Raw genomic sequence first — 120,763 nt, forward strand, 5'->3', positions numbered from 1 at the left:
GCCAAATTCATATGCAGGTCGAGGTTTCGCTTATGAATTTTAAATAGTTTTAAACCCACCATTACATTTTGGTTCCCTGGTGCCAAAGGTGTAGGTTTGGGTTTAAACACTGGTAGAGAACAAGCCCCCGCCCGAATAAACACACAGTACTCCCTTAATATTGGCAGGGAGATGCCCCAAACCAACACCCCCACCTGGTGTAAGCTCTGTTAGAGCTGCTTACACAAGAGAGGACCATTAGCGTACCCAGTTTTACGGTGATTAAAAAATTTCTATCGCTGCAAACGTAATTCAAATATTTAGCTACATACGTGTACCGTAATTAAGTCGTTTTTTTATCTAAATGTGACGTTGATTTAGAAAGTTCTTAGGGGCTCTAACAACACTTCTTTCATATATTCCGGATTTATCTGAGGTCAGATGCTTCACCAAATGCGGTTTTTGTTATTTTAAGAAGCTTCAGCAGGGAATCTGACGTATATATTCTGCAGTGAGCAACATTTTCAATGTTCTAGTCCAGCAGTCCCACATTTGGCCAAAACTGCAATATTTTACAGTTTCACTCATAAGCGTGCCCATTTGGTCAGAACTAATTCCTGCCTTGGGCTCGCTGAAGTCTTTGAGAAACTAATTCCTTTCTCAGACATTGTCATGCATAAGCGGTGGCGAGTGGACTTTTAACATGGGGGTTTTTAGCAAAATGTCATCCCAATTGGTTTCTGACCTCTTCCCCTGTTGAATTCCAAGCAGCCTCTTCCCTGGGCTGTGTCACTGGAGGAGTGTTCGGGGAGGTTGGGGCGGTTTGGGACCCATAAATGATTTCTGTGAGAACTGTGGCATGAAGCTCATAACACAACAATAGCATCTAAGTCATTGAGTCGGGGTTAGTGCTTGTGGTTGTCTGCTGCTAGACTTGCTATTTTAAAACATTATAATTTATGTATGAATTTGAAATCTTTCAGTAACATTTTATGTCACTGTCTTCAGAACTTCTACCCAAAAGGGAATATACGCTGGGATTTTATTTTATTTTTAGGTTTTGGGATTTTTCATTGACTTTAAGGTAACTTAATTAATAAGCTCGACATATCTACAGTGGGCTGACTCTAAGGGAACATTTGGGCATCTTCTGAACACTGACTCTCTTACCCATGAGTGTGGACTTTCCTCATACAATCTCCAGAAAATAATTTCTCGCAAATTGAGCGAATCCTGTCTTGGAATTATTGTCTTCAGGACGTAAGGTAATATCCCTTTCGCAAAGGGACAGGGGGACAGACGATGTAGGACTGCCTCGTGGTAGCTTTCAAAGGCCTACGTGGACAAGTCCGCTAACCTGCGGTGCTTTACTTCCCCCTACTGGTCGGCACCGGATTTCGCTTTCCGACTGAGGCGCTTCTCTGCAGGTTTGTTCCAGCCGGTTTCTCTGTCATACAGGCGTCGTTAGGTCCGATCGCTCGGAGCCCGATCTTCTGTACAGAAAAAGTCAAGCCCCTGATCTTTTCGATGGCTAGAAACGCCCCTGATCTCTGTTCTCGCTTATTACAAATAATTTTAGCTGGTAAACTTCAAATATCAAATTTGTGCTTTTATTTTTCTTCATTTGATGCTTGCATAAACTGGAAAAAAGGAACTTACTAATGACCTACCGTCGATTAACTTTAATTAATGTTCAGCTATGGCATATAAAAAAATTGCATCGTCACATTAAACGAAGCTTCATTTCTAACGAGCGGTGTTATTATGAAAACAACAGAACAATATATATCTAGGTAACAGCTTAATGTACGGTTAGTTTGGGGTATGGAAGCGGCTCAGTGACTCCCCCATTCGGCAAACGCGGCGTACTGTCTCTTCTCCTCGTTTCACTCTCCATTTGGCAGCTGGTAAGATTCAGATGCAGGCATTTGTGGTGGAAATGACCTGAAACGTGCTACTTGGATGATGACGTTTATACAATGTTCTTCTGCAATATCTGACATGGGCCAGCAGTGGTATATCAGTCCAACAGAATGATGCAAGTGACAATTTTAGGAATATAACGAAATTTAAGTGACAATACATCACAGGATAATAGTATGGTTAGGCAATAATGGCTATTAATTTTTAAACTTATTACTAAAACTGGGACAGACTGTCATAACATCAAGTTCCGGAGTTCAGTCGGCAGATTCAATACAACCATGATTTTCACTTGTAACAGCTCTGTAGACAACGGGATTTTTTTGTGCTTAAAAAAAAAATTATTTTCCCATAGTCTCAGAAAATAGATTATGTAGAAATTGTAATTTGAAGGTGTCTGTATATTCATTTAGATAAAGGAAAAAAAAAATCACACAAGCTCATCGGTGTCTTTTGGCTGGTAGGTCTGAGACTCCAAATATTTATTCATACAAACAATATTTTCTGTAACACAGCAATATTCGCCATCAAGTAACATACAATCTCAGGCTTCCACAACTATGGGTGCTTCGATATTTAAGACAAGTTTATTATTACAAAGCGTGTTAAATCACACGACTTCAGTGCTTTTCCCGGATATCATCCTCCTGAGATGTTCCATGGAGCGGTAAAGGCCAGCGTATTCCAGCAGAGGGCGCAAATGCAGAACTGGGAAAAAGACCGTCTGACCGTTTTCAAGTTATCAAGGTCATTGTGTTTCCGGCTCTAGTGTATCGCGTCCAGTTTTAAGCAGTTCAGATAAATCAGTATTTTATTTCTGCCAAAAGGACATTTGCAATGCATAGTAAAAAAAAAAATGTGTTCACATCTGGCCTTTCAGAATCAATAGTCGATTCAGTACTAGTCAGTAAAATCATTTCCAGCTATTGTTGAAGGTCCCACATGTTGGGATAAAAAGTCACAGTGCTTCAACTGGGGTGTGACGCACTGCATCCGAACTGCACAGCTAACACTCAGACAGGTCGATGCATCTTAATCCTGGCGAGTGGAGCTATCCATCTGTGAGCTCATCCCTGCCTGGGCTCTTTGGCCAATCCTAGGGCTGAACCTCGCAGCCACGGTAACGGGTGGCGGCCCCCGCCCTCTCACGTGTATAATCCCCACAAGCTGGTACAGTGCGTTTTCCTTGTTGTGTTCCCTGCCTCAGAGTAGGTCTGCTGGTAGCGACTACTTTATATGACAGGTCTGTACCATTCTTCCAAGCTCCAGGGGGTCGATTCCTTTTCCATCTCTTGAGACAGAACCATCTGGAACCATGTGACATCTGCTTGGGACCTTTGGCCCCTCCCATTGACTAATCTACAGTGTTACATAAAAGGAGAAACCTCCGCAATCCGTGCATGTTCTATTTTCATGAATCATTCAACTCTTGTATCAGTATATTGTTTTACTGTACTTTGCATTTTTCTTGAACCAGGAACACATGTTATAAAGGCACTACCCATATGGAATTATTGCTATTTATTGTGTCGATTCATCCAGACACTCCGGTTTCCCCCCACAGTCCAAAAACATGCTGAGGCTAATTGGAGTTGCTAAATTGCCCGTAGGTGTGCATGTGTGAGTGAATGGTGTGTGAGTGTGCCCTGCGATGGGCTGGCCCCCCATCCTGGGTTGTTCCCTGCCTCGTGCCCATTGATTCCGGGATAGGCTCCGGACCCCCCGCGACCCAATAGGATAAGCGGTTTGGAAAATGGATGGATGGATGGATTCATCCAGACACTCAAGCTTACTGGTCCAATCAAACCAAGTTTTATTAAACCTACAATGCATCTTCCCCCCGACATGACAGCCATATGGGACAAGACATTTTTCATGCATTTGGAACAAGAAGGCAAATGAGGAAGCGGAGAGAGATGGGAAAAGGGGAAGCGAAGGGCTGACAATGCGCAGCAGTGCGGACCGACGCAGGACTGGGACCCATCAGAAAACGGGCCCTTTGAAATCGCACGTCCATAGCTGCCATTCCTTCCTGAAAGTGCACTGATTTTGATAGCCTTTAAAGTCTGAAGGCTTTTTATCGTGTTTGTTTTTCATCCTGGACGTTCCTGTAATCCAATCCCGTCCTGCAAACGCGTTATTACTGTCGGGAGACACTTCCAACTGACCCACTGCTGTCAGGCTGTCGGGTTTGCAGACTGGGAATTTCAGCCCAGGTTAGAAATATATGCTCACGGTCCATTTGGACACCAGGCCCACGACCAAAAAGCCACGTTCGGGGGGTGGGGGGGGGGGGGGGGGGCTCACAGCACCTCGGGTCTCAGGCGCAGTTGGAGCTACAGCGCAGAGGGACAGAATGTCCAAGGAGGCCAAGAATGTCTGCGGGAAGAAATAAAAGAAGGGGAGGCATTCGAGAGCAGTTCGTTTTGGGGGGGGTGGGGGGCGGGTTCTCATGAAACAAGCACTAAGTGTTCTTCAGAGTTTCTCAACCTAGTCCTTGGGGACTTGTCTTTGCCCCCACCCAGCTCCCAGCCAATCAAGAACACCAAATACCCGGTAGAAGGTGCTGGGAGGAAGCAAAAATGTGGACCGTCTGGGGGTCTTCGGGAACTGGGTTATGAAACGCTGGTGTTACTGGGGCACCTTGAACCAGTGCCAGGCAACACATGGCCCAGAGGGTACACCTGGATGATGCCAACATGGTCCTGGATGATGCCAACATGGTCCTGGATGATGCCACCCTCAATTCAAATTATGTATTAGAAAACACTGGTCCCAATATTTGAAAATTCCCTGTTTTCCTTAAAGCTTAATCATCAGGTAAAACCTGAATATCATTTTGCCGCAGTCTAGCAGGTACGATGTCTGTCCTGTGGCGTTTACAGGATCCATTTAAGCTGGTCATATAAATGTTAGCAGAAAGAGATCTTTCTGAGCCAATGGGGCACAAGGAATTTCCCCCTAGGGATACCGGATTTCCCCCCCCCCAAACCAGATAGACTGAAATTACGCTCAACAGTCCTAAAATGAGTAAGCTCTGAGGCTGAGATTGCAACTATGACAGAACACAATACACTTACCTTCTGCTTGTATGGGAGAAGGTGAGAAGGGAGCACTAATTACAGCCCATTGAACACAGTGCCGCTTAAAGACGGCAAGCACTGTAAAAGTTAAACGCGATACCATGAAAAAAAATAACCAGGTTCCAGGATTACGCCGGAGAAACGCCTCTGGCAGTGCATAAACAAACTAGGGTAACTAACAGACGTAAACATTGCTCAAGGTCCGGTACGAAACGAAAGCTACCTCTGACCTACTGCTGATAACAATAAGCGGCTCAAGGAGGCAGCTCTGCGACCAAATCCAGAAACCGGTCCGTCACATGACCGCGCATATCGGACTTTATTTCCGCGTTCACCGGGACCGGCCAGCGCTGCGAGACACTCTAACCCACATACTTGTGCTCCGCTCCGCCGCCGTAACGTCGCCGCACTGGGGGGAAATCTGGGGAAGGGGAGCCGGGCAGTCCGTCGCTCAGATCCACGCTGCAGCAGTAATATGATCACACGGGTGAAATCTGCGGTTGCCAATTTCATGGGAGGCATCATGGCTGGTAGCTCTAATGGTGATCACCTCGGTGGCTCCGACTTACCGTTGAGATTCCCGTACATGAGACCGGAGTTTCTCGGACTGTCGCCGGACGAGATAGAGTGCTCCGCGGATCACATAGCACGGCCCATCCTCATCCTGAAGGAGACGAAGAGCCTGCCATGGTCCACGGGCTACGCCGAGTAAGTGCCGCACTGATCGCCACACGGACCGGCGCGCATGCAGCGGACGCCGAAGCGTCGGGCGGTGCAGCGCCTTCCGTGCAAACGGCGCTGTCGGTTCTGATTCAGTGGGTCACAGGTGGAAATGTGCGAAATTAGCCCCTGGTGTGAGGCGTAAAATGCAATTAACATCGGAAGGAGTAACAGAATAAATAAATGAAAAAATCGGCATTTGCTGGAGACAGCGAATTATGCATTTCTCGTTTCGTTTAACGGAATATCTGCGTATTAGTAATGCCTTTCATCGACACATAGTATTTATATTTTTAATTTCACGAAATGTAATTCTGTGTGTACGCTCATGAAAATGACAGATGCGCCATATGCATTACGTATTCCAGTTGCTAGGGGGGAGTGCAAGCTGTAAAAAGAGCAAATATTAAAATGTCGATCTAAAAATATAAACGCATTCACTGCCAGGATAAACAAATGGGGATTACTTTGTCTTTATTATCTTGCATTTATATTAATAGTGAAATTCGTTGTTTGATGCTGCACAAATCAACACTGCAATGACCCGACGTAATAATATGAATATATTTTAATTTCTTAACAACCTTTGACTTGACAGAAAGTGTTATAACCTCAGTTCGGCTTGAGCCTGAAAAGTGCGTGAAATCCGTGGTTCGTGACGTCATCCATCTCTAATTCACGGAGGGGGGAATCAGGGCCATGACGTCAGTGTGTGTAGCGTATTGCAAGTAGAAATATGTAAGATGTCCATTCACCGCTGCTGGTCTTACGTACATTATGCGGGAAAAGAATTGTCGGGGGCTGGCTTCATCCTTTTAAATTAACGCAATTGATTCCTGTTTTAATTATCAACAAGCCTACATTTCCTCATATTCAGTTATTCTACTGATGTAATTTTTCCGCAAGTCTGCAAGTTTACGCCTGTTGTGCGCAGATGCACAAACGTGAATATTTTCACTGCTGTATATTCTTACTGTCGTTAAATTTAATGTTGCCTCGAGCAAGAGAGGGAGAAACGAATTGCGTTGCAAGTCAATTTAGTTCTGGCGAAAAGCAGTTGTGAATAGTGAGCTAATCCCGGTTTACAGAAAAGGGATTCAGCTGTGGACTGGAATCCGTAGTGTAAAACGGGAAACAGAATTGAAACCTCAACAGATAATGTCATTAATACAGGAGAAAATGTAGTTTTCTTCAGCTGAATGTGGAATCCGGACCAGATTTTTGGAAAGGGGAACTTCTGAGTGTCATGTGCCTACCTCTGCTGCTCCAGTTTCACACCAAAATCTCACTGTGGTTAGAAGAAGAAAAAATAGAGGCATTTTTCACAGAGAAATTCCTCTCGTAGCTTCCAGGACAGAAATGGGAACTGAGAGTTTCAGTGCATCTAGAATAGAGAAGAGCAGATGGGGTGAGGCTGGAGGTGTCTAAGGATGCACTCATAAGGCCGCACGGCTCCAGGCTGGGCACTCTTATAATAACAAGAGCAATCATGTGTCTGTGTTCCCCCCCACCCCCCCATAGCAGGGCTCTGGAAGACTGGTGCCAGCTAGCTGCTCCAGCCGCTCCATGGTGTCCTCTGCCAGCTCGCTGGCCCTGTCCCCGTTCGGCGTGAGAAGTGTCTCTGTCCCACAGGTCGCAGGACATTGTGACAGACCCTGACAGCTACATCCTTCAGCGTCTGCTGTGCTGAAATGCTTATGTAATGTTCACAGGCCTCGTGGGGGCAAAGCAGGTGCTGTGGCCCCATCTTAACCATAAGGGGCTTCAGAAATCCTGACCTGTCCCCCTCCAACAGTCTGTTTAACTTGCTCAATAAAATGCAATTGAACCAGAAGCCTTCCAGCCCCTCCTCTGCACCTTGTCTTCCTCTTCAGTTCCGGTTCCTGGGAGTCTCTTCCTGGAAACATCCCTTCACCCATAACCATTTCCAGTTGGCCACAGATTCAGCTCCGTGTCAGTTGCTGGGCCTGCTAACGCGGAAAAGTCTGTGACAGTCAGTAACACCCTCCTGTTTGTAACGTGCAAGGATGTTATCCTGACAGGAACATTTAGGAACATGTTCCTTTTTAAAAGTGAATATTCGTACTCGTCTGGAAGATTTTTGCAGATGCGCAGCTGTGGCAGACAGGGATTTACAGCCAGCCTCTCAAATGCAGCGGCAGTTTGAGTCACTGTCAGTCATCAGGAAGCCTAAAATCACCAATATCTGAAGAGCAAATTTACAAAACTCAGTCCATGTTTTCGATTGTGTTTGAGATGAGCTCACCGATGACCTCATCTTACAGCTGTAGGGAAAAAATAACAGACCACAGTACAGTTTTTCATTTCACTAATTTCTCAATTTATAGGTGCATTTGTCTTAGAAACCTTTAACCTGGAAGCAGCCTGCTGCTCCGTGTAGCCGGCAGAACCAGGATTAAACCAGGATTTAAAAATGCAGATTTGTTAAATACAGAGTGGTCTGTTAATTTTTCCAGAGCTGTATGTTATTGCATCAGGAGCCAAAACTCACTTAGTCCTCATCTGATTAAGAAATGTTCTCAAACATATTCCGTGGACTGAGTGAATTTTGGAAATTTGCTCTTCATATAACCGTTGCGATGGGCTGGCCCCCCATCCTGGGTTGTTCCCTGCCTCGTGCCCATTGCTTCCGGGATAGGCTCCGGACCCCCCGCGACCCAGTAGGATAAGCTGTTTGGAAAATGGATGGATGGATGGATAACCGTTGGCTGTTTCAGAAATCGTCAGACATGTGCCATGGAACATGCGCCATGCGTGGTTGGCAGGGCGAGTTTGCTTCTGCTGCACCACGTTTCGCTAGCTCACGCGTTGGCATCTCCCGCCACGATGGGCTGGGTTCCTCTGGGCCGAGTGCCCTGCCCAGCAGATGCCCTCTCCACACGCGGTGCATTTCCACGGGCCACATAGCACTTCCCTACTGCAGCAGCGGCCAAACTGCCTTCTCTGTGATTCCGAAAGTAATTTAAGCTTTAATTCTGTTAATTTCTGCAAATGTTCCTCAGTCACAGGTGAATTCATTTCATACCTGCAAATAGAAAACCCTTCTGACGGGGAATATAAGGCGGTACTTTTATCTTTAAAGGGGACAGTTAATGCGTAGGTTTGTATCTAAGTGACAGTCAAATTCATGTGTTTTTTTGTTTTGCATAAAGCCAGGCTCTCCGATTTGAGTGAGATTTTAAGTAACTGCCGATCTTCTCCCTTTTTTAAAAAATAATCAGCATATCTTTCATTTCCCCCTTACCTTCTGACACCCTGTCCCATCCCTGGTGTGTTAAACAGTACCAGATGGCTACAGACACCCACGTACCTGTACCTCTGCATTCAGAAAAGTAATGTCACCTCATACACCGGATTGTGGACAAACATTTAAAGCCAGATGAGGGTCATGAATGCTCTGTTTGTGTGCAGATTGGGCGGAAAACCCAGTGGTACATCCTGACGTTTGTTGGGCTGACATTTTGCCCAGTAATCCCATTTCCCATGAATGATTCATCAATAAACAGTCATCGCGCGCAGTACCTATACGGCACAGGTAGCTCTCGCTTTCTGAGCTCCCAGTTTGCAAGTTTATATATTTTTGTGAGAATTTCCTGTGGCAAAAATATAAAAAGTTTTATTATTCATAATTCAACCCACGCAGCCCAAAAACACCGTTCGTGGCCTGGCAAAGCCAGATAACTTTGCTTTGTGAAATATCGGACTGCATGCCTGATTTGTACCCTGCATATCTGCACCTACACGGAATTACACTTTACGGCGTATTTAATGATGGTGCCTGATTTGCACCACTTCGTCTCACGACCCAACCTGATACCGTTAATACACCAGGTTCGTTTTGCCACACTACCAGCTCAGAATGGGACACAGGGAGGGAGAAACACCCCATTGTGAATGTTACAATGTTAGCAAAGAATTGTTTGTTTTTTCTTTAAATGTGTGTTTATGTTTGATTAATTGTTAATTCTAATTATATGTTTCTGTTTCCTTTGTTTATTTGGCAAACATTTATGAAAAATTATTTTGTCTGGAACCAAAGTAATCATTTTTATATCATTTCTGTGGGATAATCAGAATCAAAATACCTCCCGTCCTGTGAGCTCTCGATTAACGAGCAGTAATTTAGCTGGTAAAGTGGAGAATTACCTGTAGTTAAGAAATGTGGGAGCACAACACGTAATGACTTGTAGGAGTAGGACTGTAGCTAATACACACAGGGGCTACAAAAATACTCCTAAATACACTGGAACCAAGCTGTATCCATGCAGAATGAGCTGAGAAACTGCACCAGTGCTGTTCATAATGTATTACTGCGTTACAGGATTGCTTTACTATCTGTTCTTACAGGAAACTCAAGCCGGTGAGCATAATGTATCAACCACTGCCTATCTAGTCTTACTGCTGGTCTTGTGATCATGTACCACTGCGCAGTTAAATGTTGATACACTTCAGAATGGAGAAGGCTTCGCCGGATAGCAGAGTGAGGGTCCAGTGTGGTCACATGTTGACCTAGATGGTCGTGTGGTCAAGATGACCAACCATTCATAGAGGTAACCAGATAGGGGTGTAGGAACCAAGGAGGATAGGGGTGGCAGGTTCTGGGTTGTGTTTGTGTCGTGTGAATTGTGCATGGCCATCGCAGCACAGAATCGTACCTGGGACAGCCTGTGACCACTAATTAGTGTTGGTGTTAGACTGCAGTGTTGGTGTTAGACTGCAGTGTTGGTGTTAGATTGCAGTGTTGGTGTTTAGCTGCGCGTGTGCGCTGATGCGGTGGGAAGGAGGGGGGTGACACTCATGCCATACTCCTTTGTCTCCCAGGGAACCTGTAGCAGTGGTCAGTAAAGTTATATAAAAAGCATTTTTGGATTACCATAACTAAATACCTTTCTAATACAGTAGACAAATGTGTAACATTAAATTGAAGTTGGAATTGCTAAGCAAGATTAGTCTTATAGCCCTATAAAAGTGAAATTCTGAGTTCTTTTGTTCCACTATGCAATGGGCTGTTTGTACCAGACACTACTCTTTAAATGAAACAAGACTCCATTTGCTTATTCATTATCGAATGTAAGTCCCAAGTTGCCATTGGCTGGGATCCACGCTTCCCTGGAGAGGATTGTTGCATTTGGCTCTGGCTTGGTCTTGATGTTTCATGTGCAAACCCCTTGAGGTCCAGGTCTGCTGGGTGTCTGGTTGGCAGCCGAGCTGATTGGACGCTCTGCGGCTTAAGGGAGCTGGAAGATCTCTCCTCGTTTCATGAGCTGGCCAAAATCTTGCGGCGAATTCCACACAGAAGGTCTGCAAGGACATGGCTGCACTGTCGGTCGCAGCTCTCAGTTTCGTTTAATTTCATCGACGATTGTGGCAGGCAGAAGCCAGTTGGCACCGAGGACCATAAAAGTTGAGTCTGTCTAGTTCGTTTTAGCAGGCGGCTTCAGCATTAACGTCAAACAGCGGGCACATAAGTAGAGGGTTTTTGTTTTTTTTAAAAAACCTTTTAACTCTGAAATGTAAACAAGATCAGACGGTTCTGACTGCATGACTGTGACCTAGGATAGTCTGGGAGAGCAGAAGTGAAAAATCTCATTCAGGGAAATTCTCATGACAGATGGAGCTTATCTGAAGGTGTTTGCGTTACATTTTTTAATTTCAGAATTGTAACTTACTTGAATGATGTTTGTGGGAAACCTGTGTAGTAACAGAATTCAAACGCAGTGGCAGGAGAAGATTTCTGATACAGCTGATGAATATTTGATGGTTGAGGAAGGGAAACTCAGCCAATGTTCAACCCCAGCGTTCCTTCCCCAAGCTTCTGCCCAAGTCTTTTCTCAGGCCTCTTTTATACCCGAGTTGTTTTCCTGAAAGTGGCTCAAGGTGAGGTTCCTCCTTGCTTTGTAACTTCTCTGAAATTATTCAAGTTGCTAGGATACGATTGGCGGGAGAGCAGCCATTCCAGGTGGCCTTTATCAGTCTGAGACTTGACCTGTTGCTAGTGGTTGCTAGGAAAAGAGGCCTCATATCCTCGGGCTTTCTTCTCTCTCAAAGGGCATGATGGGATATGCGAAAAGCAGCACTCCAGTGTAACTTTACTTGTGCAAATGGTAACGGGTTTTATACATGTTGATTGAGTATTAATCAGTCATTAATCAGTCATTAACAGTGTTTATCAGTGATGATAATATTTATTATATTCTTAATTTGTCCTGATCAGCTGTAAAGTCACTTCCACATCTGAGCCAAGCTTGGTTGACTATTTTTACTGTTTGATTTGTACAGTGGGGCACAGGTGCAGTTAATGTTTATCAGGGACTGAAATTATGTGCAAACTGAAGAGCAGTTTTTCAGAACTCAGTCATTGTGGGTCTTAAGTACCATTTCTGTGGATTTAGGGAGTTTTGGTAAATTTAATGAAAGGACTTTGTTGGATTACCAAATCCCAGAGCTGTAACATATTATCAGGAACATTTACTTTAGGTTATCGGTGGTTTTATCTCAAAAACAGCAGAAGATGTACTCAGTGAGTTTGGAAAATTTGCCCTTCAATTAACACTAATTGAAAATATCCAAAAAATATTAATTTCTTTACATGGCCTGACGCACGAGTGTCATTACAGTAGGTCATATACATTAATTTCATTAATTTGTTCCCAAAAAATATACAAAAAATGTGGGCCCGTTTAAAACATAGCCTGCCTACGAGTGTGAGGATGGTACCCCCCCCCCCTTACAAATACATTAGGTCAAGGGTGTCAAACTGCTGTCCTGGGGGGCCGGAGCCCAGCACATTTTTGAGTTTCCCCTCGTTTGACACACCTGATTCACCTCCTTGTGCTAATTACCACACAGTTCCTGAGCTGAACTGGGTGGAACAGGGAAAAGAACCAAGCTACACAGGGCTCCGACCCCCCAGGACTGCAGTTTGACACCCCCGACCTAAGGTATTTTTTACCTTCATAAACCATTTGCTGTATTCTTTGATCCCATTAGATGGTAATGGGATCCCTTGGTTTACTTTGGGACGTGCTTTGTGCCTTTTTTTCAAACATAGAGCACCATCTAGTGGGCTCAAAAAATACAGCAAATGGTTCATAAAGCATCATTTTGTCCGTAACTACAGCACAGACTGCATTAGTGCCACTGTGAGTATCCATGGTGTATGCGATTGTCCCCAATAGGGTCATCAATGCAGGGAAGAGCACCCTGAATGAGGACCAGGCCTGTTGCGAGGTGGTGGTGGTCAAGAGAAAGCCAGGCGTGTCCAACACTCCCAGCAAGACGCCCACTTCTAAAAGGAGGTCCTCACTGCCTAACGGAGAGGGTTTAGGGCTGAAGGAGAACTCTGTAAGTAGCTCACATTTATTTTTCCGTACCTTATCTCAACATCCCATAGCCCTCACATCTGTCAATCCACGGTCTCCTGCTCTGGAAGTCTCACCCACATTTCCTACAGCACGCCTATCATTCCTGCCTTCTCCAATTTCCACACACTCCTGTTGTCACATTCTCTGGATCTTCCCCTGACCTGCAATTCACCCCACATTGACGTATTCCAGACCAGCAGTCATGTCAGACGGATCGCTTTGCGATTGGTTTTGGCCTTCCTGAGGCCCACGCATCCTGAGGTCAGATCTCCTGAGTCATCTGCTGTGCATTAGCTGCTTCGTTCAGCCTGCATCCACTGCGACAGGGAAGTGGTAATGCTTTTCATCAGGAATAGCATTTAAAGGGCACACAGTCTTGCATCATTTCATCCTAGTCAGACTCCGTGACCTGGGTGTGGATGTTTGTGTTGTGCCAGACGGAGAGTAAAATCTAACGTTGCTCAGGTTATTGGTAGAAAAAGAGATGATGGGTCCATCGGTCACTGAATTCGAGCCGTCTGAAGCTTCTCCTGGTTCTGTGGGTATTTCTCTTTATGCGATAACTGTTCAACTGTTGTTGCTGCTGTTCCTGCCGTTTGGCACGGATTAGGTGACTTACTTTTGGAATGATGCTTAGCTGAGTAAAATCGCCAGGCATAAGCTTCACGGGAGATCAGCATGAAGGGTAATCAACCTAACATTTGGTCCATGTAGCTAATTGGCGGTGGTGAATTTGTTCTTGCACCATACAAAACAAAGGGACATGCAGCCCAGCTCGTGTGTTCCGGCTTCTTACAAGCAAATGTGCCGCTTTGAATACTGAGAAAACTGCAGGCCAGTTTGTTTTGTGGATATGATGGGTCTTGTTTGGAGGGAGTGTGAGGATGGTTCCCACTCCCTCCCTTACAAGAGACACACACATGAGTGGATGACTAAATTGATTGGGATGCAGTGCCTGGGCTGGCAGAGTGCTTTCGCTGTTGGGCCCCTGAGGGAGGCCCTTAACTCCAGGGACTGTCTGCCGCTCCGGGGTCCTGCTCATGATACAATGATAAGACTTATATATACTGTGGCCTTTTTAATATACCATGGGAATGAATTAATAAAATATCAGCACGATTTAACGAAAAATGAGGGTAAGAATTAGTAAAACGTACCAACCAATTAACAAGATATGGCCACAATATGTATAATTTATTTATTTATTCTTTATTTTACCAGGCTATGTTTTAAACGGGCCCACGTTCTTAATATTTTGTGGGAACGAATTGATGAAATTAATAAAAACATGGCCATGATTTAACTAAAATGAAGGAACGATTTAGTCAAACGTGGCCACGATGTATATAATTTTCATCGTTATTTATCATGAGGTGCGCTCTGCATGACCCTGCTTTCTCAACAAAAAAAATGCACGTCGCTTTTGATAAATGTGTCTGCTAAAGAAATAAAATGTAAATGAGGCCAAAGCATGTATGGAGATGGTGAGAGTGACCGATATAATTTAAACATGAATATCCGCGGAGAGAGATTTCCTCATTCAGCGTGTTGATTTCAGTAATTGAAGCGCTTTTAATCTAATCGCGAGAGGCTGCCTTTTGTTTGCTCATCTCATGCTGGGTGAAGATCGGTAACAGAAGAGCCTGTTGTTCCTCCCTGCTGTGCTGCTTCGCTGTGCAAACACTCATTTATCTTGTTTACCGTTTCGCTTATCCCCAAGGTCGTGGGTTTTGGTCGGGACTGCGTGGGCTGCAGGGTGCCGTATTATGGCGGCTAGGCTAAGCTAGGTTCTGCGGTCCTACTATTTGAAGCCTTATGCCAAATTTTAGCCACATTTCTATGACTCCGATTGCCGCTGTTGATGTCAGCTTCCTGTTTCCTTGAATCCGAGAGCAGTATTGACGGTTTGACTGGGCCGACGCTGGAAACTGCATGTTGGGTTTCCTGGTTTCCCTGTCTGGTACTGGGTGATTCATCCGCAGCCACAGTGCGACATAATGACGGCTAAGCTAACTGTCACTGCGGTGAGGATACATTTAGGGCTTTGAGGAGATTTGTGAGGAGGTCTCTGTCCAACTACTGTCCAGATATCATTTACGTCACATTTAATTTATTCCAGCAGATGCTTTTCGCCGAAAGCAACGTGCAGTTGAAAATGCAGAGTCAGTCAGCCCCTGGAGTAATTGGAGGTTAAGGATCTTGCTCAAAGGACCAACAGTGACATCACTTTGCCATTGATAGGATTTGAACCAACAACCTTCCAGTCACAGGCACGACATTCTAACGTGCTGAGCCACAGTCCACTCCATGTGTCCAGTAGGTCTGATTTTGATTTGTTTGTGTGTGCGTTCACACAGGAGTCCGAAGGACTGGTTTTCCACTACTGGGCACTGTTCGATGGGCACGCCGGGTCGGGCGCGGCTGTGGTGGCAGCCCGGCTGCTTCAGAACCACATCACCGAGCAACTGCGGGACGTGCTGGACATCCTACGGAATTCGGCCCAGCCCCCACCCACCTGCCTGGGTGAGGAACCCCCCAATTGCACGGCGAGCTCCCACCGCACCCTCACCCGCGCGGCCTCGCTCCGGGGGGCCGCTGGGGCCCCTGGCTCGCCCAACACCCCGCCCACTCGCTTCTTCACCGAGAAGAAAGTCCAGCACGAGAGCCTGGTCATCGGAGCCATTGAAAACGCCTTCAGGGAGATGGTGAGTCCGTCCTCCAACAGCCTGCTAAGGGCGCTGGTTCTACTAAGTCTTGCCTAGAACCCGTCTGCAATACCAGGACCAGAACTATGGACCCAGTGACTCTAGAGAACTTGTGGCTCAGCCATCAAAGGCTTACTGACCCTTGCGTTTTAAGTACTAACCCGCTGCCATAATTCACTCATCTAGAGTTTATACCCACCTTATTTAAAATAAATGAATGCAGGATCTGGTGTGGGGTTAACGACCCCCCCATCTGGACTGGATGCCCGAGGCACACTGGAGTGTGGAGGTGACCACTGTAGGGAAATCACAGTCTAAAGACCCATAAATCACATGTTTGAAAGTGCCGTCTCTCGCCAGTCAAGCCGGTGTCTGTCCACATCCATAGTGCGCCATAATGATGTCATAATCCTGCTGGGTACATCCCATTTACCCATAAAGTCACTATAGCTATTATGATTTTGGTGACATCTACGCACAAGAATTTTCATTTTCTTCTGCACAACTTGGAAACGTCTGTCCCGAAACTTGTATCAGTCTATGTTATTTGGATAAGCATTCAACGTTTTCGATTAGGGATATAGAAATAAAATGTAGTAATAATAATAAACCGCAATGACCACTAGATGGCAGTGTGACTCAACATAAAACGTTAGTATCAGGTTGCAAAATGTTATCCCCCGAAATACTGTACAAACATGTTGGAAATCGGTTACCCTGGCTGGGGATATTTATAAACAGCGGCATATGTTCTTATTCTCGTTTGCCTCATGCTGGTTTTTAATGATTCATGAACCATGCAGTCGTGACAAACGGAATTCACGGAGGATCCTGCGCCCAGGCGCAGACTCTCGGCGTTCACTCCGAACAGCAATCATCCATCTTCCCTCCTTTTGTCACCTGTACCGCTCGTCTGTAAATTTTTCAAAATGTAGTTTATGCAGGACAATGGCAGCTGCAATAATTGAGTTGGCCAGATGCCAAAGCCAATGACTAATGATTCACTGGCCAGTTTTGATTTGCTATGAGTGCAGTAAAGATTTTAAAGACATATTGGTGGTTTGGGTCCGTATCTGAAAAATACTGTTGTGTGCCCCCTCGTCCCGGAACTGTTGCATGCCGCATTCGGTTCCGACAACCGCTTGACTGAGACACAACTGATTTTTTTTTTAAATATATATACAGACAATGATTTAAGCGCACTGACCCTCAGAGTGTTTTTTCGAGCACACGGATCCGGCAAACACAGTGAAAAGCGGCAGATTTGAGACGGAGGGTGAAACGCAGGGAGCGGAACGCAGATGTTTCTCCAGCTGCAGCTCCCCCATAGTGACACCCACAGCACGATATTACATCAAAGCAAAAAAAAAAAAATCTAAATCAAAATTTGTTTTTCTCTCCAAAAATTTAACAGGATGCTTTTCCTCGGAATTGGAACTCCCAGCACCTTCATTTTAGATTTTGGACAGTGGATGCTAACGGTGTGATATTTGAGGCATTTGTCACACGGCCGGCTTTATAGCGGGGACACTTTTTACGGCGATGGAAATAAGCGACGCGTCTCTGTAGCATAACCTATGAGGTGCTGTCAGATCCCTCCCCTCCGAGACGCGTCTCCCCTCCGGGGCCACAGATCCGTTCTCTCATGCCTGGTCTTGCACATCTATCGCGGTGGGAGGTTACAGGGACCTGCGGGGGGATGCGGCAGTCTAGTCTCCCCCCCCCCTAATCAGTCAGTCGATTCAGTCACCGAGCGGCAGAAGCTCCACCCAACCGTTGCTCACAAATTGCCGCCACCCCCCAGCCTCCCGGGGATGGGGCTTCTCTGGAGAAAAGGGGCGGCACCCTTAGCTCGGCTTTGCGGGCAGCCCGACTCTGCATCTCGGTGCCAATTCCATTACAAACGGGATCCATTAATCCTCGCCCCCCCCCCTCCCGGCTCGGTCCAGGGTTTGCGTCCAAACTCCAGTTTAAATGCATTCAGTATGATTCCCTGAGGTGACGTTAAATGAGCCCCGTGACGTGCGTGCTAATTACATACCACTGAAACTGGACCGCATGTCAGATCATATCATGATTGGTCTTATGGAGTATATTCAGGTTACCAACAAAAAGTAAATTTGAATTGTATTTTTTCTGAATAATTAATTCAGAGATTCATTAAAAATGCATACCGTTAATTAATGTAATGGATTTTTCATCTTTTCTTGCTTTAATTAGCATAATTAATCTATTTAATTAAAACAGAGAACGTGATATTGGTTACCACACTTCTTAGCACAGTTTGTCTGGCTCCTTGTGTTTCTGTTTGCCTACTGATAACAGTTTGTCTTTGTGTGTGTTTTTTTTTTTTTAAATATCATTTCTTCCTCTTCCTTTTTAATTTATTTTAGACTTTAGTATGATGAAAGATTATAACCAGGACCATTAAAAGTGCAGTGAATTTATAACAGAAATCCACATGCATTGTGCTCTTGTTTGCGTGTTTGTTCGTGGACGCTTGTGTACGTGACCACAGGACACGCAGATCGAGAGGGAGAAGGCCATCTACAACATCTCTGGTGGCTGCACGGCGCTGGCCGTGATCTTTCTGCTGGGCAAACTCTACGTGGGCAATGCTGGAGACAGCAGGTACCAGACATGTTACCCATAATCCTCCCTTGTCATTCACAGGCAAATCAGTTTAGAGCTACATTGACTGATGGGTGCAGTACTTCAAGGCGCCAGACCAGACTGTCTTCTTCCTTTTGATTACCGAATAATATAATGATTATGTTTAAATCGGTGTTTCTCAGCCCAGGCCTCAGGAAACCCCCAGACAGTCCACAGTTTTGCTCTCGGCCCACCAGGACCAAAATCGATAGCATCGAATGTCTGGTACCGGCGCATTACAACTGGGAGGGAGCAAAAACGTGGACCGTCTTGAGAGTCGCCACGGACTGAGCTAAGAAACTCTGGATGAGAGGGAGAGTAGGAAGAGTTACATAGTTTAATAAAAACTTTTTGTTGGTTTTATTTGGTTTAAAAGAAAGGGTCCTGTGTCCTACCTGAAGTTGAGGTTTACTGCAAATGATGGATAGTGAGGAAGGCTGTCATATGTGGACAGACTGCGTCATCGGCGAGGCCGTGTGGTCACAGGAGTGCCCCCCCCACCCCCCTGTGCTTGGTTTGGTTAAACGCTCCTATAATCAGAGTTGCCCTGACCAGTGGTTGCTGCTGTCACCCACAATCCAGCAGCGTCGAGACCCTGGATCCGCACAGATATATGATCCAGAGACGAAACCATCTCAACCATGTTCAGTAACCCAAACCAGAGCCCCCAGTCTGTGGGTGACCCGTAGACTAGACCTGTTCTTTATGCAACCTGGCCAATTTAACCAATCAGCACACGGCCTGCAGTGGTCTCTGAGCTGAACCCCAGTGTTGTCACACAGAAGGTGTGACTCGTTCCCGGTCGTTCTTTTGTAAATAAAACCGTTCACCTTGACTTTAAATGCCCCCTCCACCCTGGAAGTGGCTGGCATTTCAGAGCTGCCTGCAATTAGCAGGTCGGTAGGTATTCAGCTCTGTCAGCCTCGCAGGATCACACATGCTGAATGGGCAGAGGCTCGTATCTGCAAGCGCAGACTTAAATGCTTTCTGTCGCGTTCCAGGGCCATCATCATCCGTGGCGGAGAGATAATCCTGATGTCCACAGAGTTCACGCCCGAATCGGAGAGACAGAGGCTGCAGTTTCTGGTGAGACTGCCGGCAGTGCGGGGGCGGGACGATGGTGTCCCTTTTGCGGTCTAGCCGGGGGGAGTGACACGCTCCCTGCCTTGCATGGTCACAGTGACCTCAGCATGTTAGCACATGTAAGTGTCAGGCTCAACAGCATAACAACCTGCCAGAGAAAATGCAGAAAAAACACAATAGAATAGTGATACTTTATTAATCCCTGTGGCGAAAGTCTCCCTTTGCCAACTCCATCTTACTCTCCATGGTAAACACAGCATGAGGAGCACAAACCCTAACCCCCATCCGATGGCATACAAGGCCTCCGTCACGTCACATGGCAGTGAGAGGAGGCGTGTCTGAGAAGAATCTCACATGGCGCAACCTTGTCTCCCCCCCCCCCCAAAAAAAAAAGGCCTACATGCAGCCCCACTTGCTTGGCAACGAGTTCACACACCTGGAGTTTCCCCGACGGGTGCAGAGGAAGGAGATTGGCAAGAGGATGTTGTACCGGGACTTCACCATGAACGGGTGGTAAGGAGCCTGAAGCCTGTCTCCCATCCGAAATCACCGCCATACTCAAGCATTATGAATAAATCAGGGCGGTTCGTTATGAACAATGTAGCACAATAGGCCCTTCCCACTCGTGACTCCGCCCCCGTGGTTCCGCCGCGTTAGCGCAGTGCGTTGGGCTTTCCCTTAACCCCTACGCATCACGTCTGCTCAAATGGCTGTGAAAGATCGGCTCTCCTTAAGCCATCAGACACTGTGATGTATATTTGAGCAAATCCAGCTTTAGGGATGTGACATTTGCACTCATATTGGCAACAAAATGCCTCAGAGCACGGCCAGGCTTAGAATCAGTGAGTCGGTTTGCATATCTTTTCATGTTTAACGTCTTGGGTCGAATATGAACGGATCTTAAGAATTTATATATTGATTCACATGTCAGAAATACGTAGCATGTTATCAGCGTCGTGGATGTGACATCGAATGGACCTTTTCACAGAATCACACGTATGTTGCTTCTTGTTCATGGTACCAGCGTCATGCCCAAAGCAGCAGCGGTATTGCAGCGTGACGTCTGGGTGTACCTGATGTTCGGACCCCAGGAGCTCCCGGTGCGGCTGTGAATGGGCCTCTGTCTGGACCGTCCTCTGTGTGAAAGCCGTGTGAGCTGTGCTCTGATGAATAAGCAGTTTCCAGTGCGAGACCTGAGTCTCACCCCGCACTCTGCAAACACAGAGGGATACACGAGTAATTCCGCGTCTCTCAGCCCCTTTTCCATGTTCCATTGCCGTGGAATACGGCCGTGCAGCAGTGCCTCATCAGAGATCCTTCTCTTGATAAACATTTACATTGTAATAACGATCGACCATTTAAATATCGTGTTTAAATCAGTGTGACTGACTGGGGGCGAAATGCCCTTAATACGGATTCTCTTATTGGATAGCTTTTATTTTTCAGATTAAACAGAAAAATCATGCATTAGATAAAATAGGCTTGGGAGTGATGGGGGTGTGTTACCGTCAAGACTCCTTCATGTGTTTTAGCCCTTATGATCACACGTCTTATTCAGACCCCGCCCCCATCGTCTGATTGAACGGTGTATTCCATACATCACGCGCACTGACAGCTGCTTCTGATGACAGTACGCTGTGGACGAGTGGGAAATTAACTAGTCTAGCATGTTGGCGGGTGGGGGATAGCCCTGTGCTGGGAGGGTGTGTCAGTGAAACCCCTCCTACTCATCCCCCATCTGCAGTCCGTCGCACGTCACACCTGAAAGCCATGAGGAGGACACCGTCAAGGATAACATTTCCTATTTCAGCACTGACAGGGTCTGGCTGGGGTTCGCATCAACCAGACATGAATATCGAACATGGATCAGGGAAGGGACAGAAAACCCTGTGAGCAGAAATACGTGTGCATCACGACACGAGAACAGGAGAGCGATGCGTTTCGGGATGGACACGAGAGCAGGAGAGCGATGCGTTTCGGGATGGACACTAGAGCAGGAGAGCGATGCGTTTCGGGACGCACACGAGAGCAGGAGAGCGATGCGTTTCGGGATGGACACGAGAGCAGGAGAGCGATGCGTTTCGGGACGCACACGAGAGCAGGAGAGCGATGCGTTTCGGGACGCACACGAGAGCAGGAGAGCGACGCGTTTCGGGACGCACACGAGAGCAGGAGAGCGACGCGTTTCGGGACGCACACGAGAGCAGGAGAGCGACGCGTTTCGGGACGCACACGAGAGCAGGAGAGCGACGCGTTTCGGGACGCACACGAGAGCAGGAGAGCGACGCGTTTCGGGACGCACACGAGAGCAGGAGAGCGACGCGTTTCGGGACGCACACGAGAGCAGGAGAGCGACGCGTTTCGGGACGCACACGAGAGCAGGAGAGCGACGCGTTTCGGGACGCACACGAGAGCAGGAAAGCGACGCGTTTCGGGACGCACACGAGAGCAGGAGAGCGACGCGTTTCGGGACGCACACGAGAGCAGGACAGCGACGCGTTTCGGGACGCACACGAGAGCAGGACAGCGATGCGTTTCGGGATGGACACGAGAGCAGGAGAGCGATGCGCTTCGGGATGCACACGAGAGCAGGAGAGCGATGCGCTTCGGGATGCACACGAGAACAGGAGAGCGACGCGTTTCGGGATGCACACGAGAGCAGGAGAGCGACGCGTTTCGGGATGCACACGAGAGCAGGAGAGCGACGCGTTTCGGGATGCACACGAGAGCAGGAGAGCGACGCGTTTCGGGATGCACACGAGAGCAGGAGAACTATGCGTTTCGGGATGCACACGAGAGCAGGAGAGCGATGCGTTTCGGGATGGACACGAGAGCAGGAGAGCGATGCGTTTCGGGATGCACACGAGAGCAGGAGAGCGATGCGTTTCGGGATGGACACGAGAGCAGGAGAGCGATGCGTTTCGGGATGCACACGAGAGCAGGAGAACGATGCGTTTCGGGGATGCACACGAGAGCAGGAGAGCGACGCGTTTCGGGGATGCACACGAGAGCAGGAGAGCGACGCGTTTCGGGATGCACACGAGAGCAGGAGAGCGACGCGTTTCGGGATGCACACGAGAGCAGGAGAGCGACGCGTTTTTGGACAGGCAGCCAGTCAAGGGCCTGTGTATTGACGAGACACGGAGGCTGCTTACTTTTATACATAATGCAGGGACAGGGCGGGGCTCAACAGTCACCCGGCACTCCTTCCATCTGGCATTCCCCAAACGGCTATTTTATATCATGCATCTCTAGCTTCCTGCAAACCTCTTTTTTCTTTTTGTAAACAACTCTTTAGTTCAGTTCATTGCCAAATGTGTTTAAGCTTTCCTGTTCCTAGTTCATGTCTTTCCCGATGAAGTGGGCTGCTCAGTCAGTAATTTAAGCTACGATTTGTCTGGAACAACCAGGAAGGTGCTGACGGCCTTGACATGGTGCAGACCGCAACGCGAGCTGGAAATCACGGCGGCTTATGAATTTTCATTGAGTGGTACGGCAGCGACTGGAGCCGCGCAGAACACCGGGGTGTCGCGGGGGATCGCGCTGCCTCCGGAACAGACGGCGGGTGTGGGCAGACGGCGGGGTGCGCGGGAGCGTGCCGCCGAGATGTGAGGATGTAGGTCGGAGCGGCTCGTTAGTGAGGCTTGCAATACCGAGGAGACGGGTCCTCACGGTTCATTAGTGGGGGGGGGGGGGGGGGGATGTATAATTAAACATGCTGCTCAACTGGTCACCCTTAAGAGAAGAGCAGCAGAGATCCATGTAAAACATATAAAAAAGAACAGCATATACAAGTGGGAAGGAGCAGAAATAACCAAAAAACAAAATAGATAGTATACTGTGTGTGTGTATGTATGTGTGTGTATAAAAAATACACTGTGTGCGTATATATTATATACGGTGTATGTTTATATATGTATAATATACCATGCACATATATATATATGTGTGTGTGTATGTATATATGTATATGAATATATATGTATATAAAATTCTTTTTTTTGCTACCTGCATTTTTTGACTAGTATTCTGGTGCTGAGATCTTTTGTTCTTAGAATGGCAGGGACACTTGAATGTCATTCCATTTCGTGGACTCAGGAAACACTGAGGATGTGTGTGTGTGTGTGTGTGTGTGTGTGTGCGTGTGTGTGCGTGTGTGTGCGTGTGTGTGTGTGCGTGTGTGTGTGCGTGTGTGTGTGTGTGTGTGTGTGTGTGTATGTGTGTGTGTGTGTGTGTGTGTGTGTGTGCGGGTGTGTGTGTGTGTGTGTGTGTGTGTGTGTGTGTGTGTGTGCGGGTGTGTGTGTGTGTGTGTGCGGGTGTGTGTGTGTGTGTGTGTGTGTGCGTGCGTGTGTGTGTGTGTGTGTGTGTGTGTGTGTGTGTGCGGGTGTGTGTGTGTGTGTGTGTGTGTGTGTGTGTGTGTGTGTGTGTGTGTGTGTGTGTGCGGGTGTCCCAGTTATGCTGCCTGGCTCAGGATGGAATTTGCCACGGCTCTTCGGGGGGGGGGGGGGGGCACCACAATGATGGATGTGCCGCAGTGTGTGTATTCTGCATGCACAAGTGCTCCTGGGGCGAGCAGCGAGGACAGGCCATGCGTCGCCGTGACAGTGATCAACGGTTCCTTGTCTGGTATTTCTGAAGGCAGCTCTCACTCTGTCAGGGGCCCCCGCCAGCTTCGTGGAACAAAGGAGCAGAGAATAAACAGCATGGCAGCATTAGCGCTGTGCAGATTAACAGCCCCCTTTACACACCCTTGAAATAGCCACGCCCCCCAAGTTTGGCCACCCCCATTTGGCCACACCCACTCATGCGTCAAGACTGCAAAGGGGTGACAGTTCTCTGCAGTTGTCTTCATAATGTCAAATAAACTGGGGGGGGGGCAGTTTGTACAGCAGAAATGTATATATTTCAGCACGTAACAAAAACAAAAACCCTGGCAGTTCTTCACTTGAAGCAGCTGACAGTGCGTGCAGTGACACACCAACCTTCCGTCAGTGCAGGCATCCCCCACGACGGAGATGCAGGAAAGTCACGCAAGGTCGCCACACCTCAAGAAGGTCTCTGAGTGCGGAAGGAAAGGCCAGCAAGAAGCGTTCAGCTGTACCTCAGCCTGAGCACATGAGAAAATCACTGTGGAATGACATGATTTATATTGATTATTAACCAAAGAAATTTATAAAATACAGTAGAAGTAGGTTCATCTACTCATGTAGAGCTAAGGGTGAAACCCAGCAGGCTAAGAAGTTACGCATCATTAAATCAATAATAAAATGCTGTTACTGTCGTTCTGCCCCTTGTTTTTTACATACGAATTACCTCCAGCTTCTCACATCTGTCTTTTTTCTGCTAAAATACAGGAATGAACATATTTCTTTGTCGCTTATGCTAAGCCCTGAAGCTCATCGTACGCAGAGAGGCGACGACTCCCATCCTCTTAGCTAACAACCGGCACGCTGCTTCCTGGCGCTTTTCAAATGGATGGCTTCTTAACGTGATTCCATTTAAAAATAAATAAAAAAAAAAACCCTAATTATTCTCGAAGCCTCTAAGTATAGCGTTGTAATCCGTTTAGGCATGATATGGGGTTAGTCACTCTTGCCTGGATTGAAGCTTCGGTTGCGGGTCTTGATGTCGCTTGCAGTCGCTGAGGTGACTCACACGTGTGTAGGAGGGACTGACTTGAAGATGTTGTCTGTCACAGTTTTCTTTTGAACAGCCCCCCCACCCCCCCCCCCACCCACCCCTAGTAGTTGCTCTCAGCGGTGAAAGATCTCCTGATTTCCACCAAACCAAACATCTGACCCTGCTTGAGGTTTTGATGCCTGTCAGGTCTCTGATGGATCCATCCAGGATCAGTTATGGAATGCGAGGTCCTGGCGAACCTGTGATATATACATTTTATTTATATAGCAGCTGTTTTTATCCGGATGTACATCTTTGAGGAAGCATGGTCATCCGGTTCCTGGGCCTGTTGGGGGTTAAGAGTCTTGCTCAAAGGGACAACAGTGACATTGCACAGCTGACTTGGGGATTTGAACCAGTGACCTTTCGGTTAAAGGCACGACATCCCCTAAGCCACATATGGCCTCTATAAGTTTGACTGCGTTGGCTGGGAATCGACCTCATGTGACCTGCTTGCACGGCAGTTGTGCTAGATACTGTATCACCAAGGCACTGGGCCAACATAGAGATGCTGTTTCATCGCATGCCACACACGATCAGAAAAAAAATGTTTACAGCGTCGCATTTGCTGTCATGCGAACAGCTTCGGCCTGTGAGCTTAACCGAGAGAAACCCTCGTGAAGACAGAGGAATGTGCTAACTGCACATCCGCAGAGCTGTGTGCGGCTGAGAAGCGGCAGTTCACATAAAGCCTGGTGTATATCGGTGGTGAAATGGAAAGGTGCTGGTTTTACCTGAAGTGAAAGTAATGTGGAATCATATCACCGCTCCTGCTTCACATTCATGTTGCGCAAGCCACAAATAGCCCTCAGAGCGTTGTACGTTTGGGAAATTAGGACTATTAGACGTGATATAAGGCCGACACACTTCCAAGACTGCCTGCCTGCGTGCGTGCTGGTGGGATGGCATCCTGGAGGTGATTGCTGGATCAGGTATTAAAGCGAGATTAATTTCCTTCAGTCATGCTGTCAAAGCAAGTTAATTTCAGGCTCTGCAGATGAGGAGCTATCGCAAGTGCGTCTGCGTTCTTAGCACTGTCGCGGTCCCTCTGGGGAGCCACGAGGAAGCCCTTTGATATCGTACCACGGGAGTCTCCGGCTTCAGGGCGCCTTCCATTAAAGGAGGAAGGATGAAAAGAGAGGGACCCTAGACCTGTGGGTGTTTCTGTGGAGAGCCGCGAAGGAGAGCCAACAGCTCCTGACCCGCCGGAGTAGAACTGCTGACTGTGGAAATGCGCGCAGCGTGAAAGCATATGTTCCCCTCGGCTTCCTCCAGTAGCCATGTGCTCAGTGGTCCTCTCTGTGTGGCCTGATCAGTACAGCAAGGATAAAGATCGCATTGTTATTTTTTTTTCCCCCTTTCTCGTTTTCATTCCGAAAGCTTGTGAAAAACGACGGCGAAGACTGATGAAGTAATGAGTCACATTTTTAACACGGCGCCGATGCCTTGTGAGAAAGTCCGGCAAAGAACGGGGACCTTTGGATCACCAGCCTGACTGCACCAGCGCATTGCAAAATCAGTCAAGAATTTATAGAAGGCAACGCAGGATGTTGAGAAAACAGGAGTCAGCCAAGGGTCTATAGACTGAAAGGCTGAGCTGAATATCCTGTGACAACGCACAATGGCTGCTCTGATAAGCACTGGGAAGGTGGCGTAATGTCAAACGACTGTGAACATTCCTGGACCTCGCGGCACAGAGAGAATCGTGCGACACCAGTGATCCCAAGATGGTTCACACGCGGGCGGCACCGCCCACCTGCCCACCTCTGGGACAGCCGGGGGCGGGCAGATGGATGCTCAATGACTGTCAGACTCTCATGCAGGAAGCCTTCATCGCCAGGTCTAATCCTTAATCAGGAGCGATCAGGAAGGCTGATCGCTTCATTAATCACCCATGTGAGCAAGAGCAGCTCTGTAGGCAGCCCTTCATGGCTGACATTGTTTAAAATCTTCACGCAAAGCAAAACAAAGTAATGAAATGGGATCAAACATGAACATCTGGGCGCGCACATTAGCGATGCCGTTTAATCTGTAAATTCTCCATGTTGCTGCTCCTTGATGAATTCATTATTGGCATGACGATTACAGGCTTTTGACTGGTCATTACCGAAAACCACGTCAGGAAGCCATGCCTTAGTACCCTGACATCTCCATCAGCACGCGGAGGTCAGGTAGCTTCAGTCAGGACCGCGACGCCATTTTTTAGTAGCTAAGCGGAATCGGCAATGCGGTTCCCACGGCGACGTCTCCTCGCAGGAGCCGCCTGTGCTACCCGATCTCAAATTCTTCACCCTGTTAGCTGCCATGAATTATTCACGCTTATCTGTGCTCTGGCATTGATCTCTCGGGAAAGCTGTTTCGGAAGAGTCCTGATGCACATATAGGCACACGGCACATTATTAGTACGATAAAATTAGTACGATGCTGCGAGCAGCGTGACGGGAAGCCCTGGATCTCAGTTTCAAATCCGTAGTGAGGAGAAGTGCGGCGGACGTCCCACGCCCCCCCCCCTCCATCTCGCCTGTAGGAGATACTCAACTGCAAGTCTTAGGGGAGGGGGGAGCAAAATGGCATTTTGCTGGTGGGGTCATAAAACAAAAATCCATTTGTGTCTCCTCCTTTCTCCACACAGGGCGTACAAAACCATCGATGACGATGACCTGAAGTTCCCCTTAATATATGGAGAAGGCAAGAAGGTAAGGGCACGAGCTGGATGGCAGAATTACTCTCTTGGCCTTGTGCGCCTGGTGGAGATCGACGTGCCTGTGGATGCCAGTCTATCAGCCGCTGCCGCTGTCACTTATCTGAGCCCCAAGGAGACCTGTGGGCGGGGCCACATTTACCCCTGCAGTCAGTAGCTCAGCATCCTGGGAGCAAGCTTGTGGTGTGTGTGTGTGTGTGTGTGTGTGTGTGTGTGTGGTGACCAGGGATAATCAGCCCCACGCCACGTACAGGCGCAGGTAAAAACCCACATTATGCTAAGTTCATTCACGCCAGACAGCAGTTTTTAGGGAAGTCTTGGAATACTATAACAGTAAAACTGACAAGAAGAATATCATTAGGCAGACTGTGTTTATGTTTGCATTTATTTCAGTCATTTCATTTAGTAGATGCTTTTCTCCAAAGTGCCGCACAAGTGAGGCAAACGACACAGTACGAGCTTACGAGCGTGCACGGGTGTTACTGCTACGGGAGCAGGAGCTGCAAATCTGCCAAACTAAGCAAGCGTAATAAGACGGATATTCAGTCAGAATCATCAGAAGGAGTCGGGAAGCAGGGAGGAGTCAGTTCCATGCATCCACAGCGATGTTTTGACCACAGGGTTTCCAAAGTGCTGTACAAAGATTGAAAAGAAAGGAATTAAAATAGAATCAGTTTAAAATAAATGAATGAGACAGATAGATAGATAGATAGATAGATAGATAGATAGATAGATAGATAGATAGATAGATATGATATAATAATAATAATATAATATAATATAATTAAATGCCACCAAAAACACAGGACTTGGACCCCCCCTTCTTGGTAGGGGACTTTAGACCTGGTCTCACTGGTCTCTAGGGGACCCAAACCCGGTCTCCTCTGAGGCTTCAGAGCACAGCGGGTTCCTTGACAGCTGTGTGGTTATAATGTACTATTTTGGAGAGGAGCGTTTACTAAATTCATCAGTGTAACGTTGGTTCATGATCTTGGCTGCTATAGGAGCATCGCAGTGGAAAGGGCTGCCCTTGGGTTCTGGTCTTATGGATTTATAGAAAAACATGCTGAAATTCTGCAGTGCGGTAGTTTGGTAAAGGGTACAAACTGCGAAGTTATTAATCAACCTGGGTAAAAGTGGCAGCTGACTAATTCTGTAATATGTCCTTATTGAGGTGAGGAGGAGAGCCTGGGTGTGGGTTTGGGCTTGTACTGCTGGGACCTGTTGTGTAGCGAGGGGGAGACAGACAGGAGGGGGGGTGATGGCGCGATGAAGTTGGGGCACTTCAAAGCCCAGCGATGAGGCTGCCGGGCCTACGAGTGAACAATTACTCCCAGGATGCTCCCCCCCCATTTTCACCGCAGGAACTCCTGCTCTTTGAATGCACCTCCCCTGTCCAGATACATACATGTGATGCTCAAACTTAGCACGGCTCCCAAACCTCATTTGTTTCTTATTTGATATACCTCGTATTTTCAATTAACCTCATTCCTAGGGGTGAATGGCATCACGCGCTTTGGTTGCTGTCTGGTTTGCCTAACGAATCTAAACAATTTTTACAGAGTATATAAATGGGGGAATGTTGCTTAGGAGATGGAAAGTCGGGGGGGGATGTGGAGTGAGTGTAACCAGAAATCAGAGTATTAGAGTAGAAAATTAGAGTTGAGCATCAACAGCTCTGTTCTACTGTATATGTTGCCATTATTTAGTGTTGCATTGCCTTCATGTGTCTTCATGCTTTTTTGGAACATATTCCACTTCGGCTGTGTGGTCAGCCATGTACACATCAAATTATTAAAAAAACCGCCGAGTGGTAATGCGATGGTTCAGACAGGACATAATGAATGTATTTTGAGATGTTCCCATTGTCTTTAGATGTTTCTTTGTTGGCGGTTTTCTCCGTAGGCCCGTGTGATGGCCACCATCGGTGTCACCAGAGGCCTTGGAGACCATGAGCTCAAGGTTCACGATTCTAACATCTACATCAAGCCCTTCCTCTCCTGCTGCCCAGAGGTATAACCTTTCCTAGCAGACCCCTAACAGCAACTTATAAAACAGAACGTCACAGTGGATCGAAGGTGTTACGTTAATTCTTCAAATGTTTTTGTGGTGTATTTAAGTTTCTTCTGGAAACAGTTTGATAGATCTTCAAGGCCTCATCAAGGTTAATGCTAGAAAATGGTTCTAACCAATTACAAGTTAAAATTTGAATTTCCTTGACACTTTTTTATGGTCCACCCCACTGGCGTGCAGACACTCACAGTACAGGGGGAAAAACTCTTCTTCATTCTGGTCAAGTTTTTTTAACTGAATATTTAAATAATGAGCTAATGCAAAAGTCTTTATATTAAACTTCATTCTTTATTCACTTTTAGGTTATACTTTTTGGAAAACATAAAAGCATAATTCCAAATGACCCTTTATCTCACACTTGATGCAGACTTTTTAAACTTATTTTACATGGGGGGTATCATCAATGTTGAAAGTGCATTTGTTCTATAAACATATGGTATTCTAATCCTTGTTTGCCACAATTAATGAAATCTATTATCAACCTAGAAAACAGTAGCTGCTTTAGGTTCGTAAACTTATGCAAATTTAATATGCCAACTTGGTGCTTATTCTACTTCTAGCATTTTTCACGATGAGATTTTTTGCTTGTTTGAGACCTTCATAAACATCATTTATCTTATGTTGCTCCGAAAACAAGTCGGAAAATAATTGATAATAGTATGGAGTGTATTTGCTGAAAATAAGATTTAATGTAAAATGTTAACTTTTGAACTAGAATCACTTGTGTAATTCACAAAACTATGCGTCTTACTCGTCTGTTTATTGAGAATCGATTTCTGTTTATTTTTCAATGAATACCATTTATCCAACTGGTTGAATTCAGTGTTGTTAAATTGAGTTGCACATATTATCTGTACAATCCAATCAAATTCAGTCTAATTGGTCGAAGACCCTCCCAGTCTATCAACATGGGGCCCATTGAATGTATTTTTGGCTAAGCTCTGTCTATTGCCCAATCCTTTCTTTTACGGAGATTACAGAAGGCGCGAAGTTGCGACACAAATTTAAAAAAATAAAAGCAACACAGTTCAGCCTTAAAATAATCATTTACAAAATATATTCACATATTTTCTGTTTTCATTCAACAGAAAGGGCAGGAGCAATTACCCCCCTTGCCCCTGTGCATAATAATCTAATCTCATGACCCTGATCCATTTTTATGCAGAATAACAGATTGGTGACTCATCTACGACTTAAATTTAGATTTACGACACGCAAATAATATATTGTCGAGCTTATGAACTGACTTCTACATTTCAGTCCAATAGGCAGATAAGGATGGAGCACCGCCGAATTGCTGTATTGGGCCCTTAGAAATATCCAGCAGCTACTGTTTACAGCTAGATTCCATAAGAACACAATTCACCGATGCCTCAGAATCCCCTCTGAAGCCACTGCGATGCCAGAGTCTGGCAGAACCTCTACAATTCGAGGAAATATACACAGCATGCAGGTTTTGTAGCCTTTCTACCCTTGGGGAAATCAGACCTGTTAGAGACCAGAACCGAGAACTGTAATCACTGACTACAGTGTGAAACAGGAACTCTGCCTCTGCATCAAACCTATTTCCGAGTCCATATGCCTGAATAATGGGTAAACTTTGCAGTCTGGGCACATGACTTGGCAGTAATATTGTGTTACATGACTGAGTTGACTTCCACCAATGTTTATGGAATGTTTGGAGTTGCTTGCTACCTGTTTACACTTTACACACAATGTAACCTCAACTTTGTCCTGCAATACCCCAGACAGATTATGCATGTAGTGACTGTAAAAGCTTCACACAATCTCCTGTGGGGGGGGGGGGGGGGGGGGAATTAATATTAAATGTATAGGAATCACAGAAGAAACACTGCAGGAATTGGGACAGGATGGAGGCAAGGAATGACCTTTCTTCACGATACACAAGAGAACCAGCTGCATCGCCTGTGCTTTGGATGCTGAGCTCACTATGATATTATAGCTTCTCACACCAGAGAATCGAAAAAATGTAGGGTTGCACTGATCTCCTTCTGCGAGTGGGTCCTGCCTACTGAAGATCATCCTTGATGTTTAATTCATCGCACTTTTAGTTCAGTCACGGCCGAGCACCGGCTTTTCTTCTCCCTTTCGAATACTTTTCTGCCTCTTACAAGGCCGTCTGGCCTCGAGAGATTATGTAAGTAGCTGTGTGTGTGTGTGTGTGAAGCACGTATAAGGCGACAGTGATCCAAAGTGAATAGATCTGTGTCAAGAGGAACCAGGGAGAGTCCTCTTTTTTTGACGTTCACCCTGTGCGCAGACTACGGTTAGGGTTGACGAAAGGGCCAGCTGGGTTTGGGAAATACTTTTCTACGTGATTTTTCAGCACAGGTGTTTTTGTTAGCATTCCTAGCCTATTCCTATATATATATATATATATATATATGGGTCCCCCACTCAATAAGCTTACGGAGATTTGGGTCATTTTCACGGCCTTTGAGCTCCACTATGCTCTAGCTATCGCCGTTAAATGATGCCGTTATTTGTGGGAAGGCGAAGCGCATAAAATGTTGGCTTCCAGAAGAGAAACTAGAGAGCACTGTGGCGCTAGCCAGAGTCATTACTCACACGCAAACTAGCGTCGCCAGCATAGCAGAAAGGAGGTCAGCAAGAGGGTGTAATCTCCAATTTCTCTGAAGCCGTGCATCAAGCCCAGGCAGTACTGGCAGCAAGGGGGTCTGGGGAAATTTGTATTTGGGCTGCATAACGCAGAGGGTGGGAGGAAGAAGACGGACCTCCTACTGGTCTTATAAGAAACGTGAACAAAAGTCATATCGCAGACTCCCTCATGGCAAGGAACCCATCGCGTATAGTGGTTCACCAGCGTAGCTGCTGATTGAGTGGAAATCCAGGGCAGTCAGCAGTTTGAAAGAGGATACCATTCATTTCACAGATGGCTGTATAAATTGAAGTTTCCATTTGCCACAACTATTCATGGAACCAGTGCCACTGGCCAACCCAGAGCACTTAAGACCCACGCAGCAGAACCACAGATTGGATGTGAGGCCCGGCTATAATGCTGACTGCTTCCCCCACACTGTGAATGAGCAGGACTGCTAGCCTAAGGGGTCACCCTCTCCATCCCTCCATCCGTTTGTCCAGAGGATAAAGAGCTGAAACCGATGAAAACTTTACAAGCGTCCACCATCGTCTTCAGCTGGTTATAAACTTTGCTAAACATAGAGCAGTATAAGCGATAACACTTAAATTATGAAACGCAAAAGTTTTAGCAAAGAAAAAAGTGAGCAAAGAAGTTAAGTGTCTATCCCATCTCCCCCAGGTGAAAGTGTATCCATTGACACAATATGAGCATGGAGCTGACGATGTCCTGGTATTGGGCACAGATGGCCTGTGGGATGTGCTCTCCAATGAGGAAGTAGCAGAAGCAGTCACCAGCTTCCTGGCCAACTGCGACCCGGATGACCAACACAGGCACGTATTCTGCTCGAAGCCCGTGTGTCCTACAGCTGCCAGGAGCGGCCTGGCACAGTGCTGAACCAGCATTCACTTCTCAGTAACTTGAGAGCTGGGTTTTATTTTATCTGCTGAAGCTCTGTGATGGATTTCACCAGCAGTGTTTTCCAACTATATGTCATATCCAGTCATTTTATGAGCCTAAACCACAGGTTTTACCGCAGCTCAGCAAAAGGATCATTTAAAGCTTCGGAAGCCCAAAGCTGGGGTTGAAATTCAGTGCTCACCAGTTTCGGCAGCATTCTTCACAAGGCACTCCACCACCTAGTCCAAGGTTGTCTGTAGCTTCAGGCTTTTGAGACTTGTGCCCTGCGATGGAGTGGCAACCCATCCATAGTTTACTCCAACCCCATACTCTGTAGGGGGTTTCAAGACCCTGGCCAGGATCAGTCATTAGAAGACGGATGTTCCGTGTGCATTTCTTGTTGTCTTCAGATAACTTAGGACTAGTCTGGTTTTCTCTATCAAATGTTAATCTCTCGACATACATTTGCACCCTTCTCCCAGGTACACAATGGCTGCCCAGGACCTAGTCATGAGGGCCCGAGGAGTGCTAAAGGACAGGGGCTGGAGAATCTCAAATGACAGACTTGGGTCTGGAGACGACATCTCAGTATACATTATCCCCCTCTCTTATGGGAACCAGAATCAGTAGATGTGGATAAGGAATCCCACGCCACCCCTTCCCTGAACCTGAAACTCCCCTTGCACACCTCTCAGTGCTCTACTGTAAGTGATAATCATGTTGACTCTGAAAACCCAAACCTTCCACCGTCATCCATAAGGTCACGTGCTTGAAGACTCATCCAGGTTGTCAGAATGTGTGTATCAATGTACTTCATTTGCAAATGGAAGATCTCAGGATTTCCAGATGTCTTCATTGTGTGACCATCGTACGCACAAGTAGACCAGCAGTGGCCAATGCTGTGGGATTTCCAATCCCCAATACTACAAAGAAACCATGGATGAGTTCTAGAGGTACTGCTAATCAAATCTAATTTTAATCGTTAGCTCGCTTCAGAGCCAGTTAAGAATTCTTGCAGCTGTTCTCATGTTGAAAGGGGGGTTCCTCTTAAGGTTAGTAACGTTATGATGCACTAAGACAATGATGAAGGGGACGAGATGGGGTTTGGGAATCCTAGAAAGCTGAACAAGTTGAAATGGCATGTAGTTCAGTTTTTATATTTTGATACTCACCAGTTTATTGCTTATTTTGTAAAACAAACGTGTTGATATGTCACTTTGGAAACGCTTGGCACGAAGCTTTACCTCGTCTGGCTCGGTGAACGAAGGCGTCTGACATACAGTATAAATGATGCATGAAATGATCCCGGATAGGAAGAGCCGACTCCTTGTGCATCGTTTCTGACAACAGTCAAGTGTAAACGTCTCTATGACTCCAGTTGTCCACACGCAGAATTTAGCTTTGTTAATCCAGGGCTTTTCTGAAGGTGAAGAACCCTGCCCACTTTGCTCTTCAGTCCTGAAAGGTCAGCTCTGTCGAGTTTCATCCAATGCTGGGGAGTCACAGGTCCACATAACGTGAGAGGACACATTAAGAAAGGGAATGGGCATGGCCACCACCTGCTTCTTCTTTGTGCGTCATTTTATTTTTTAATGGTTTTCCCACAATGGTATGCAACACATGTTGGACTGGAAATGACCAGTCTGGCCATTTTCTTGATACAACATTCAGAAAACATAAGGTTTTCTCTAACACAATCTTGTTATTGTATTGTCAAAATACAGTACCAGTCAAAAGTTTGGACACGGTAATCCGCCTACAAAGGAGCGTGATACGGTTTTGCATCACGTGATCTGGCCACCTGACATAAAGACAGTAGAAATGGTTTTGGAGGAGTTTGACCTGAGAATGAAGGAAAAGCTGCCAATCAGTGTTTATATGGGGGAACTCCTTCAAGGGAGTAGGAAAAGCATCCCAGAAGGCCACTTCATGGAAGTGGAGGAGAAAAATAGGACCAGCCAGTCCCTGGAGCAGTTGGGGTTAAGGGTCTTGCTCAAGGGCTAAATGGTGGGATCAGACTGCTGACCTAGAGATTGGAACTGGCAACCTTCTGAGTGCCAACCCACAGGACTGTCCCCCTCCCATTTTTTTTTTGTTTAATACTTTGTCAGTAAATAGTTCCATATACAGTCAGTGCTGCTGCAACGCGTGATGTCATATCACAAATCTATTCTAACGCCACTGATATATTAGAACACAAGTCCAATGAAATGGCATTTGCGTGTTTTTCCGTTGGAGAGAAAAGCACTACACAAACTACAATTTGATATGGTCTTAGCAAGAAACACTAATTACATGCAAAAATGGCTTAAATGATATTAAATGATAGTAATGTCCAATTCACGAACAGATCATTCTTGTGGTTCTTCTCAGTGAATCTGTCGAACCGGTTTTCAAATTTAAAATAATCTGTTTGTACGTCCATGCATTGCACAAGTATTAGTTGCATTTGTCGTATTGTAGCAGGACTGACTAAGGTTATTTTGTAGTTCTGATGCCTTTATTCTAAAATGTAGAGAATAATACAAATAAATCTATGGATAGGTGTGTCCAAACTTTTGACTGGTCCTTTATGTCTTAAATGGTTGTTTTGGAGTCAAACATACAGTAGTTGATACATTCAAGCTGAGAGTTCACAGTTGGATATGCATTTGATATTAGCTATCAAAAAAAAAAAAAACTCCAGTCTGTTCTGATGTGGTTTTTCCACAAGTATCGTCTTCCGGTTTCCCGTCGGAGGTTCTTCGGAGTTACAGAAGTTAGGGAAATAAAGTGGCATGTTTTAGAGGTAATGGTGGAAAAATGGCTGGTCCCTAGAAGAGTTCTGGGCAGATGATCAAATAATTTAATCAGAATCCTCTTCCAATATTTGTGAACAGAGTTTTGTTCATTATTTAAATCACAAGAGGCGCCGAAGATAAATCCTGAATTATTGAATTCTCTGAACTCCCTTGCATCTACCTCACATCTTTTATTCATTCTTTTTTCCCCCTCAGCCCAAAAAATGAAATTATAGGTTGTTAGGCCAAAGCCTACAATCGAAACTTTATCAATCTAGCTGTAAAAATTGGTTATAGGTGCAAGTCGCCTTGAAGTGAGCCTGCAGGCACTTCAGACACATGGAATTTTTTATATCTTCTGGAATGTTCATAGATCAATACTGAAAATGGAACACATCAAGGCACGTTGCCTATCCCGCTTATGTAGCTAGAACCTACGGACCACTAAATTTCCTTGTTTAATAGGTTTTAAGAAATATGTGCTAACTTTGTTGCATGGTCGTTCCCCTCACTAAGGGAGGTGGTAGAGCTGAGGCAAAATCCGTCCTGTTTGGTAAATTTTGGGACATTTCCTACAGCCGTTAACTCCACAGTACGGTTCTCCACGCTAAGCTGGTGACTGAGCCAAATGAATAAATTGTACTAGTGGCCCTACTGCTGTTTGCTTCTAGTCAGACTGAAAAGCTCAGCCTGTATCCTACGCACACCACCATTTTCATTAGCCTACAGCCAGCTGAACGCGTACTGCAAGTCAGACCTGAAAAAACCCAAAGTATTAAATCAAGGTTGAACGTGTTTTGAATTGTACCTCATCTTTAAAAAAAAGTTTAAGAAGTTGACAGTTAAGTTATGAAAGAAAAAAAAAACTCAGGATTGTATGGAAATAGTTTTAAAATAGAGATTTTATATTAACAAAAAAAAAACTCTTCAAGCCATGAGCAAAACATGTGAGATTTGGTCACTACCGTTAAGCAAAAAATTATTTTAAGCAATGGGGGGGGGGGGGGGGGGGTACTATTTAAAGTTCTTGGGGCTTGTAAGCTGGAGATAGGAATCATTAAACTGTATTGGTAGGTCAGGACCTTACAGAAGGGGTCTTCTGTAACTTACAGCGTGCCAACAAGGCCATGAAAACTCCTGTATTGCAATGCACTGACATTTTAGGACAAACCTATAGTTCAGTCTGAAAATCAGATGTTTTCACTTATTTGCAGATAGTTAAATCCAGAAACACAATTAATGCATGAGCATTTCAATAATACTGTATTGTTTTAATGTTGGTTTTGTGTTTAGTATGTATTATACGTCTTCAACTGCTGAAAGTAAATCCGTCCACGATACTATAATTCTCTGATTGCAAAAGCCCAGCAGAAACTTCTCCAAGAAGTTCTCTAAGGCTGGGGACCGCAAGCCGTTTGGACCGTGTTTTGATGCCTACATTCCCCTCCCACTGTTCTCCACATTCAGCTGAAAAGATCCTTTGAAATATGCCCTTTTCTTGATACACACAACTCAAATGTCTTCGGCTTTCTTTCAGAACCTCTGAGCATCATTTTTTGCCATTTTTTTTGTGCAGCCGGTGTGTATGGGTCTGCTCCGAATAGCCCCATCAAGATTGCTGCGCTATGAATAATCGCTGTAATGTTTAAGGTGCAGTATCCTTACACTGTGATAATAGTTAGGGCCACTGCTTTAAGGAAGCTCCCAGTTAGTGATGGAAGTGAGGCTTTGAGTGCCAGGGTGCCCGGGGATTACCATGCGTCACCCATCAATACAACACCACCCACCCCTCCCCACCCCACCCCACCCAAAGTCTTAGCTCCACCCGGCAACATGAGAGTGCTTTTACATTCCAGATGAGTTCTTATGACTGTCATGCCTCTGCCAGTTCGACTGCGGATTTGTAAAGCTCATTTTCCACTCTGATGGGGGTGATCGTCATGCTCTGTGAGTGATTTAGTACGCTGTACGAGGGCATTAATCAAGAAAATAGCAGCATCTCCACAATCTCCTACAGCACAAACTCATCCTAACTTTCCTTTTTGCCATTTTTACCTTCAAAATTGTTCTTACTCTACCTTTCAAAGCTGACTTTTTTTTGTCTTTAAGTGTACTATATGTATTGATTAAAGATCTGTAAAGATGTTTGAATACCGAAAATTAATTTTTTGACTGGCATCAAAGTCAAGTTCTCCCGTGTTAATGTGTAATGTAAATTTTGTAACCAAAAGGAAGCGTATGAAGTCAGAGTATTTTTAGTGTTTTCGAAAAAAAGATCTAAGTGCAATGAAAAAAGAATCCAGCATTTTCAGTGTCATCTATTTTCCTTTTAAAAAATATAAATGCATTTCATTGAAAATCTGTCATTGTGAGTTTGATAGGTGACATGCTTCATATGTGTTGTTAAAGTCATGACTTGAGAGTACAGTTTCCTGGGAAAAAACCTGAAGAACTGAAACTGGATCATCATTGACCAGTGAAAGGGAAACCAGATTGAAATTATAATGACTCATTTCTTGAAAAGACAACGGTTAAGGTCCTGGAAGGTTAACCAGTGTGGCTGATGAGTGATGTCAGTTTTACTCTCTCTTGTCACACCTGGTTCCCGTGATGGGTGTCGTTTCTGCCACCGAGCAGGCGACACCTCTGCACAGACAGTAGACAAATATTTGTGTTCAAAGTTGACAGCGAGTAAGACACTGAAAAAAATGGCAACGCTTAACACCATCTCCCTAAATGTCACAGCAAAAGACCAAAATATATGAAGCTACTATGTTTCATATAAATATATATCCAGTGGACAGTTCATGCTCACATAACACAGGTCATCCAGTTCCATGTATCTATTTAATGTACATTTGAATTAAGAGCTATCATCAGTTGGAACTATCATCAGTTGGAACTAGATGTGCTATTTTTCAGCTGGCAATTGCAAAAAAAAAGCTAGCCAACTTATGAAAGTTAAATTGTTTTAAAGTCTCGTTAGAGCACGCAGACCATGTCTGCAGTGCACCAAACACTTAAGGATGACATTTATGGTGGAGAACAAACATGAATAAACGTCCTGTTTGCTAATTAGATTAATACTGTGTGAACTGTAGTACATTTTTCCTTCGTCTTGCATATGAACAGAACTCACCAAAGCATCCAGAAGCTGCACCTTCAGTTACTGGAAAATGTCTTTGCTGAAGATGGGCAGCTTTAAGCTGATTTGTACAGCAGACTTTTCCAGCAGTGATCCATCTCATTTGCCTTCCAGAAGAGAGACCTTACAAAGTCAAGGTGACCTTTGGATCATATTTAATCTTCCATTCTAAGACGGTTTGCCCCTACACTCACCATAGTGCTTTTTTTTCTTTATGGATGGAAGAGTGTTTGACTTTGACACCTCGGGGACTGCAAGGTCACAAGGCTCAAGGGGGGGGGTGGCAGTTACCGCAGCTTTCTTCCTGTAGCTCTGTGAGCGTAAACGCCCCAAATAGCTCTCTTGGCTCTAATCTTCGTGAGATCCATTGTAAAAAAACGACAGTGGTACCTTGGAACACCAACTTAATTCCTTCCAGAAGGCTGGTCGAGTTGAGATTTGGTCGAATTTCCTCGTAAGAAATGATGTAAATGAATTTAATTCATTCCAGACCTCCAAATGATTGCCAATTTAAACTTATCTACCTAGCTAATGATAAAAAGCATTAACAAGCAATATAAAACTAACACACGGATGATAAAGCACACATAGCAAAGCAATAATTAAATAGATGACAATCCCACACTCCGAAGCGAGAGAAAACACACATGCACCACCTTTAAGTTCCATATAATTCCCTTTTCTGCAGTTCTACAGTTACTCTTTGGTTACTCACTGCTTTCCTTTTCGGTTTGCTGCAATCACTGCAAACATTCTTAGGGACCATGATTACTGTATCACTAGATTCACTGTAGATAAAGCACAAAAAAATTCAGATCTATACAAATTTTAGCAGGCTTGGTTTGTTTTGTCGTGTTCTATGTTTTAGGTCGAGTTGCAACCAGATTTTTCTCGACCAAACTGTTCAAAATCTAAACTGTTAAAATTGAACCTATCTCGACCCATATAAGTTTTTGTAGGAATGGTCTTGGTTGAAAAAAATTTGGTAGATCTGTTTGAGGTCGAGTTGAGGCATTTGAGTTTTTTCTTATAAATGTTACTCTTATGACTGAATTCTATCAATATCCGCTAGTATCACTGCATAAACTTAAACACGCATCGACTACCTGATCGCCAATACTGGCAGCCTGTATTTGAAGGCATAGATGCAGGAATTCTCAACATACTTGAAAAAAGACAAGGAGTGGAAGGAAGACAAGACCGGTCTTCCAAGACCACAAGTACGATCTTTGCATTCTTGGTATTGAGAAACACTTGGTCCTTCTGTAAACATTAGAAGGGAACCTGGGTTCGTTTGGGCTCGGTGGCGAAGGGCAGAGTGTGTATCACTCACACTTGCAGGACATGAGAGGGAACTTCAGAATGCAGCACCGCAGCCCGACTGGGGGGGCCATCTGGTCAGGAACCCAACGCCAGGCAGGTCTGGCCAAGCTCTGCGCTGTTCACGCCTGTGGTCCAGATCACATGGAGCTGGCACACGCACTGCACCCACACCAAGAGAGTGTGTGTGTCTGAGTGTCAGTGTGTGGGGGCGGAAGGCTCATCAAGGTCGCCAAGTACTTGCTGGAGGAGTGATCAAAGAGAGAGACCTGGAAGGGACAACTGCTGTACAAAATGTCACTTCCATTTTCATGGAATACTACTGAAAGGCTCATCGCAGCATAGTAAGGAAGCAGATTGGTTTTGTGTAAAAAGCTCCCTGCTCATTTATACCTCTTCAGCTGCTTTTTCAAACTACACAAAATTATAATAATGCACTCAAAGAACACATGGCTTCTAAAGCATTAATATTAAAGCTGGAGTTTCACTGACTTCAGGAACTCCCACGAGATGTTAATGTAGGAACAAAGGAAAATTATTAAATAATAATTGTAATAATAATAATACTAATAATGATAAACAGGAACTGTCGCATTAGCACACTCATAAAATTTAAAGCTAAAAATCGAAGGAATAGTTTTCGTGACCCATTGTCACAATGTGGAACATCACTCCCACCAAATGGTTTACTTTAGCTGCAAAGCTCATTGCCGAATTATAGCATCATCAAGTATAAGCCAAGCAAACCCTTTCAGCCCTTTCTCGCTTCAAATGGGCTGTTCTTCTCTATGCTAATGGAGGCAAAAAGGACTGTATAGTTAAAGGTTAAAACAGATGCAGACAATCATCTACGTGGCAATTTCAGAGTCTGACACGTGACCAGTCACATCATAATCGTCACTCATTTGACCTGAGTGAGACGATGCTTTGGTGTGTCACAATAAAAATGAGTTTTCCACTCTAGCAGCCAGTGGAACGATCCATCTCCCAGCTCTCATGCTGTCTCCTGGATCAGCATGATGTGGGCTACCTGGCGTGCCAGAATCAGGCAGCCTCCATCCTCATAGCACATTGCACAGCTGGGGGAAATCAAAACTAATTAGCTGGAATCAATGCCCTTCCCCCAAACCCTCGATACCGCTTTTTGTGTATGGTATGCAAATCACTGGAATCGTGCAAGTTAGACAATCTTAATTATTTTTTAAAAATAAAATAAAACAAAGTAAGCTACATTCATGGTCAAATCAGACGTGTGCAAGTTCGACTTACAGCTAAAATAAAAATCTGGGCCAGTACAATTTATCCAAACTGGGCGCTAAGCAGTCTCTCCATGGGTCAATCTGTTATGGTTGGGATGTTCAGTGTTGACCTTTTAGTAGCCCCCCCCACTCTGCCACTAGAATTCAGTGGAATAATATAATCAGACCAGTTTGGCAGTATTAATTCCGGGAAATTCAGCTTTATGCTCCCAGCCCCACTAGTTATTACACATCAGACTCACATACTACATAAAGGCATTTTCTCTTCACCTTATGCAAACTGGATGGGATAATCTGTCCTCCTCTTAGGAAAGACTGAATACCGTCAATTTCAACACACAAATAAGAAAAGCCTACTTCTGCTATATGTATAAGTGTGTTTGTCTGTTTCCCTTGTTACTGGAGATTTTTGTCCTTACTAAGCTCATTTCCACAGAAACTTCCTTCCAGAATTTCTTAAAGTCACAACACAAAAAGCCCTAGATGAGTATCCTACGGTAAATGAATCCGATCATCGCATCAACACCAGCTGTGCAAACAAATGACAAAATAGCAAGTCATCTCCTTCATGATGCATTGCTTGTCTCCGGAAAGCCCAAGCCTTCCTCCAGCAGAAGCGACACCACACACCCAAAAGCACTGTCCCGCTTTCATACTTGATCCAAGACAGCTGTCCCTTCCATGAACTACTCTGTCACACTATTTTTCTTGTCACAGTTGTTACATACTGGCCTGTCACTAGCAAATAAAAAAAAAAGCAACTAAACAGAATGTGAATCATTCACACTCATTTTCGCTTGGGGAGATACAGCAAAATAAATTTCTTTCAGAGCCATTTTGGGAAATTTACAAGCTTGTAAAGCCCTTCTATCATTACATGTAACATAAAACCAAGTGATCTCCACCCAAACACTCATCTCCGACAGCACACACTGATCCCATAGTTTGTTTACCACTTTGATAGCTGTTCATCCTAAATTATAATTCACTATTTATCCAGACATAAAACCTGCTCTGCCATCCAAAACTCGCCTCCAGAAGTACACAGCGACCATCTTAAGTGTCGCCAAGATAGCCTTGCGGGTCTCTGTGGGCCACGCTGAAAGCAGAGCGCATTAATAATCTGACCTGTGTTAACACAGCCCCCAAACACTCTTTTCCCTTACGCTTTCCCCATTTCAAAATCACTGCGCACATTTCACATGATCTGCGATTACCATTTTCTAAGACTGCCAACTTGAGTGATTTGGAAAGCTTTAATGTGACAACACACTCTGTGTATGTGTCTGGTCCTTAATTACTTATGGGAATATGGGCAACATTCATACATATCAGAAAATTTTGCAATTTCCAGGCAAACTCTCAGGGCCATTAAAAAAAAAATATATATATATATATATATATATATACTGTGGGGTGTGGGGGGAAACTACTTCGCATCTCTCTTAATAGCAACAGCCCCATGACCTACATGTTTGTCATATTGAAGGCACCACTACATTGCCCAGGGGCGAAATCAAATATCTGCAAAATTAATGACTTTCCTCACATTTCTCCTCCCTTGTGTGAAGGAACCTTATTAAGCCAAATACCTTCTGAGAGAATAAGTACCGAACTTATGGACAACAACCCAAACCAAGGTATACAAGCACGAGGGGAAGAATAATCTATAACAGTTTGCACTTTATTTCAGGGGTTAAGACATGAAGTTTATGTACATTTGTGGTAACAAAGACTTGCGTACACAATAACCGTGACAACACTCTGACCTTATATTACTTATATACGTGTATATATATTTATTACATATTTATATATACACATATATATGTAGTTGATCAAATGTTTGAATGCATTACAAATTTTGCTACAATGCAGGCCAATTCATAAGTGTAAAGAAAGGCATCATTAAGTAGACCGCAAAATGTAATCCAGGAAAAACTCCCCTTGCAGAGAGAACAAAAGGCAGCTTGGTCAGGGTCCACCCGTCCGCAGCAGTTCACCAGCCCTAGCAAGGCAGTAGCTTGCGCAGTCATCTCCGTAGCGGGCAATGTCACAACCCAACCAACAGCACAAACTACTACCTCAGCCAGGACGTGGTGCAATTCGCGGGTCCGGCGCCGCAGTCCTCCTCCGTCCTCCCGCAGCCGCGGCGTCCCTGAGAGCTCCGCGAAATCGGACTCAACTTCCCGCTCCTCCAGACTCCATCTTTAAATTCCATTCCACATCAAGCAGACCCGCTCCTCTTAATTGCCACAAACCCACCAGATCCTCTAATCTGACCCCACAAACCCCAATATTCCCCCATTCATCTATCAGGACACCCCATGTGCAATACAATGCAATCAGACAAAAACATTCAAAAAGCCCATACAAACCCATGCCTTTCACACACATACAGACCGAATACTGAAAACACCCGATGGCACAACCATCTTTACACATGGAATACTAGAATCGATTAATTAGCTGGTTAAATATCGATGCTATGACTAATGCCATGGCTCAGACAATTCAACCTTTCCAGTAATCGCGGGCCAGTGATGCAGTGGACAAAGAAAATATCCGCACAGATTTTTAAAAAATATATATGTACTGTTTAGCGGTTTATAATAGAAAACGTTACATTTGTGGGAGATCGTCGGTGGTCCGTCTACCTGTGCAGCGGACACGTGTGTCAGCCCGGCTGGAATAAAGCCGGCGAGGGTCCGTACGTGAGAGCCCCCCAAGCACAAAGCCCCCTCAGAAAAAAAACCATTCCACATATTTAAAACAAATCTGCCTTTGACGATGAATTCCCGTTCAATTATTTCCATGTGAAACGCATATTAGAAGCACAATAAAGAGCAATTAGTTGGACAGACACGCAGCTAGCATTTAGCCTATAAAAATACAATAAACGTAACATTAAATCATGAGAGCGAAATCCTTTTAGACTTTCAATGAGTCTGGATATCTACCATTCCTAAACGAAAAGGGTAACCATTACGAAAATCCGCGATTTTAATACAGCACGGCGGCGTTTTAAGTATTTCTGAGCCGCCGATTTAACGTAATGAGCACGAGACCAACAGCATGATTCCTGCCCATGAAGGCGCCACAGCCTAACCATCCTCCATCCTTATTCCGCTACCCGCCTCGCAGTACTGCAGACCGAGCACTACATCTCGTCGGTAGGCACACACGCCGATCACCCACGCCCTTTGGGATGTCTTTTTCAGTCGGCACCCAGCCGCCAAGAGCGTCCCCCTCCCCCCAGTGGCCCCGACAAACACCGCCTCCTCTTTCCCAGCGCGTCCTCTCCGCCCCGCATCCCGGCTCTTCTGACAGCGCTTCAGGGTCCAGCCTGAATAAAATTCGCGGGAAACGTCAGACTAGGCGTGCAAGATCACGTGGTACACAACATCCGGAGAGGACTGTGGGAAATGTAGTTTTATGCACGTACCGGGCTGACACGAGCTCCATCCAAAACATACATTCAAGCACATTGCGCACAACCCAGTCAAGAAAATTGCGTGCATCTGATGTCTCTAGACATTCGTATACCATTTCTGCACAAAATACGTAAAATTCTTATTTTACTATATCAAATGTGGCTAAAAATCAACTCACTTCACTAGAACACAACTTCATATAAAGTGGCCAGCAGTATTGTTTTGCAAAACTGGTTAAGAAGCAATACTGAGGCAAATTTAGGAAATAACTACAATTATAATGTATAATGTTGCGTTTCTCATATTTTGTACATATACGACAAAGACATACCATGAACACAGAAAAGATTTATACAGCTTTTAATTTATTTTACACACAAGTACATCCCAACTTGGGTTAGATGAAAATGAAACGGAATGTTCCGGCTCGCACTTGCGTAAAACCCTTGCTTCTGAAAAAAGTGCACAAAGGACTTTATTGATTTTTGCTTATATGTAAAAAAAAAAGAAGTAATACCTCATTCTTAATTACATAATCGACACTGTCACCACACACTGTACACGTCCAAAAACACTCGAGCTATACTGTAGCAGGTAATGCAGAGGTGACACTCAGCTGACTTGTAGAAGAATAGTCACTGATGTTGGTCAGTTTCACGGTCAAACGGGGCCCCTCTCGTGCACAGTGACGATGTATGGGCCGGACTCACGTGAAACACGTCCACATGCGCGATAAGTGCTAAGACGGTCACAGCCCCACTTGCCCTCCCTTGCTGCACCTACTGCAAATGACACAGATTGTCATGACTCTCCGTTTTGCACTTTCGTCACTGGAGGCTGCATGAAGTCTTGGAAAGGTCCCAGCGCCTCCTTCAAGGCCGAGCAGACCTCGGACGAAGAGCACGTAATGCACTCCACCAGGGTGGGGTAGAGGGCAATCACCTGAGCCCATGTGTTCTCATCAACTGGAGGGATAACCGGGGGGGGGGGCGCAAACAAAGAACTTCTGAGTTACGAGATCTGACAAATCTAATTTAACATCAAAACATTCTGGGTTTCTCTCCCTATAAATTACAAGATGCACTGCAGCATTAAAACTACAGTACAATACTGCACACAAGCTACCATGGACCAAACTCCTCTGCATTACAGGAGTCGCTACTTTTCATGTGACTCGACTCACTGTTTTCTGGCTGGGTCTTCCTGAGTGAGTCCATTAGGGTGCTAATGGCCTTTAGGACGAAGATGATTTCAGTCACTTGCTGCCTGGAGGTGAAATAAACCCACATTTGGCTGTTGAGTATACGGTGCTCACAGAAAGTCTTAGGATATTTGCTTAATTCTGTAAAAATGTTGCAAATTTATTGGTTTCATAACAAAAGTCCATCGACAAGCAATGTTTAACATGACTGCACATATCTTCCACAAAGACATTTTCTTTTACTGACTCCTTCAGTTCTGTTCCGGGTATTTTGCTATTAATTGCAATTGTATTCAATGGCTCCCAAAGAGATAATAAACAAAACTTTTGGTGTTTTGCGTTACTGCAAAAGGTGGTACTAATTAAAAAGTACCCAATAAGACTGCCTATCAAAAAAAAATTCACTGTTTGTAATGTGAAATATATATTTGTAAACAAAAAAAAAAACAGTAGATTTTTATTACACAACCAATAAATTAGCTATATTTTTATTGAATTAAGCAAGCATCCCAACACTTTCTCTAAGCGCTGTACATGTAGATTAAGGTGCACATCATTTTTATTATTCTCAGAGGAAAACAAAGTGTTAACTTCCAGTGCAAAACCCTCATGCACACCACACCCCCAACTTCGGCATGGGCTGCGACAGACTCGCCTGGGCAGTGGACAATGGCCGCTCAGACGCTCATTCTCCACATAGCGCCGCAATACATCCTGCGACCTTTTGAGGAGGACGGAGAGGGCCACGCGAGAGATGTAGCCCTCCTGGGGCGTGGCTACCTTGCCGCTGAAGGAGAAGTGCAGCAGGGTCTCGAAACACACCTTGGAGAAGTCTTCCCGCAAGCGGATGTCAATCTCCGCCTCTGTGAGGGATTCAGTCATGGGATTGGTTCAGAGGAATGCTGGCTATGTTCAGCTGAGCAGGGTGTTAAGCAGGACAGACCGACCAACCAATGTGTTGCACCGCACAGTCTTGCAGGTATGGGCAATGATATTCGAGAACTAGGTGTATGATGGCTTTCAGTCAACTTTAACTTCTAATATGTTAATTGAAAGTATTAACTGGATAGCATGTGACCTCATGTGACATGTTGGGTGCTAATTAAAATGCATCCTCCCGCCTCTCCTTACCTGTAAACGAGGAAGACTGTGAATGAATGGATCCTTTATTGAGCATCGCCATGATTTGTCCAACAAAATCTTTAGGGATGAAACTTGCGAAAGGCAAGATCTCCGTGCTGATCAACTGGACCACCTGAAATATTTGTTGCACAATTGTAAAAGACCTTGACTGAACATACTTAATGCGCAAGAATCGAAATGTTCAGATGGGTAAAAGAAAGAGAAAACCTGTACCTCAACATCTATCATTTCATTCTTCCGGAATTCCTGACTTGATAAATTATCAGGCGGAGAGCTGTGAAATGGAAAGAATAAGGGTGCATCTGTGACGACATGTATTCTATAACCCAGGTACGCGGGGTCGGTGGGCTTCCCCTCGCGAGGGTCGGTGGGCTTCCCCTCGCGGGGGTCGGTGGGCTTCCCCTCAGAGCAAACACATGACACTGATTTATGCATCTCAACTCGTACTGCCAAATGTTCGAGGTCCACAGGCTGCCGTTCGAAAAATAATAACCAACTCATCAGCTCAAATCAATGACAATGTTGGCTTTGGGAAGATACCTTAAGATATGCGCAAGCAAACATGTGGTCACAATTTCACAATTTGACCTTGAGGCATGAAGGATGATACACAGGGGTTGCATACCCTATTGTTTCATGAAAATACACAAGCTTCAATTCACCTCCCAAGACACATCCTGCATGGCCTGCCTTCACAGCATCATCGGAGGGAACACTTTGATCTTAGGCAGGTTACTGAAGCCTGAAGTGGTGAGGTAGACCCAGTACCTTTTTGTGAACAGGAAGTCCTCGAAGGCGGCGGCCAGTTCGGGCCACATGGTGTCAAACTTGCTGGAAGAGGCGTGCTGGCGTGCCACAGGAAGGCCCACAGACAGCACCTTCAACAAGGAGGACACCGCCAGCTTCCAGGTGCTCTCAGAGGGGCACGCGTACTTCAGGCCTAAGGGGATCCTCAGCGTCTGCAGGAAGAGAGAGTCGCCAAGATTAACAAGCACAAGAGACAGAGAGGGAGAGAGTGCATGAGAGAAAAAAGAATGAATGTCCAGAAGTTGAAGAAAACTTTTTTCAGCAAACGCAGCAGAAGTCAAAGTTGCAAAGAAAAAACTCTCCAGCGTGAGATTTTAATGACTTGCTAAGAGATTACAGAGTGGCACGATCAATGGCAGAGGTAGGACATGAGATTTTCTAACCCTGGAAAGAACTTGTACTCAAACCCTTATTAGTCCAAACCCTTATGGCCCTCATATTGACTTTACCTTTGAAACTCGTACTTCTCACCACTTTTGAAATGTGCCCATTTAATCCTATTTGAAGCTGTATGGTTTTTCAGAGAGACACTGGATTCACAGGAATTGTCCTTTCTATCCACAGTATCGGAACCCGAAAACGGAGCGCCGATTCAGTGATTCCGACCGGACATCACAGCCAAATTAGCAGTAGCTATAACCATCTTTACCGAGGAGCTTTGACTGAACTTCGTTGAAATGTGGACTTCAAAGAATATAGAGACCATATTCATAGTACAGAGTACCGTGTACTTCAGAATCACACCACACTATCCCTACTACCTGCTAATGTTTCCAACATTAACATTCAACATTTCTCACACTGATGCTGGAGCACTTGCCTTCAGTGCCCAGTACTTCTGCATTCCTTTATTCAAGTCCCAGATCTATTCATTCAACCACAGATCACTGATTTGAATCCTTCTAATTTTGTGGTCCTACTGAAGCAGAACCTAACATAGACAATGATCAAAAAGAGCCCCATGAGTTTCACGGACACCAACCACAGCAACTGAAGCGCTCATGATGTTTACAAAGGCAATCATGTGGAAATTCTGGTTGGAACACTGATAAACAGGCTAGAACAACACCAATACATACAAACCCAGACCTGCACTGTCATCTCAATTTTATAGTCCACAGACATAAAATGCAGACCCACTCTTCCCTAAACATTGTCCCAGCAACCATCTCAGAAGACATGATTTTGACTGTTGTGGCTAACCGTTGCTAGATCCTGTCACGCATTGTCTTAAACATTATAGTCTCTGAGGATACACGCCTCAATGCATCCAGAAAGTTCCTTCCGAAGAGTGTTAGGACTGGCCTGTCAAAGCTTCAAGCCCTTACCTTGATGATGTTCTGCAGAACCTTCTCACTCACAACAGCCTTGTGGCAAGCTGTCTTCTGGTACAGTTCCACTACGATCTCTAGGGACCTCTCAGCGAAGGGGACGTAGTTTAAGGCCACCCACTCAGCCTACAGATCAATCACAGAGAGGTAGAGAGAGAGAGCACACTTCAAAACAGCAGCCAACTATGCTCTCCCTTCCCCTGGAGACAGCCTGGAGGATCAACATGACCAACATTTCCACAAAGACCCCACCATGCAGGGACAGCCCATAATAAGACTCAGATCACTGGATGGAAAAATAATCAATCACAGACAGGAAACACTACAGCCATGACAGGAAGTGCCAGTTACAAGACACGATGTGTAAACTGTGAGAAAGCCCCATCCATGCAGTTAACTCCACCCCCATCCATCCATCCATCCATCCATCCATCCATCATTATTCAAGTTCGGAGGCTATTAAACTGAACTGTCCAGAGGAAGTGGAACTCACCGGTGCAAACAGTTGGATCTAAAAAGTCGATCCGTTGTGTTGTCAGAAAACAGAACGAGAGAGAATTATACATCTGTTAGCTAACTTGCCTGGCAACACGTGTCGTGTGTCTGTTATGGAAACAGCCACAACACTATGAGAAGACAGCCCAGTACTGAGGCATTAAGATTTAAGAGCAAAATCACCCGTTTAGGTAAACCAGTTTATGCCCACACACCAAACTGATTTGAGTACTGAGTGCTGAGTACTTTACCAGTACTCCAGCATGTCTCAGCCCCCAGTACAGTCCGGCTAATTTTCTACTCTACTGAAAATTCAATAGAGTCTGGACGTCAGCTTTAAGGTACTATACGAATGTTTATGTACACCCGCACTTAGGCAAGCAGATTAGCAGTGTGCCTAAAATATTAATGAGATGTGTACTGTGACGCCCAAGAGTTAGTGATCGGTATAAATTCAGTGTATCCTTATGTGTATTAAATACAGTTAGCGGACCACCCCACACGTGAGTGATTTGGTACGTCGTGGAAGTGATAAGCGCTGAAGTGGCGGTGAAGTAAGGGACTGATCAGCAGCCAAAACATCATTTGAAAGAGGAGAGACTGTGGATAAACAAGGCAAAAAGACGTCGGTGGTGTGGCGCTACTTTTTGCTGTTTTAGTCCGAAACATAAGGACAAGGATTCACTGAATTTATATAGATTACTAACTTTTGGGTGTCACAATATGCCTCTCATTCATATTTTAAATGAACTAATAATTTGCTTGTCAAATTGTGGGTGTTAGGAAACATCCCTAATAAGTACCGAAAAGCTGGCGTCCAGACACATTGGTACATCGCTTATGTAAAACCCTGAAATTCAAAACTACAGCAAAATTTATAAAAATGTGTTATTCGTAAACTTTGCCGCCGGACTCAATTGCCCACCCAAGACCCAAAAGATGTTAGGAGATACCTGTTTTTGTACTGACAGTACCAAGGAAGCTAAAGCACACATTTAAGTAAATCTACAATTTAGTTCTGGACAGATGGAGAGACAGGAAAACCAAATAAGACTAGTGGTGGAAGAACTATACTAGGAGAACCTAGTGCTCGTAAAGGATGATTCCACGTCTTCCTGTCACCCGCAGTGCACCAGGTCCTGGCACCAACGAGGACAGCTCACCTGGTTGTACTTGGCGTTGGCTACATGCTTGGTCTCCAGCTTGCCGTACTGGGGTGGCTTGCAGGAGAACTCAACGAAGCGCAGCAGCTGCTCGAAGACGGCAGGGTACATGGCCTGCATGTTCTCCGGGCCCACGCAAATGGCCTACAGGGGGCGCAAGATGCACAAGGTCACCCTTAAAGCTGACTTACACTTGTGTCAGGCCATGGTGTAGGATACACGGTTACTGACGGCGTAGATTCTACACAGAACTAAAATCAGAAGAACAACATCACCAGCTTAACACAGGATTAGTTTATTTTTAAAATATAATGAGCATTAAGTAAATTTTTTGACAAATGGGAAATGTACCGGGCAAAAACAACCCAAACCATCTAAAAAAAAAAAAAAAAGATGGATAAAGACCTTAACTGTAACTCTTATGAAAGCTGTCACAATAAAAGCTCACAGATTAATCAATAGATACCAGATTACATTCAGCAACTGTCCCCGGTCTCTCCTAAACCATTAGCACTGTATAGTGGGAATATTTTTATATGTATTACTGTAGGGAGTTCTCACGGAAACTCATTTCATTGGCTACATCTACCGCTGTTTGCTGTACTGCCGTGCATCTGACGAGCAGATAATGAGCTTTGGTCCCTTTGATTTAGCAACAAAAAGTAGAGAGGAGGGGCCGAGCCCACACACGCTGTGGGTAAGACTGCAACCCTCGCCAGTGTTTGACAGTTTAAAGGAGCGAATATAAACACTTAGAGCGTGCTGTGTAAATACATCCTGGCGTAAACAGACGCCGGATGGCCAGTGTCTGGCCTTGGACTTGCCCCCACCTTCTGCAGCACGTCCAGCGCAGCCAGAACCACGTCCTGCAGGCTGGTGAGCACGGCCTCTGTGTACGAAGGCAGGATGAAGGGCGAGGCGTCCGAGCTGATGGGTACCGACACGGCCCCGTGCAGGATCATGCCCAGCTTCTGCAAGTCCTCCATGCTGAAGCTGGCCTTGATATGCTGGTAGAGGGTGGGAAAGATCTGCACCAGGGCGGTGAGGAAGGGCTGGCTGGGGATGAAGGTCAGCTTGTGGCCAGGGCCCGGTGGCCGCGTGCTCTCCATGCCCGTGCGGTACCACGTGTTCCAGGCCGCCCACCACAGGGCCGAGTCCTCCAGCTCGTCGGCAGGGGGTGGGGCATAAAGCTGTGGCTCCGCCCCCTCACGGTGGGCCGGCCTCTCGGCCGCTGGGTCGGCTTGTGCCAGTGGCCGGCCGGGTATGGGGGTCGGCATGGTTTCCGCGAGGACGGGTACGCCCATGATGACTAGGGAGTCAGGTCTCTCTGGGTCCTTGGCAGGCGTGACGATTTGCAGGATCTCCTGGAAGCTCTTGAGTGCGGCCAGCGAGACCTCGTTGTTCTTGCTGAGGGCAGCTGACTGGATGTGGTCCAGCAAGACCTCCCAGGCTTTGCAGAAGTCTCCTGTGAGGCACATTTACATAACTAGAACACGAGCTGGAAATCTTCACGTTTCAGTGAGTTACCCTTACTGCCAAGCCACCTGCTGCTGATCTAGTCCTCGCCTTTATCAGGATAAAATCCGGAGCGGGGCGATAGGGGCACTGGCCGCAGCTGAAAGCTGATTGGCACGTGAGTGCCTGCTCCCCTGTCACTCATCGATTCAAAACATATCATTGGCTAATCAGAAGGTTGGACCCTGTCCATTAAACGGAATTAATGGACTAAAACATAATGCATTTGAATGGTGCTAAATACTTAATACATAAATCCAGGCTGGTAGATTTCTTTTTTGTTGTACAAAGGATCGAAAACATGGACAGTCTTTCTCAGCACACAAGCATATCACTATTTAATCTGGTTATGTGTGATTCTGATCGTCTCTTTAGGTTTATGCGGTAGTGGTGGACTAGTGGTTAGGGATGCACACTTGTAATGGGAAGATTGCAGGTTCTAATCCCCGCCCAGCAAAATACCACTGAGGTACCCTGAGCAAGGTCCCCCCCCACGCACTGCTCCCTGGGTGCTGAATGGGCTGCCCCCAGCTAGTCACATATGGGTTAAAAGCAGACGACACGCTTCATTGCTGTGTGATGTGGTTTGTCAACTAATCACTCCTCCTTCCTTCCCTTATGTTCAGTATTCATGCTGTCATCCGACTCATACTACATTTCATTAGGCCAGTCATGGCACCTTAATGAATAACTTAACTAATCCTGTACTGGGGAACAGCTGACAGCAGTATGACAGTCAGCAGCGTCTGGCCCCCCGTCCCCAAACCCACCCAGCGACTGCAGCAGGTATCTCCTGGTGTTGAAGATGCGAGCCACTCCAGCCAGCGTCATCACCCAGGTCTCGGCCCACTGCTTCTCCGCTGTGTCCCGCGAGTGGTGGATCAGGATGTTCCCGCCTCCAGACTCGATCTTCTCCTTGTCCGCAGTGGTGGAGGAGTTCCTCACACAGTCGAGCAGATGGAAGAGCACCTGTGGTGCGTGTGCGTATGCACACGCGTGCACAGAAAGGAAACATTAAGTCACACGCCTGACACCTGAGCTCTACGCACAGCCCACGCACAAAATCCCACGATTTTGTACACTTTTGTACATATATGTTGTATTGTATTGTTGATGTTACACAATTATTTATTCTTTAAGATTTCATTTCTTTTATTTATTGTACTGTCACCCATTCACATTCACGAAGGTTAGGGTGGAAGATTCCGGTCAATGTGAAAATTCAGCCATTAATAAAAATACTGAAGAGTTTAAACGTTAGTGAGAAGAATTCCACAGTTAAAAAAACCTAGTTAATATTAAAAGACACAGCATGCAATCTATGAAATACCATGGAACACTAATATGTATATTGCATAAATATTGTATTGTTCATGTTTTTGGCTTACCCTTCATGCTAAAATATTGCCATTTAATTGTCCACGGGCAACTCATTAAAAACTGTAAACGGCCAATGTCAAATCCGTGAATATGGAGGGATCACTGTGTACCACGGCGGACTCAGGAAAAGCAGTATTTCAGTGCACTGCGTACTTGCATATGTTTGACAGTAAAGAGTCTTGAGCACGCTCTGAGCCAATCACAGTCATTTTCATCTACGCTATCAGACCCAATCAGATTGCGTGGCGCATTTGTGAGAAATTAAACGAAAATGAGTGAGGATCTGGCCAGAAAAAGATATCTTTAGCTGTATGGAAACATTTCGGATTCCACAGAGACAATATTCAGCAGAAGCCAGTGATTTGTGGGCACAACTCTTGGCAACACCATTAGCTTATCTGACAGACTATTGTTTTATGAATATCGCAATACATATAGAAAAAAAAAATCAAACATCACAATATCTTGCACCCCTAGTTTGGATGAATGCATTTGTTAAGTAAATACACTATATGGACAAAAGTATTGGGACACTTGGCCATTACACCTACAGGAACTTTTATGATTTCCCATTCTAAACCCATAGACATCAGTATGGAGTTGGCCCCCCCTCTGCAGCTATAATAGCTGCCACTCTTCTGGGGGGGGGGCTTTCCACAAGATTTTGGGGAGTGTCTGTGGGGATTTTTGCTCATTCATCCAGAAGAGCATTTGTGAGGTCAGGCACTGATGTTGGACTTGAACCCCTGGCTCGCAATGTCCGCAATGTCTAGTTTATCCCAAAAGTGTTTGATGGGGTTGAGGTCAGGGTTCTGTGTGGGCCAGTCAAGTTCTTCCACACCAAACTCATCCAACCAGGACTTTATGGACCTTGCTTTGTACACTGGGGCACAGTCATTCTGGAACAGAAAAGGGTCTTCCCAAAATTGTTCTCACAAAGTTGGAAGCATAGAATTGTCCAAAATGTCTTTGCATGCATATCTTTCCTGTGGGTACAATGGCCAAGTGTCCCAGTACTTTTGTCCATATACTGTAAGTGGATGAGATGGGTAAACACGTTACACAAGGTTCGGACCCAGTGGGCCAGGCAGCTACCTTCCAGACCACGGTGTGCCAGGTGAACGTCTGCAGCAGGGTCCCGTGGGCCGTGATGGTGGAGAAGAGCGTTTGGCCGGCACTCTTGCGGACGGCCGGCCGCGGGTCCACGCACAGCTCGCCCAGCTTGGAGTACAGGCAGAGCCAGAGGCAGTCGAAGGGCGGGGCTGGGTGGAAGGGCCGGTGCAAGGACACGCCCCTTTCCTGTGCCTGCTTCTCAAGCAGCACCTCCTCCCTATCCAGCTCCTGCTCAATGGCTTCCGCCCTTTGGAAGAAGTAGTCCGAGATGTTCCACTGCGGACATCGGAGAAACGAACCACCCCGTCAGCAAATAAACCATGTGGGAACAACCTTAGCCTAACAGGAGCACTAGCGAATAAATACTGCAGTATACCTAAGAGTAAACATATGCTTTTACGGCAAGAAATGGGCAGCCTGTCTCTCCTGTTATTACGCTCTGCACAGGCCGAACACAGTAACTGCACCGACACAAACTGAGAAACTAGGTTTCACAGTTTTTTTGACTGTCCAGCCTTATGCGTAGTACATGGGTAAATGACAGTGTACTTTCCAAAATGTATTATCCAAAACCAAGTATAGGTGAACCAAGATATTTTGCCACAAGATAAATCAGAGCCTAAAAAAGAGACCCATGTTGGTCACAACTCAACACACAATCTTGATAAAAGATGTAATGACTGTGTTCCGCCTTTGTGGGGCAGTATTGTTTTCCACCCCAATTCATCCTTGACATATTTGGTGAGCTTAAAGGCTTTCCATCACTGCTCTAAGGGAAACCAGCAAAAAAACAGCTCAAAGCAAAAGATGAACTACAGAGCGACAGGGTTCAGCTAAATGTCTGTGGTAACAGGACGTGTTCCGAGTGCTCACCAGGAGGCCAATGGAGGTCAGGCTGATGTTGAGCTCCTGGTTTTGAAGGCCGAAGCTGCCAGCCACATCCACCACAATCTGGAGGCATGTGCAAGGCATGGTCGGTAGGAAGTCTGTGACCACCAACTGCAGGCACTGGAATGCCGTCCGGATCAAGGATTCCCTGCAGAAGGCAGACACAGGATTTTGAGTTAGTAACGTCCACATACTATAAACACTAGATAGAAGAGAATAGCACAGCATTGCATAGAATACTTTATTGATCCTCGTGGAGAAATTCTCCTTTCACCCATCTTGCTCTCCATAAGACATACAGAAACCTACAGAAGTGAGAGTAAACTTGGGAGTGTCAGTGCAGGGTCAGACAGCATGCAGTGCCCCTGGAGCTGGGGCTTAAGGGCTGCAGTGCCCCTGGGGCTGCGGGTTAAGGGCTGCAGTGCCCCTGGGGCTGCGGGTTAAGGGCTGCAGTGCCCCTGGGGCTGCGGGTTAAGGGCTGCAGTGCCCCTGGGGCTGCGGGTTAAGGGCTGCAGTGCCCCTGGGGCTGCGGGTTAAGGGCTGCAGTGCCCCTGGGGCTGCGGGTTAAGGGCTGCAGTGCCCCTGGGGCTGCGGGTTAAGGGCTGCAGTGCCCCTGGGGCTGCGGGTTAAGGGCTGCAGTGCCCCTGGGGCTGCGGGTTAAGGGCTGCAGTGCCCCTGGGGCTGCGGGTTAAGGGCTGCAGTGCCCCTGGAGCTGCGGGTTAAGGGCTGCAGTGCCCCTGGAGCTGCGGGTTAAGGGCTGCAGTGCCCCTGGAGCTGCGGGTTAAGGGCTGCAGTGCCCCTGGAGCTGCGGGTTAAGGGCTGCAGAGCCCCTGGGGCTGCGGGTTAAGGGCTGCAGTGCCCCTGGAGCTGCGGGTTAAGGGCTGCAGTGCCCCTGGAGCTGCGGGTTAAGGGCTGCAGTGCCCCTGGAGCTGCGGGTTAAGGGCTGCAGAGCCCCTGGGGCTGCGGGTTAAGGGCTGCAGTGCCCCTGGGGCTGCGGGTTAAGGGCTGCAGTGCCCCTGGGGCTGCGGGTTAAGGGCTGCAGTGCCCCTGGGGCTGAATTGGCTTATTCTCCCATTTGTATCAAGAAGGACAATTCATTTAACACAGAAAAGTCCCGTTTCCGGAATCTAAACCAGCATCGCTCAGTCCCTGGTGGGTGATGTTTTGTCTGTGATGGGTGAGGTTTGTTAAAAAAAATAATAAAAAGCTATAAATAAGAAAGTAATATGAACATGTACTTGGCAGGTGAGTAACCTCACTTTGCATTGTGGGGGTCAGTGAGCCATGTAAAACCTGGCTGGAATGCCAGCCCCTAGCTGCGGCCTCGGCCGGTCTGCTCTCTCACCCCTGATCATTGCGGATGGCCCCGATGACCCCCAGCACCAGGGGCCAGCCGGGGCCTAGGCCGTCGCCTTGGCTCTGCAGGATCTGCAGCACGCTCTCCAGCTGCTTTTGACGGATGTCCGGGTGGATGATGTCAGACAGGTCCCGCAGGGGGCTCAGAAGAAGTTGCTGCAGTCTCTGAAGCCAAAAGATGTCGGGCATTATAAACTGACAGAATGCCAGGCTCCTCCCTTATACAGGTGCCAGCAAATCACAAAACAAATATGGCTGCCAAAACACACCCCCTTTTACTTCACAGCTAAACAGAAATTTGAAATCACTGGCTGCACTATATGGTAGGGCTGTGCATGAAAAATGCCCCCCCCCGCCCCCCTCCAAATCGCTCCGGTACCTGGTTCTGGGGCAGTGGGGGGTCATGCTTGTAGGCCAGGCCGGCTTTTATCAGCGCGGTCACAGCTTCGGCTCCCCATTCCCTCATCCGGGTGTTCGGGTGCTGACACACCTGAGGGACGGGAATTCACGGGCGTGCACACATGCACGGATCAGCAGGCACTAAGGAAGACGCTTGCAGAGGAACATTCCAGCACCCAAAACCCGGAAAGCAGGGAAAGTGGAAGAGAACATCCCAGGAGATGCTACGTCCGGTAAACAGCAGAATATATTACTGTGTGTATGTGAAGCCTCCTATTACAGCAATTTCCTGTCAAGCAGTTTTTGACTGTCTGTGTTTTTAAGCACCCCAGTGCCTGAACGCCTGTCTGTGAGCATTAATACCAGAATTCATGAGGTGGGACGGTTCAGTCAATCAAGGTCCTCATACTCATTCATGTCACAATTAAAAGTGCGATTATCCACATCTATGTGGGGAGATCTGTGTTGCCTTTTAATTTAACATGCAGCACTTAAAGGCACCTTTTTCATCCCAGGACACAAATTCTGTGAAAGGATACACTCGCATTTTTAAAATCCACACAGAAAAACACCCCATGTCCTACATTTATTCCCAGTTTTATCCTTTCACAAAAAATGTGACAGCGGACAGCAGGAGATGATACAGCGGGCAGAGTGAAGCAGGGGAAGCAAGCAGAGCCGTAACTCACCTTCTGTAAAACAGACACGGTGCGAGAGAGAGGGAGACAGAGAGAGAGAGAGAGAATGAAGGCAAATGCACCACAGGTACAGAGGTTTCAGAAGTGACACATCGTACAAACACAGGGAAGTGCAGAGTGTTGTTAAACAATAAAACCTAGAGCGGATATAACAGCCAATGTTAAGGTGAATCTCGCAAGAACATACAAAAAATAACAAATATAACCGAGACGGAGCAGGGCATCGGCCACTTAAGGTCGAATCGACATGGTATCAGCCAGTAGGGGGCGCAGTGGTTAAGGAGTGGTTTTCAGATATTTTTGACTGTATCTCCATGTTCTCAAAGACCGTACTGAGTTCCACAGACAGCATGGTCACATGAACGGCAGAGGAAGATTATGATTGGTGTTCTCACCTCCAGCAGGTGGCCAGTGAGGGGTCTCCACAGGATTTCGATGCGGTCCATGTTGACCAGACCGGTCTCGAGCAGCTTGGCCACCGCAAACAGGGACGGTTCCTGCACGAGGGATTAGAAGACGGCCAAAGCATAAAACACCACGAATCCGCAGGCTTACAGACAGATCCAGAACGTCCCAGATGATCACCTTGTTGTTGCCATATGCCATCTCCATAGCCTCTAGGGACAGGGAGCACAGAGCATTGATCAGATGATGCAGGGACACGTCGTCCAGATACCTGGGGCAGGGGGCACAAGGGGCAGAGTGCAGGGGGTCATTCTTCATCCAGACCTTAGATGGATCCCCAGAATCAAGTGAATAGACAATCTTACTGGGAGCTTTCAAACAGCCTGGAGAGGATGTTGGAGATGACTGGGAGATCGGTCATCACCGCCGTGGTCAGTACCTGCAGATGGGGAAAAGAAGCCCCATTATGAGCATTCCGAGAGCAGAGAGCGCCCCCCTGTGGCTTTGTCTGAGTATGACAGGATGGGGCTCTCACCGTGCTGGGACCCTCTACTGCCCGTCCAGGTTTCAGAGCACCTCCAGCCCCAGGCTTCAGGCCTAGGATCCACACCAGGTGCTGGAGGACAGGGAGAGTGTGGGGGGGGGGGGGTGGGCGGGATCAGTCTGGGAAGCGGCATGACGGAGGAGGCTGGCAGCGTGGGGAGGGGGCGAGGGTACCTGCAGGGTGGCCAGGACCAGCTGCCATGACGTGCCCAGCATGGCTCCGTGGCAGTGTGCCAGGTTCAGCAGCGTACGCATGCACTGGATGTTCTTGGCCGTGAGCTGGGGGGGGTGGCGTGGGGGGCAGAGAAGACCAGGACAGAAGCAGGAGACGAGAAGGAGAACGGTGAGAAGAGCAAGCAGACGAACACTGACGATCTTACGATGGAATCATAGCTTTAAAAGCGGATGAAGAACTCGGTTACGTGTGATCTAAGCAGCCGCAGAACAAAGAACCGAATGGTGCGAGTGTGAAGGGGGGGCGGTCCGACAGAGGGAGCCTTACCACCACGGTGCCCTGAGACTGGGCCGCCAGCGGCTGTCCAACAGCCACCACCTGCTGGTGGGACTCACTGGACGGGCTGATCATCTGAACGCTCTGGCCCTGGATGGAGTACGCTGAGTAGACACAAGGCACACAGAGGTCACGAGCCAATCACCGATCACGCTCAGCCAGGTGACAGCCCCTCACAGTCCAACTTCGGGACGTGGGAGGGACTTAGGAGCCATGAACACAGCATACATCCAATCACCAGAAGGATAGTGGGAGGAGTCAGAGGGGTGTTTATTCTTGAGTAGCAGAAGTAGGAGTGACTGAGGGGACAAAAGATACTCCCCCTGGCCTTGCAGTAACACATAATTACACCTGATTTTAAGAAAGAACAGGCAGTGCAAGAGAACATAGAACATGCTTGAATGGTAAATGGTAAATGGACTGCATTTATATAGCGCTTTTCTACTCCTACGAGTACTCAAAGCGCTTTACATTTCATGCCTCACATTCACCCATCCACACACTCAGTCACACACCGGTGGCAGAGGCTGCCATGCAAGGTGCCAACCTGCTCACCGGGAGCAATTTGGGGTTCAGTGTCTTGCTCAAGGACACTTTGATGGGGTCAGGAGGAACCAGGGCTCGAACCTGCAACCCTCCAGTTGCCGAACGAAAGCACTACCTCCTGTGCCACCATCTTCCCCACCATCTTTGAACATGGTGTCCTCGGTGCCTAAGGCTGCTCCCCTATTTGGGTGCACTGAATGCCACGAGGTAAAAGAGGGCTGTGTTCTTACATAATACTCTGAACAATTATGGGGGCATTTCAGGCAGAATTTATTTCTCAACCATTAACTGCTGAATTGGGGGTGCTGTCGCTTTAAGCGGATTTCCGCTTCCACCATCACAAAACTAAGTTAGCTGCTGTAGAAACATTAATAAGAAAGTCCAGCACTACTGCAGCAGTCACGCCCAGGGCCACCATACTCCCGAGGCAGATTAAACCCCCTGGAACGAACTATTCACGGCGAAATGTCACCTACTGGTCGCGGCACATTCTACCTTCATCGGGTTTTAGTGGAGCACATTATAGGCTGATTCACACATCCAGAGCAGCCCCAGTTATTCACCGCATGACTATAATACCGGAGGAAAGGGTCACAGCTTGCAGAACGAGAGTCAGCCAGAAGGGGGCAGCAGTGAGTCCCGGAGAGAATACACACCCTTGCTGGAGAGGCTGGCCGTGGAGCTGCTGAGGACAGTGAGGGCGTAGTGTGGTGGCAGCGAGGCTTTGCAGATGGCCGTGATGAAGGCGTCACGTGGTGTGACCAGGCCAAGCCGGCCGCAGAGCGCAGCCATCGTCAGCTCTGCCTTCAAGATGCTCTCTGTGGCAGACTCATCGGTGCTGAGGGCACGGAGGTCAGAGGGCACGGAGGTCAGAGGGCACGGAGGTCAGAGGGCACGGAGGTCAGAGGGCACGGACTGCATTCCGTAAGACCAGCCTCTGATAGGGTTGTGCTTTGGAATGGACTTACCTGGCATCCAGCAGGAGGGAGAGGGCAGCCAGTAAGCCACACCAGCACGTGTTGACCATCTCCTCCCACACCAGCCGGGAAGCTGGAGATAGAGAGGAACTTGCTGATGACCTGACAACAACTCTGGGTTTTCTGAGTACATTACAATACAATACAAACAACAAATAAACAAATTTATTTTTGTATAGCGCATTATCACAACATCACACCGTCTCAAAACGCTTTACAGCATCCGCACCCAAAGCCCCCAGTGAATAAGCCACAGGTGACAGTGGCAAGGAAAAACTCCCTAGAAGGAAGAAACCTTGGGAGGGACCAGACTCAAAGGGGGAGCCCATCCTCCAGGGGGCGGCAGAGGAAGCCCTAACCCTAACCAGACCCAAAGGGGGAGCCCATCCTCCAGGGGGCAGCAGAGGAAGCCCTAACCCTAACCAGACCCAAAGGGGGAGCCCATCCTCCAGGGGGCAGCAGAGGAACCATAACCCTAACCAGACCCAAAGGGGGAGCCCATCCTCCAGGGGGCAGCAGAGGAAGCCCTAACCCTAACCAGACCCAAAGGGGGGGCCCATCCTCCAGGGGGCAGCAGGGATACACTCTGAGCTCCATACAGAAGAGACACCAGAGGTGCCAAAGAGCTTCACTTCCTACAAAGACAACTATGACTGTCCTTGAACATCAGTATCGCCATGTGATGCAGCGCCAGTAGTTTTTCAGAAAAATTCACTCAATTCCAGATTCGAGATTGAAGAACTGGAAAAAAAAATCACCCAAACTACAACCTGTACACGACTTCCTACATAAAGACGCCATCCCTTTAAGATCAAGAGGAATCCCCTTACACCCTCTCCTCCATCTTGTGTTTATGGTTGAATCTAGTCCAAGAAGCTCCACCCACCTGGTTCTCGTTGATCTGTCAGGTCCTGAGTTTGGTCGACCGTCTCCTGGCTGAGGGGAGCTTTGGAGCACGTCTGAGATGCCTCTTCATACTTCTCGTCCCCCTCCTTCTCCTTCTGGGCCAGCTCTCTCTCGATCATGGAGGTGATACCCCTCACCAGGTCTAGCAGAGCACTGAAGGCCACTGAGAGGCTGTAACCCTCTGGGATGCTAGGTGGTTCCACCTTGTCCAGCATCTCCAAGCTGTGGACACACGATGACCATCAAACACACACACAGTCGCGGCTAAAGAAACCGCATCCGCCGCCCCCAGCTTCTACTTCGCCAGCTCCAGGCCATTTCTCTTTTGTTTATGAGTTCAGGCCTAGACATCACCCCCCCCTAAAGTCCCCCTCCCAGGAAGCCGTCTGCCGACTCAAGCTTTCTCTGGGAAAGTGCACCCCACGGGAAAGCTGGCCATCAGAGGCGCTCAGCGCCCGGCACCTTCATGCTCTGCCCCGTCGCCATTGGTCGCTCTGTTTTCTCCTTAAATGGACTCGCAGCTTCTCTCACAGCTGAACTGCCAGGTTGACTCCCCACAGCCACATGTGCAGCCTCACTCCGTGCCTAATTACACACGCTCAGGTGCTAATTAGCCTCGTTACAAGTGAGGAGCAGGAAGCTCTCAAGCAGATGTTCTCAGCACCCCTGGACAGACAGCAGCTTCACACATGGGTGAACAGGAAGGTAAGCGCACGGCGGACTGTCCCACTCGCTTTCCTTTCCACCTTTCTGTATAACCCATTAAGGAGTAGTTATTATAATCAGATAAACACAAGGCACACCTATTGCTGCAAACATGCAAAGTGGGCTACAGGCCACACCTCCTGTTCTGGCAAGTATGGGGGGGGTGTAGGTCTGAGCCCTTATGTAGGCAAATATGTAACAGGACAACAAGCCACACCCCTAACAAAGGGAGAACTGAACTGGCCTTCGGGGACAAATAAAGTTATTTTGAATTTGAATAAGGGACACAGGCCACTCCCCCATGCAGCAAAAAATATACAGTGAGCAACAAACCACACCCCTTATGGTAGTAATCATGACATGAGGGCTACAGGTCACACCTCTGTGTTCATGTAACCCCAGGTGAAGGCTACAGTACACTGGTACTCACTATGTGGCCTTGGTGCTCCCTTGCACGCTGACAGTCACCAGGGGAATCCAGGTACCGCGGTACTCAAAGGCGGCCTGTGGGCTCAGGGCCCCGCTGGCTGCCCCTGCTCCTGGGCCCCCCTGGGCGGCTGCCTGACCCCCCAGGCCGGACACACCTGGAAGAGCAGAGCGTCGATCCGCTTGTAAGTGTTACACTCTGCACAAAAGTATAGCAAAGACCACCCCCAGCCTTCAAGCTCATGAATATTCATACATGCTCAAACCCAGAATGCATCATGATTTCTATCATTTCTCTGTGTCAGAAGTGATTACAGTAATGTGGGCCTCACTGCACTGATTATTCCTGAGTGTGTGTCCTTCAAGAAGGCAGAAGATAACAAACCCGCTTAATGAGCCACTTAATTTCAGCAGAAGCTATTACCAAAAGCGGCTCATTTTGCTTTGTCGGTTTATCTCCCGACTCTTTAATAAAGCACTTCATTACATAGGAGCATAAAAACAGAGCGAAATTCAAAAACAGCAAGCTCACAGGTTCAGATCCTCAAGTACTACGCCCCCTGCTGCCCTTCGGCAGAGACGGCGGGATGGAGGCGGAGCACTGACCGGACGAGGCAGCGCTAGGGGCGGGGCATCCTGTGCTGGGGGCGATGAAGAGCGACTGGATGAAGGAGCCCAGGGCATTGACAATGTCCCGGAAGACCTTAGTGGAGTGTGGCTTCATGTCATAGGACTGGCAGAAAGAGCTGATGAGGAGGAGAGGAGGAGAGGACTCAGGATCTACTGCAGCCCAACCCAGCGCCCATGGACCAGAGCCATAAGCCAGGTGTTTCTCAGACAGAAATTCAGATAACTGTCCTGAAAAGGCAGACACAGCTGGATGCTAGGTGGTGGGCGGCGGATGTGGTCTCTTTAGCCGCGACTGTGTGTGTGTTTGATGGTCCTCATGTGTCCACAGCTTGGAGATGCTGGACAAGGTGGAACCACCTAGGAACTCTGCCACTAATTTGTTCTATAAATGTTCTGTGGATGTTCTGTACATGTTCTGCAAATGTTCTACTGACTAACATTCTGCTAATGTTCTGTGAATGTTGTTTGAATGTTCTGTAACTGCCGTCTGACGGCTGCACACGCCGCCCAGCACACAGCCACACACAGAGTAAGTACCGTAGCAGGTGGGGCTGCACACACAGCCTGTGGATGGATTCTACTGCCACGGCCCTCAGCCACTGTGGCTTCTCCCCATCCAGGAACTTCACCAGCAGGGACAGGAAGATCTCGCACTCGGTTACCTGGGCCACACAGAAGGGCAGAAGAGTCCATTTCAACAGCACTGGGTAGGAGGGGCGATATTATAATTTTATATGGTGGAGAGGCCATAATTCATACAGAGGGGGGGTATTTATCATTAGCCAATGACAGGTTTTGAATTCGTGAGTAACAGGGGAGGGGATACTCCGGGGGCCAATCAGCTTTCAGATGGGGCCAGTGTGCCTGTGGCCCCACCCTACAATACATCCCATACTGTACTATATTTATACTGAACCAGCAGAGCAGCGCTCCACCTCGCCCAGGTCATGGGCGAAGCCTCACCAGCAGGCTGTAGTAGTGCTTGATGAGGACAGAGACGACGCGCAGCAGCCGCATGCAGATGGGGAAGTAGGGCTTCTCTGTGGCGGCGGGCGAGGCCACGCCCCCTCCACCCTGGCGGAACTTGATGTTGGGCGAGAAGAGTTTGATGACCAGTGGACACACGCGTTCCTTCAGCAGGAAGCAGAATTCGGGCTGCTGCGGGAAGTGGAGGCGTGACGTCAGATTCAGAACGCTACAAGAGCTCTATCAGGAAGCACAGCACCACCTCTGGGTAGGGAGGGGAAGTGCGGTTCACCTGCAGAAAAACTTCCGGGAAGTCATTCAGGACGGATTCCAGCAACTCCAGGCCAAACGTGCGCGTCATCTCCGTCATGCCCACCAGCCAATAGGGGGCGTCAGCATTGACCAGCTGACACAGATCCTTCGCGTGGAAAAAGAAAAAAATAATATAAGGAATCCCATAGGACACGAAGCGGGACCCCTGACTTTCAGCAGCTGGTGGCGATGGGAGTAGAAAATGGCACCTGGAACAGCATGTAGGCGTCCTTAGCGCTAGGCCGCAGAGTACTGATGGACCTGCGGCTGGTGTTGCTCTGTACTGGCTGTGGTTGTTCCTCCACACCTGCAGGGGGCGCACCAGAAGAAAAATATTAAAAAGATATGGGAAAGCTGAAGCAGAAGCTGAAGTGACTGAATGCATAGTTTATATTCACCAAGGCTGGCAAAAGGGGTGAGAGCGAGTGTCTCAATTTAACCTAAGTGGACAGCTACACAGTACTCTCAAATATTTTACAAAGAGCTGCAATTCAATCAAGCTCTACCCATTTAATATCTTCTAAGTAGCCAGTTGGCAGGCTTTTGCATCTGCCTGCCGTATGCTGGGTCTCACCCCCGCTGCAGGAGACACCAGCAATGCCCTGACCTTTGAACTGCTTGTCCTCCGCCACCATCCTCTCGAAGACCACAGTGACGACCTGCCGCACGGTGGCCGCCGCTGTGTTGTTGGTGATGTTGTCCTTGGTGAAATGGAGGCGGAAACACAGGACGATGGCCTGGAGTGAAGATGAGGGAGACATCAGAAACATTGTGACCCTCCTAACATCAACCCCAGAATCTCATGCATGAGATCAACAGTATCAACCTCATCTCCGCAGCCAACAGATGGCCCTCTAACCTGGACTGGCATCGCCAGGACCCTCGGGGTGAAACCTCCAACCATGTACGTCAGACGGTGGCCGTACCTTAGAGAGAACCTCATCGTGCACGACCGTGTTGGTGGTCAGCAGCACCAGCACCGTCTGCAGCAGCTTCAGCTCTTCCAGGCCGTTCTCCATCAGCTGCCAGAGCATGTTGATGATGTTCCCTGCAGCGGCCTGCCCGTAGGGAGACAGACAGTAGCAGTGTTCACAGACACACACACACACACTCGTCTTCTGTCATACCCCAGTAACCAAACACAGCCAGGCACAAATGCACAGGCTTTATTCGGGGGGGGGGCACTCAACTAAATAGAGACCAAATAAACAGACGAATTGATGGGCGGGCATACAGAGGGACAGACAGAGAGACATAGACTGTCAGACAGACAGACCCACTGACATTGACTACTGGACCATCCAAAACAGGGGAAAGACCTTAGTGTATGGTGTTTAAAAAAATCACCAGCAGGGGGCAGAGGTGGTGACAACACACCGCCACGTCACCTTTTCTGTCCCGGGCTCCACTGGTGTCATGAATTAAAGATCCAGTTCTGGACTGCAAAGGATCATGGAACATGGCACACAAATGACCGTGACATGACAAAGACTGACTCAGGTCTGAAGTTTGCCCTGGCTACTCTAGTGAATGTTACAGCTCAGTGCCGCAGTTCAGTCTCAGAAGAAAAAGAGAGATCAGAAAACACACACTTGTGAAAGAGTGATTTTCTGAAGACAGACCCCGCATCCACACAACAAAGAGGAAAAGCCGAAAGAGGCTTAACTTTCGCTCCAAAAATGTCATGGGGGGGGGGGGGGGGTATCTTTTGATCAGCCGTAATCCAGAAATAATGAACCAATCTATAATTATCCTGACATATTCACTCCAAACAAGTTCATCACTGTACTCTGATTAAATCTTAATCATTCTTTGATTAAACCTGTTCGCTATAAAAATGACAACCTTCATGACGATATGTTTTGAATTTTTTTGCAACAGATGTTTTTTAATACAACTAAATACAATACAATCAATACAACTAAAGATTACCTTAAGTCAGTATGCTTTTATTTGTCAAAATTCTGCAGTGCTAGCTGACGAGGTACACGACGAGAGCAAGGACAATGACGATGGCAACAAAAGGAGCGCAAATCGCCCATATGGCTAATCCAGGACACAGTGAATAATAAAATAAAATAGATAATAAATAATAAAAAGAGCAAGAGGACTGTGTGAGCCGGGAGGCCGTACCTCAGACACGACCTCGTGTGACATGAGCCTCTGGATGGCAGCCAGGCACAGCTGTGTGATCTTCGGCTCCTTGGTGCCACAGCCCATGAGGAAGGGCTGCACCACCTCTGAGCTGTGCTCCTTCAGGGCTGCAGGGAGATGGGACTCATGCTGACAGATAGCCTGACCAATTAGTACAGGCCTCATTGAATCAGACAGATAACCTAACCAATTAGCACAGGCCTCAATGAAACAAACACAGGCCTAACCAATTAGCATAGGTCTTGCTGAGACAGACACAGGCCTAACCAATTAGTAAAGGCCTCACTGAATCAAACAGATAACCTAACCAATTAGCACAGGCCTCAATGAGACAAACATAGGCCTAACCAATTAGCACAGGTCTTGCTGAGACAGACATAGGCCTAACCAATTAGAACAGTCCTCGATGAAACACACACATAAAGGCTTCACAAACACTGCCCTCCCCGCCCGAGAAGCAGAGGCCCTGAGCCCCAAAGCCCTCCAGCCCACCTGCTAGAATATTGGTGTTCCTCACCACCACCGTTTTGATCTTCACAATCCCAGATTCTGCGGCCTAGAGAGAAAAGAGGAAGCAAATATTAACCAGCTACAGCTTTGAAAATCACCTAATCAATCTTCTGTTAAAACACCGGCTCAAATATAATAAAGGCCCTTGAGAAGCTGCTAAAAGGCCCAGAGAACCCTCTTCCATCTTAGGCTGAAGTGCTGGGTTTTAACATAAAACAACGAACTTTAACGGATTTATACAGCTGACATCTTACTGCAGGGATTGAAATTAAGTTCTGCATCTCTAGGGGTTTGAAGTGGCAGCTTTCATGCTACAAGTCGCATCCTTAACCAAAACTCCACCTGCTGCCTCCTAGCAGCTCCTGCTCTTCTATTGGTTACAAAATGTACACTGAACCCAAGACCAATTTCTATTGGTCACCAGCACCATCGTTAAAGAGGACAGCAATGTTTTCCCAGAATGTGATCTAGAGTTGTGGTTTCACATAGATACATTGTATGTATATGAACGCAACATGTGTTCAGCTCAACACATCAAGGGTTCGCATGGCCCAAACACTTTCCAGTTCAACACTGTTCACCATCACAAGCCGATCCCCACCTCCTTTCAGTTAATTCTCTTTCGTAACTGAAAATGGCTTTTGGTTCTACAATGCCTGAAAGGATATGATTTAAAATCCAAAAAACGGGGTTAAACAGTGCCCTGGGTGGGGGGAAGCTTCCTGGCGTAGAGCGTGTGAAAGGTCAGGGCGGCGGACATGTCCTCACCCAGAGAACACACAGTGACACGAGCTGGCGGCAGGATCATATGATGAGAGCCAAGATCGCATTACAGCCGGACTATGATTCGATTCTCTGAGCCAGCGGCCCAGTGCCAAATAACCAAGCCATGGCTGAGGAAATTGGCTACCAGAATGCAAAGTCAAAAGCCATTTACTTTTATCTAAGGTTCTTCCACACTCAACTTCAGTACAACTCATTGAAGAATCTCTACAAATTCCATCGCTGATGAATCATCAACCAGCGGACCTCGTGACCTGACCCGGACCAGACCCAGTCATGTTCTGTCCATTAATCCTAAGCACACAGTGATGATGTTCTGTTTAACAGAGCCCTCCACCTCTCGGTTGCCAGGATACAAAGCTGCCGGGGCAGGGGTTTTACGCTGGGGGGGGCGAGTCCCTGCAGGCCCATTTCTTTGTGCCCGATGAGGTTCTGCATTCTTCAGGATGAGGACAGAGTGCAGGGAGGCTAATCACCCTCCACTCATCACGAGGTGCGAAAATCGCAGGCCACTTTTATCAGACCCGCCGAACCATATGCGGGGCACAGATGAGGCACGACAAACAAATCTGGGGCCTTCGCAGATCTATTGGGCTTCTTACCACGAATGAACTCACCTCATGATTAAGGGCGTCCCATAGCTGTGGCCAAGAGCACACCATGACACCGCACCCCCAGATTATGGAGCGATGGCTTAAATGACCCTTACAGTCGATGCCAAGAAAAAAGGCCAAGAATCCAATCAAAGTTTGAGCAAAATCGTATGGAAACTTTCAATATATCACTATTAATTTAACAATTTGTGGATTTTTTGGACAGAACTGGATGCCGCTGTTCTTTAGGTGCAATTTCACCTTCAAGTTATTGTCTGCAGTTCCTCCTTTATGTAGGTACTTGGAAATTTTTCACCAAGGTGTCTTGATTAACTTCACACCTATTTGGAGGTGGAGAGAGATTAAAAAACCATAAAAAATGATACCTCATTTGTCAATATATCTTTAATAGAACCAGAGATATTGAAGATTTAATATGCCTGAAATCGGCTTTTTGTTCTAATGTAATTACAATTAGAACTGCAGAAAAAACTGTGACTACTTAGAGCAACTTCGCTCTGCATAGGCGGAGGGCAGCCTGCGCCTCATTCAATAAATGTAAGAAATTGTAAATAGGGTATGGTGCACTTAAACAACCAGAACTTTGCCAATATCTAACCAATCTTAGTGATTTTTGTTGTTGAATGTTGAAATGAAAATTTACTTGGGGGTATCTACATTAACTGACATGATGTCCAACCAATCAGGAGCCAGATCGGTGGTCACGTGACATTGATCCATCCTCCGTACAGCACATAAAATCCCTTCAATCTTCAATCATCCAGAAGTGGGCACACGATTGTATAGTGTGGGCATGCATCAATCGTCATCATAGTTAGCAATTTTCACATTTAGGGTGCAATAAATATGCCTGTGCACAAATAATCGATGCCCCACGATTCTTTCGATTTTTATTTAGTGCGTGAAAGTTACCCTGTTTTCAAATTGTTGTTGCTCCGTGAATACTGAACCGATTTTGATCCGGTAAAAAATAAGAAAATGAAGGATAAATAAATTATTCAAAACGGCGGATATCTCATAAGTTGAATGCAGAGCTAGTCGCGAAAACCGCATTTTCGCACCCAACCCGTAGCCACCGCTGAAAAAATGATGACGTCATCACACGGAATAGTAGAGTGAGCGACCAAAGCAGGATTTCCAAGTCCCTACTTTATGTGGTTTTAATTAAATCTGGCTCTGCAGGTTCTGGGCAAATTGTCTTCCTTGCAAATTAAGGCTTAATTTTTCTTTTAAACTCAAACTAAGCCGGAAAAATAACTCAACCACCCAACACTTGGACCAAGGTCCAACTCTACTAGACCCATGTTTAATATGCGAGTTCAAATCTGTGGTAACAGCAACCAGTGTCCTCTATAGCCTATTGACATTACAAGGGGATGAAGCTTGAGCAAAACAATTTATGATCATGTGATATGAATGACACATAACCAGGAGGTGTGTATCAGTCTCCACCCTGCAAAGCAAAATTAATTAGCGCTACACTAATCAAGTCATTCAGCTTAGCTAAACATGGGGTCTTTATTCATTTGTTTTCAATTGTGACCACAATCAAGGAGAGTGAGACACTTGTCTTGTCCTTGAATGTTTTAGCTAGGAAGAGTTGGTGGGAGACGCTCCCCCCCACCCCTCGCCATCCAATGGATAAAGATGTCTTTTGGGAACCATCTCTAACAATGCGCCCTTGCCCTCCCCGCAGGCTGGACGGGACCATGATGATGAGTGATTCACGACTCTGCGTAGGAAAGAGAAGTTGAGGCTGAAGGTCTCCAACTGGAAACAGTGAGGTCTCCATAGCAACAGCGTCCCGGAAGCGCAGGCTGTCGCATCAGAGCATAGCTGGCTCCAAATATTTTTCTATTATTCTTTGGTTTAAGCCACATCATCGATTGATGGTGGAATTTTACCCACTGTTCTTTAAATCAAATAACTATTGTGTAATATTCCCATGAAAAAGGAATAATACAAAAATAAATGCTTAAGTATCAAGAATGATCATCTGCCCTTAAAGCAGCTCAGTTTCACCTGATATTAATCTACATTAATTCCAGTAAAAACATAACATACAGTTTGCAAACTAGCCTGGAGAAGAGGCTTCTCAGTCAAACCTTTACGGAGATGCTCCACTGAAGTTAAACTTTAAGCTGGTCCAAGCATCATAGCTTCAGATCACTGCTCTGATGGTCTGCCAAAAGCCTGCAGTCATTTGTAAAGTTCTGACCTGGTTTAACATTAAATCGTTAGCCCACGTTTTTTTTCAGTATCTCTGTGACACGCAGAGGTGGAGATTTCAGGTCCAGAGAGTACGAATCCAGACCAAGATTTTGTTTCAGTCAACCAGTTGAGTATAAAGAGTCACAGTCACAGAGGACTGGATTTGTACTCTCTGGACCTGACATGAACCCATGAACTAGACTGTGACCTCACTGCGAATCCACCATGGCTTTGAAGGGATGAGGAAAAGCATAGAATGCCCACTTAAACTACGTCAGTTATTCACTGCATTTTCTAAAAATCATATCTAGATGGTTTTGCCCCTTTCTGGAAAAAAATGGAGAAATCTACATCTTCCACACAAAATACATAGCAAAATAAATTATACATTCATAAATTCTTAAACTAATGTCATCTGCAAGGTCGATTACGTAAAGAGTTGAACGCACAGTGCTCACAGACCATAAATGAATACAAGAAATACTCCTGTAGTTTTCAGGGAAAACTTCTTTGAAAGTCAGATAATGGCATTCATGCATTACATACATACATAAATACTTTTATCCAGGCCAGAAGCACAGGGGGGTTGGAGCTTATCCCACACAGGCTGGGGTACACCCTAGACAGGATGCTGGTTATGATATGCTCACTGCAGGATGATATGACAGAGGAGGGGGGTGGTTATAATATGCTCACTGCAGGATGATATGACAGATGAGGGTGGTGGTTATAATATGCTCACTGCATAATCACACGACAGAGGAGGTGGTGGTTATAATATGCTCACTGCAGGATGATATCACAGAGGAGGTGGTGGTTATAATATGCTCACTGCAGGAAGATATGACAGAGGAGGGGGGTGGTTATAATATGCGCACTGCAGGATGATATGACAGAGGAGGTGGTGGTTATAATATGCTCACTGCAGGATGATATGACAGATGAGGATGGTGGTTATAATATGCTCACTGCATAATCACATGACAGAGGAGGTGGTGGTTATAATATGCTCACTGCATGATGATATGACAGAGGAGGGTGGTGGTTATAATATGCTCACTGCATAATCACATGACAGAGGAGGTGGTGGTTATAATATGCTCACTGCATGATGATATGACAGAGGAGGGTGGTGGTTATAATATGCTCACTGCATAATCACATGACAGAGGAGGTGGTGGTTATAATATGCACACTGTATGATGATATGACAGAGGAGGGTGGTGGTTATAATATGCTCACTGCATGATGATGACAGAGGAGGGTGGTGGTTATAAGATGCTCACTGCATGATGATATGACAGAGGAGGGTGGTGGTTATAAGATGCTCACTGCATGATGATATGACAGAGGAGGGTGGTGGCTATAATATGCTCACTGCATGATGATATGACAGAGGAGGGTGGTGGTTATAAGATGCTCACTGCATGATGATATGACAGAGGAGGGTGGTGGTTATAAGATGCTCACTGCATGATGATATGACAGAGGAGGGTGGTGGTTATAATATGCTCACTGTATGATGATATGACAGAGGAGGGTGGTGGCTATAATATGCTCACTGTATGATGATATGACAGAGGAGGGTGGTGGTTATAATATGCTCACTGCATGATGATATGACAGAGGAGGGTGGTGGTTATAATATGCACACTGCATGATGATATGACAGAGGAGGGTGGTGGTTATAATATGCACACTGCATGATGATATGACAGTGGAGGGTGGTGGTTATAATATGCTTGCTGCATGACTTTTTATACAGACTATTTTACCCATACTAGAAAATTAACTATACATATTAACATGTTATGTTTAAAGTAAAAAATGTGAATACAAATCATTAACAATTCACAGAGAGGCAGCAGACCATGAAGAGGCCATTCTGGAACTTAGTAAGTATTTGGTTGAGTAAAATGCAATTAGTGTAATTATTTAGCTCTATTAACTAATCAGTTGAACTTTAATCACTTGAAATTTAAAAAGTAAAAAAAAACACCACAACTACAGCAAGGAACAAGCATCCAAACTGAAAGCTACATAGAAACTGCGACTCACTGGAGTTTCACTGGCTACACAGGAATGTGACTGTGCAGCCTGTAAATCACCTATTTGCTCATTTTTCTGCTCAGACTGGATGGTGGCGATCGAGAGGCAGGCACACAATCACAGTCGAGGAGCTTCAGAGGCCATGCTGTGACTGGAACGTGCTAAGGGCTGCAAGCCTCAATGCAGCCACTGTTCTGAATGACACTCGAGGCCTTTGTGAGAAAGACGTACAGCTGAGTTTCACTGCGTTACTCCGACGCCCTGAAAAACACCAGGGGCTTATGAGCCGTTCCGCAGATGTGTGACTCTTCCACCTCAAAGTGGGCCGTGACTTCCCGGCCAAATTCAATCAGCCCTGTTACGTCAGTTGGGACTACCAAAGAATCCAATGAAAAGGTTAAGAAAATACTGCACAAATCTTGTCAACGGCGACTGCAAATACAGGAATCTTTAAATGATTATATGCGACTTCTGCATACTCTACAGTGTCTGTTTTGTGTTGTCACTACCCTTGCAGGCAGAGCAGCAGAAGCAGCAGATGTCTGTTAATCTGTGTGGGAGTCGCTGCACACACAAGAGGGAACTTGTTTGAATTCTGCACTAGATGCTTCCTTCTTGAGTCAATCTGTTTAAAAAAAAAAAAAAAAAATACCAAAGAGCACCAGAATGTAAACCACCGATACTCCCAAAGCCTCACTTCACCTGGAAACTTTGCATTCCTACAGAGACATTCAACTAGCCCATGAAGACTGCAGCGTTACCAAGACTGATCCTATGGGACCGGTATGGGGTTCAAACCTGATCATGAACAAGCCTCATGTGGTTAGCCAACCACCAAAGCATCCCACCAGATCTTAATGGCGGCAGTGCCAGTACCCAGATCCAAGGCTGCCAACTCTCACGCATCTGGCGTGACACTCACGCTTTCAGTCTCTAAAATTAGCTTCATCAAAAGCGTTGGCGTAGTTTGTAATAAAATGTACATACATCTAAATGTGTGTGCAGACTTGTCTCAAATTAAAAATTTCACTTCAGCCAGCTGACTGAAGTCAGCAACCCTGCAGGTCGACATAGAAAAACCAGAGGATCAAGTACTGATTTGCCATTTAAAATAAACGATGACGACACAGTCTTGCCACAGTACACGATCCCAAAACTCCTCCCCAGATTGAACGTCAAACTACCTGTCACAGATGAGGATAAAGCTTCCACAACTTTCAGAAAAGAGCATCAAGGAAAGCATCTGATCCTAGTTAAGGTGCTTAGCTGTCTGTACAAGCACAACCTGTGGCTTTCAGATATCTGGAAAGAAAACACTCAACGGGTGAAACTGATTGCTGACTGCCAATACACTTCTAAGGCACAGCCTTTTCCACGGGAGTTTCTGAATATGGAAATCAGGCGGATGAGACCACGGAAACGGACAGTCAGCCAAATGCATTGCAGGCTCACAGAAACGAAACTCCAAAGGTACAACGTGGCGGATTTTTAACACCCAAAAGAAACCGCACGGTTTAAAAGTCCCACCCATCTACACACATCTGAACACTTTGGCGTGGCCCTGATCATTTATAAAAGGGAGACCATGAGAGCCCTTTGTCAGGATCGTGCATTACTCACACTGTCACAGGGCATCGACATAAAAGTGCAATTAGAGGAAACGCGGTTTTGCTGTGAACCTTTCTATTTTGAGGATTCCCTTCTGGGAGTCACCGTCATACGTATTCTCATAGTTAAAAGTTGGGGATAAAGAAACGTATCAAACATGATTTAACACATATTAGGTATATTACGCGCAGAATACTACAAGCTTATACAGTATTCTCACATTAGCCATATATTCATATACTTATGCACAGAGATTTTCGTGGCAGATCTCGATTACATTCACTTGGGCAACTAGCTGGCCGGAGAGACACCACGGCGTTACAGCCTTAACACGCGCGGGGGAGCCCGGGTACCGGGGGGGGGCTCTGCGACAGCGCTGGGACCGAAGGATCCCCGTCAAACTTCCATTTCGTTACCTCCTTCACGGGGGGGAATTTCTTCTTGCACTCCATCGACAGCAGCCGCAGATCCGCCTGCATGTTGTCCACTAGTTTCTTCACCGCCTCCGGGCTGGTGGTCGTCATTTTTTCAGCCGTTTGCCTCCCCAACGTCCCCGAAATAAAAACCAGAACTGTTGTGTAGCAGAAGGGCCGCGCTGCCGCTATGCTAGGGAGCAACGCGACCTATTTCGGCGGCCCGGTGAAGGATGAGAGCACCGTGAGCGGCGCCGTTCACCCAGCGTCCATTGAGGCAGCGCTCCGTCAGGCTGCGCGGTCCCCGGACACCCCGATAGAGCCGATATCCGCTCAGCAGCCACCCCGCACCCCCATACCGCTGATCATCGCCTCTGTCCGTCCGCCTTTCCGTTCTCCGCGGCTTATTCGGCGATTCCAGTTGTCAGGTTTTACTGGTCCAGTTTGTGCCCATAAACAGCGATCCCACAATGCCCCGGCGCACAGGGACACGTCACTGCTACTTCCGTAAACAGTAACCGGATCTCACAGTAAAAGTTGCAGCGCCCCCTGCTGCCATGATATCGTTTTTTTTTTTTAAATCATAATTCATTAGTGCTGCGTATGGTTAATACATTAGTCCACGTATCATATAGCGTAAAAATGTTTACCAATCTGAATTGTGTGCATATCAAATAAATATTTATTTTATAGAACAAAATCTGATGTACAGAATCTTTGATACTTCTCTGGACTATCAACAACAGCAAAAAAAAAAAAAACTCAAACACATGTCCAAAACTAACAGTTCGTAGTCGTACCATTACAGGATACGACATTCAGATATCTCAGAAGAGATTAAACACTGACCAAGTCCCTAGAAACCAAGGTTACTAAACAAGGGTGACCAGAAAATCCATGTTAGCGTGGACGCTTTGAGCTACTTTAACTGGTTTGTTTCCCTGATTCAAGACTCGTCCAGCTGTTTCACATTAACATTAGTGACACATGCATGACTATAGTATACTGGCCTTTCAACACACAGCAAGAACTCAGCGCTTAAGCGAAAACCGGGTGCATTTCATTTGACATGGTAGTTGACAAATGACCTGCCAAGGATTATCTGCTCAGTGGTCACCTCAATTTCCCTAGAAAGTGAAAACATCTTGTCCACTAAGTAAACTAACATAAAAAATATATACATATAGGCTATATAGTCTAATTTAGGTCTCGTCGTGAACGAAAAGGCGCTTAATCTGTCAACCTACAGGAAAAGGATTTTTCCTTGTTACAATTTTCTAAATATATTTAATAGCGCTGGTGAAGAAAAGCATAGGTTCATTGTACATGTACAATGACAGTATATTCTACTTCTGGTTGTATTTCAATATACATAATTAAAATATATGCAATTTACCAGTGGAACATGCCATTTAATTTAATCTTTATATGTCTTAAAACCAGGAATATACTGTTTTGTTTTTTTTGTATACCTTATATTTATTTACTTTGTTTACCACGTGCCTATTTGTTACATGTCTTTCTCTCGTCTGCACTGGAAAAAAAACTGGAGCCATGTCATCTCGTCTCTCTATGTACCTGTACAGTATATAGCAGAGATGACAATAAAGTTTACTTTGACTTTGAAACCCTGAACCCAAAACACTTGTACAAGTCGACTTTCATGCGGTCGCCGCTTTTAGAGAATATTGGGTAAATTTGAAAAGTGTGAGCGCCACCTGGTGGATATTTTCTGTTATTTCATCGATCCGTAGCACTGGTCGCATTACCTCTACCTATTGTCACACTACAATGCCCGATTGTACGTCTATTAATACACATATAAATTAAAGGGGTATTTAAAAAAAAAAAAGACAAAGGACGTTTAAGGCTTTGCTCAGCTTTATTTAAGTTTATATATAAATACACATGCACATCTCAAATGTAAACCAAGTGAACTCAAGTGCAGCCAACATTGAAAACGCCTGTCATGCGGGCTGTCCATATTAACTTTACATAAACCCCAAATTAAAAGGCTTCCTTAAAACACAGAACCCGGAAGGCTCCCCGACAGCACCTCCTAGCTGCAGGACATCACCGAGTCCGCAGGTTGCCGACTTCCTGGATATCAGATACACTTATTGTGATAATGCCAACATATAAATAAATAAATTTACCAAATGTGCACTCACAGAGTGAACTCTTATGTACAGTATTTATAGTCTAATGAATTTATATGTCTCATTCAGATTAATATGGTAACTCCCTTCTTTCGGGCCCCAGGTATAAAGTACATACGCTGTACCTCCAGCATTCACGTGGCTGATGTTAAAGGCAATGAAGTTCCGCTATCAGAGCTAAGGACAGGAGGCGGGGGAGGGCGACTGGGAGAAGGGGACCCTGGACATACGTAGGAAATGGGCATTGGCGGCTGAGACCTCGCACACTGCCGCGACATCTTGGCCCTCCGATCTGTGCGTAAAGGCTTGGCCCCAAGCTGACCGAGCCACCCTGCTCAGCACCGGGTCATGCAGGAGGGAGGGGAACCAGAGGAAACCAAGGTTTAGTCTGAGACTGACGTAAGGCTGCGGTGATCTGTCAGAAGTGTGGGTGACGACACTTCATGGACCTCGCCGGACGTTCATAATCTGGAGAAGCCTGGGTGCCCGAGTGGGCGTGGCTAGTGGCTCCCTTTCAAAAAAAAAAAGCTCAGCACACTCAGACCCAGAGAAAGGCCAGGTAACATACTCAGCCACGTTCTCGAATAGAGGGGTGAAAAGGAGCATGTTACGTATAAGGCTTATGTCTATATCGACCTATCTGGTACAGCAGCTACTCCCTCCCAGCCTCCTGACAGACAGCTCACATATTTGCTCCCCTCCTGCTACATACTCGGAGGGAGGGAGCAAAAATGCAGACTGTCTGCGGGTCCCTGAGGACCAGACAGGGAAACTGTGGTGGATCAAATTAAATCTCAGAGCAGCATTCGAAAAATAAACACTGTGGATGGACTGCTATCAGAAAAAGAGCATTACCCCTTAATGCCTGCCAGGATTCAGTGCAACTCCACGGAGGAGATGCTTCAGCAGAACTGGTTCTTTTTAAGTGTGTAAGAGCCTGTGAGTGGCCTTCAGTACAAGTGGCACAAACTCTACCTATAAAACAGAGTGGCGGGGGGTGGGGGATGGGGGATACCAAACGTAACAGTCCAGCAGCTTCACCATATCTTTGAAAACCTAGACTCAGTGCGCATTTAAAGTATTTACAAGGCGAAAAACTGATATGCAAACGCATCAAGAAGTTTAACACAAAAAAAGCACAAGTTGCTGACAATCTTCTGGGTTTAAAGCAAGCTCTGTATGGTTGCAAATACTGTCAGTAGGATTTATTGCCCCCCCCCATCCTATTGAGAACATAATTAATAATAATAATAATATAGCTTTGAGTGGTGATGGGTGGGGGTAGATCTATACATTCTGAACGCTGAGGAAATTAATTAGGGTGGAGCCTAAACAGGCTTGATTGCTTAGCAATTTCCTTTGTTGGATTCTTGTGTACAGTTTCCCCCCCCCCATTTTCATCCCCACCGGAAAGATGCCCCCGTGTCTTTATTCTTGGAGCTACGTGGGGGAGGGGAGCATTTCCGCCCTGCTGGCCATGGCAATGGCGCCGAAGGTGGCCGTGCGCCGCCTTCCGCCTCAGTTGGTGCTCATGGTCATGTCACAGCCGGGCTCCTGCACGTCCGCGTCGTTCTCGTTCAGGTCCTCGTTGCTCTGTGCTGTGGCCGCCGCTGTTCCCTGGGAGGAAGGGGCTTCCTGGGCCTCCCGGTCCAGAGCAAAGTACCCGGTGCCGCTGACTGTGTCCCGCCGCTGGTAGAAGAGCACATACGCTGCCTTCGACTAGAAGGGGCAGAGAGGCAACAATGAGCAAGAGCGTAGAGACTCGACAGCCAGACTCCACTCAAGGACTCAATGACCTATCATCATGAGCCAATAAAAAATGTCACCTAAGGCATCAACCAAGCTCACCAAGATAAAATGATCTGGTTTAACCTTGGGGGTTCCCAACTCCCAATTATACAAGTTTTACTAGTCTGTACTTTTTTTTTTGTGTGGAGAAAAAGCCTTGGGACACCCAGCGGTCACGTTCAAGCAAGCGTGGATCCTGAAATGAACGGATCACTCACCACGATCTGGTCCTCGTTGGCAGGAGAAACGCTACTGTCATCGAAGTAATACCACTTGTGGTCGTCCTTGTTCTTCGCAAATGCGGTATCTGAGCAGAGAGAAAACAGATGTCATCAAAACAAACCGACGGCCGCCTAAACCTAAAAGACAGAATGCACCGGTCTTTGGGGGGGGGGGGGGTCTTACAGTGTCCACCTCCCATTCCTCCGTAGTGGTTGGAAACTGCGATCAGGTCGTATTGACACAGGCCAGCGTTGGGGTTTATAAGGAACTCCGACATGTCCAGATCACTGCAGGGAACCGCAGGTATATTTGAAGACGACCGCACTGTTTTGTCTACTGTCGATTTGTCTGTTAAGAAAATGCTGGTTATGTGCCCGAGCGAGCCAGTATATGCTGGACGAACCTCAGGGGGAAATCCACCAGCGAGTCCAGCTTGTCCCGCATGTAGCGGCTGTAGGAGAAGCGCTTGAGATGCACCACCAGGACCGGGGGGAGGGACCACAGATCCAGCTTCTTCGTGGCCTGTTGGTGTTGCTTGCAGTTGGGACAGTACCTGAAAACCACAAGACACAGGTACACACACACATACACAACACAGACAGACACACAGAAATGGAGTAGACGACATGCTCACAATGAAGAGAGATGCAAAACAGCAGCACCTCCGATGACAGACCTCCTGCTTGCAGGTAGTAACTGGATAAAACCCCATGTCAGCCCAGCCAATCAAAAACCAGATTTATAACTGAATAAACTGGTTAAACCATCCTGATTAAAAGCAAGTGATAATCCAACCCATAGTGGACTCTGACGCTACATCTACCCAGTCACTAGACACAGAAACGTTACTGTAGGACTTGACCAAACAGGACTGAGTTAGTTGGATGAATCAGAAGTTGGAGATTTTTCATCCACTTTGGGTCTGGTCTCACTAAAGAGAGACGTACCAGGGGTCTTCAGCACCCAGCTTCTCCTTGGTGGTGAACAGCTCGATGCAGTCCTTCAGTTTGCAGCTGGCTTTCTTCTGCGGTTTGTACTCCATGCTTTCGTGCTTCTCGAAATCCTGCGGGCCAAAGAAAACCAAGTCAGCCGGCTGCCTCTTTCAGCGCCGGCCGAAGCCGCTGCAGAATCCAGAGTTGCATACCTCTGCCGCCCTCTCGTCAAAAAATTTCTTTTTCAGCTCGGGTTCCCAGTCCAAGGAAAGATAGGATCTATCTGTTATGAAAGGCCAACACAGACACGAAACCCTTAAGACTGCTTTTTCTTGAACTTCACCTTGCTGAATCTTATGTGCGAGCCCGTGCTTACCGCTGAGCCTCAGGTTTCCTTCGTCAAACCGGATCTGTCGGGGCTCCTCCTTGATGTAGCTGAAGTCCATCTTGCCCATGTTGTTAAACTGGAATGTGAAAAGCCGCTTCCGTTGGCCCTCTGACTGGTGGCCTTTCGTCGTCTGCTCAGGACCAATGCCATTCTCCAGATCGTTGTCCCCTCCCACAGACTCTTCTGATTGGCTGTTGTCATTTTCCGATGGCAGTTCCTGGTCCTGACTGGACTCGTCGTCCTGTTCGTCTGTCTCCATCTCGCCTGCAAACACCCGCCAGCTGTTACCTATAGGCTTCATTAAAATGCCGTCATACTCCGGAGTACAACCTTTGAGGGTTAACATGTCCCACAGGACTACCTACTTTGTCTTTATTGGACCAAAAATGCTAATTTAGTGCATCAAGACAGGAGTCCATAGCTCTATGGAATCAATTTTCATGGGCGGAGAGATTCTGCTGTCAGATTAGGAAAGAATTTAAAACCTCATATCTAACCTTCCAGCCTTCTTCCATGGACAGTACCCACTGCAGTATGACTTCAGTTTTGGCCAAGCTAACACATGAGTAAATTTAATTTGTTCTCCGCTTCCAAAATGCACTCAGAAAATTAAATGTCTAGTCAAAACGATTTCACCCCACAGACAAAGAAAAAACTTCTGTCATAAATCAGCATGATATTATTGCTGAATTGCAATTTTTCAGTTTGCAGAATAGTTGGAACTTTGGCTTCAGTAAATGACACTCACTAGGAGAGCCTTCCTCCGCGAGGCCGTTGGAGACATTGCCGTTAATCCCGTGCTCCTTGGAGCTGCATGTATCCTCGGACTCCTCTTGAAAGGGGGTGGAGCGAACATACCGACTAGGAGGAGGACACAGTTTTGAAGTTATTTCAGCCAAACCGCTGTCATTAAAAACCGTTCTCAGCAAGCAGAAGTAGATACTTACACATTATAAAACAGGTAAACGTCACAGTAGATGTGCTGCCCCCTACCTGCAGATAAATGCTACTGCAGAGCGACAGTTGGACCTTATCAGGAGGTAAACACTGCTCCTTTAGCCTACTACCCTCAGGCTATAGATACACAGCCTTGCACAGTAAGCAGGTGAATGGTATCGCACAGTAGATATGCTGCCCCCTATCTGCAGATAAATGTTTCTGCACTGTAAATATGGTGCCCCCTATTGGTAGATTGACGGTACAGCGGTGTCAGGGCAGCTCCATACCACATCCGAAGCATCAGCATGTTGTAGAGCTTCTCCTCGCTGATGCTGCGAGGCACGGTGATGAGGAAGGGCTGGCCAAACAGCGGGGTGCTGGTGTGGTTGTAGCCTGACTGCTTGTACTTCTCCCGCAGGAGGACTGGGATGACCGCATGCTCCGTGTCCTCCATCCGGCGGACAGCAACCTCGAAGCTGCGGACACAGGGAAGGGCGATCGTGGCATTAAACACCACTGCACTGCACTGCACTGCGCCGTCAGGAAGGCAACCCGATCCCGGCTGCGAAACACTCACACGTAAATGTCATCACGTTCCATGATGCTGCTCAGGTTCTCGTTGGAAGCAAATATCCGGTGGAATCGATGGTTGTATATGTCCGTCACGATCATCTGCGTCAAAGGGGGAGGGGAGTTAGACAGGTAGATACTGAGAGATGGCACTGGAGGACGGAGAGCCTATGACAGGGTTACCTTGTCAGCAGGCAGACCAGAAAGCAGGGAGAGAGAGTTGCAGAGGTCAGATATGCAGCCCACCTTGGGCACAGTGAGCTTGTACTGAAAGACAAAATCAGGTCCACACCGGTAAGATTGCCATCTCTTAGTTTTGTGACTTTCGCGATTTTGTGATTCGTTTTCACTCTCGTGATTCCAAACCTGCGTGGGTTTGGCGAGGGGGTCCAGTCGCACGAGGTAGACCTCTAGTGCACGTTCCTTCTTCATGGGCAATGGTAGTGTCAGGTAGCAGAAGGGGTCGAAGGTCACGGAGACCTTCGAACACACGGGGCAGACGAGCGTGGACTTGAAGAGGCCGTGGAATATGTCCACGATGATGGAGTCGTTCCTCTTTATGTGGTTCTCCCAGGCCTCCAGTGCGACGACCTAGCCCAGAGGAGAAAGCGTCCCTTTGTAAGCAGAGCCGGGACACACTCTGGGTGTGGGAAGAGGCCCGAACCATCAGGCAGCACAAAGGGCACCGTCGTCTGAAGAGGCACCAACTCGTTCGCCCCTTGAAGCTTGCCTAGTGCTCCACATGAGCCCTCACCTCGTCCGCCCTGCCGTCGGCGTCCTTCAGGGGGATGTACGGCTTCTTCCTAATCCTGTTCAGGTCCTCGTGTAGCCCGTCCAGCAGGAAGGCCAGAAGCTCGTGGGAATCCTGCTGCTGGTATCCGGAGAACTGGGGGGCGAAGCGGCCCACCTGTGTCTGAAGGTGTAGAGACATAGTGAGAAAGATAGTGAGAAGAGCCTGACTGACCGCACGGGAGCGTGAACCTGGGTAGAACTCACCTTGAAAGGCCTCGGTGTCACGTAGCTGTACTTCCCGGACCAAACCTGCTTGATTAACTCAGCGTAGACCTTGGCGATCTCCCCCCTCATGCCCAAAGGGTTTTCCATGTTCAGCTCCTCCTGGTACTTGTCCTTCAGGAAGTAGTCGGTCAGCGGGGGGATGTTGCTCAAGCACTGACGGAACAAGACAGGAGCAGTTTGATGTGGTAAAATTGCATCAACGGTTGATAGACCAATGATGAATGGGCGATGGGAATTGACTGAGATTGATTTACATTGCAAGTTACAGTCCCTGAATGCTTCATAAAGGAAACAGGCTAAATGTTTCTGAATGGCATGAGGCCAGAGAAGAAAAAAAGTCACTGCACTGGAGGAGAGACACACCGGGAATGCAAATCCATTCATTTACATTTGTGTTTAGACAGATAGATAGCAAAACATAGATATAGTGAGAGAGACAGATAGACAGAGATGGGAAGATAGATATGCACAGACAGAGATAGAGACAGATGGAGAAAGTATTGATCCTGAAGGAAACTGCAGGCTTTACAGCAGAAAATTAATACAAGTAGGCCGTTAGAGGCGCAACACAAATAGACACAAGTAACAAGAAAAGATAAAAAATAGTGCAGCATGCAAAACTGTACAGTACAGGTCTGGTAATTAAGGTCAGGAGGGAGACTCAATGCAGAGCATTACAGCAGCCAGCAGAGATTAGCTCAGGTAGAGCCCTTCTGCAAACACCAGCAGTGGGATGCTACACAACAGAAATCACCAGCTGCATAAGAAAGGCTGACGGATCCACTTAAGCACAAAAACAGGAGGCGAGCGGCCGTCTCCTGACATAAGCGTCTGCTTTGACACACGTCACGGACAACCAGGTTAGGAAGGAACACGGGAGGCCAAAGATACCTGGACAGCGGAGTTCATGAAGCAGGTGTTACCCAGGTTGCAGAGCCCGCACAGGCCGGGACGCTCACTGGACCGGCTCTGGTCCGGATACTCATAGCTGGCGTATGGCGGGTACGACGGCAGGCAGTAGTTGGAATTCTTCACGCTGCGGGAGACGGGAGGAGACGAGGCGACTCATCGGACAGTGTGCACCAGGACGGCATGGCGACACACAAATGGCAGTCCCACAAAGTAAAGAAGAAGAACACGAGAAACAAAACGAATAAAGGCTCACTGCAAAGCCACGGCACAGATTAAGTAACTGCGGAGACGCAGTTCCCACGGAAAAGCAGAGAGCAGAGCCCCGGAACCCGCAGCAGCGGACGGATGATATCGAGCTGAAGGAAATAAATCAAAACCTGAAGGCTCAAATGAAAGGCTGAATCAATAATTAAAGAATCCGAATTTGTGGTGGGGGGGGGAGGGAAAAAATAAAGAACTAACAGAAAGTGGAGGGGAAGGAAAAAAAAAATGGTGAGAAGCAGTAGCTGGTGGGACTGGGAAAATGCGGCACGGCGCGGCACAGCGGGGTCTACCGGCGGTCTCTGCGGGCGGATTCACAGCCCCTCCTGCTTTCCACCCTCCCCCTCCAGGTCCAGCTCGGCGCATTCCGGCCTCAGGCACCACGTGCAGCACACAAGCATCTCATATCCGTTGCCACTGCATGTCGCCCCTGCGTGCTTTCGCCGGAGAGGATGCCGGGCACCGAGGTCCGCACGCACGGAGGGAAGGGCAAAAAAAAAGAAAAAAAAAATCTGGAAGGGGGGGGGGGGCCTTCAGTCACAGGTGCGCTGGCAATATCTTCAGGACCAGCATGACATCGGCGTCCACAGGCACCCGGAGATCCTATTTATAGCGGCGCGCAGATCGGGGGGTGTGGAGAGCCGGGTGTTGGCGGGATGGCGAGCCGGCAGCTCGGAACCTCAGAGAGGCTCCCCCGCGGATGGGAACCTACTCCCATGCATGCTCAGGCGCGCGGGCGAAATGCGGCACTCTCGATCTGCCTCCCTCAGCAGCTTCGCTAATTAGAGCAACACTGCCTTCAATGCAACCGGGGGGGGGGGGTTGGTCGGCAGCAGTAGGTAAACGCAGCGTCAGCGGCTACCAGAGGGAAGTGGGATCTACGGGGCGGGGATGGACGGCAGGGGATCATTAAGGTCATGGGGCGTGGGGAAGGAGGCGAGAGCGTACCGTGGCCCTCCGGCTCAGTGCCCCCGGCAGGCCGCTTAACGGCACATTCAGCCTGGCTCGTCACCCCAGGAGGAGAGACAAGCAGCAAGTGCAGGACAGCACTGCCTGGCAGCGTCCCAAGACGACCCCCGCCCCCCCCGGACATTAATGCTCCTGTCTGTCCTTGTCAGGTCGGCGGCTACTAGGGCCAGGTTACACGTTTCCTGCTGCCTCATGAAATTCTGAAACTAGTGAAAACCAGCAAAAACAGAAAAAAATAAATAATAGATTCGTCAGACGAAACATCCGGCTGACTGTGGATTATTAGAATGACAAAGAGAATGCCTGGGCCCCCACTAGCCAATCACATCATGCGTAACAAACGAATCGGAGAGAGACAAGCGTTGCTATTGGTGAACTCGGAATAATAACAAGACATGCAAACGGAGCTGACAAGGTAGAAACACACACAGCTCCGGAAAGTTTCAGGACTCGCACACCCCAACCCCCCCCACCTCAGCCCTCCCCCCGCCGTGGCTGGCGGACACCCGATGGAACACACACCATGCAGCGACGGCGCGGGCCAGGCTGCCCGCCGCGAGTCACACCACACCCAGAGACGCTTACTTCCTGTCGTTGAAGCTGTTATAATTGTTTGTGAGAGACGAGGGGGAGATCTTTGGTAAGGTCGATAGATTGGAAGCGCCTGACGACCTTCAAAGATAAGAACACCAGTGATTAGAAAAGAAGGCTAAAGGATTTCGCATTAGCGCTTGTAGCAAAAGAATAAGGAAAAGGTAAAGTTATAAATGCACCAATAAAGAAAGATGTGTGATGTGCTAATATGCACTGAAAACAAAAAGATCTACGGGTTAAGGAAAAGGAGGAAAAAAAACGACCTTGAAGATGTCAGAAAAGAATAAACAAAAGAATAAACAAAAATGACAACAGAGCATCCTTCCCAACAACGAGCTCCCTCACACGGGTTCCAATTGGCTGTTTCCCCGGCCTTTTTCCCGCCCTTTTCCCCGCCCTTTTCCCCAGTCTGGCCAGTCATGTCCTGAGGCTAGAAACCCAGCTGTCTTTGACATAGACAGGAGGCAGAGAGCCAGAAGAGGCTAGGGTTACACTTTAGGGTCATTTTCACGAAGGTGACATTTTTTTGGGGAAGGAAAATAAAACAACACACACTTCACAGTGAAATACAGCCAATCACCTTAACCTTTTAGGGATATTAAAATTATATAATTTGTTGCTCCATTTTCATTATTTTTTTAACCATTTTCCCCAAAAATCTGATAGCTGCAAAAGGTTTCAGATCAAATAAAACTAAAGCCCATAAAATGTTTTTAAATCTTTCAACTTCATTGCATATAACCCACCTTAAACAGTTTGTATAAGATATTATTATGATACATTTTTTGCTCAACCTTTCTTAGTTTGGGCATTTTTTTACCTCTTGCCCCGGATTTCATGAAACACTTTTGTTGGCAATGAAGAAGTACAATGGGAGCCGGTCTTCAAACTAATTCTATAACTTAGAGAAAACTGATGTGTTCCCGTAATGAATTGTGCATTAACGAGGACGACTGGAAACAGTAAAGGTGATGAACATTGCAGCATGGTATTTTATTCTACTTGGTCCCTTAGTTTAGATATGATTGCTTATTTGCTGCCATGGTTGTGTGGTGTTTGCTTGATCGTTGTGAATTCTGCAAATTGGCCTCCGCTGCTACGCAGTGGGGTAAGGCTGCGAAATGCTCGTTCTGTTCCATATATTTCGCTGTATTTTCTCGGCAACTTATATTTTGCCTTTCATGTTCTCAACTGACCCTGTTGAAAGCAAATCAATTAGATACACAATTGACTGGAACCACATTCAGATGTACAATTTCAATTTCAATTGTAAGCATTACTGAGAAATAACTGTTGCAATACTGAGCTGCCTTTAACCACTTTTGGAAATATTGAATACAGCGACAATGACCTTAAAAAAACTCATCTGTAAATGTTACCAAATTTCTCATCCTTATAAAATTTCTTATCAATAACTTATAATATCAACATAATATTCACTTGTTGCAGTAATGATTTCCAAACTTAGGTTCAAACTGAAAAACATTCATAAAGTTTGAGCAGAGAGATCTTCTGTGTAATCTATTCTTCTTCATTATGGGAAGAAAAAACACTTGACAGCATTAATATAGTATTGACAGGTTTTTGGCAAAGATTAAACATTGCAAAATGAATTTTGTGACTAAAAACGGGACACTCAGTGAATTCTGCATGCACGTTGGTGACCAAAAAGGGGCCCCATGGACCTCAAAAGGGGTGCACTTTCGATTATTCTGCAAAAATGGACGTGGTCAGGCACCCTCAGCCCCCCCCCCCCCCCAACACTCCCCTGATGTTTATTGTAGGAAATCAAAATGTGTTATTTTATTTATGTTAAATTTTGATTGAAAAGCTGTAAGCAATGCAGTACAAAAATACCGTAACATGTTACAGTAATGTGATTGTGAGTGAGAATATTGTAAAATGTGTCTGCAGCCCCAAAAGACTTCCACAGCCCATGAAACCTCACAGGCAAACCAATCATCATAAAAAGAAAAGGATGTTTTGTAATTTTTTTCAATATACTGGGCTTGGACATTTGACTGCATGAGTTCGTGAGAATGACCCTTTAAGAGTGTTGTACCTGCTGACCACAGGCATGCTAATGCGCGACTAGCAATCAGAGCTGCACAGTTGCTGTCAGTCAGAGACAGGGACCAGCCACAAGTTCTACAGTTAGAACTAGAGACTGGTTCAAACTCCTGTCAGCAAACTAACATGAGCACACACACACATATACATACATACATACATACATACATACATACACATACATACATACTACAACTTATTGGCCAGGAGCAGAGAAGCCCCACCCACAAATCCTACCCCACATGACAGCAAAGCCACAGTCACACACTCACTTGGATGTAGAAGAACCTCTTGGCCACGTTCCATCCTCATTTTTTTGCTCTATTACAAGAACCTGTAGGGAGAACCATCAATTCATAAATTTCCTTACAAGCATTTGCTTCTACATGGATTCAAAGTTCATCTCTGCACATCAATCACGGCAAATGTGTTGGCTATTCACTGCAGGTGACACAATATGTTCAGGGTTCCTCAAAAATCAGCCCTCTAACCTCAGCAGCACATCTCAAACGAACTCTTGCATTAGGGCAGGATTTTCGAATTAATGTGAGCAGCTGGCTAACGAACGTTACCAATGTTAGTTGCGTGTTCATTGCCTGTGCCTAAAGGGGTGCAAATTTTTGTAAATCGGGGAAGAATTTGACGTGACAGAGTTTGGCTGGTGTGACATCACTTAGACACAGTCAACAATTGCCAAACGTGATATTTAGGTACTGCAGCCACAATGGCGCGTGATGTGAGGATCTTGAACATAAGTCACTTCCAGGACGAATCGTTAGTGCTGAACGAGCAAACTGACTGTCACGTTAACCTTAAAGTGTAATGTTCTGCAGCTGCGCGTGACAAGTACGCAGGTAAACAAAGGGATGAGGACCATGCTCTTCGGCACGTGGCCTTTATCACTTGAACCCAAGCCACACGCCTAGCCAGACAAGCAACAAAAAAAGGGCTATTAATTAATAATGCATCCCACAGTGGGGACGGGAAAAAATGAGTCAGGCAGACTGGCAAACGCAGTGAAAGCAGATGACTGATAAGTCTGCAATGCAGCATGTCACAGCAGGCACTGTATCGATCAATCAATTAAACCAATTAAACAAAGAGGCAACAGACACAGCGAATGATAATGCGGCAATTAATGACGGATCATCCAATCGCATGGCTTGTTAGTGTCCCGCTTCAATTTTGCCGCTCTACATCCTACATTAACAATCCAAAATGGGCAGTGCTGGAAATAAAGTAACCCGAAGGTTCCAGATTGAAATTCGGGTAAATGTGAAACATCTGACGCTTCACAATTAGATACTCAACCATTTCAGACAGTCGGAAGCCTCAGGAATTTACAGCAGAGAGCAGATTTTATGGGATCTCAGTGGGGGCTGATGAGGCACAATTTCAGTTTATTGAGAGGACAGATCTGTGGCCATGCCAGGACGACTATCAATCCCAATGCCCCAAAGATGGAGGCTGGCTGGAAGCCTCCCTCACTTCTATGTCACTTTAGATGAAAGAATCCGCTACATAAATGTGGTGTAAAGAGGAGATTGTGAACCCAACTGGCAACCATTCAGTCACCTAGGGGACATGGACCATACATGATGATCTGAATAGGAGTAAAAGTAATGGGGGTTTGGGGTTTCTACTCATTAAATAGCCTAACTTTCCATTGTGTGATTTTTGTGACTTGGATCAGAACTTCCTCTAGATCCTGCATCCTTCTATTCCTGACTCCAGACATCTCACTGGTGAAGCAGCCACGAAGAAAAGCGCACATTGCCTAAAGAGCAGAAGGGGGGGGGGGGGGGGGTGCCAGTGAGGCAAATTCCTCCCTCACTTGTAAGCCTTCACTGTACTGCAGGGCTATGGGTTTAGCGCTTTTCAGCTAAGCGGCAGGAGAACAGAGATTCAGCGCAAGGTAAACAGAGGCAAGGCCAAACTCCTATAAGATGTGGCATTACTTTCTGTTAATGTCTCTCGTCTAGCAGTGTGTGAACCCTGGGAATGTTCTAGAACGCAGCACCTTAACTGCTGCTCAAATCAGCGGCTACAGACAGAATTAGAGCTGTGTACAGAACCGAATCAAAAAAACCAACAGCCAAAGCGAAAACATGTATTATCTTATTCAGAATCCAGATAAACTTAGCATTTCATGCATTCAATTGTAAGTTTATGAACTCACTGTTAATCACCAGTAACACTGCCTGCCATTGTTACCCACCTCATCTGAGCCCTGTCCTCCGACCGCATTCTGTGACTGAACACAGAGAACACACGTTAATCACTGGCGTCGGGCTGTGGTGGGCAAACATGAGGTGGATGCCTTTCCACTGGAACCTGTGCTACCGGACTCATCGCTGGCTCACGGTCACTATTAGCGTTCGCAGTGTCACCTTAACAAGCCTGACTGCAAACGTTCACACCATCGACCGCGCGGGGGGGTCTAAATCAGTGCGGGGAAGTGGGGCAGAGAGACTCCAGCACCATGCCTGTGTGACATCAGCGAAAGGCCAAACAAGCTGGGCTGTTTACACATTCACAGTGGATCCCATGATATCTACCGACCATTTTAGCAGAAGACTTTCAAACACGGGCTTGAAAGAGAAAGCGAAACAATCCAGCTTCCTCCACGAGAATAAAGGAAGGACGAAAAGCAAAACTAAGGGCAGTGAATGACAGTGACCGTGCTGAAGTTTAATCACCCCGGCTTCCTGACCCAAGGCTGTCCATAAACTCGACACCCACAAGGAGCAGATCCGCGAAACTACAAAAGCACCTCAGATTCTCAATGGTCTGGCTCACACAAAGCCATTGTCCACCAAGACCCATGATTCACAACAGTACGGGACAGATCCGCAGCACACTTTCAACACACTGACCCAAATATCCACATTGCAATTTATGGGGGAGAAACAAAATATATAGCAGAGCTGTGCCTTTAGCAGATACAGAAAGAGGACTGGGGGAGGGGGAATCGCCAAACAACAACTTTCAACCTTAGCAGTCTGGGCCTCTAATCCAGCCCGGGACTTGAGTCTCAAGCAGGCATCTGGACCTAACCTGTTATTACGACCAGACCAGACAGGCCCGGACCAGATGGACCCAATCAGGACCGAATCCTACCTCAGAACACCAGAACAAGCAGCCATTCTGAAAAGGACTCAGTGACATAACTATGCACATATTTAGTGTTCCGCCACATTGACCACGTGCGTAAGTGTGTCCCGCACAAAGAGTGATGAGGAACGCATTGGAGAAAATGTCACGCGTGGCATCAGTAGCAGGGACTACATGCCAAGGTGTGAACAGCGCGCCCCCCCCCCCCCCCCCCCCCCAGTCGTACCTGTCCCTGATACAGACCAGCATCCTGGATGGTACTGTCAGGCTTATTAAGGGGCTCGAAGGTGTTGCTCATGTACTTGTTCCACAGCCTGGTCTCCTTCTCATCGGGAATGCTGAACAGCTTCCTCATCTCCTTCTCAATGGTGTCTTCAGCAAAGAAAAACAAACGTTTCACTTGTTATCAGTACAAGACAGAATAGCCTGACATCTACAAAACATTAATAAACACAGATTAGAACAGGTGAGATGATCCCAGCCATAAAGAATCAGGAAAGACCATTAATGACATTATAAAACACTAGATTTCTCAGATGCAGACTACAGCTAAGCAAGATATGTTATTTACTGGATGCCTGCGAGGTCTACAGAAATGTTCCGGCTTGAGGTGATTTTCAGACGGTCTGCCAACGTGGCCCCATGAATAACGGGAGATCCTCACCTATAGTGTCAGCTTTGCTGAACCTCCGGGTGACCACGTTCTCCATGTTGCTGTCTTCACAAAGCTTCAGCTCTGTCAGGTACACCTCCACCTTGCAATGTTTCACAAACATCCCCTGCTCGACCACCTGTGGGGGGGGAGGAGGAGAGGAGCCACCCGTCACCCTCGTTTGGCACGTTCTGACGATTCGATCCTGACCAGGCAAAATCTACTCCTGCAGTCGCTTCAGGAATAAGTATCTGGAAGGAGAGAGTGGGGACCAAGGACGCAGATCCGGGGAGCCTCTAGTTCCCAAACCGTCTCGGAGCGTCGCTTATTAGTTGCGGAAAGGCCACTGGACCGCAGCCGTTGCCCTGGGGTACAGCGCAGTGCGTCCCGCGGTGTCAGTCGGCAGATTTCTACACCTTTCGCTCAGCACCGCATGTCAGGAGAGACTTAATTTAGCACTGTGGCATGGAGACAGCTGGAGGGTCCCACCCTATTTATTTCACACGGCCCACGAGCAGCTAGGCAGCCCCCACTGCTCGACGGTAGACAGCATTCAGGCTTTCGAGAGAGAATCTCATTTACTTCCTTCCACAAAACCGCAGATATTTTATGAAAGGATAATAAAGGGGTTAAAACATTAAAACAAGACCCTAGGGAACAGCATGGAAAAGCCAATCACCACCCCCCCACCCTAACTGCCCCCCCCCTCCTTTTTAACATGACGGACCATTCCGGTTTGACCTCCGTGGGTTCCCTCTCCCTCGACGCCCCCCCTCTCCACCCCTGAGCATTAAGCAAGGATACCGGCACTATTGGTTAAACTCCTGAAGGGTATGATAAGCCAAACCAAAGAGAAAAGATCCCACCAGGATCTCGATTACATACAGCCATCAGAACCCACCAATAAAAAAAAAAAAACACACGGAAAGCAACTACCTCCTCCATGTTTGTGCAGTGGACGGCTCCCCAAGGCGCGTGTCATCCAGACTGCTCTGAAAATAGAAACGTGACAGCTATCCGACACCCCTTACATATATGGCGAAAGGGGAGGATCAGCCAAAGGAAGAACGGACACCGCCATTCTGCCATGGCCGGTCGAGCAGGGGAACAAGCAGCCATGTGTCGTGGTGGTACACCCGCGCACGGATGGCTCTGGCGGGAAAAGATCAGCACGCAGATGTGACAAGCTTTTCTTTGAGGTGACCCTCGAAACAAACCTGATTCAGGCTCGATATGGATTTTCTCCCGCTGAGGCCAATAATATGTTAAACTAAAATTGAGTCAATTAAAAAATGTAACACGTTCCCCTGGAAGAGCAGGTGTTAGGAGACCGTGGTCTATTTCAGTCGTCAGCAAATGAACAGATTTAGGGGGAGAAATTTCTACCGAACTGGCCCTTTGCAGTTTTGGATCTCTTGGCTCAATACTTTGTATTAAAAATATATATATTTTTTTTTAAATAAGTATCTTGAATTCATGGATGCCGAAACCACACAACTTTATTTATATATTTATCCAAAGCGAAAGCAGGGGAAGCCAGTCCCTGGAACAACCGGGGGTTAAGTGCCTTGCTCAGGGGATCAACAATGACACCACTCTGCCAACCCTGGGATTTGAAACAGCAACCTTCCGATCAAAGACAAAAATTCCTAACCCAACGAGCCACACCCTGCCCCAGAAGAGACAGACAGCACAGGAAAAACACAAAAAAACCAACAAAATGCCCTAAAGAGCCCCCAACCCTAACGGGGTCCGAGCCGAACTAACCACAGTACTGAGTTTAGACAAGGGAGCTGTACCTTGCGTGCTATTGGCTCCTGGTTTTCCATCAATCCATACCAGCTGACCAGCTTATTCCAGCCCTCTGTAGGGACGAGAATGTAGTCCAACTCGTCGATGAGGTGCTCCTTGAGGGCCAGCACGTCCCCATCTGTAAGCCGAGAGGAGGAAGCGGACGCTGATCAGCGGCACGAGGTCATCACATGTCAGCACTCATCACCACAAGTAAACATTTCAGGTCCAGAGAGTATAAATCCAGACCAAGATTTTGTTTTAACCAACCAGTTGAGTCCTCTGTTACTCTTTATACACAACTGGTTGGTTGAAACAAAATCTTGGCCTGGATTTGTACTCTCTGGACCCGAAATCTCCACCTCTGCACACCAGCTCATGCAGATGTAATCACACATCACAGTGCTCCTGCCTAAATGCTGGCGCATTTAAAAAATAATCTTTCAAGGCTTGTCCTCCTCAATCTCTTTGTGATGCTAATTGAACTTATGACAAATTGTGGGAGCGACCTCATATTTGCAATGGGTGTTGAGAGCAATCTGTGGGTGTGCGTTTCTGAAATCACAGTACACCCATTGTGTACAGGATTCAGGTTACCAGAGTGCTTTATGGGATTCTTACCTTTAAGGAGTCCAGAGTTGTCCACTGGTCCAGGGTAGACATTTTGGTCACCCATCTGATATTTGTCCCAGCTGTCAAAGCCAACATATTTCTTCCACTGTTTGAACCAACGACTGTCTACTAAATACCTGCGCAAAAAAACATTATATAAAAACACAGAAGGGTGCAGAACGTGCATCGCACCTAATTTCAAACCATTCAAATTCAGTGGTACCGTTTCAAATCACAGTGCTCTCTAGAGAAAAGTGCAGGGCCAATGAGATCACTGCCTGTCTAAAAGACTAGTCAGCAGTTACGGAAGCATCATCTTTCCTTTGCTGGGATCACGTGTCCGTCCTGCCCGTACCATCATATTTCTGAATGAGCGATGCTGCCCATCCAGGCAAATTACCCTACAGAGAAACTTTTCACACCTCCAGCAGTAAATACAGACCACAAGTCAGTATTACAATTACGGCCAATTGGGTCCAATGCCAGACATAAGTGGTGCTTTCTTTTACTACATGCTCAACTTTTATGTCTTTGGTGAAGCATGGATGCCAAAATGCGGAAATTAAGGAGAAAAACAATCTCAATTGAATGAATATCTAAATACAAAGTACAGGCTCTGTAGTGCCGTTTTGAAACCAGGCTCTGTAAGACACAGCTGTCAGAAATCTGCACACCTTTTAAAAGGGAACTTTTATGTCTTTGGTGAAGCATGGCTGCCAAAATGCGGAAATGAAGGAGAAAAACAATCTCAATTGAATGAATATCTAAATACAAAGTACAGGCTCTGTAGTGCCGTTTTGAAACCAGGCTCTGTAAGACACAGCTGTCAGAAATCTGCACACCTTTTAAAAGGGAAGCTCTGAATTGTCTTTGACTGAACACGGACTGAACTCCATAAGCTTCGCAAAGTTTACGTACTTTCCACAGCAATTAAAAAGACATTCGCGCAAGTTAACTGGAACACCGTCAATTTACCAGTGAATGTAACGTCCGACATATCTTTTCTTCTTAGAGTTGGGAAAACGCTTTGTCATAACTTCAGATGAAGGGCTTTTAATGAAACCTAACGAACAGACTATTTAACGAGTTATGCATTTTGAAATTCCTAGTGGTGTTAGAGACCATCGGTCATGAACAGCAGGAATTATGTTGACCAGAGGTTGCATAATTTGTGTTTATGCTGATCAGACACCCGATTACTGGCAAGAAAGACTCGCGACAGCTGCTTTGTCATCTTCTGTAGGGGGCTGTGTCGTCCAGGCACTCTGTTACTTGCGTTTACTTGAACTGGATAGTCGATTATTGGCATTTAAGCCGATCGGGAAGTCGATCATCAGGATGAAGTATTCCTGACAGCTGATTTCTCGGCTCTTCGCCCTGGTTCTCAAGTTCAGCGCGCGGGTCGCGAGCCTAATTTTAATCTCGCCGGTTCCGCCAACTTCGAGCTGGTAAATCCTTCGCCGAGAGCACACGGCCACGGACGGCCACAACCGAGCGCCACAGGGCCGGTCTCCGGATAAGTGCCGCGCCATACCGAGTAGGTCGCGGCTCTGCCTGGGGAAATTAACGGAATGCAGCTGTCTGATATCCGCGGCCTGTCAGCCCCTGTTACGCCGTCACGGTGCCTGACAGCTCGGACAGGCTCGGCCGGCGCGACCCACGCCACTCCAAAACGCCGCACAATCGTCTCTCACCACGTATCTCCTTTTCGCAGCTGCGTTTTTAGTAATCCGGCGACCTCTCCGCGTTGTGTTTCTAGATCGGCCGCTCCTCCCTCCGCCATCTTCCTTTAACATGGCCCCGGTGCATACTGGGAAAGAGGAGCGTCACCGGGTTGACGACACGGCACGAGCACGCGTTCTCGGCCAATTAGATCAGCGGCGGCGAAGTTCAGTGCGAAACATAACAGACCCGATTCTCCCGTTATGTTGAGCACGGCGTGATGTGGCGTGTGAATGCATTATGGACCCATTAACAATAACTAAATTAATTTAAAAATCAGCAACACTGCTTTTTGAAATATTCTTACTTTTACTAAAATGGGTGCCCAGAATGTAAGCATGAATTTAAATACTCATGGGATCCGAGCATTTCTGAAAAGACACAACCGTCAGCTGTAAACGTCATATGCAAAAAATGTTTCTTCATTCGATTTTATATAGTAATAGTGATTAGGCATTATAACTATCAGCACACAAAAATATGATTTAATAACAATAATTACCAAAATTTAGCTTGTCAAACCTAAGGCTTATAGGGTTAGGTTTGTTTCGGAATTGTTGTCTATATTTAAATGTTAATTCCCGGAGTTTTAAATACAAGCATGAAATTCTCCATAGATGTTCTCACGTTGGACTTTTGAAACATGATAAATTTGCTTTATAATGCCAGAACTGTTCTTCCATACATCCATTATCTTCCGCTGGATCCGAGGTCGGGTCGGGGGCAGCAGTCTCAGCAGGGAAACCCAGCCTTCCCGCTCCCCGGCCACTTCATCCAGCTCCTCTGGGGAATCCCGAGGCGTTCCCAGGCCAGCCGAGAGACATAGTCCCTCCAGCGTGACCGAACAGCCCTTATAAGGCTGCCCGGCACCCCATACTCCCGGAGCACTCCCCTCAGGACTCCCAGAGGGATGCAGTCGAATGCCTTCTTCAAGTCCACAAAACACATGTAGACTGGTTGGGCAAACTCCCACGCACCCTCCAGGACCCTGCCTAGAGTATAGAGCTGGTCCACTGTTCCATGGCCAGGGCGAAAACCACACTGCTCCTCCTGAATTTGAGGTTCAACTCAGAGCACACCCTCCAGTCACCCTTCTTGAAGAGGGGGACCACCACCCCAGTCTGCCAGTCCAGAGGCACTGCCCCCGATGTCCACGCGATGCCGCAGGTGCGTGTCAACCAGGACAGCCCCGCAACATCCAGAGCCTTAAGGAACTCCGGGCGCATCTCATCCATCCCCGGGGCCCGGCCACCGAGGAGCTTTTTAACCACCTCAGCAACCTCTGCCCCAGAGATAGGTGAGTCCACCCCCAACTCCCCAGACTCTTCTCATTGGAAGGTGTGTCGGTGGGATTGAGGAGGTCTAGGAGGTATTCCCTCCACCAACTTAAAACGTCCCAGGTTGAGGTCAGCAGTGCCCCATCCCCACTATAAACAGTGTTGATTCTGCACCGGTTTCCCGCCCTGAGACGCCGGATGGTGGACCAGAATCTCCTCGAAGCCGTCCGGAAGTCGTTCTCCATGGCTTCGCCAAACTTCTCCCATATCCGAGTTTTTGCCTCAGCGACTGCCGAAACCGCGTTCCGCTTGGCTCGCCCATACCTATCAGCTGCCTCCGGAGTCCCACAGGCCAAAAAGGCCCAATCGGACTCCTTCTTCAGCTTGACGGCATCCCTTACCACCGGCGTCCACCAGCGGGTTCAGGGATTGCCGCCGCGACAGGCACCGGCCACCTTACGGCCGCAGCTCCGGTCAGCCGCCTCCACAATGGAGGCGCGGAACATAGCCCATTCGGACTCAATGTCCCCCGCCTCCCCCGGGATATGGGAGAAGTTCTGCCAGAGGTAGGAGTTGAAACTCCCCCTGACAGGGGGTTCTGCCAGACGTTCTCAGCAGACCCTCACTATACGCTTGGGTGTGCCAGGCCTGGCCGGCTTCCTCCCCCACCAGCGGAGCCAACCCACCACCAGGTAGTGATCGGTTGACAGCTCCGCCCCTCTCTTCACCCGAGTGTCCAATACATGCGGCCGCAAGTCCGATGACACGACTACAAAGTCGATCATCGAACTGCGGCCTAGAGTGTCCTGGTGCCAAGTGCACATATGGACACCCTTATGCTGGAACATGGTGTTCATTATGGATAATCCAATAACAAAACACCACTCGGGTTCAGATCGGGGGGGCTGTTCCTCTCAATCACGCCCCTCCAGGTCTTACTGTCATTGCCCACGTGAGCACTGAAGTCCCCCAGTAGAACAATAGAGTCCCCAGGAGGAGCGCTCTCCAACACCCCTTCCAAGAACTCCAAAAAGGGTGGGTATTCTGAACTGCCGTTTGGCGCATAAGCAGAAACAACAGTCAGGACCCGTCCCCCCACCCAAAGGCGAAGGGAGGCTACCCTCTCGTCCACTGCGGTAAACCCCAATGTACAGGTGCCCAGCTAAGGGGCAATAAGTATGCCCACCCCTGCTCGGCGCCTCTCCCCGCGGGCAACTCCAGAGTGGAAGAGGATCCAACCCTCTTCAAGGAGACTGGTTCCAGAGCCCAAGCCGTGTGTTGAGGTGAGCCGGACTACATCTAGTCAGAACCTCACAGCCTCGCGCACCAGCTCAGGCTCCTTCCCCATCAGAGAGGTCACATTCCATGTCCCTACAGCTAGCTTCTACAGCCGAGGATCGGACCCCGTCTTCGGCCGCTGCCCAACTCGCACTGCACCCGACCCCTATGGCCCCTCCCATGGGTGGTGAGCCCATTGGAGGGGGGACCCATGTGCCTTCTTTGGACTGTACCCGACCAGGCCCCATGGGTGCAGGCCTGGCCACCAGGCACTCGCCATCGAGCCCCACCCCCAGGCCTGACTCCAGGAGCGGGCTCCGGTGACCCACGTCCAGGCGAGGGAAAACGTCTGCCTGTGTTTTTCTTCATCATAAGGGGTCTTTTGAGCCGCACTTTGTCTGGTTCCTCACCCAGGAGCTGTTTGCCTTGGGTGACCCTATCAGGGGCATAAAGGCCCAGGCAACTTAGCTCCTGGGATCATTGGAACACGCAAACCCCTCCACCACGATAAGGTCTCGGCTCCAGGAGGGAAGAACTGTTCTTCATTTTACTTATTAATTCTATTATTTTAAGCTAAAAATATTCATGCTATAATGCACATCTTTCATTCAGTATCAAGAATGCTTCATTCATCCTCAATGCTACATTGGAAAATTAATACCTTATAGTGAGAATGAAGAATTTTAATTTTATTTTAAATACCATATAAATGTATTGAAGGAACCCTAATTTTCTGCTTTTAAAATACCACACAATTTCCCTACATTTATACCTTACATTACAGTTAAAGTTGTACTTTATCAGCATTAAAACTTGAAGCATGTTACTTCCTTAAAAAACATTAAGTCTTTGGAATTAATGTGACCAGTAAAGTTCACAGTACAGCCTAGATTATGCAGATGTTTTTTTTAATTCCACTAGTTCTTAAAATATTTTTATTTATGACTTAAGCAACTCTCTGATTTGAATAACACACACCACTTACGGGAATACAACCAGTTTCATTCATATGAAACATACATTTTCTTTGATACAGTCTTCCAAACTACAGAACATTATTCTTTCATGTTGATCACGTTGCATGTATCACAGACATCGTTTAGAAAAGAAATTTTGTTGCAGCGCTTTCTCTGTTTCCTCAGAGCTGTTGGAAAATATCACGTTTAGAATGAAAAGAAATACAAGTGCCTTCGCACATATTTCAGTTGTCTCAAATGGAAATGTTATTTAGTATTACTGGCATAAAATTTGCGTTCAACAAGATCCGAAGCTAAGACCCTGTTTAAAACTTGGGAAGTTAAACTTTTGGAAGCCTAAAGTAATGTTGCAGAAAGTATTATAAAAAAACAATTTTAAGATGACTTTAAAATCCCGTTTTTGTACTATTATTCCTACAGAAAAAAAGTTAGATAAAAAATGGAACACTTTAATTCCCATCACTGATATACCTCAAAATATCACACACCTGTGTAGAATTCAACATATTTATCATTGAAAATGTATTTAAATGGAACAGTAAGTTCATTAAAGGTTAATTTCATTGAATCTTCAATTAAATTAAATCTTCAATGAAAATTAATAATTGCTAATTTGATTTTTGTCCTTCAGAAGTCGATGAAATAAGACCTCAGTCACCACAGTGTATGACTAGGATGATACACTTCTTCACACTGTTTAAAATGAAATGAATCCTTTTCAGCTTTTTGCTTGGGTGCAGATTGTAACAGACAAGCCAGTTTAGTGCCGCATGTGAAATCTTAGTGACTACAGTAAAGATGCCAGGTTTCCCGGATTTGTGACATGCCCAGTCAAGTGTACAACTTAGCTAAAAATATCCTTTATCATTTTTTTTTCTAGATGCAGCACATGAATAAAATGCCTTATACTTCTTTAGATAATACTGAACAAAAACATTTCCACCGGATTTGCTAATTTCTCCACTACGGAAAAATACAACAACATGTATTATTGTAACTTCTGGTCCCCTTTTCTGCCACTTGAATGAAGTCCAGAGCTCCCAAAGCTATTGTCCTGGGGTGATGGATTCTGGGACAGTATCGGCTCTTATTTCACTGTTATGTTTGAGGTATGAAGACATAGCAGGTGTCCAAGGTTCAGAAGTTCGACTCCTTTTCCTGCAGGGGAATGTAGTGCTCCTTGCTAGGCTCCAGTTGCGATTGGACGCCTTCTCCATCAGGAGCAAATATGGCCTGCAGTTTCTGCTGCTCCCTCTTGCTTTTCGGCAAGTCATTGGAGGGTTGGGTGAGGAGGGAAATGCGCTAGTAGGACAGATGAAGAGAGAGAGAGAAGACAGAATGTTCACACCTCAGGGTCGACCATAAGATACAGTATCAGTCGAAAGTATATTTTAGCTGTGTAATTCACCCTATAGCAAAAAGCCCTGGGGCAATGAAGTAATACATATCATATATTGCAATGTGTAAGAGAAGTGTTCAACATCTCAAAATATTCTCAGATTTTAGACTGTTCGAAACAGCCCCCTTTCGCTTCCATGACAGCATTGCAGACTCTCTGCATTCTCTCAGCCGCCTTGTAGACGTAACCACCTAGAATGCTTTTCCAACAGGCCTGAAGGAGTTTCCACAAGTTCTGGGTACAGGTTGGCTACCTTACTCTTCAACCCAACTCGTCCCAAACCAACTCTATAGGGTTTAGGTCAGGGGGCTGTGGGGGCCAGGTCATCTGTCACAGCACTGCATCTCTTTGCTAGTTTACAGGATAATACTTGCTAAATAGCCTTACGGTGTGTGTAGGGTTGTTAATTTGTTGAAAAACAAATGATTTTCAGTAGTTGTGTCCAGATGTTTTACTAGTATTGTTCACATACTCAAGCAGCAAAAGTTTGACACATTTCCTCTCAAAAGTACTATTCACATGTAATATATTTTTATGGAGCACCTTTCGTAACAGTCATCCCAAGACACTTGACAGGAGTGAGTGGGAATCTATTACTACAGGAAAGAGGTGCGTGAAAGAGGGAATAAGGGAAGAAGAAAAGAAAAAATGCTGGAAGACAAATACTACGCAAGGGGAAGAATCTTTAACTCTCGTGCATCTCCTGGTCTCTGTTGTAAAGGGGAACAAAACCTTAGCAAAGGTTAATAAGAACCCAAGCATCCCAGAAAAGAACAAATGCACTGGTGATACTGAAATCCCCCAGGGGTCCTCACCTCTCTCAGAGAGCCCTCGGTGGTACTGAGCTTGAAGGCCACCCAGAGTGGGATGCAGACCATGGAGGAGAGGGCGAGCAGCCAGCCCAGGGCATAGCCCCACCAGGGGTACACATACTCATTGTTGTACTTCAGAGGAGTGTACTTAATGAGGGAGAATGCAAATGTTCCCTTGGGAGGCAAAAGACGGGATCATTTTCACTCGGTTGTTGTTTTGTAGTCACCTCTCAACAGGTCACCTCTCCTACTTCTATAGACACAACTTATGAATGACATTATCAGTTAATGAGATCTGTATGTGAATGTACTTCAACTTTAATTATATACATTCAAGTTCAATTATATACATTCAACTTCAATTATTTGTGATTTTCCTTTGTTCCCTGGGACCTCTTACAGCCTATTTAAGTGTTAAAGGCTTGTGCCTATAGAGGCTCTGCATTTTTATTCATTTGATAAAAAACTATCCATCCATTTTCTGCATCCGTTTGTCCTGTTGAGAGTCATGGGGAGTCCGGAACCTACGGGTGCAAGTAGGGAACAACCTAGGTTGGGGTGCCTTCCCATTGCAAGGCACACTAATGCAATAAGGGGCAATTTAGTAACTCCGGTTAACCTCAGCATGTTTTTGGACTATGGGGGGGGGGACTGGAGTACCTGGAGGAAACCCCACAATGACACAAGGAGAACATTCAAACTCCACACACACACTGAGCCATGGCAGTGACTCGAACCTTGGTCTCAGAGGTGTGAAGCAACAGTGCTAACCACTGTGTTGCCCAAAATAAAATGTATATATATAAAAATGCAATGTGAGATAGAGTGACATCCTCAATGCATAATGTATGGCGGGGCATTGATTAAAATGGTAGGAGACGAATATCACCCACAAAGCAGGTTGCTGGGGAGAAAAACAGCCAGCAGTATTTCATGAAAGGGCCAGGCCGGTAGCCAATCATGTCTTCAATGTTGTCATAGAAACGGTCAGCACCTGCAGTGGAAGAAGGTCAACACAATACCATGATACAGGATGCCTGCCCATCACAGGGCTCACGTCTGTCCACCTCAGACACGTCTTCGAAAGCTGCAGAGAAAAATCACAAACACGCAGCAATAAAATCTGCAACCATGGAGGACACTAAGGTAACTGGCAGTATGCCAAAGAAAAGAGTATTTTAATTATTTGGGTAAAATACAACAATGCGCAAAGGCTGTGAAAAATGTGAAAATGAGATTTACTTTACTGCTGTATGCATGCATTACCGTTACTGCTAAATGGGTGATGTGTTGACTGGTTCTTAATGCACAGTTTCTCTGAAAATTCTCAAATATACGAGTGTCAGTCTAGGGCTGTCTATATGTGAAGCAAGATCCACTGTAAAGTCTGCCCCTCCCTGCAGGTTTACATCTTCAGCCAAGCTCTCACCATAGATCCAGGCAATGCAGACAGTTTCAAAGATGGCCACGAAGAGGAGGCACATCCCACTGGCAGCGTAGTAGTCGAAGAGCTGGAAGACATACATGCCACCCTGGAGAGAGAAGCACAGAGGCCACCAGGGTGAGTAAAGGACGCTCCCAGCAGCAAGTGTGATCATATGTGGGGGGAACTAAGCACGAGTCACAGCAGAGAGGTAAAGCAAACTGAAGAACATAGGCTTTGGAATGAGTCACAGTAAAGGGGTAAAGAAAACTGAAGAACACGAGTATTAGAATGAGTCACAGTAAAGAGGTAAAGAAAACTGAAGAACACGAGCATTAGAATGAGTCACAGTAAAGAGGTAAAGAAAACTGAAGAACACGAGCATTAGAATGAGTCACAGTAAAGAGGTAAAGAAAACTAAAGAACACGAGCATTAGAATGAGTCACAGTAAAGAGGTAAAGAAAACCAAAGAACACGAGAAGTAGAATGAGTCACAGTAAAGGGGTAAAGAAAACTGAAGAACACGAGCATTAGAATGAGTCACAGTAAAGAGGTAAAGAAAACTGAAGAACACGAGCATTAGAATGAGTCACAGTAAAGAGGTAAAGAAAACCAAAGAACACGAGCATTCGAATGAGTCACAGTAAAGAGGTAAAGGAAACTGAAGAACACGAGCATAAGAATGAGTCACAGTAAAGAGGTAAAGAAAACCAAAGAACACGAGAAGTAGAATGAGTCACAGTAAAGAGGTAAAGGAAACTGAAGAACACGGGCATTAGAATGAGTCACAGTAAAGAGGTAAAGAAAACTGAAGAACACGAGCATAAGAATGAGTCACAGTAAAGGGGTAAAGAAAACTGAAGAACACGAGCATAAGAATGAGTCACAGTAAAGGGGTAAAGAAAACTGAAGAACACGAGCATTAGAATGAGTCACAGTAAAGAGGTAAAGGAAACTGAAGAACACGGGCATTAGAATGAGTCACGGCAAAGGGGTAAAGAAAACTGAAGAACACGGGCATTAGAATGAGTCACGGCAAAGGGGTAAAGAAAACTGAAGAAGACTGGTATTTGAATGAGTCACGACAAAGGGGCAAAGAACACTGAAGAATATGGGCATTAGAATGAGTCACGGCAAAGGGGTAAAGAAAACTGAAGGACATGGGCACTAAAATGAGTCACAGTAAAAGGGTAAATGAAACTGAGATAGACATTAGAATGAGTCATAGAAGAAAGCTAAAGGAAGCATGTGGGCACTAAATCAGTTACAGAAAAGGAGAGAGAGGAGAGGTAAGATGCACTAAAGTGAGTCACAGTTGTAAAAAAAACTGAAGAACATGGGTACTAAAATGAGTCACAGTAGAGTGGCGAAGAAAACAGGTACCTGAAAATGAGTTATAGTGGATGGGCTAACGTTACTGAATTAGACAGACACTGAAAATGAGTCAAGTACAGAGCTAAAGAAAACTAAAGAAGACATTAAAAATGAGTCACAGTACTGTAGAGTGGAAAGTACAACTAAGAACAAACAGTTAATATGGCAACGATAGAGAGATGAAGAAAAATGCAGCCAATAAACAGCAGAGAAGTAACCATAACTAAACACAGACAGTAAACATTTGCACTCTAAACTGTCTGGTTTACATTCTGCTCAGTATGTTTCTTGTGATCTATGGCTTATCTGTCGACCTCATGACCTCAGAATCCTGCATCCCTGAATCACTGCACTTAGAAGAGGACAACAATTGTCCTGTCAGGCCAGAATTATAAACCATACATGCTCTTTGTTTGTGTGTGGTTCTTATCTCAGTTTAAAAAGGAGGTATCTGTGACAGATCTGGGCATCTGCTGTAAGCATGCAGCCTGGGGGGGGACTGATTGTGGCTTACCTCAGTCAGCATGATGAGGCCCATCAGGTAGGACCCGGCGGTAATGGCGAGGATGAAGAGCTCCCTGCGGTAGGTGCGGCGGAACACCGACGGAAACATGTCCACCACGGCGGTCACCAGGCTCTCCACGCACACAAACTGCGAGAAAGGGGCCATGTCACCCAGTCCATCCCAAATGGAGACAGTTATCGCTGTAGCTGTAATGGCACATGATCACCAGCAGGGGCACTGTAAAAGCTGGGAAAATTTGACAGCTCCACTCAAAAAAATTGGAGTGGTCTGGCTTGGGGTCCCAGTGCGATATGCTTTCATGGTGCCCCTGATGAACAGTGCTTTGAGCGTATCAACAACTCGCAAATACGCACTAGGGTGAAAGTACGTGTAACAGCAGGAAGCTGACAGAGACGTGTGATCCGTGACTCAGAATCTGCATGGAGGCGAGAAGAGGGAGTAGCGTGGGGGTGCGATCGCCGTGGGTTGAGCTTTACCTGGCTGTCGAGCCCCAGTAGCACAATCATGATGAAGAAGAAGCACGCCCAGAGAGGGGAGAAGGGCATCATGGAGACGGCGCGCGGGTATGCGATGAAGGCCAGGCCTGGGCCTGAGGGGGCACAAGGACTCACCACAATCTGCATGCAGGACTGTCTGTGCAAAGGACTATGGGTAATACGGGCCAGCTCTCTAGCTTAAAGATATTTGTCATGTGTAGACCAGTATTTCCCAACACGGTCCTCAAGGACCCGTAGACAGTCCACGTTTTTACTGAGAGCTGGGAGGGATCAAAGATGTGGACCATCTATGGGTCCCCAAGAGCTGGCTTGGGAGAACTGGTCTAGAAATGAATTTCTTGTTTTGTTCACTCCGAATGTTGCAAAAAAGAAAAAAGAAAAAAAGAAAAACAAAAGTACAATAGATAGCAGAAAAAAATATACATATCTACCGCAGGTGGAAAAAAATATTAAAGGAAGAAAATCAATAAACGTTATGATGAATGTAAAGTATACAAAATATGAAGTATACAAATATAGAAATTCTAGCTATCTAAGACACTATATGTCTCCTAGCCAGACCCCTCAGGGGACCACGCACCAGACTCTGCCACCTCCGAAATGGGCACGTTCTGCTCATACGACATGAAGCCCAGGATGGAGAAGATGGCAAAGCCAGCTACGAAGCTTGTCCCGCTGTTTAGAAAGCAAAGGGCCAGGCAGTCTCTGGAACAGAGTGGCAGGGTGGGAAGGCGTAAATAAAAGCAGCTTGTGGGAGGTGAGGCAGAAGGTGAGAAGCACGTCGGCCCGAAGAGACCGGGCTGCAGGGAATCACCACACAGACCTGTAGCAGTTGTTGTTGTACTTGTTGTAACTCCCCAGAGCTGTGAGGCAGCCCAAACAGATGGCATAGGAGAAGAAGATCTGAGTCCCAGCATCCATCCACACCTTGGGGGGGGGGAAACAAGGGGGTCAGCTGGGCGGGGCCACAGGTGTCATGCTTATCAGCTACTTTACAAGATGCCGATTACTCCAGCAATCCAATGTGCCACAGTATACAAGGGAATCCGATTTATCGACGTAGGATCCCTGAGGACCAGATTAGGAAACACTGACGAACAGCATTATAACATTAAATGCACTGTACATTACAACCACTTGGTGGCAGCACAGCGCAGCAAATGCACAGCCCTGATTCATTCACTTTACTGCCATTTACTCGTCCTTCACCTGGAACCACAGGCAGTTGACAGACACGGTGCCTCGTCCAGATAGTCACATAAACTCCACAGGCAAACAAAAGGACTTATTCCTGCAACCGTCACTATTTATGTTCGTCAACCTAAGAGACACAGCTGGCAGGAACAGCTGAGAGAGCAAGCAGCACCACACCCCCCAGTACTTTTGTTTTTAAAAAAAATAAACACTTTCTTAATGCTTTATCTCACTAAGCCAAGAACCTGCATTGCCAGTGTGTACATAAAACCATGCACTGTACACTGACATTAACAGTGGCCCTCAGAAAACAAGTCCTAACACAGCTAGATGTAAAAATCACAATGGGATATTCTCAGCGAAACACAGAATCTGTTAAGCAGTTGCACTGGCTGGATTTTTTCTAACAGATCCATGAAAAATGACCTTTTTTTCTGTATAAACATCACTGAGGTTAAAATCTGTATATACAGGTCCATTGACACCAAGCTATTCGGCACGGGAGGGGAGCATGTGAACCAGGACATGCACAGCACTGCCAACTCCCACGCATCCGGCGTGACACTCACTTTTTCAGACTTTCACACTCGTGCGAGAAATCTTATGGCAAATCTGTATTATTCCATTATAAACCTAAAATTAGCTACATCAAAAGGGTAGTTTGCAAACCCTACAGACGGTTTACATGCACGTAAATGTGTGTGCAGACCCGTCTCGAATTGAAATTCTCATTTCAGCCAGCTGATCAAAGTGCAACCCTGCATATGGGTTTATGGAATAAACGCATTACTGTCCTGTGCAAGGTATTTATTACGAAGCACCACCTTTGAAAACTATGGGGGGTTTTTTGGGAAAAGTATTTCAGTGTGATACATATCAATAGTCTAACATTGCTTATTTAATGAATTTCAAATTAACAATGTTATTCTTCTGAAGTGTTAATTGACAGGGGCAGCATGGTGGTGCAGTGGTTAGCACTGTTGCCTCACACCTCTGGGACCCGGGTTCGAGTCTCCGCCTGGGTCACACATGTGCGGAGTTTGCATGTTCTCCCCATGTCGTCGTGGGGTTTCCTCCGGGTACTCCGGTTCCCCCCCACAGTCCAAAAACATGCTGAGGCTAATTGGACTTGCTAAATTGCCTGTAGGTGTGCATGTGTGAGTGACTGGTGTGTGAGTGTGCCCTGCGATGGGCTGGCCCCCCATCCTGGGTTGTTCCCTGCCTCGTGCCCATTGCTTCCGGGATAGGCTCCGGACCCCCCGCGACCCAGTAGGATAAGCGGTTTGGAAAATGGGTTGATGGATGGATGTCAATTGACAAAAAAAAATGAAAGAAGGAAGAATGAAGTTTTGACATAAAGAAGAAGTGATAACCAAGACAGAAGTAGTTAGTTTGCAGAGAGATTGTGCATGAAGATAACAGAGTCTTGGGGTTCGACCTGTCAGAGCTGTAAACAAGCTGCACAGGATGGGGTGAGTCACTGCAAATAAATATGAAGGGACAGACAGGAGGTAAGTCAGGGCCTGGGAGAGGGAAGTTTCAGTCACAGCAGGGTTTTTCCTTTCCCCGAGGAGCCCCTTTCATGAGGCACAGCTGGATTCACCAACAGCACACTTCCCAGCTGGGAAGCCAGCTCTGGGACACAACATCTGCGTCTGGAGGACGTCATACCCAAGAGGATAGGGACAGCTCCTGTGGGGTGGCTTTGGTTGGTCTTCAGACACTAACGTCTGGATCTGGCTGCTTCTCAACCAATAAGCCAAAGATCGTACTTTGGTCTTGCCTCCCAAGGACAAACTTGAGGCCTTGGTCTCGTTTGGCGAGGATGCAACCTTAATAGTGCATCATTAATATTTTGACGGGGCAAGAACGACATCCAGGCTTTTTTACTGTCCTCTGTACTTCTGTTCTTGAGTATTGGAACTGGTCTTCAGCAGTGGGAGATGCCGCAAAACGGGTACATGAGAATACAAGTGCAGTCAAGTATATACTGTGGGAGAAACACGCACTGCTGCTCTGATGGGGGGCATGAGGGGAGGGGAAGAACACAGCACACATGTAAATAGCACACAGCCTGTGGCATAGTGGTTGAAGCACCATATAGCCAAACGTTTGCCTGTCTTGGTCCCAAGATGTAGTGCTGCTGCCCAAGAGCAAGACACTCTGCAAACATATTTTGAGTAGCAGTTGCAGCAAATGGAAGTTTCTTTGGATGAGCTGCAGTCACTGCTGCTGACAGTGTTCGCTGCTGCAGTGCAACCATGGTCTTCAAACAAAGGTCCAAAGAGGTATCAAGGGGAACAGACCTTTTCTGATGACTAAATAATTATCATGTGATAAAGCTCGGTGTGTGCAAATGACCTGTGTGCCTCACCTGAGGATCAGCCAGCCGTCCCAGGTCAGGGTATAGGTAGAACTGGATGCCCCTGGATGCCCCTGGAAGAGTGACTCCTCGGACTAACAGGATCATCAACATCACGTAAGGGAAGGTGGCTGTGAAGTACACCACCTGAAGGACAATGCGCAGAAGTTATCACATTCCCCGAATTGCATATGTGATCCCTCTTACGAAAATGTAGGATCCTTTATGACTTGCTATCCCCCTTTACACAGTTGACCATCTGAAGGTCTTTCACGGTGAGTCCGCCATGACATCTCCAGCTGTCAGCCGTCGCCTACCTTTCCAGTGGACTTGACTCCCTTCCAGATGCAAAAGTAGCACATGAGCCAGGCGACAAGCAGGCACAGCGCCAGGTCCCAGTGCAGGACCCCCATGTGGTCAATCCCTGAAGAGATCCTCAAGACCCGTCTCCTGCAGAGACCGACACAGAAGTAGGGTAAAGACCACCAGATGCTCTAAGCAAATGTTTGGCCTCATTCATCCAGATTCAATTGTCTTGCTCACAATGTTACTCCGATACAACAAGCATTTTCAACCAGTTAAATTACTTTAATGGACAAGGTACAAAATGACATTTGGAAACTTACTAATGAATTATTACAAAATATATAGCAAATGCTATATACTTTGTAATTAATAACTCTTGAATTAATTTCTTCTTAGTATCAGTGATTGACAACATTGATTCTTCTGACATTTTTTATCAGTATCTCCCAAACATCACAGACAAACAATTTAAAAGCAAAATTTAAAAGTAGACTTGCACTTTCAAGCACTTACTCCCAGAATTCAATGACAGGAGAAGTTACATTGAGAGAGTGGCTGTAGTTGAAAGAGTCATTTCTCCGCTGGAACTCCCTGCAGGATTCTGAACAACACCAAACAGATTAGTCCTGTGGCCTATATTCCTTTATCAAAGAAACCATTATCACTGTTGTGCTTGGATATAAACTATATGGACAAAAATACTGGGACACAGTATTAATTATTGAATTCAATCCAGTTCTTCCTCAAATTCAATTCCTAATCATCGAATTGAATTCAGTTTATTTTTATATAGCGCCCCCGGAGCCGTGGAAATGTGTTCTGTGGAGTGACAATTCACACCTCTTTGTCTGGCAGTATGATGGACGAATCTGGGTTTGGCAGAGTCCAGGAGAACGTTACCTGCCTGACTGCACTGTGCCAGCTGTAAAGTTTGGTGGAGGAGGGTTAACTCACCTGTGTTCCAGGTGTTATTGCACGAGGACCACGGCAGATTCCAGGTGAAGGAAAAGCACAGGTAGAAAATTCCCCAGGCCAGGACAATGATGTAATAGAAGTTCAGAAGGGCTACAATAACCTGGGTAGCATAGCCGATACCTAAAGAAGTAATTTGAGAAAAGGGAAACTTAGAGGCTTCACCCGGGAAAAAGATGGACCAAAATCAAAAGAAAATCAGCATTGACTGCTTATATGTGACTTAATATATATAATACTAGCTATTAGTTCTATTAATCTATTGTGTACCAAGTCAGGATATTGTATTGTATTGAGTTACAGGAATATGGTACATTCTAGACATTCTAGACATATTAGCCAGAGTGAGAAGGTATACATTGACCTGCTAAACATATTAGGAAGAACAGTACACTGTATCGTCGCCTCTACTAGACATATTAACTACAGCAATATGGGTCATGGTGACCTTCTAGGCATGTTAAGGATGACATTCTAATTGACACTTTGAACATAAATCTCAGTGCCCTTCCAAATACCACAGGGTGCAGAAGGTCCTGTTGAGCACCTTGTTGGATCAGAACGGAGCTTTGTCCATCACAAATACATATTCTAAGTGGGACTGGCCATGCGACATTTTTACATTTTGCATACTGGACCAGAAACGGAAGTCTAAGTACGTCCCTTGTCTTCTCAAGTAACTGACATTATAAGTGAAGTCTTTGGCTAAAGGAAGCTGGTGAGGAAATATGGTGGGGATCACCTTCAAAGAGTGGGCAGATCTTCCTCCAGCAAGTGATTCCTCCCTCGCTGGTGAACTGGCCAAGAGAAGTCTCTAAGAAGAATACTGGAATCCCACAGGAAAAGAGGAAGATGAGGTAGGGAATGAAGAACGCACCTGTTGCAAGAGAGAACAAAGAATTGCCATCACTGTATGTCCAGTAAAGTGGGTGGAGAAGACTTGATAACGTGGGGTAGTGTTTGACAGTGTTGACCAGATTAGTAAACTCAGGGATACTGGAAATGTAACCAGCCGTTCTCTGAGGGGACGTCACCCCGAGCTGTTGACTCAGCAAGTTGGTGGTTTTTGGGACGTTTGAAGGACGATCAGATTTCTCAAACCCACAACATCGGCATTCTTTTAAGGACAGCTGTTGCTGACCACTTGAGGGCCACGGACAAGCAACAGCTGTGTCTGTCACCCCTGACCCTTACCGGTCTCCCACAGCCTTGAGAGAACAGCCAAAATACCCCCAACTCAAGTAAGACATTGTCACATAGCATAACCACTCCACTGCTTTTCAAAAGGGCACAATTGGATAATTTGCTCTTCCATTCATGTTATCCAGGCGGCACAGGGACACAGTAGCTAGCACATCTCTGACCCTAATGTATCTGTGTGATGATTGCATGTTCTCTCCACGCTGCTTGGCTTTTCTTGGGTACGCCAGATTCCATCCAGACACATACACTTAGATGAATTGGTGTTTCTAGGCCTGCCATGTGCCCTGTAGCGTGACATTGGTTCCAGGCCCCTCCCCTCCCCCCAATCCAGTGCTGGAACAGTAATGAAAGATGGATGGATACAGGGCTGCATGATACATATTACATTGCGATTACATGGCTTTAGACGATGGCCGTATATATTTGTCCAGACACAATTTGCTAAGCAGATTAGTACTGCAGCTAAAATATTAATGAGAACTGTACTGTGACGCCCAAAAGTTGGTAATCTGTATATATTCAATGTATCCTCATGTTTAATAAATGTCTCAGACTTTAAACTGCAACAAGTAACACCAGAGCACTGACATATTTTTACCTGATTTATACACAGAATCTTCTCTTTCAGAAGATGTTGTTGCTGCTGGTCTGTCCTCGCCACCACCTCAGTGCCTATCGCTTCCCTGATTTACCAGAACCGTAGCATGTGGCGCGCTCTGCTAACAGAATTTAATAAACATAGGGGTACGTGGAATTTATACTGATTACTAACTTGTGGGTGTCAGAATACGCATCCCATCGATATTTTAGACAAACTACTGATCTGCTCACCAAATTGTGGACATAAGTAACGATCCGTATAGCACCCAAGAGCCGCCATCCGGACAGATGTTTACGCCCATCATCTGTTCAGTACACCTTCATAATGCTTTTGTATTGCATTCATAAAGTGTTCAGTACACCTTCATAATGTATTCATAAAACATACATAAACATCATGCATGTATACCTTAACATCCCTTAATAGCTGTAATATACATTAATAACTAACATTATGTAATAATAACAAACATTATAATTGTATAATCATGTAATGTTTGTTATTAATGTATATTAAAGCTGTTAAGGGATGTTAGGATGTTAAGGTGTAATTGCATGCTGCTATGAAGGTGCACTGAATGTAAAGCATTACTGAATTATCTATAATTACTTTTGAGATATTTTAAATCCTGCATTTCCTCTGCACAATTTCTTGCGTTTACAGTTGTAGAGCAAGTTTCCAAAATCTGCGGTAAGATTGTAACGCTGCTGTTTCTGTGGATTTTCGGTTTCCAGCAGTGTAACATGATGAAGAAGCCAGACTCTGATGGTCTCATCTCAGCAGGTCTGGGCTCTGTGCTTATGTTCAGAAGGTTGCCAGTTCAAGGCCCAGCACAATAGTCACATCTCTGTTGGGCCTGTGAGCAAGGCCCCTAACCCCAAGTGCACTAGAGGGCACCGGATAAATGGCCTGACCCTGCAGACAGACTCCAGGCTTTGCTGTCACCTGAATATATCTCTCAAAGGAGAGCATGATGGGATATGTCACAAAGAAGTATACCTAGCACATGTGCAAACGGCAAATAAATCATTATTTCAATAAAAAAAAAATGGACAGAGTGAGTTTTGGAAATTTGCTCGTCAACTGTGAAAAGGGACAAATGGATGGATGGATGGAGGGATGGATGGATAGAGATTATGTGGGTTTTGTGGATGCAGAGTGACAGGAATAACAAACGTTAGCTGTGATAATATTCCCAGTGCTTTGATTAGTGCCCTGGGCCAGATATTTGGGCTTCGGTTGACTTCTCCTTCAGCTCCAGCCAATGCCTTTATTTTATGGCAATATCAAGGCAGCTAACCTAAAAATAAAAACAAATATGCTAAAAGATAATTGGACAGTTTATTAGCTCCGGTTGTGCGGGTCTGGATACCACTCCTGTGTCAGACACATTCCGTATCTGCAATAACTCTCTTCACAGCCTAATAATTAATGTCCACAACCGCTTATATTTAGTTTAACAAGCTCTGGAGCAATTAATGTCCAGCAGTGGAGCTGGGATAAAAATTTCACAGTCCTTTTCAGAAGGTAGAATAACAAACTGTACCTTGGAAGGCATATCCTAAAACCAAATTATAACATGCCAAACATTAACGGCAGACATTTATAAAATAAGCTTGCAGTTTTAACTACTGCTGTTCAGGGGGACTGCATTCTCCCGGCCATCCAGCAGGCATATCACATGACCATCGCGAGCCAATGACACCCGGAGCAAGCCCAGTGTCCGATATAATGTTTCACGAGATCTACTCACCGCCACCGTTCTTGTAACACAGATAGGGGAACCGCCACACGTTGCCCAGCCCAATGATCTCGCCAGCCACAGAGAGGATAAACTCCAGCTTGTTGCTCCACTGTCCTCTCTCCTTCATTTTCTTCTCTGCCTGGGGGGCTGGGGCACGACCGTTGATGGTTTCAGTTTTGGGGACCATCTCCATATCTCCTGCAGTTCCCAAATGAATATCATCAATTTTTCGAGAGGCGCCCTGTAGAAGGTGTTTCTTAGCATTCACATTTGGTCACATGTTTATTTTGTAAAAATAAACAGTCTACGCCCCCATCGCATCTGTAAATTTTAAAGATAACGCCACACTCTCTGGCTGACAGATAAAGGCTTCCACAGCCATCTCAAGAGGAGCTCTTTTGTGCCCCGTATGGTTCGTGTTAGAAGCTTCTGAACGTCGCTGAAGCGTTGCCAGGCAGAATCGCCTGCCCCCTCCCTCCTGCCTCTCTGCAGAAGCTGGGCTAAGGAGGGGCACAGCTACCTGCTTCACTGACCCCATCTAAGACCTTGATGCCCAGTAGAGAAACCAGGAGAGGTTACACAACACAAATCCACATGCAGCGATGGGATGAACTCATGATAAATGAAACTCCAGAACCCTCAGTGTTCCTAAAGCTGCAGCAAAGCTCGTGCTTCCCTTTGCAAAAGCAAAAATGTTTTTGTGGTTCTGGGGCGCTAAAAGATAAACAGGTCACCACCGATGTGAAGAGGTGACAGATTTATAGTTTGCTGATTGTGAGCTTAAGATGGGTCCTTACTGCACTGAGGATGAACCCCATTCCATGTTTATTTAAGGTTAATCTGCAAAATTGTGGTTTGAAGCCAGAGGTGGGTAATCCAAGTCCAGAGAATAAAAGTCCAGACCAGGATTTCGTTTCAACCAACCAGTTGAGTCCTCTCTAAGATTCTTTATACTTTACTGGTTGGTTGAAACAAAATCCTGGTGCCAGTGAGAGTTTTACTTACACAATATGGTCTGAGGGTAGAGGGAACGATAGTTGGTTCAGAGAGATAACCAATCAGATTGTAGAGGAGGCGGGACCAAGTCTTCGGAATTGTTGGTCCCGCCTCCTCTAGTTGCTTGGACCCACCTGATCTACAATCTGATTGGTTATCTCCTTGGCAGTGAAACTCCACTTTCTGTCCAGATATCCAAATCGATGCTTGTCTTCAGCTTTGGGGTCTCCTGAACATGCCCCTCCCATCCATGGAGGAGCATCTTTGGATCACGATAGCTGCTCCACAGGGGAGTGACCACCCCACAAAAGTCTTTTATACGTGTTTAAAGACTGGCAGAAGCCTATGGTCTACATACGCAGACTGTATGTAACCATAATGTTGATTGACATAGCTGGTGATTAGAAGTCCTGAAAGTTCTCTAAAAGTAATGCTTTAGACTGCAACACACTATGCCTTTTGCAAATGCAGTGCAGCAGTGCTGGCATCATGCCACAGTTCACATCCTGCGCACACTGACCTTTCAGTGAAATTTCAAAGATGTCTTTTCAGGTGACTGTCCTGTTTTTGTCATGAAAAAGCAAATAAGAAATCCTAAAAGTGTGCCGTCAGCATGGTTTTCATGCTCGGCCTGAACAAAACTCAAGCTTTCTGGGGTAGGGAAAGGTTTCAAAGTGTACCCAGGTCCCTTTTCTTATGTTAAACGTGATTTTAGCAGCACATGCTTAAGTAGAAGCCAGCTGTAGAGAGGAAGCTCAAGGTTCAGATGGGATTTATGATTTGTTGGTGCAACGAGAATTGATGGATTTGGTTTGCAGAGACGGGTAATTTATGCCACTTGCCAGCAAGTATTTGACTGTGCTCAACAAGCCCAATATAAACTCAGGGCAGTGAGTTGTCAGATTAGACACCCGTAGATATAACAACCATTATGCAGCAAATGGAAAAGTACTGGCACGATGGAATCTTCAGTGGCTAAAGACCCGAGCAAACAAATGAGGCTCTGGCAAATACAAGGCACTTTTAAAAGAGGATATTGCCAAGAGAAATCTGTTTGCATCTTAGGCAATTATTAAACAAGCTCTGAGAAGACAGTCAGTTTCCATGCTAGCTGGCTGCTAATATATCTGCTGCCTCAGGTAACCTCTTTATAAATGCTTTCTCTGAATCTGGTTTGCAGGTTCTTCTAAGTCCTTCTTCAACTCATTTTATAGTCCCGAATAACCAGCCTCCACTGGACTTACACAGAATGCCAAACCTAGGGAGACCAGAAAACAACTTTCCACAAGAGCCAAGGAAGCTCTGGTCGGAAAAGAAGCTTCTGCAAGTCACTACTTACCTCTCATAGTGCCTGAAGGATCCGCTAACTTCCAAGACTGAACGGTGTCCCGGTATTGATCAGCAAACGTGCATGTTTGACTATTTAACACGTGTTCAGGGGAGGCGAGTGGATCTGTGAGGTTCAGGCTTCAGAATCCAGCCTCCAGTGGGCTCCAATATCCCACATTCCGCCAACTAGCCCCCACCCCACCCTACCCCACCCCCATTCAGAAATAGAAGTACACACACACACACACACACACATCTGTCTCTCAGAGGTTGTCTTCTCCAGGAGGGCAGAACATACCGGAGGTCTTTGCCGCCTCTACGCCTGATTGCGCAACCTTTGAACACATATTCGAGCAGGGCCCTCCCTCCATGTGTGAGGTGGGTGGGGGGGTCAGAGAATGTCCAAATACCCCCCTCCCCCAACGCAAACCTCGACCCACCTTCACTTTCCTAGGGCACAAAATGTTCCATTGATTGCGACCGCTGGCTGTTGGTGACACAGAATCCTAGGTTCGCCCGGACGATCCCAGCGCGACGGAGTCATGGCAGAGCTTCTCGCGTCACTTCAGGGGGCTCCGTCCGTCCAGCTTTCGGGGAAACAGGCCTAAACCTGCACCTCGGACTTTCACAGACCTCGATGCTGCTGAATTTCCAGATTGGGCATTTCTGCAAACATGATGGTGGAGCTCCAGGTGCCAGTGTAGAGGACTACAGGAAGAACTTCATATTGTCACTGCAAAGTTATTAGTCTTATTCTGTCTCAGTTAAGACAAGACTGATTAACACTGGCTGGAATATGCTGCTGCAGTCGTTTCCTTTGCTATTGAATGGACGCCTTGGTACATGGAGAAACGGGGATAAATTTATTAAAAGATTTTGTGCCTAATTATTAAAGCGGCTTAAATGTATTTATTTACACTTTAGACTTTTTCTCATGATCACTATAACTTCCACATGATAAATGTAACCCTGATTCATGTAAAAAGCAGCACTGGAATCTTTTATGTGAAAAACTATGGTTGTAACATCATTCGATCAAATGTGTGACATATTAAACTAGTTGACAGACATAACTGGACTAGTTATAAAGCTAAACTTCTGACATCTTAGATTGTCTATTGTCTGTCACCACATCCCCTGCTAACAGCCAGGTTAATTTATTCTCTTGCATGTACATATTACCCACATTAATTCATATATCATATTATATCGACATCTCCGTTTGTCATCAGGCTTCCCTTATTTAATTTCTTTCCTTCCTTTTTCCTGCTCTGTAATTCTCTCTCTAATGATGTTTAATGTATAGCAACACATCCATGTAAAGCGCCTTGGGACAACTCTGTTGTGAAAGGCACTGTATAAAAACAGATTGAATTGAATTGAATTGAATATATCACACGGTAGGTTAAAATAAATACTATACGAAGCACAAGCGGGGTAATAAGTTACCGTGCAACACAAGTGCAGACTGGATAAGCGCTATTCAGTGCAGATGGTTAGACGTATTGCGTAAGAAAATAAAAAACAAAAAACAGATTGTATTAGCAGTAAGAGTCTGATTATCAGAGCTGCTTCAATTATTTCGCAGCTCTAGGAAAAAAGCTGTTTAGGTGTTGAGTAGCTTTTGTTCTCAGTAGCTGGTGGCTTGTCCCAGATGGGAGTTTTTGGAAAAGACGGTAACCAGGGTCAGAGGGGTCAGCAACAATTTTTCCTGCATGTTTCCGTTCCCTTAACCAATTACACAATTATCCAATTACCTAATTTGAAAGCTGGCTTGTAATATTTATGGTAGATATCCTACACAAATGTTGTTCATCCAAGTTGTATAGCTTGCTATGTATATAGGGGACAGAAAGGGCTTTGCAGACCTTGTTGGGGCTGGATGTTCTCATGGTTAAAATCAATCGCACGCTGCTTTCTGCTTCTCATTAGCTTTTATCGTCGCTCGTCTGGGCACGTCAACTGTCCTCTACATTCAGCATCGGCTCAAACGATCTGCTGACAGATACTGCCCTTCCATTGGTCCAGGAGCATTTTAATTGCTCCTGAATTCCTCCACAGCAGAGATTCGAGGATAATTATCCTGTCCAGTGTTTTGTAGACGTCCTCCCTCACCATTCCCTTCCCAGCCTGCTGGGAAGACGTATGCAGGGCTCTTACAGGTCACTGGATAAGACCGATCACAAGAAACAGACCTGTCTCCCACCATTAAGATCTCTGGGTCTTGGTGACCGTAGGCATGCAAGTACAGCCAGGGGCCCTGAGGAGACGACTGCCGTTACAGTTGTCCGGCCTCTGCCACAGCAGGAAGTTTTTTCACTTTTGAAACATTTCTCAAGCATTCTCTGGTCTTGGTCCCAATGCTAATGAAACCAGTTTGCTGTGGCCTTTACATTTCTTTCTGATTTATGTAGATTTTATGGGTTCACAGGCACATGGTATTACACGGTACTATAAAAGGATATAGTAAATCATACGATATAGGACATCCAGGCGTAGTGAGCACTCAGTCACCTGGAAACAATAGAGACTGACACATTCGCTGCAGAAAAACAACCCTTTTGTCTTGTCTGAGAAATATTCTGCTGCAGGATAGTTAATCATACTGTTTTGGTAAACATGCACCCTCATTAATTAATATCCTGTTAAACAGTGGTTAACTAAAGTGACTGTTTCCCTACTGTGGCTTGTAAAAGTTTGTTAACAGTTACTGGGAAACTTTGTGTAACTTATTCACTCACAGTTTTTACAAGGTAAGATAAGGCTTTTAACTTGCATTTATGTGCACTGTTAAATCACTGCTGCTTTCGATCTACAATTAATTGACTATTATTACTTTTTTGCTGTCACTGAATTCCAACTAGGATGTTGTGAATCTTTTGTGAAGCCGTGGATTTCATTTCTGTACCTGTAGGCTGCATGATATTAATTCCTCTGTAACTTGAAACTGGATTTATTAACATACAATGGCTGTGAAATATCAGTTGCAGGAGATACATGCTATTAGAGCAGAAGTGGGGAACCTTATCCATGGAGGGCCAGTGTGGGTTTTTGGGATGGCCTTTCAATCAGCCAATAACAGTGAGTCCCCAGGACCGGACTGCTTTACTATTGGCTGATTAAGAGGACATCCCAAAAACCCACACTGGCCCTCCATGGATGGGGTTCCTCAGCCCCATATTAGTGTAAACAGCATGCCACATGGCATTATACTGAGTGAATGATTCTCCATTTCTGGAGGATGAAAGAATAAAACAAAATAATTTTCTACAAAACAATGCCTATTATTATAATTGGTTTCATGTTTGCTGGAGATTTAAGACGCATCTACGTTCCAATGGATGCCAGAGTACAGCTTCATGCGCTGATATAATCTGCTATTTTTATTTTTGAATGATCCATCTGTGCATCTCTTTCATTCAACTGGAAATTCGTTACTGACGTTGTGTCCAAAAATCATGACTAAATAAAATTGGGAAAATGGGTTTTTATTCCTCACTATAGTTACCGTGTGTTTGCTTGTTGATATGAATCGTAGACTGGGGCACTGATTGTCTGCACGAGCTGCGCTATCAAGAAAC

The 120,763-nt window shown here is 46.3% G+C and overlaps 4 protein-coding genes across 18 annotated transcripts; 1 reads left to right on the forward strand and 3 right to left on the reverse strand.

The window, feature by feature from the left end:
* The first annotated feature begins 4,908 nt into the window (after window positions 1-4,908).
* ppm1h (protein phosphatase, Mg2+/Mn2+ dependent, 1H) lies at window positions 4,909-37,222 on the forward strand. The gene is made up of 10 exons (XM_049017275.1): window positions 4,909-5,693; window positions 12,905-13,070; window positions 15,448-15,795; window positions 18,314-18,426; window positions 19,449-19,533; window positions 19,925-20,043; window positions 27,842-27,905; window positions 29,816-29,923; window positions 33,285-33,436; window positions 33,986-37,222. The coding sequence occupies exons 1-10, from the start codon at window positions 5,461-5,463 to the stop codon at window positions 34,131-34,133; spliced, it is 1,536 nt and encodes a 511-aa protein (XP_048873232.1). The 5' UTR covers window positions 4,909-5,460; the 3' UTR covers window positions 34,134-37,222.
* Window positions 37,223-45,785: 8,563 nt separating this feature from the next.
* Window positions 45,786-76,708, reverse strand: mon2 (MON2 homolog, regulator of endosome-to-Golgi trafficking). 4 transcript variants are annotated; one of them, XM_049008504.1, is made up of 35 exons: window positions 76,203-76,708; window positions 68,504-68,567; window positions 67,991-68,118; window positions 66,784-66,915; window positions 66,465-66,594; window positions 66,067-66,164; window positions 65,838-65,963; window positions 65,543-65,734; window positions 65,117-65,241; window positions 64,556-64,695; window positions 63,954-64,107; window positions 62,799-63,040; window positions 61,904-61,985; window positions 61,592-61,773; window positions 60,381-60,493; window positions 60,053-60,157; window positions 59,871-59,951; window positions 59,701-59,774; window positions 59,516-59,606; window positions 59,326-59,427; window positions 58,213-58,323; window positions 57,823-57,998; window positions 56,463-56,625; window positions 55,572-55,865; window positions 53,867-54,065; window positions 52,412-53,046; window positions 51,582-51,725; window positions 50,417-50,434; window positions 49,921-50,049; window positions 48,554-48,744; window positions 47,999-48,059; window positions 47,774-47,897; window positions 47,298-47,505; window positions 46,625-46,707; window positions 45,786-46,406 (listed from the first exon to the last, which is right to left on the reverse strand). In XM_049008504.1, the coding sequence occupies exons 1-35, from the start codon at window positions 76,308-76,310 to the stop codon at window positions 46,243-46,245; spliced, it is 5,169 nt and encodes a 1,722-aa protein (XP_048864461.1). In that variant the 5' UTR covers window positions 76,311-76,708; the 3' UTR covers window positions 45,786-46,242. The 4 variants fall into 4 exon arrangements, with proteins under 4 accessions (XP_048864461.1, XP_048864446.1, XP_048864453.1 ...); XM_049008489.1 differs by having other exon boundaries at window positions 46,625-46,703; window positions 47,294-47,505; window positions 65,543-65,737; XM_049008496.1 differs by having other exon boundaries at window positions 65,543-65,737; window positions 76,203-76,707.
* A 1,354-nt stretch (window positions 76,709-78,062) lies between these two features.
* Window positions 78,063-97,028, reverse strand: LOC125738527 (ubiquitin carboxyl-terminal hydrolase 15-like). 12 transcript variants are annotated; one of them, XM_049007609.1, is made up of 23 exons: window positions 96,884-97,028; window positions 95,199-95,326; window positions 94,586-94,716; window positions 92,799-92,925; window positions 92,361-92,506; window positions 91,239-91,274; window positions 89,293-89,354; window positions 86,942-87,028; window positions 85,106-85,250; window positions 84,194-84,367; window positions 83,952-84,110; window positions 83,564-83,788; window positions 83,381-83,464; window positions 83,205-83,299; window positions 82,915-83,103; window positions 82,437-82,549; window positions 81,677-81,952; window positions 81,513-81,583; window positions 81,316-81,431; window positions 80,772-80,921; window positions 80,552-80,655; window positions 80,365-80,453; window positions 78,063-80,077 (listed from the first exon to the last, which is right to left on the reverse strand). In XM_049007609.1, the coding sequence occupies exons 1-23, from the start codon at window positions 96,970-96,972 to the stop codon at window positions 79,877-79,879; spliced, it is 2,997 nt and encodes a 998-aa protein (XP_048863566.1). In that variant the 5' UTR covers window positions 96,973-97,028; the 3' UTR covers window positions 78,063-79,876. The 12 variants fall into 12 exon arrangements, 10 of the variants coding, with proteins under 10 accessions (XP_048863566.1, XP_048863576.1, XP_048863581.1 ...); XM_049007619.1 differs by lacking the exon at window positions 91,239-91,274; XM_049007624.1 differs by lacking the exon at window positions 86,942-87,028.
* Window positions 97,029-100,357: 3,329 nt separating this feature from the next.
* slc6a13 (solute carrier family 6 member 13) lies at window positions 100,358-117,369 on the reverse strand. The gene is made up of 15 exons (XM_049026842.1): window positions 117,193-117,369; window positions 114,867-115,055; window positions 112,052-112,186; window positions 111,292-111,432; window positions 110,851-110,938; window positions 110,349-110,481; window positions 110,044-110,178; window positions 107,299-107,402; window positions 107,056-107,180; window positions 106,455-106,567; window positions 105,967-106,104; window positions 104,084-104,186; window positions 103,548-103,648; window positions 102,658-102,828; window positions 100,358-101,745 (listed from the first exon to the last, which is right to left on the reverse strand). The coding sequence occupies exons 1-15, from the start codon at window positions 117,197-117,199 to the stop codon at window positions 101,581-101,583; spliced, it is 1,848 nt and encodes a 615-aa protein (XP_048882799.1). The 5' UTR covers window positions 117,200-117,369; the 3' UTR covers window positions 100,358-101,580.
* Window positions 117,370-120,763: the final 3,394 nt, after the last annotated feature.

Source organism: Brienomyrus brachyistius, chromosome 1 (genome assembly GCF_023856365.1).
Source record: "Brienomyrus brachyistius isolate T26 chromosome 1, BBRACH_0.4, whole genome shotgun sequence".
NCBI classification, from domain to species: Eukaryota; Metazoa; Chordata; class Actinopteri; order Osteoglossiformes; family Mormyridae; genus Brienomyrus; species Brienomyrus brachyistius.

Coding starts and splice junctions, on each gene's coding strand:
- mon2 (XM_049008489.1), bottom strand. CDS start 76,310: ATGACGACCACCAGCCCGGAGGCGGTGAAGAAACTAGTGGACAACATG. Junction 64,696..65,116: donor GTGCAGCCCCACCTGCTACG/GTACTTACTCTG, acceptor CCTCCTCATCAG/CTCTTTCTGCCAGTCCTATG. Junction 61,774..61,903: donor TCCCTCCTGCTGGATGCCAG/GTAAGTCCATTC, acceptor CCGTGCCCTCAG/CACCGATGAGTCTGCCACAG.
- LOC125738527 (XM_049007609.1), bottom strand. CDS start 96,972: ATGGCGGAGGGAGGAGCGGCCGATCTAGAAACACAACGCGGAGAGGTC. Junction 84,368..85,105: donor TCATGAACTCCGCTGTCCAG/GTATCTTTGGCC, acceptor TTGTTCCGTCAG/TGCTTGAGCAACATCCCCCC. Junction 80,454..80,551: donor AGGAATGGGAGGTGGACACT/GTAAGACCCCCC, acceptor CTCTCTGCTCAG/ATACCGCATTTGCGAAGAAC.
- slc6a13 (XM_049026842.1), bottom strand. Junction 112,187..114,866: donor GTGTTACAAGAACGGTGGCG/GTGAGTAGATCT, acceptor CTCTTGCAACAG/GTGCGTTCTTCATTCCCTAC. Junction 102,829..103,547: donor TCTCCCCAGCAACCTGCTTT/GTGGGTGATATT, acceptor TTGCCTCCCAAG/GGAACATTTGCATTCTCCCT.
- ppm1h (XM_049017275.1), top strand. CDS start 5,461: ATGATCACACGGGTGAAATCTGCGGTTGCCAATTTCATGGGAGGCATC. Junction 13,071..15,447: donor TAGGGCTGAAGGAGAACTCT/GTAAGTAGCTCA, acceptor GCGTTCACACAG/GAGTCCGAAGGACTGGTTTT. Junction 20,044..27,841: donor GACTTCACCATGAACGGGTG/GTAAGGAGCCTG, acceptor TTCTCCACACAG/GGCGTACAAAACCATCGATG.